This window comes from Astatotilapia calliptera, chromosome 22, assembly GCF_964374335.1.
Source record: "Astatotilapia calliptera chromosome 22, fAstCal68.1, whole genome shotgun sequence".
NCBI lineage: Eukaryota > Metazoa > Chordata > Actinopteri > Cichliformes > Cichlidae > Astatotilapia > Astatotilapia calliptera.
This window is the reverse complement of record NC_137442.1, coordinates 5,482,635-5,626,118: the sequence shown is the minus strand read 5'-3', so window position 1 is coordinate 5,626,118 and position 143,484 is coordinate 5,482,635. Positions and strand designations below refer to the sequence as shown.

The window sequence follows — 143,484 nt, the reverse complement described above, 5'->3', positions numbered from 1 at the left end:
GAGGAAATTGAAATTGAATCATGGGTGACGCTGCATCACACCCTTTTATAAGGAGGAGGGTGGCCCCTCCCTGACGCAAGCGTCACGACTGCCAGCCAATGCTGGCTGGAGTAATTATATAGAGGCTTCTGAGGATAATGCTGAGAGAGCCTTCCCCATAGTGAGACGCCGAAACGAATGTTTGAAAGAGAACTCTTAGTGATTTGCTTTGACCACCATACGTAGCCTTAGCGTTGTTCTCCTTTTCTATATATATCACCTCTAGTTCACAAGTACTAAACAATCTCATAGTGCCACCTAGCTGACATTCTTTGGGAACAGCAGTTAATTTTCACGAGGCAATTTTAGGTGGGTTACACCCAAAATTGTTAAAGCAAATTAAATAAGTTGAGCATTTTAACATCACTCAAGCAAATATTGTGCTATAAAGACTATGCTCTGATTTTGATGTGTTTGTAGTTTTAATAGGAAATGACATTTTATTTTTATTTATTGAAAGAAATAAAAACAAAATATAAATAAATTAAAAACATGTAAATAAATATAAATAATTAAAAATAAAAAAGAGGGGCTGGACTGGAGAGGGGCTGGACTCTGTCTCAGTCTGGAGTTGCCCCTGGTGAGAGGGGGGTGGGCTGCTGGTATTTTAATATCCCCTCAGCTTGCTACCTGTACGTTGGGGTTCTTCCCAGTATATGAGAGGGTTTGTTCCCTTCGCCTTCAGGTTGGGGAATGGCTCCTGACTGTCATCTGCGCTCATACGCCGAGTGACAGTTCAGAGTACCCATTCTTTTTACAGTCCCTGGGTGGGATGTTGGGAGGTGCTCCGCCTGGAGACTCTGTTGTCCTACTGGGAGACTTCAATGCTCACGTGGGTAATGACAGTGAGACCTGGAGGGGAGTGATAGGGAGGAATGGCCTCCCTAATCTGAACTCGAGTGGTGCAATTTGTAATTGGACTTCTGTGCAAATCACAGTTTGGCCATAACGAGCACCTTGTTCGAACATAAGAGTGTCCATAAGTGCACGCTCTAGGCCGCAGGTTGATGATTGATTTTGTAATTGTATCACCAGACCTGCTACCATATGTTCTCGACACTTGGGTAAAGAGAGGGGCTGAGCTGTCAACTGATCATCACCTAGTGGTGAGTTGGATCAGGTGGCGGGGGAGGACGCTGGACAGACCCGATGCACCTAAACGTATAGTGAGCGTGCGCTGGGAATGCCTAGCAGAGGCCCCAGTCCACGAGATCTTCAACGCATACCTCCGGCACAGCTTCAACAACATTCTGAGGGAGACTGAGGACATTGAGTCCGACTGGACCATGTTCAGCATCTCCATTGCCGAAGCTGCTGCAATGAGCTGCGACTGCAAGCTGGTTGGTGCCTGTCGTGGTGGTAATCCCCGAACTGAACGCTGGACACCAGAGGTGAAGGGAGCCACCAGGCTGAAGAAGGAGTCCTATCGGGCTTGGTTAGCCTGTGGGACTTCGGAGGCAGCTGACAGGTACCAACAGGCCAAGCAGGATGCGGCTCGGACAGTGGCTGAAGCAAAAACTAGAGTGTGGGTGGAGTTTCCTTGAAGAGATTCTGGCAAACTCAGGAGGGGAAAGCGGTGCTCTTCCTGTACTGTGTATAGTGCTGGCAGAGCGCTGTTGACGTCGACTGAGAGAATTGTTGGGCAGTGGAAGGAATACTTCGAGGACCTCCTTAATCCCACTGACATGTCTTCCGAGGAGGAAGTAGAGTTTGGGGATGAAGGGGGTGATCCGTCAATTTCTGGGGGTGAGGTCACTGAGGTAGTTAAACAACTCCTTGATGGCAGAGCCCCTAGTGTGGATGAGGTCCGCCCCAAGTTCCTGAAGGCTCTGGATGTTGTAGGGCTGTCCTGGCTGACATGCCTCTGCAATGTTGCGTGGAGATCAGGGGCGGAACCCCTTGACTGGCAGTCCCCATTTTTAAGAAAGGGGAACGGAGGGTGTGTACCAACTACAGGGGGATTACACTCCTCAGCCTCCCTGGGAAAGTCTATGCCAGGGTGCTGGAAAGGAGAGTTTGTCCGTTAGTCAAACCTTAGATACAGGAGGAACAATGCGGTTTTCGTCCTGGTCACGGAACACTGGAGCAGCTCTTTATCCTCTCAAGGATAGTTGAGGGCGCATGGGAGTTTGCCTAACCAGTCTACATGTGTTTTGTTGACTCGGAGAAGGTATTCAACCGTGTCCCTCGGGGTGTCCTGTGGGAGGTGCTACAGGAGAATGGGGTGTCTGGCCCATTGCTACGGGCCATTCGATCTCTATACAACTGTTGCAAGAGCTTGGTTCCTATAGCCGGTAATAAGTCAGACTCATTCTTAGGGATAGGTACCGGTATCTGGTGCCATTATGGCACCAATTCTGACATAAACGGTAGTAAAAGCAGCGCACATTTTGGTGCTTTATTTCGGTGCTTTTTTTTCCTGAGATGTCAAACACTTTGGATTCTAGCCAGTCATTTTACGTTTCGGAGGATAGTGGGTGGGCCCAGGTATGTATGTTGTTTTAGAGCAGAGCTACAGATTAAAAATGCCCAAGGCGAAGCGGTCAAAAGTCTGCCTGTACTTCACAGCAAAAGCTGCAAACTCAGCAGCCTGCAACAAGTGCTTTAAGGTGATACTGTGCAAAGGAGGTAACGCCTCGAATCTGATGAAACACCTGGCGAGGCACAACATTTTAAAGCCAAGAAATGCATTATTTGATAGCTTGCTGCAAGACCGAGCACCGAGTGTGGGTGTGGTGCCTGTTATTGGACCTGGAGCGGGTTCTTGGACATCCCCCAAGAACCCGAAGAGTAGAGTCCTGGCCCCTAGCCTTGCCAGTGTGGAAATGCAGAAATGCCCTGCAGTGCAGAAATGATGACAGATGATGATGGCAGCACCAGCCGTTCTTCTCTGCTTGAGTAGCTTAATGTTTTTCGTGTGTAATTTACGTTGCGTGGGCTAACCACGTTATTAAATTAATGCATGTAAAGTGAACTAGCAAACACCGTTGTAGTTACATGCGGCTGTCTTCTTGTTTGATGGCAGATACTCCCTTCACCCTGGCAAAAAAGGCTAAAATGACCAAAGAAAAAGTGGAAAACAGCTAAACATGAGAGGTTTTTTCCCCCCATTGTTTAGGCACTGCTTCCAACCAAGAGTGATGCCATAAATCCCCTATAGCTACAGAAAAGGCTAACATTGTTATCTTTTTACAAAAAAAAAACAAAACCCCCCCAAAAAAACAGCTTTTTGTGTTCCAATTTTGTGTTCTCCATTCTTTAAGCACCGGTTCGAGCACCGTTTAAGCACCGGCACCGTTTCAAAAGTATCGGTTTGGTACTGGTATCGGATAAAACCTAAACGATACCCATCCCTAGAAATGACGAAAGGAGAAAACTGAGATTTGAATCACACGGATGCTGATTAGCTCACTAGCGAGAAAATAATTCGATTACAGTAACGATGACAGAGTTTCATAGCATGGAGAAGTAGAAGGAAGAACCTACAATACACCCAAATGCCCAGGAATGCAGTCAGACAAGTGACTACCAATCTTCTTTTTTAATTTCACACGAAAGCCTCACGAACAGGAAACAAAAATAAAACGGAACACATCTACTGCTAAGAAAAACAAAGGCAAATAAATACCTGCCTTAAATATGCACAAAGGGACTTTACCAGTTATCCTGTTTGGTAAGCAAGAGTGGCATATTTCCAAAACTTGCAGATGAGGTGGAGCTCATGGGAGTTGGTTATGTGATACCATGCAAGCCCAAAGCAGCAGGTGACATTCAAACCTAAAGCAATAAGTTCCTGGTATTTATAAATGTACACATAAAAAGGTGTATTAGTTTCTACCACCAATAACATTACATACCATTTTTCATATAACCAAGAAGCACTCCAACATTTGACGCTCTTCTCTTCAACTCCAGTCTCCAGTCAAAATATAGATATTTCTGTAACTTGTTTTGTTTTTTTTTTACGTTCAGATAGTCACATTTTAGACCTTTTCTTGTAACGTGCACTCTGTGTTTGTACGCAAGTGAGTTTTAATGTCAGGAACACCAAAATCTGAACTATAATATGTAGTTTACTGGATATAGCTGTGCTGGTCACTTAGTGCTCAGAGGAGAAATATGGTATTTAACCAGATTCTTACGCTGGATGGCATTACCTCGGCCTCCAGTAACACTGTGAGGAACCTTGGAGTGATTTTTGACCAAGACATGTCCTTCAATGCACATATTAAACAAATATGTAAGACTGCTTTCTTCCATTTGCGCAGCATCTCTAAAATTAGAAACACCCTGTCTCAGAGTGATGCTGAAAAACTAGTTAATGCATTTATTACTTCTAGGCTGGGCTACTGTAATTCATTATTATATGGCAGCCTTCACACCTCCAACGGCCCCAACAATAGAGACACTTTGGACACTAATTCCCCCACCTCTCCCCCCTCCATAGAGCCATCACCACCTTCAAACCGTTCACCTACAACACCCCCCTCCTCATCCCACACAAAAGAGGATTTCACACCACCTCCTCCCACCACAACTCTTCATATTCATGAAGCAGATGTGAGGAAGCAGTTTAAGAACCTGAATGCTCGGAAAGCTCCCGGCCCAGACGGCGTGTCTCCTGCCACCCTCAGACACTGTGCAAACGAGCTGGCCCCAGTGTTTTCTGGCATTTTCAACTCCTCACTGCAGGCATGTCATGTGCCTGCCTGCTTCAAGTCCTCCACCATAATCCCTGTCCCCAAGAAACCTAGGATCACTGGACTAAATGACTACAGACCCGTGGCTCTGACATCTGTGGTCATGAAGTCCTTTGAGCGCCTAGTTCTCTCCCATCTCAGGACCCTCACGGCCCCCCTCCTGGACCCCCTGCAGTTTGCATATAGAGCCAACAGGTCTGTAGACGACGCCATCAACATGGCCCATCAATCCAGGATGAAGTGTAGGGCCATGTTGATCAGAATCAGAATTCTGATTCTGATCAACATGGCCCTACACTTCATCCTGCAGCATCTGGACTCCCCAGGAACATACGCCAGGATCCTGTTTGTGGACTTCAGCTCTGCCTTCAACACCATCCTTCCAGACCATCTCCGAGACAAGCTTTCCCAGATGAATGTGCCTGATCCCATCTGCCGGTGGATCACTGACTTCCTGACGGACAGGAAGCAGCATGTGAGGCTGGGAAAGAATGTCTCGGACTCCCGGACCATCAGCACCGGCTCCCCTCAGGGCTGTGTTCTTTCTCCTCTGCTCTTCTCCCTGTACACCAACTGCTGCACCTCCACCCACCAGTCTGTCAAGCTAATCAAGTTTGCAGATGACACCACCGTTATTGGACTCATCTCGGACGGGGACGAGTCTGCCTACAGGAGGGAGGTTGAACGTCTGGTGTCCTGGTGCAGCCACAACAACCTGGTGCTGAATGCCCAGAAGACAGTGGAGATTATTGTGGACTTCAGGAAGCACACAGCCCCACTCCCCCCCATCATCCTGACTGACACCCCCATCACCTCTGTGGACTCATTCCGCTTCCTGGGTACCACCATCACCCAGGACCTGAAGTGGGAGCCCACCATCACCTCCGTCATCAAGAAAGCCCAGCAGAGGATATACTTCCTGAGGCAGCTGAAGAAATTCAACCTGCCAACACGGACGATGATGCAGTTCTACACTGCAATCATTGAGTCCATCCTCACCTCCTCCATCACCGTGTGGTACGCTGGAGCCACTATCAGGGACAAACAGAGACTGCAGCGTGTTGTGCGCTCTGCTGAGAAGGTGATTGGCTGCAGACTCCCATCTTTGCAGGACCTGTACACCTCCAGGACACTGGGGCGTGCAGCCCGGATCTCAGCTGACCCTTCTCACCCTGGACACAGTCTGTTTGACCTGCTCCCCTCAGGCAGGAGGCTCCGGTCCATCCGCACCAGAACCTCTCGCCATAAGAACAGTTTCTTCCCCTCTGCTGTTGGACACATGAACAATAACCATATGACTGTCCCCGCCACTAACACATGACCCTACGCTGTGTTCACTGTATCATTCCATGTTTGGCACTGATCACCACCTGCACTCATGTATATATCTTTCAACGTAGCACTCTTAATACTTACTCTCATGTATATATCTCATGTATATCTCATGCACATATCTTTCCACGTAGCACTTTTAATTCTTATCCCCACTCAAAAAAATGAACTCAGCCTATCTCTGCTTTTACTAAAGTAGATTTTGTTGTTTGTTCTTAATAAACTCGATTTTGCAAAAATTCTTAAAGTGTTTGTGCAAATTTAATGAAATGTTGTTACTTTTTGTTGTTACACAAAGTCATTGAACTGTGTCAACGTAACATTGTTGAGTAAATTCACAGGTTTGTCCCTCTGCACATACTGCTGCGTGCAGAGCCCGCCTAAGTAAGGGCCAATGCGCATGCGCACCACCCTCTTTCTCAACCTTGCTTTTTCTTCGCCATGTGGACTGGTTCAGCCGCATTTTTGTCCAAAAATCAGGTAAGAAGTCATTTTTCTTGTAAAGCCCGTCTACATATATATGTTCACACGTCAGTTAATGTCGCAAGTGCTACTAAGAAAAGAGTACAGGCAGGGTTTTGCCCGGTAAAGGTTTGCTAACGTGGACTTGCTGCACGTGAGTTTCCAAATGATTTTGGAGGGGACTCCATTGCAATAGCAAAGCTCTGTTTTCAGCCCAAATGTAGTGTAGCGCTAGCGTCGGTATGCGTCGGTACAGGCAGCGCATTCGGTCCGGCACGCACTTTCGCGCCGAGTTTATACTCGGACGCCTGACTGCGTTGCACTTTAGCCAACAACAGTGGAGAAGCGCTCCTTGCTAGCAGACAGGTTAGGGTGTATTTTCTGTCTAATATTTCAGCTTACGTTTTGATGTAGCTTGCAGAAAGCATTTAGTAAGCTGGTGTAAGATGAACTGCATTAATGTTGTACAATGTCCATGGCATTTCTCACTCGACTTTTAATGTCAGATTACACACACATTTACACAATATGCAGTGGTGATGATGTAGATCAATAAATTCATTGTTGTAGCATACAATATTAAAAATAAAACTGATTAATATGAAACATTAACAATGTGCAAATTATTTAGTTTTTTCAGGGACAGTGTAATGAAAATGTCTTTTGTGCTTCTCCCCCAGATACGTTGATGTGGCAGTGCAAATTGTGCAAAAAAGTGGTGTCATCACGAGCTCTGTTATTAAAACACTACAGGTTAGTTCATAGTAGACAGCAGTATCCATGTGCCTATTCTGATTGTGTCTGTGTTTTCAAAACATGGAATGCTCTACATAGCCACTTAAGCAGATCACATACCCAAAGAACTCTAGACAAGTCTGTGAGTTTGGCAACATTTAACTGCCATTTGTGTTCCTGCTGCAACATAGCTTCAGAGCAGGAGTATTTTTCTCACATTAACAACCATCTAAAATGTAACGAGACTGTGCATTGCATGTTTGAGGGTTGTTCTTTCAAAACAAATATCTATGGTACATTCAAGTCTCATCGAAATAGGAAACACAATCCTTATACCTTAAAAGACTTTAAAATCTGTATTGCTAACACTATTGTAGGCCAAACATCAGCTGATGACAGTACAGACACTATTGTAGAAGAGGACATAAGTGCAAATATTGATCACGATACAACTACAAGTGAGACTAAAGATTTGGCAAATGTAATAGAACTTAATTTTGCATCTCTTTTACTTAAGTTGGAAAACTATTTTCATGTTCCCAGCATAGCAATTGACGAGTTGCTTTCAGAATTGCACTACCTGATAAGCTGTGCATCAGTGCCTTTGACAAATCAAGTAATTGTAGACATACTCAAGAATCATAACCTTTGTCTAGACCAGCCTGTTATTGAAGAACTGACAAAGGCAGTTTCTTTTAACCCTTTGTTAAAAGCCATAGAAAAGGACGGCACACTTGCCACTGCCTTCAAACGCAGACAGTATTACAGAAAACATTTTGAAGTAATTGATCCAATTGAATACATTCTCGACTCCCAAAGCAAGAGGACCTTTCAGTATATTCCTATTCTAAAATCATTACAGCAGATATTTAAACAAGAAAACATACTGAACAAATTTGTCACTAGCCACAATCAGAATCCTTTTGTAAATAAGGAAAAGTATACATCATATAAAGATGGTCTACATTTTCAAAATAATGAGTTTTTCTCAGGCGGTGAACTAAGAATCTCTATTTGTCTTTATGTTGATGATTTCGAAATTTGCAATCCATTGGGGACATCACGGAAAAAGCATAAACTTTGCTCAGTTTACTGGATTTTAGGTAACTTGCCACCAGGTAGTCATTCATCCCTCTCTTCTATTTATTTGACTCTCTTGTGCAAAAGTGAGGACCTTAGGACCTTTGGCTATCCAAAAATATTTGAGCCACTTTTGCAAGACCTTGTCATTTTAGAGCAGCAGGGAGTGTTCATTGACAATTTAGGGGTCAACTTTAAAGGCACTGTCCAATATGTAGTGGCAGACAGCCTCGGAGCTCATGGATTGGCCAGTTTTGTGGAAAGTTTTTCTGGAGATTACTTTTGCAGGTTTTGTACTGCTACACGCTCAGAGATTGAATCAAAAGCTACAAATAGTGACTTTTCTCTGAGAACTGAGGAGCTCCATCGTGTACACATAGCAACTGCACGTGAGACAGGGGTAGCTTGTTGTGGTGTGAAAAGCTCGTGTGTCTTGGCAGACAGTCTGTCTTTCTTCAAGGTCACTGCAGGATTCCCCCCTGATCTTGCACAGACAAGATCAGGGGGGAAGATAGGGTGATTGTGGCTCAAGAGTTGGGAGTTCGCCTTGTAACTGGAAGGTTGCCGGTTCGAGCCCCGGCTTGGACAGTCTCGGTCGTTGTGTCCTTGGGCAAGACACTTCACCCATTGCCTACTGGTGGTGGTCAGAGGGCCCGGTGGCGCCAGTGTCCGGCAGCCTCGCCTCTGTCAGTGTGCCCCAGGGCGGCTGTGGCTACAATGTAGCTGCCATCACCAGTGTGTGAATGTGTGTGTGAATGGGTGGATGACTGGATATGTAAAGCGCTTTGGGGTCCTTAGGGACTAGTAAAGCGCTATATAAATACAGGCCATTTACCATTTACCATTTATCTATTTTTTTAGGATGTGGACTTCCATGAGGCCGAAAGCGAAATGGAGAAGACGCTCGTTGGCATCTACGTCATCAAACCAGAAGGAGAGCGTGACCTTGACCCGGCAGAAGACATTGGTATCATAATTGAGGGTGTCGCTGTGCTCAGAGATCTTCCTGATGTTGCCACTGCTGTTGTGTTGTTGTTCGGCCTGATCTACACTTTAAACATGAGCTACCCATCCAACCTCAGGTACACTTTTGAGTTTTTTCAGAAAGTACTGATGGGACTTGATGCTAAGAAGCTATCAAACAAAGTTCAAGTGCTCAGAAACAAACTCCTTGAATAAAGAGGAGGAAGCGGGAGGCCCTTATTGCTTTACGTTCAGGTATAGTTAAGTTGTTCATAAACACTTTTTTTCATTGTCAGTACTGTTTCTTGGGAACATTCACTAGTTTTAGAGAACAATAATGTTCATTTGCATTTTAGCAAAATACTGTTACTTAAAAAATTGGTGTTGCACTTCTTCTACTGCTACTTGACAACATACAGAAAATGACAGACATTTTAAAAAGTTTTAGCGGTTAGGCCGCTGTGATTTGATATTTCAAAGAATGTGACATTTGGCAGCTGTCTGCAACTTGGGATGTAACCATAACTTGAAAAACTGAGTAGCACTGTTTTACAGTACAGTTTTTGAACAAAACAGCCAATTTTCACTGTTTTAAATGAGTTTAGTTTGCTCTTTCATGCTTATCAGTGTTTGAAAATAATTCCTGAAACGTCTTGTAAAATGTAGGATTTTTTTTGATAATTTGGATGCTTTCTGGACCAGTTGAAAGACAAGTTGGTTAGCACTTCACTGATCTTTGAAGTAAAATATTGTTTTATGCACAAAGTATTTAGTTAAAGTTGTAACAAGTTGTCTGCATTGATTGCACTTTGTGTTAAGCTACGGCTCTACAGTCTTTTCGGTCTGTCAACAAGTATTTAATATGCACTGAATGTGCTTAGTAAAGACAGGACTTTGTTGGATCATTATTTTAATCATTTTAGTTTGACGACAAGTTGGTTAGCACTTTAAACTGATCTACATTTTCTGCACAAAATATTCACTTGGAATTTGTAACAAGTTGCATTGATTGCACTTTGTGTTAAGCTGTTGTGCTTGGAAAAAAGTATTTTATATGAACTGAATGTGCTTATTAAAGGCAGGATTGTGTTTGATAATTTGGGTGCTGTCTTCATTTCTTCCTAAAAGATCTCCCTAAGATTTACTTAAAAATGTTATGTCAAGTGGTTCCACATAACTGCTTTAAGTAACTTTTAAGAAACTTTGCTATTTTGTATGGAAGTAACCAGTGTAAATGATTTATTTGTAATTGTATTGAATAGAAATTACTTAACAATTTTATATAATTCAAAAGCAACAAAGTTATGTAGCAGCTACATAGCAGTTTTACAAAGATACTACCTAACCAGGTTATGTCCTTCTAAAGCAGAAAAGTTATGTACCAGCTAAGTAACAGTATTACAAAGATATTGCCTAAACAAGTTATGTAGGCTTAAAGCAACAAAGATAAGTATCAGCTAAGCATTGCAATTAAGTTACATTTAGCCAATACACTTACGTAAATATAACTTAACAGTATTGAGTTCAAACTAAGTAACAGCATTTCTTAAAAGTTACTTAAAGCAGTTGTGTGGAACCACTTGACATAACTTTTTTAAGTAAATCTAATGTTTTATTTTTTTGTGTACTTTTATTTTTTCCATGTCTATTTAAGTGTTATTTATGACACCATGTTTGCACTGAAGCACCGCAGCAATTTCCTAATGTTGTAAACCTGCTCAACATTTGGCAATAAACCCCATTCTGATTCTGATCTCTGATTCTATTATCAGGATGTCCTAAAAACTCACTGAAAAGCCTTCAGCTAATCCAAAATGCTGATGCAAGAGTCCTGACAGGGACTAGAAAGAGAGAGCATATTTCTCCTGTATTGGTTTTCCTTCATTGACTCCCCGGTAAATACAGAATTGAATTCAAAATCCTGCTCCTCACATACAAGGTCTTAAATAATCAGGCCCCATCTTATCTTAATGACCTTAGTACCTTATCACCCTATAAGAGCACTTCGCTCTCACTCTGCAGGCTTACTTGTTGTTCCTAGAGTATTTAAAAGTAGAATGGGAGGCAGAGCCTTCAGTTTTCAGGCCCCTCTTCTGTGGAACCAGCTTCCAGTTTGGATTCAGGAGACAGACACTATCTCTACTTTTAAGATTAGGCTTAAAACTTTCCGTTTTGCCAAAGCAAAGGAGTTTTTAGTTCCCACTGTAAAGCGCTATACAAATGCAGGCCATTTACCATTTTACAATTTAAGTAGATCAATGCTTATATTGTATTTTTTTAGACTTAAAAAATACTTCAAAAATATGCCCCACTTAAAAACGAAGTGCTGACTGGAGTGAGGGGGGGGGGGGGGGGGCATAAATCATGTCATTAAACATGATTTATTGCAGAAAACTACTGAAGTAAAAATGAACACAGGGAAGCACTTATCTTCAGAGTCTTCAGGCCAAAACAACAAACAAAACACCCCCTTTAACTAAAAATCAAACCAAGAACTCTCTAGCCGAAAACAAAATACAGTGGCTGAGCTCCTTGTCTAGCCAAAAACAGGAGAAAATGATCGAAACAAAAAATGGCAGAGAACCCCTACCCTACTTCCACTGTGATGAACTCATTACCACTGTAAAGGCACACCTTTGCTCACAATAAAAGAAAGAAAACCAAAGTTACACAAAGTTTAAATTCACACACACTAAAGTTTGCTGCCCAAACGACTGTAGCTCACAGCTCTGGCAAAATGGGGGAAGTGGCAGGGGCGTGGCAGTTTAGGATGGCAGACTATATGCCGTGGCTGACAAGCTGCAACACACCTCAGCTGTGGCTCATGAGGCAGACCTGTAACACAGGAAAGGAGAAAAAAACTCTCTCACAGAGGGAGAGCCACTAGAAGTCAGCGACCGTAACAACATAACAGAAATGCCTTTTTAATTTAAAAAAAATGTAATGATTAATAATTAATAATAATTGCTCTAATATGCTGAAGTTAAACACACCTCATATACCGAGAATGTAAACTAGACTTGCACCAGGAAACAAACCTTAACAATGGATTTAGCCCAACTTTGCTGTCACATTGCTTCTGCAGGTAAGATCATGATCCACAATCATTTTACTGGAGCAAATTATGTTTTAGTAAAGTATGCTAACTTTGACATGTATATAGGGATTTGATTCTGACTTTTAGAGCTCTTCATGGACACGCACCAGCTTACGTCACTGAACTTCTACAGCACTATGTCCCTAGCAGGTCCTCGAGGTCATGTGATCAGGGCCTACTTGTCATACAGCATACAAGGCTGGGAACTAAGGGACACAGATCTTTTGCCACTGTGGCCCCCAGACTGTGGAACTCTCTCCCACTGAGGTTAAAATCTGTGGGCTCAGTAGTCTCTTTCAAGAAACAACTAAAAACACATCTTTTTAGAATTGCATTTCGTTTTGTCTTTTTTTGTTTTATACCTTGTTATCTCTTTTTGAAGCACTTTGTGATCTTTTGTCTAGAAAGATGTATATAAAAAATATGTTACTTACTTTACTTACTTATGTTATCCCCACGAAACACTGGCAGTCTTAAATGGCATAAGCTGTAAGGAACTTGACAGATGTATTAATATTATTAGGAGAAAATCATTTTCTGATGGATGCATGCATCAGAAGATGCATCTTTATTTTGCAGGAAACGGGCAGAAACAGGTAACATATAGATAAATGCTTATATTGTTTTTTGGGACACAAAAGAAATGCCTTTTCAATAATAATAATAATAATAATAATAATAATAATATCAATTAAACCCTTGTTCAAGTATGCTGAGTGTCAGCTGAGGTTAAGCACACCTCATATGCTGATAGTGTGAACTAAACTTGCACCGGGAAACAAACCTTAACAAACCTGTAAAACCACGCAACTCTTCTCTCAGGTCTTCACTTCAACTCCATCTTTCTAAATATGACGATGAAGCTAATGCTGCTGCTCCTTAGCTGTCACATTGCTTCTGCAGGTAAACATCCCAGCTACAATACATACATGCTGGGACTCACTCTGAACTTGTTACATTCGAGTTTGTGTGTCAGGTTCTTTGTGTTACAGTCAAAGAATTTGGCACATTGTATTGGACATAGGCAGGTATTGGCAAGCAGGCAAGTGAAGCACTTCATGCTTCAGTGGGTGAAAGCAGGAACAGATGCAACAATAGATAAATGTTTAAACTAAGTACTGCCAACCCTATTTTTTTCACATGTTAGAACAACAATAGTTAACATTAAAGATAAAGAAAAGATACCTTATTTTTATTGCTTCTTTTCTGCCATGGTTTAAGTGCAAGTAAGAAATGCCTTAAAACTTTCAAGCTCTAACAGAAATATAATCTGACCTCGAGCAGTGGTTTTACTTTTGCTTTATTTTATTGGGAGAGCCAAAACATTTTAGCTCTGATTTTCTGAAATAATTAGGATTAAAAAATTGGATAACACAAATGCATGTTTTATCAGCCAGTGATTAACAATTGAATTTGATTTGCACTACAACTCTTCTGCACTGTCCATTAGTGATGTAGTAGAAAAGGGCTGGTATATAGTATAAAAAACATATATTTTAAACATGGTTTATTTACACTACTAGACTCCTACACTCCCACAAGATTTAGGCAGAATGCTTTTAATACACGTGAAATAGTTTCCTGATACATATTTCTGTTAAACAGATGATTCTTCATCATTTGCAGTTTAGCAAATCCAAAGACTCTGTCTCAAAAGTGTTTAGCAGAAGCTTTAGTGAAAATGTTAAAGAATATAGCAACATAGTTTTTTAAATGATTTAAAGTGCACTGTAAAAGCTAAGTAGTTCTCAGAACTAAAAAGAAATATGCAAACCTGTTGCTTCTAAAAAACTAAGTAAAGCTTACTTAAGTAGTAAAGGTTGTGTTCGTTAATAGTCTGAATAGCCCAGAGGAAGAAGCTGTTTCTGAGTCTGGGGGTGTGGGACAGGTGGTGGGCGGGGTGCAAGGGGGTCACCTGTGATGGTCCTGGTTTCCATGAGACAGGAGAATCGGGCGATGGTCACCGGGGTGGCTCTTTAAGTTAGGAAAAAGGAAGCAAAGATGAACCTGGAATTTCCCCTAAACAGCCCTGGCATCTGGTTATCATGTCCATCAGCATTAAAGGGAAAAGCAAGAAAAAATACCAAGTAACTCTTGGCTATGATAATTCGTCATCTCTGCAGCTGCCACAGAACACCAAAGTACAAATATGCACACAAATATGTAATTCATGCTAACAGGAGGATTAAAAAATATTATCATGCTGTTACATTATTAATTTTTATAAAATTGATATTAAAAGAAAAGAAATAAAGAAAAGAAATAAAGAAAAAGAAATATGCAAACTCATTGCCTCTAAAAAAAACTCATTATGAGTGTATAAATTTGGAACTATTGGAACTAAGGAACTATTTTTAGTAGTACTTTATTTTTAGTAGAATATTTATTCTACGTTTGTCATGTTCCTGGGTATGTTGACCCAGCGTTTTAGGTTTAGTTTATTTGGATGTTGTTCATGTTTAAGTTCATTAGATTAGCGAAGTTCATTTGGTTATTAGACTCCTTGTGTTTTCTTCCCCTGTATTTAAGTTTCCCCTCACCCTTTGTGTTTTATGCTGCATGTCTTATGTTATCAAGTTTGTTTTGTCATGTCTGCATCTCATGTTTCCTGTTTTATTTTGAAGGAGTCGTGTGTTCTTTGCTCATTGTATTTAGTTTCACTTCCCCTGTCCTGTCGTTACCCTCATGTCAGTCAGATGTTCCCCCATGTGTTCCCACGTCCTCTAATCACTTCCTGTGTATTTAAGTCCTCTGTTTTCAGTAGTGATGGCCAAATGAAGCTTTCTGAAGCACTGAAGCTTTTTAACACAGTCCTCTCTGGTGACATCTGGTGGCCAAAATTATGAAGAGCAGCTTGAATCCACAAAATAAAACCAACCGCTTCATTATGACTGCTCACTCTACAGAGTGTAATTCTGTCTGATATTGGGCCGCCGTTGTGTTGCTTTGAACGTGGTTTTTTTTTTTTTTTGGGGGGGGGGGGGTTAAAAAATTTGGTTTATTTGTTTAATAAATAATCTTGACCGGTAAACTCTCCTTGTTCGAACATGCACCATGGTGTGGTCTTTCTTTGCTTGTGACTTCTTGATGTTGGCAAATACAATAATTGAAAAATACCACATTACATATAATATACATATAATAATGTACAACACGTTATGGAGTATGCTTCTGCTGTGCGGTCCTGCCTCCATGCACTTGTGCAAGTGCTAGACGGGCATATTTATAAATAATATTCTCTGAATCTGTTCAAAATCACCACCCTTTCAGCTTGTTCGTGGCCACAAGTGGCCACCTACAGATTAGGTCTGTAATTTTTTATTATTTTGGGTTTTTTTTGCCATTTTTTTTGCATAAAGCTTTTAAGTAACTTCAGTTCTTTCCATAAATATAAAATAATTATTACATTTTTATATTTTACCCTTTAAACACCAGTTTGTTTGTCCACTGCACCAGCTGGACGACAACCTCAAATCTCGCAATTTTATATAATTGCATTGCTACTGAAATTTCTTGTATTATTAATAGTAGAGTCTGGGGCATGTAATTGATTCACATCAACATTGATTATAATGCATTGTTATTTTAGTGCAGAGAGAGCAAAAACATAAAAAAAAACCTTTCAGACTGTTCGTGGCCAAAAGTGGCCACCCCTTGTTTACATTTACAAAATGCTATAAAATTATTATATATTAAGAAAAATGTCCAGTTTTTTTTTTACATGATTTTTTAGATTAGCATCAGGGCTGTTCATCAAAATAAAAATTTCATTAAAATTCTGAAATTTAACCCTTTCAATACCAGTTAGAGCACATAATCATAACAACTCATAAATAGAGAAAATCATAAAATCCCAGTTTTTTTCTAAATAATACATGCCATCTGATTTATTTGCTAACCATGATGAAGGTTAGATGCATAGCAATAATTAACACCATCAATGACATTTATGCAACATTGTTTTTTTCTGCAGTGGCAGAAAAACAAAAAAACTCCCTCTCAGACTGTTCGTGGCCAAAAGTGGCCACCCCTTGTTTACATTTACAGAATACTATAAAATTATTATATATTAAAACATTTTTTTAAATGAAAACCAGTCCTAGTCATGAAAACCAAAATATAATTCAAAATGAGAAATTATACCCTCTGAATACCAGTTAAATTATATGTTACTACTATGTTTTTTTTTGGGGGGGGGGGGGGGGGAATAGCAATAAAGTTCAAATTTTTTCAGCAGTTGAATGACGAAACCTTTTTTTTTTTTAAATCATTGCAGGTCAGTGCCAGTAACAAAAATAATAATTATTAATATTAATATTTTGTATTATGCCTGTGAGTAATAACCCCAATAAAAGAAACTCCCACTTTGTTAGTCATGCCAAAAACGGCCTTTTATTGCTTGTTTGTACAAAATACATCCTCTTTCTTTGTGTGTGTGTGTGTGTGTGTGTGTGTGTGTGTGTGTGTGTGTGTGTGTGTGTGTGTGTGTGTGAGAGAGTGTGTGAGTGTGTGCGCACACTCAGGGAAGGCAGGACACGCAAACCACAGCAGAGTGATCTTTGCAGACACTCTTTCCACAGCTGGAGCAAGTGGTTGCCGTTCTTCTTCTGGTTATACACAGTTCGCACCTTTTCCTCATTTTGTTGATGGGCTGTGGGTCAGACTCTGATTCTGATTCTGACTGCTGTATCTCAGCAACAATAGCTGCGGCTGCTTTTGAGCGTGGGGCACAAGGCCGTCTTGCAATTTCTGGAGTCACCAGCATGTGGCCCAGCTCCTCCAGGAACACCCTTCGTTTGTGGGGCTTGGTGGACTCCCACTCAGGATTCACTGCTTTCCACAGGACAAAGGCATTGTATGCTGAGACATCCAGAAGATTATAGAACAGAGCCAGTGGCCAGCGAGCGGTTTTCCTCCGACAACTGTAGGTGCCAACAACCTTGTCTAGGTTATCCACTCCACCTTTACACTTGTTGTAATCAAGGATTGCTGCTGGCTTCTACTTTTCCACATCACTCACTGCAGGTTCCCTATGCTTTGTGCTCAAAAGAAGCACATTCTTCCCTCGCTTGGGCATGTAGGAGACTGCCATGGCTGTTTTGGTGAAGGCAAAGACAGATGAAAGAATCTTCCTCTGTCTCAGCTGAACAAGATGGGGAGGGAGCTCTGGTTTGTTTCTCCTGATGGTGCCAACCAGAGCTAGTTTTCTTTTGAGCAGCTCCTCTGCCAAGCTGAATGAGGTAAAGAAGTTGTCACAAGTGACAGTGTGTCCTTGGAGCCCCTCTGTCAGTTGTAGCACAACTCTCATTCCCTGATTAACTTCCCGGGAAATTCCAGGTGATTTTCCTGTGTAAATTTCCATCTTCCAAGCATAGGAGGTTGCCACATCACAGGTCACCCAGATTTTAATGCCATATTTTGCAGGCTTCTTGGGCATATACTGCCGAAATCCACATCGACCTTTGAATCCAACCAGCTGCTCATCGACACAGACGTCAACTCCTGGATTGAACAGCAGGGGGAGACGAGCAACCCACTTTTCCCACAGGACGCGAAATGCAGCAAGCTTATCGTTCCTGAAACGCCCCGGGCGGGTGAGCTTGTCATCAAAGCGGATGTTAGCGCTGATCTGGGCGTAGCGGTAGTGGGGCATTGTAGCACGGAATATTGCCCGTCCGGTCTTGTCAGCCCACAAACCACGCGATGCTTCATGCCTTGAGCGGTAGACAAGCGGTATCTGTGTGTGCCTGTTGGTTTGTGTCTATGTTTCAGGTCGGGTATCAGACGGCACCTCTCTGGGGACATCTCAGGCCCTCCCCCCACCAGTCCCCCTGCCAGTGGCAGACGCACTCAGACATCGGTGTATTGGTGGTTCTTTGTGTCCGGGGGTGGGCATCCAGGCACACACCGGCTCAATCCTGGCTGCCTGTCGGGGCCTGGAGCCTGGGGCTCGCTCGGGCTCCTTTGGGGGTGGGGTGCCCTCGGCCTCTCGGCCTGGGGCTTGGTTACTCTGGCACAGCTGACTGCAGGCGGAGCTCACGGGCACGTCACTGCAAACCCCCCCCCCCCCCGGCTTCTGCTCCGCGGCTGCTGAGCAACCCCTCATCTGGGGCTCTCCTTTGCTCTCCTTTTCTTTGCTTGTTTTCTCTTTTTTTCTTTCTCAACAGGTGATCCAGGTGATTGATATATGTATTTTTTGTCTCTTTGTTTTGTTGGTTTTTGCCCCTTATCACCGGCCCTCTTCCCCACTCTTTTTCTTTCCCTCTTTCTTTCTCCCTTTTCTTTTCCCCAGTCAAGTTTGTCCCGTGTTCAGCAAATGAAAGTAAAAATAAACAATGAAAGCAAAGGTGAATCAAATAGACCAATACAGCAAGGCCGGGATGGTCCATTTGGTAAAGTAAATCCACTGGGCATCTTTCTTTGCCTTTAGATAACAATTCTGATGGCAAAAGAACCAAACGGGACAGGCAAAAAAAAAAGAAAAAGAAAAGAAAATTAAGGTACTTAACTTCTTAAGCAGTAGCGGTTTTTGATACGGGCGACACGAGTGGTGGTGGGGGGCGGCATCACGGGCATCGGCAGAAAAAAAAAATTGCTCGTATTCATGCTGTCCCAACGTCATGCCAGCGCATATTGGGAATGTCATAGGCACCGATCGTTTTTTTATCGCCCATTTGCTGGGAGTAAGGGCGCCCTTCGTTTGTGAGGTGCGCCTGCTGCTTGTGGCACAGGGAGGAGAGGGTGGGGCGGCAGGGGATTCACTGGCTGGCTGAAGCAGCGTCTAATAACCCACCCCAAAATAAAACAAAATAAAAACAAACCAACAAACACGAAAACACCAGACATTATGATACAGACTTATAATTTGCACCGATATTTTTTCGAAATTCTATACGTCCAAAGTGAGCGCGAGAGCCCTCGGTGCGCCTGCTTGCTGCTTAAGTCAAAGTAAACTTTATTGTCATCTCCGCTACATACAGTCCAGCATATAGAGAGACGAGAGAACGAGGCTCCAATTACAACAGCGCAAGTAAACAAACAATATATATAAGAAGAGTAAGAAAATAAATATACACTTTAGGACTAGGGATAAAGGGATCAATAACAATTTAAAATTTTTAATTTACAGTTGGATGATTTAAAGTCTCACACACAACACATCGAAATGTGAGGGGCCCTGCTGCTACCAAAAAGAGCACATTTCATTCATAATGCTGTAAATCCAAGCCCATTATGTATTCTTGATTTGAATACTGGGTTGTGTGAAATCCCAGAAATAAACCACAAAGTGAATCTGTGAACTAAGGTGTAGGTCTGTTAGGTTATGTTGTGGTTATCCACGAGTTGGGGGATGGGTGTTCATATTGGAGTGCAAAATTAAAATCAAGATCGACAAGAACAGTTCAAAGCCATCAGGGGCTCAGTTTAGAAAAAAGAGAAAAGAGGAGGAGAAACGAAAGATACAGGTAAGCAGATGTGTCATTGGATAATGGCGGGTTATGTATTCTGAAACAATCAGAATCAGAATACTTTATTAATCCCTAAGGAAATTATGTGGGTTACAGTTGCTCCAAGAAGAATTGGTAAAAATAGTAACAGTAACAGTACTACTCCAAACTCCAAACAATACATCATGTTACTGTTAAAGGAATATTATGTATATATGATCAGCTATCATGAAATGTATTCTTTTATTATTACTAAGCAAATGTCTATGTGACCTATTACATGAATTCTTCTGTGATAAACAACTTACAGCTTCCTCTTTCTGTAAGAACATGCAGATTTAGAAAAGGCGAACCTCAGCTCTGAGTTCTTAGAATAACTCAGTTATCTTTGTAATACACACACACACAGAACTGTCTTGTATAAATAAAGACGCAGGCGGTTGTGGGGCGCAGATCTTGCGTTCCATGACTGCCCCTCGCGAGTGAAAGACGGCTGCCGTGTTTGTGTTTTCTAACTCAGGTGTCTTAGCTGAAGGACTACGGGGTGATTCTTAGAAATCCCCTGTCATTTAAATTGGTCCTTCGAGCTTAGCGATGGAAACAACAGACACGTTTCTGTGACTCCAATCCAAGGTCTGACTGCTGCATCCTGACATTGTGGGAAGCCAGCACCGAAGTCTGTCGACAGCCCTCTCCAGGTAGAGGTAAAGACCTGGGACGTGAATTCGGGTCCAGGCCGGTGGAATAGTTCTGGTCCAAGATGTTGGGATGCAGCCAGATGACCTGACAACCAGCAAAAGACAGCTGAGGGTGAGAAAACACTGTTTGTTCTTAAACCGCCGGAAGGGTTTAGAGAAATGCGCAAAATAGGTTAGAAGTAGCCGCAATTACTTCATGGAACACGTGATATAGGTTGAGTTTAGAGTGGTTTTAGAAGTGGCCGTGAAATACTTCGTGACAAATTAGCGGGCAAATGTCTATCTGTGTGTATGTATATGTGTGTATGTCTTTGGAAGTAAGTTGATTTTACAGCACAAATAGACTGCTGAACTAGTTCCATCTTTGTGTTCCTGTAAAAAGCCCAAGTACTGGTGACAAAAGGGAAAAGGTTGAGCTTTGTCTCATAAAACTGACACCGCCCTGTGGATAACACAGGGTAGAAGGGCATGTCAGCAACCACCCTGAAGTCAAGCGTGCCAGTGACGGCCCAGCAAAATCTTTGAGAATGGAGAATAAACAAGAAAAATTAACACATGATGAGAAATGTTTAGAAAAACAACAAACCAGAGCAGGACTAATCCAAAAGAAAGATAGAGGAATGCATAGTGGAACAGCAAGAGGTAGAGGCAGGCCTAGACAGACACCAAAAAGTGGCTTTAGCACTGGATGCTGGAGGTGTGGAAAAGAGGGACATTTTGTACATGACTGTAAGAAACAAAGAAGCGGTTCAGATCAGGAAGAACATGAGAATCCCTGATCAAGTAAAAGATTAGAGATCAAAGGTTAAAAAGGGCTGGATACAGACCCAATTGAATACATATAAATACAGGAGGAATAAAGTTGAATAAACAAAAGGCTAAATTAAATTAGAGCTTATCTCTGATGTATTCAAACTAATAATAACATGGATAACAACCTGTAAACTGATAATAACGATGAAACATAGTTTGGATGACGACCAAGCCCAGAATGAACAGAATGAATGAAAGCAGATAATTCACACAAAGACATATTAAATAAAATAGAGAGATGCATAAGGTACATTAAGGCTGTGTCATTGTTCAGCCAAGGAAAGTGTGTGAAAAGAAAGTGTGTCTCCAGCTTGGGAAGGGGTGAAACTGCAGATCACCCCCAGCCCCTGATGGATACTTAATAAAATATAAAATAATCAACTATTGTATATTGTAATATACTATTGCTGTTATAAAAAAAGGAAAAACAAAACAACAATAACATTAATAATGACAAACTATTAATAATAAGCGGCACCTCAGTCAGTTATGATGTGAGGCGGATAATTGTTAAAAGTAGTCTGATTCAGGCTTAAGGTTTTCTCAAACTCAGTAAAATGATATATGAGATGAAGAAAATAAGGAAAAATACCTAAACTAATCAGGTGCATAGAAGCACTTGACCTGATTGAAAACCTGTCATCCTAGATGAGACTTTGAGCTAAACCCTGTAGACAACAGCTAAAGCTACAGGTTTGAGAAGCTGAATTAAATATGTGGACAATACTAAGCTGATGAGCAAGTTTTTTTTTATTTAATTGTTATTTTTTAGAGCAGAAGCTGCATGATATTAAAAGCTCACACATGCAACTGTCTGTGAGCTCAGTTTTTTTCCTGACACTTCTGCTGGGTCTATCCATCTCCTGGGGCGGGCCTACAGAGGCGTGCTGAAGATTTCCCTGTGAGGGAGCTGCTGGTGAAAATCATGAGTCCTGCTTGATCAATGCCATGAGCTTCAGTCTTCCTGTTGTTTCTTAAATGAAGCCTCTTTAAGCAGGTCAACAGAACTTCTGGCACAGGACAACTGTGATGAAAGAAAGGGAAGAAGTTTTTCCAAACCTCTGGACCCAGGAAACCCAGCTTAGTCCTGATGGTCTCCCTCACTAGTTTCTTTCCAGGGTGAATGTAGCTGTTGATATAATATGGACTCTATTATTAAATGAAAAGAACAAATTAGACTACACTACTGAAACGTTCTGCTGATGTTTTTAAAGTTTCTGTGGTAGCAGGAAACTTTGAAGATTTAAACAGTTTTAGACCCATTACACTCACAGTCTTATGTTAAAATCTCAAAGGACAGCATTATATTTATATATTATTATATATTATATATATTATATTATATAGACCGCGGGGGTTTGAAGACGATGTGTCGGTCGGCTCAGATATTTGAAGTTTACACAGCTACATTCTCACCTGAAAATATGTTAAAAGGTTTTTTGCGACCCAGAAAGAGAAATAAGAGTAATATTAAAACTAAGTAGCTGCCGCCATTGTTGGAAACTGGAATTGGCTGGGCCGCGCTATGAATTCTGCAACATGGTTTTTCAATTTTGTTGTCCTGGAAAATCGGGAGAAATTCGGGAGAATGGTGGTCCGGGAGATTTTCAGGAGGGCACTGAAATTCGGTATTCTCCCGGAAAAATCGGGAGGGTTGGCATGTATGGTTGTGGCAACATCACTAACCTTGTCAAACACGTCAGAGTAAATCATATCACAGAATATGACGAGCTTATGTTGAGACGAACTGAAGAGAAGGACAGGTGCTGCTAGGGTGAGACAGACGTCTCTAACGGAGTCCTTTAGTGCTGCAGGCAGGCAAGGTGTTCAAATAGGCACAACTTCAGTTTTTTTATTTCTATATGATGAACCCTACATTATTAAGTGATAAGAACAAGTAATCTGATGTCCTGTAATCATTATGATGCTATAATTTGAGATACAATAAATAAAATATGTTTTTGTACAAAGTATCGGTATCGGATCAGTATCGTCGATACCACCCTGAATATTACTTGGTATCGGATCGGAAAGAAAATCAATGATATCGCACATCACTAGTGCAGACCCCTGGTTGTTAGATATGGAGGACCACAAGAGCCACGCGCATCGAAATAAAGAATTCTGTGCTTAAATAATGAAGTGTAGAAAAAATCTGCATTTGTAAAATCATTTTTGAATTCCAAATACTGCTCATGAATAGGACTAAAAGCAGGAAGGTGTCCTTTATAACTAAACCTCCACTTTAATATCATGGTTTATAATATAGCATGTGTACTTTAGTAATAGCTTTTTTATTTCAGTATAGTGGTGTGCACTTCTTACCAGTTTGTCCTTGGAAAATCCACACGAGTCCAGATTTCCGAGGACATAGCCCGTGAAGTCTGATACTTATACTTGGATATAAGTTATCCAGTTATTTCTTTTGAAATGGAAAAACAAACTTTCATGTCACTGGTGAGTTATCTAAGGGACAAATGTTTAATCCATAGCAGCTTCTGCAGTAACCATGGTAACCACAGACAATGAGTGGATGGGCCAATGCAGGCCAGACTTTGGGAAATATCCCTCAAGTCTCTGAAACTAAAAAAAAGCCTCATGAGCTGTGTGATTAGTTTTACATCAGAGTATGTTTTATATGAGCAGCGTGACACTCACTTGACTGAATGAAGAGCAAACAGTTTGTCGCATTGTTACAAAAACACGCGTGTATTATTTTCATGATTAATTAATGTTATTATAGCTATTTGATTCTAATATGCTGCTGAGTCTTTTACGCTGCAGATAACACAGAACACGCATCATGAACACCTGATCAACCAATCACTTTGATTCCACTTTGCAACAAACTGAAGCATTCAGCTTTCATCCTTTTTATAATAGTGTTCGTTTGACTGCTATATTTTTATACCTGTGCTCTATATTATAGATTTTGACGTCTCTGGAATAGTTGACAGTAATAAAGATCATTTTCTGTGGAAGAACGCTGATATGACCCGTGAATTAGATTCGTAGATGACCGTTAGATTTGCTTGATGCTGCCAACACTTTCAAGGGACCGCGCTGTGTTCCCGGATAACTCGTTAAATGCACCTATAATCATTTCTTTCTTAATTTTTACCTGGTTAGCTAGAAATTGACCACATTTTTTTTATGGTGTTCAAAAGTTTGCAAGCAAAGTCTTTGTACTAAGTATTGAGGGTTTTTTTCATTAATAATTTCATTATATTCTAATTTTTAGTATTTTATTCAGTATTTCCTGTTCCTGGGTGAACACATAGTCATCCTCTAACGATTGGATTATTTATTCTAATACCTGAATGCGTTTGTTTTCTCTTTTCTTTTTATCTGTTGAGAATGAAATGATTTGACCTCTCATCACAGCTTTCCCTGCTTTCCAGCGAACAGATGCTGATGTTCCAATCTGGTCATAAAGCCGAAATATAAAGCCAACTCTTTTTTAAAGTATTTAAAAAAATCTTAATACATCATTGCTTAGAGATTAAATGTCAAATTTTTACTTGGCAGAGTGATCTTTTTATGTGCTCACAGTGTGATTGCTGACAGCTATAGGGTGTATCTCAGTGTCTGAAATGCCATTCAGCAGCGAGCTGCTGACTAGGAAATAATTCAGACGGGAGTAAGTGTGATCGATATATGTCCGATATGTCCGCATGCTCTGTGAGGCTGCAGTGGATATGCTGACTGTAATGGAGGATGTCACTTTAAGAGAGACGGACTTGACCTCTTGAACTATGAATGATGAAGATGACAAGGTACTGACTTTTGTACACTGACACTGATCGTACTGTACAGATGTGTAACGTTTGAGGGTGTTGTGTGTGGCTGCGTAAAAGAACAGGTGATCCGTGCAGTGAAGGAAGGGAGAAGGAAGAGACCTGTAAAAAAGGCAAGTGGGAGGGATGAAAGAGAAGACTTGAACAGAAAAAGAGAACATTGTAATTAACATTGTAAGTAATGGCCTTCTTCAAGATTACATCGACCGGTGCTTCGAGGATATGGAGAGCATCTAAATTCTCCCCACTGTCCTCCAGGGCGGTGGAGATTATTAAGCAGATATGGTTAGATTTTCAACAATTACATGGTATGACCTGAAGCTGAGAAAATATTTGTTCATTTTGGACCTACCATTGACTTTTTTCCCCGACAAGTCTCCAGCATGTGATGTCACCTAAAGCATTTTCTGTCAATTACCTTTTCCATCACTCTCTTACCTTTTCTGTGAAGGCCCCCTTCTGGTAAATTTCAATGGTGAGGATTCCATTCTCCTTAGTGAACACGGCACAGTCGAGAAATGGCAAACTGTTTATGTTTATGTTTCTATCCACTGAGTTGATATGACCAGTGAAGGATTCTACTTCTTGGGTTTTGATTTTGACCCAGGTGTCATCCACGTATCTGTACCAGTGACCAGTAAAGTGCTGTCCCTTTAAAACAGCCACAAGCCTTTCTTTCCAATTCCTCCATGTAAAGGTTGGCTACAATGGGTGACACTGGGGAACCCATGGCACAATCATGTTTTTTCTCTGTAGAAACCCTCATTGTATTTAAAATATGTGGTGGTAAGACAGAGGTCTAACAGTGTGAAAATCTGATCAGGGCTGAAACTGGTTTTCCAAGGAGCTGTCTTGTTGTAGTTAACTTCAACATTTAAGTTAACTTCAATTTAGTCACCTCAAAGCAATCATGAATTTTACAAGAGTTGATACATGTACAGTCAAATCTGTTAAATGTGTTACTTTAACATTTATGCATGCATGTAAAATTAATTGGTTTTCTCCTAAAATCACTTTTGGCAACACATTGTCCACCACGGGCAGAGTTTTTGATGAAAGCCACAAAAAGAAAAAGATGGGTATGGTTGGGGTATGACATTGTTTGTGGAAGTACTTCAAACAGTTTAATACTGCCAGGGACCAAAAACTGGATGCTGAGTGACTTAAACAGAAATTTATTTTACAAGAGTCTTTGTCAGAGAAAGCTGAACTACAACTAAATGCAACAGCGAGTAAGACAACATATTATGAGAAAGGCCAGAATACAAGCTGAGTCAGTTCAAAGGAATAGCAGGGCCAGGAATGGGGCGATGGAATCTATAGCGGACAGGAACAGTGGCTGCAGGTGGAGATTAGCTGGAGGAGGAGGCGAACTAGATACGGGTGAGTACAGAATGCAATGTGGGTGCGCAGGGAGGCAGGCAGGTGAGGATGGCAGTTAGCGAGAGTGAGTTTTACCAGCAGCAGCAAACCAGAATCCCGAGGCGTGACTATGGCAAGAGCTGGAAGATGTATCAGGTGCCGAGTAGAGGACAGGAAAAGAGGGTTAAGCAAAACATGCTGAGGAACACAAGACACAAATGTGAGGCAGAGAACTGACTATAGTAAGCAGACAATCTGGCACAGGTTCATTGTGAGCGTTGGTCATAAATACTACTGGAGTAATTGCCAACAGGTGAGGAGCAGGGAGGAGCAAGGAGGGCTCCACCAAGGGGAGGAGAGCCGATGCTGTGGAAAATTACTCAGACTCACCCAGATCGTGACAAACACACTGTAGTATTATGTTTATGGTAGTGTATCGTAGATGCACATATTTCCCATATTTCCATTCAAGAAACATTGACCTATGAAATTAAAAAGAAAAGTTGTGATCTCTGAAGGCATTTTCTTTACTTGTTTATTGTTTTTTGCTGTTTTTTGGGGGGGGGGGGGGGGTTGACATAAGAAGAAAAGGCCACAATTAAGTATGCTTTTGCTAATGCTAAAGCTTTTAATCATCAAACTCATCTCATTCAGTAAAAAAATACATGTCATTAGTCCAAGTTTACATTACAGTAATGCAAATTATATGTGTCACCTTATACATATGCCACATGCCATAGAATCCCATCCCCTTTGCTTTTTGAAGTCTTATTCCGACACATACGTACATTTAACAGATGACCCAAGTACACCAAAATGCATTCACTCCATGTAAAAAAAATTTAAACACAATGCTGTTGTAAAGTAGTAGATTGTTTTTTTCTATTCTCAATTTTTCACACTTGGTGTCTTTGGCTCAACACTTCTGTGCATATTTCCATCCATCACACGTTGATGGATTTGGTATATTTTGCTCTTTTTCTGTAGAATTTGACATGCGTGTTTTAATGTTCACAGAGTGCTTCTAGCACAGCTGTCTAGACACTTTCCCAATCAGGAGTGTAATTCAAGAAAGAGTGAGAAAGGTTAGAGTGGTTTCCTTCCCTGTTTGTTTGTCAGCTTCATACCTTTAGTCAGTTATACATTGTAGAATAAAACATTTCAAGCTTCAAGGTTCTACAAAAAAAATGTCAAAAGAAAAACATTTACAACTTTAAAACAATGTCCATCATCCATCCACCAGACACAATAAAATAATCCTATAAATTGCATTTTTTTTCTTTGTAGGCTAAAGCTGAAATTTAAATATTTGCCAAATATGACAATTTTTGTTGTTATTCATACCAGCAAGATGTCATTAGAACACAATTTCGATAGTTATAGCTCTTAAAAGAAACACATGGAACATTGATGAAACTGACCACATTTTTTGATAATCTACATCACACTTTATTGAATTTATATTAAGAAAGCTTATCAATTTTAGGTACAAAAAAAGTTTAATCACTTTTTAAAGAGCCAGCCTTTCCAATTGGTACCTACTCAGATTGACCTGCCATGGATAGCCAGTACCTAATGTGTGGTTGTCATCATAGCAACCTGTCTGAGCTTCCCACACCATAATTAATATGCAACACGATAGATAATAAATAGGTTGGAATTGAGGTAAGAATATACCTGCTGCTCAGTCTGTAGCTTTTTGTCAGACTCAAGGGAACATCGTGTTGTTTTTTGTAGCCATTTCCCCCAATGCTGGGTTTCAAAAATGGCGGTTTTAATTTCTGTGAACAAGACACACTCATGATTCATTGGGTGCTTAAAAAGCACTGTTTTTTACCATTTCTTCCCTTGTCTAAACGTGACAGTAGTATTTAGAATAAAAGGACTGTATATTTTGTTAATTGTATTTCTGGTTTTACCTAGGCTATCAAATAATAATTTTTATCTTAGACTAATTTTGCAGTATCATAAATACTTTATTTCATTATTGTAGCCATTTTTTTCTCTCTACTGAACCTCTTCTCTTGGATTGTCTTCCCATGTCACTTGTTCTGTTGCCAGACAAGGAAACAGTATTCCATAGCACATTTTGTTTTTACATTCACTGGTCATTTACATACTTTACATTATAGGCTACTGGGCCTTCCATAGTAAATCCAAGGTAAAAGGATACTTCCTCCTGGCTGTATCCACTTCGAATGTCACCCAAATAAACTGGGCGCACCAATATTTTTAGGTTGGCTCCATAGTTAACATAAATTTCACCATTTTCTGATTTCCCTTTTATCCTTAACAGCTCATACTGCACCTCTGGCTGGTTCCATGCTGCACCACTCTGCCAAAGATGATGATGCTTTCGTGAATGAGTACTCTCACTACTGGAAGAGTCTTGTTTTGAAACACGGTCCAGAATTTGATCAAGTTTTGCTTTAGAAACTATTCGCTTTAGTCCACTGGATTTTCCAAGAAAGAAATGAGCTATAGTACTCCTTGCTGGAAACATGTAAGAGAAGCGCCGATAAAAGGATTTCTTGGCTGCTGTGATATATGTGCTGATATTTTGGCATGCTGCAAAGCTTGCAAGCTTTTTGTCTTTTGTAGGCCACAGGAGCAGCATGGAGAGGTAGTACAGTTCTGTTAGATTTGATTGGGTGCCCTCTTTTTGCAGTTCCTCATTCAGAAGTTCAACCAGCTCTTCATATTTTTTTATCAACTTTGAAGATGGTTTGATGCTTTGCAAGACTATGTTTGCCAAAATGAAGTTTACTTTATCTGAGACAGATGATGACTTGTCATAGATAAAAGTCCATTTTCTGAGAATGTGCTCCATTTCAGTACCATGTTTATCAGTCAAGCACTGCAAAATTCCAGCAAATGTGTCTGCACGCTTTGTTTCCAGGTAGAACTTCTGGTCCAGTATTTCCTGCCCGAGACTTAGATTGGGGTTTCTGGCCTTTTCGGATGCCTTCTCCTCATCTGAACTACTGAAGACTTGTATGTACTTTCTGAAGTACTCAGATACTTTTCGTTTACTTCTTTCATCAGTCATTTCCCTTTCCTTTGACCTAGGCTTTAGGTATGTAAAATAATTCTCAAAAAAATTGAAAATTTCCTTCAGCCTTGGCCTGAAGGAGATGAGAAATTTCTTGTGTTCTGCCAATACAGCCACAAATTCATTGGTAGTTGTGTTGCTGTAATCATATAGATTTTTCTCTTCAAGGTGCCCTTTGAGAAACTGAAGCATTTTATCTCTTTTATATCTGCCACTGACACCAGAGAGTGGAAGATCTTTAATGATGTCAAGAAGGATAATCATTACTTCTGTCTCTCCAATGTAGCCTGATGTATTGTAGGATTTTGATCTCTTTCTGCTATGCAGATCAAAAGGATCTACTTGTTCATCTGTTTTAGCAAGGTCCTGTGACTCCTGGAACGCTTTTACAGCTTTGGCACCCAATCTTAGGCATTCATCATATTCTTCAGGAGTTAGATCATTTTTGATTTTCTTTTTGAGGTGGCTCTTATAAACTTGTCCAACTGTATCTGCAATGTAGGAATTTTGGTTTTTACTTTGTGCATCCAAAGCCCAACGCAGGGCTGATGTGAAGTCTTCTTCTTTCAAGTAGAAGTATCTTGCCAGTGCTTGCGGCAGTGTTGCACTTCTGTCAAACCTCAGTGTGGCTCTTTCTAAGACTTCTTTGGTTTTGTCAGGTCCTTCCTCAACATATATTTCTTCAATTAAAGGAGAAAACAGTGTGTCTTTGTCATCTCCTTGTTCTTTTCTGTGGCGTGTGATGAGCATGCTCTGAATGTTTTGGACCAGAAAATCCTTTCCCATGCATGACTTGTAAACTCTTTCACAGTGCAAAATGTTGATGGTTATCTCAGACAGAGAAAGTTTATGTTTTTGATTAAGAACTTTAAGACACTTACTTGCAATCATCTGGTGCAAGAATCGCACTGCTTGATATGTGCCATGTTCTTCAATGGTGAAGGTTATCAGCAGTGTGGAATAGGGATTCATTTTGTCATCAAGAGTTTCTTGCTTGAACAGGGCATCCTTTATGCCCACTAGTTCTTCACACAGAGACAAGGACAAGTAGGATCCATTGACATAGGTGTTCAGCAAAGCTAGGAAGGACAATAATTGACCCTGCTGGGTAGTAGTGTCAAGATCTTTAACAGTGTTGCTCACCAGATCGGTAATGTACGCCTCACTGAAGTTATTTGTCATGATCATGAAGGCATAGAAAGTTTCAGGTTTCTCATGGTCAATTTTGAGCTGTTCAAGTTTTCCAGAAAACAAATTCTGCTCTTTAGTTGACAACTTGTTTGTGATGAACACATTTTCAAAGTGGCTGTTTCTGGAGCTCTCATATGGAAATTGGGTCCTCTCACAGTTCAGTATAATTACCATGGGACTGTTATGTTGTTTTCGATTACTGGCAACATTCATGCACTGTTTTAGGTCTGTTACATCTTCCCAGTTGTCCACCAAGAGAAGAACAGGGACATAACCTGGCTGTTCCTGTTTGCCATATATCACAAGATTCATGACTTGGGAAGCAATTTCGTTATTGTTTTCCATGTTGTTTTTAACAACAGCACATCTGAATTTTCTTCTTAGCTCCCAAAGGACATGCATTGCTAAAGTTGTTCCACCACATCCTGGGTGATGGAATAGATTTATTACTACACAGGGAGATGTGTAGCCTTGAACAGGCGTGATCAAGTCATATAGCTCATTGTATTTGTCTCGCTTGATGAAAGGCAGACTCCCAGTCTGCTCAGAAAGGTAAAAATTCCACCATGTAACTTGTCCTCCTCTGTAAAAATCTTCCTCTGTTTTCTTCTTAAACCCTTGAAAAGAATCCATTGTTTCAATTTCTGTGTTCTCACATTCATTTTCACACAAGATGTCCAAAGCAGTGAAAAGCTCTTCATCTTTTCTTGTCAGTTGGACTGAGCTTGAGCCAGTGGATGGCAAGTATCTCTGGGATGACTGTGTTTGAGGTTCTTTGAGTTTTTTGATGGTACTGGAAATTTCATTCAGACTTAATTCATAAATGCATTTACTGGTGATGTCTTCCTTACAACGAGACTCAATCAGCCTTTTCCACTCAGTGAATATAGTGGCATCTTTGCATATGCACACAATATTATCAGCTCCTTCTAGCGTGCGATAGATGGCACAGAATGTCTCCAAAAGAGGGCTTGAGATGTCTGTTTCTGCAGAGTGAAGAATAAATATCACCAGGAGTCTATCCTTGGAAAGCAAATCTGGCTTACAAAGCAGAGATATCAAGTTGCTGATATCACCAGAGCGTCTCTTAAGCCATTCACTGGGTGCAAGAGGCTTGTCTGCCGCACTATCTTCATTTACCTTTCCATTGCAGAAAATCCAGCTTGTTTGTTTAAACAAGTTTAGCTTTCTAATGGTTGCAGTCAAACTGTCTTGAGTGGTATACATTCGTGGGTAGTGCAGATTGGCTGTGTGGTGTCTTCTGTAAAAACTACATGTTCCATTTACATCAGATTCTGGGTCAAACTCAAGAACAGCAAACAACTTCATCTCACTTAGAAAATCCAAGTGCTCCAGTTGACTTGAATGACATTTGTCAGTAACCACAATGACTTGCAGGGAATTATCAAACAAATCTCTTCCACGAGTTATGAGCTGCTTTAGTCTTTGACCCTGGTGGCCTTGTGGTTGGAGTTTCTCATCCTTTTCTTCTGCTGACTTGCGTGTTGACGCCCAGCGCTTGACTTTCTCTGTCAAGCTTTTCATTTCCTCTTGAACCACCCGAGGGTTTGTGTCTGCTAAAATGTTGATTGACCTTGAGCCATCCCTAACAAACAGGCATTCAGTTTTGCATTGCTGACTTGCTTCTGCTGTAGTAATACTCAGTTGAGTATAAAAAAGAATGTGCTGAGTCTCTGAATATGTTGGAACTACATCAACCTCAATAACCCATTTGTCTGAAGTTGTTCCATCTTGATAGCAAACTTGTATAAAATTAGGAGGTCTGACGCACATTCTAGCAGTGTTTACATGTTGTTCTTCAAAATATTTGCTCACTGATAATTCAAATGCCTCAATATACTTATTGAAAGAGGTGATTGTGTGTCCAATAACCTGACCATGTTGTGGTCCTTGTTGGTTGTTGATTCCAAAATGAATAGTTCCGTTGGTTCGTGAATTCATGCAGCTTGCAGCAAAGCTAAACACTTCCCTTGTGAATTCATATAAGATTTCTCTTTCATCCGCTTCAGTTGCATTAGGCAGAAATTGGTACTCATGGATTGGGTCGAGGAGATTACTTGGACCGGTTGCAGGTGGAAAAATGTAATTTTCCGTGTAGAATGTGGAGAAATTATTTTTGTCAAAGGGACGCATTTGACATACTTGTCTCCTAAATTGTAGCTCTGTTGTGTTGTCAGTATTTTCCTTATGCAACTGTGTATCGGCCCTTGTGTTCTGATCTATTACTGACCTTATTCTGTTTATTGCTGTCTGCAACATGTCTTCAACTGCAGAACTTTCGCTTTGGATTCCCGAATCTGATGACACTGTTTTAGTTTCAACAAATTCATCAGTGTAATAACTCTCTGATAATCTTGCACTTAAATTAAATGTTTCTGAATGCTTCCTTAACTTCTTGACTTGTTTTATGATTTGTATTGCTGGAGCAGGTGGAACACCCAAGTCTAACAAGTCTTGTTTTTCAAAGGAGGCTAAGCAAGCCCCTGAAAACTCTTGTTCATAGAGGCTCTGTGCAACATGATTTGGTACCCTAAGTGTAATCACCAGCCAATCTTTCACATGTTCTCTGGTCCAGTCTTCAATTAGTGGTGGTAGTCTGAGGTCACAGTCTGCCTGCACACCAAATGAAAGTAAAAGCAAAATTGATGTTAGATCAATGAACATCAATATTTTTATCCAAACAGAAACTTCTCGAATTAGGATTAGAAAATTTTAACATACAGTTTTTTCCCATTGCCCACTAAGAGTGAGTGTTGCTCCAGGTGGAACTGCATTCCTTTGAAAAGAAAACAATGATAAAAAGTTATAAAGTGATTTATGTCATTGTTTTATTCCATACATAAAATTTTCTAGACATTCTAGAAATGCCAAACACATTTTTAAAATTACCAACTACCACTTGACAACAGCAACAATAATGATAAATAATCTGATTCATAAAGATACTAATAGTCAAAGGTGCATATAAGTGCATATAAGCTCATAAGTGGTCCGCAGGTGCGCCTGCGCTGTCAAAATAAAAGACGCGCACCAGATAAGAAGTTGCAACGCGTATTTGAATACCTAAGCTTTTCTGGAGGAGGACAGAGATTTGTTTAGAACTCTTAAAGATGTCGAAGCAAGCTCCTTTAAGCAACCCTAACCCTAACCATAGACCACAGCAACCTCGCTGAACAGGGTCCAGTAACCACCACAGTGGCAGATATCCTAGAGCAGAGTTTTCTCCAGCATGAACATTTGGACAGTGGCAGGCCCCGACATGGTTCATGCCTACTGGTTGAATAAGCTGACTGCACTCCATGTATCATGGTCCTGGGTCTTTTGACCAAGCATTTTGAGTTTAAATATATACTGGTGTTCTCTACGTTCATGTGTATTATGCCTAGGTTGCCGTTATAGTTCATTGTTTCTTAGATTCCCCTTCTGTTTTCACCCTTGTGTTTAAGTCTCCCTCGACATTCATGTGTTTCATGTCTGCCTGTCTTATGTTATCAAGCTCGTGTTTTCATGTCCGTGTCTCATTAGGTTTCCTGTTTTATTTTGAATAGTTTCTTTGTTCAGTGTGTTTAATTTTACTCTTCCCTGTAACATTTTTGATTTATTAATTAGCATTCAAATATCTTAGTGAATACAGAATAAAGATCTACCACAAAGCAAGAAAGCACTGGACAAGGCTAATCAAAAGGTATTGGCTGAAGCATATGCTTATTACGCCAACACTTTAAACAAAAGATCTTTTAGCATGCAGCTCATATACATAGGGCTCGATGCAAAGATTAAAACAAAACAAAGCAAACAAACAAACATAAAACTTTCCACCTTAGATAAGTAACTACATTAAATTAAATTTCATTAACATAATCAAAGCAAAACAACCAATAGTTTTAGTATTATTATTTTTACTGTTTTTATTCATGATTTATATAAATTTTAAAGATGTTTTTAAACAAGGAAAATGAACTACACCTTTTTAAATCACTGTCATAACTATTCCACAAGTTAACTCCTCTAACAGAAACACATCTCTGCTTTATGTTTGCCCTTATCTTGTTTTTTTTAAAGAAATCTGTTCCCCTTTAGTCATTATGTTCATTCAAATCAACATGTGTCTCCACTTCCCCTGATCACCTCCTGTGTGCTTTCAGTCTGTGTGTTTCCATTCATTCCTGGTCAGGTCGTCTGTTGTGTTCCATGCCATGATTCCAGGCTGCCATGTTTCATGTCCCACGCATTCATGTAACTCATGTCCAGGTTTTTTCATGTTCAATTCTAGTTTAGGTTAGTGTTTAGTTTCTTATTGGTTCACCTTGCCTTTATTTTGTAATATTTATTCAGTCTTATTAAACGACTTTCCTTTTGTTAACTCAAGTTACATTTCATTTTGTCTGTGCTTAGGTCCTCCTCCTTAATTCATACAGTCTGCTTCTAAGCCAGAGTGTGACACCATGAGCATCCGGCAGTACAAATGAACCAGCTGACAGAGCAGTTGCCCGAGACTGATAAACCTGTGCAATTCCTGTATTGATTACAAGAAGACCTTTGACTTGATGCCCCACACCTGAACCCTGGAATGCCTGGAATGGAAGAGCAAAACAAAAACTTGCCTGTCCTTCATAGTTTCCCCAGAACTTAAATCTGGTGGTGGGCTCTTTGATCTATTACTCTTCAAAGACATGCAAGATGACAGTGTAGATTTCTTTTTGTAGTTTGAATCCATCCTGTCCACCTCAGAAAATAAAGGATTCCTTGAATGACAGAAATGAGAGAGGAAAGAATGGACATTGAACTGTGTGCTATTAGACTCAGGTCTTATTATTATTACTTCAACATTATGCACTCCATACTGTATATAAATGCCACTTGTTTTGCACATATTCAACTCTGTATATTTTATATATTTTATTATTATTATTATTATTATTTTTTTACTATTTAATTTGTAAAAATGTGTACACACACACACACACACACACACACACACACACACACACGTAGGAAAATATTTAGTATACACATCCAGAAATGCATACACTATTATATATTGTACATATATTTATTAGTTTCAGGTTGGCCATTCTTGTATTTTGCTCGTTTGTGTTGTTGTGTTTGCACATCTCTGTTGCTTGTGGGGCTCGCACACAAGAATTTCACTCGCATGTGCTGTGCCAGTGTGCCTGCACATGTGATGTGACAATAAAAAAAAAAAAAAAAAAGTGATTTGAAAGTGAAAAAGTGATTTATTATTATGGGAATTTACCTGTGTGATCTTGGTGGGTCTCTGTGTTCCTCTCTCTGCTAATCCCACAGCTGCGTCTGCCATAGCCCGGTTATGGACTCAGCACCCATATTTGTGCATCCCCTGCAGTGAAAATAACAAAATAGAGTTTTATAGTTTACAATGCAATGTCAATCATATATATTTAATCTCTGTAATATTGTGGGAGATTTATAATTCAACTATTTCTTGTATTTTGTAGCTTTATAATGTGGTATAATTTTATTTAGTTATGTTACTGATCTTATGGTCTTGGATTAATTCCCACCATATAATTTCCTAAAGGATTAATAAAGTATTGTGATTTGGGTGAAAATCAATCCTTCAGATGAAGAAATGGAGGAAATTTGGATAATTCTGAGGCAGTCAGAGCTTTGCAAGTCCCCTCAGCATACATCACCTACAGGGCCATATCCTTCAACATCAAGCGCAATGCCATCTTTTTTTCCTCCCCCTGGTCATCTTAACATGTCCAAATCTGTCAGGTGTAAGGTAATACACTTGGCTAACATTGTAAAATTCAAGTGGCATCCTGGAATTATCCAGACCATAACCTTCCTCCAGCATCTGTTTTGATGGCTATCACTTGTCAAAGATATTTGTCAATATGGTTCAGCCTGCTCCATTTCTACACTTCAATTTTTACTACATTTCTAGTCTTCAGGTTAACCTCTTTCAAGGTTATGAAGACAACTGCTCAGCCTTGGTCGTCCATGCTCCCACATAGCTCTCGACTTTGTCTGCCTTCCTTGGCAGGTAATAGTTGCACTTGCCATACACTTACCATTCTCCAAAAGCCTTAATGTTATTGCTTTGCTCAAGCTACCCTTAGCATTAGAAACAGCACAAACCCTCCCTGACTGGGAGTTCTGCTCTGCTCTAGGTGTTAAGGTCAGTCTATCATCTGGTTTCCATCCCCAGACTAACAGCCAAGCCGAGTACACAAACCAAGAACTAAACGCAGCCCTACACTGATTTGCATCTTCCAACAAGAACACTTGAAGCTCCCAGCTGGCCTGGAATGACTATGCCCATAACACCATACATTCTTTTCTACAAGACTGTTATCTTGTGAGTCATCCCGTAGGTACCAACCACCTCGCTTATCAGGAGTAAAAAGGTGAGATCTCTGTCTTTCTGTTAAACACGATCAGTGCAGGTGTCATCACTGGAAGGCCACCCATGCGGCCCTGGTTATGATGAACAGAATAAACTCATGAATGATTGCAAAAGGATGCCAACACCGACTTAATATTCAGTCTAAGAAACCATCAACCAATTTTATTGCCTCATTGGAGATAAATATTTAGAGAAGTCACTTTTCATGGAACAGCATGAAGAGCTGGTGGATTTCTTTTGCTCTGAATCCACTTTTGAGAGATCTATCCACTAATTTCTACTTAAATGATGCCATATTTGTGAGGAAAATGCATTTGTAGATTGAGCAGAAGATATGAGTGTATGGGTGGCAGCCATGAAAAACCTGCCAAATCTCTTCGTCCCAAATATCATATTCTGTTTTTCACTCACTTCTGACAATCTGGTTCTGATTGGCTCCTAATTGTCAGACCCTGTGACTATAAATGCAGCTGCAGCAATCATTTGGCATCTGCTCTAATCATATTTGACTGATCTGGATATGGGCCATGCCATTAGGCAAGTGATTCTATAAATGAATTTCTAACATTATTTTGATTTAGCTCTAGTACGATCACCAAGTTAAAGGACAAGTCTCATATTACAGGGGATGTTAGACAGGCCACTAGGCAGGCATTCCAATACAACACCACAACTTGAAGACACTTTCCTCACCCTGTCAGAAGTTTATTTTCATTTTTGTGCTTGTCCCGCTAGAGCTCCGTGCAGCATTTGATAAAATTGAACATAATACTTGAATACTTGAAATGTGCAATTCACTTGTATTTTTATTTTTTATTCCTATTTATCCCCTTCGTGTGTATATATATATATATATATATATATATATATATATATATATATATATATATGTGTGTGTGTGTGTGTGTGTGTGTGTATGTGTGTGTGTGTGTGTATGTGTGTGTGTGTGTATATATATATAATATTCTGTAACTCTGTAACTTCTGTCGGTGCTGTGCTTTTTTGGAAATCGAATTTCCCAGAGGAACCCACCCGAGGGATTAATAAAGTTCTATCTTATCTTATCTCTTATAATATTTTATTAGAGAATGCTGTAGGTATTAAATGTATTACACTGCAATGGTTTACATCATATGTACCCAATTTGTTCATGTTAATGGAGAGCCTTCACACAAAGAATAATTATGGCACATAATCCATTACAATTGTTAAATGTTGCCTTCCTTTTATGACCCTTCTGTGATCAGCAGGAGGTCACACAAACGCGCTCCCATGACACATACACACACATTCTCACATGCACACACACACTCTCGCACATGCATACACGTGCACACACATACACACACAGTGCCTTGTCTTTTTTAACCATAGGGGGGCTTTACAATGGGTGTTTGTGTTACCACTAAGTTAATAAAAGAGCTGCGAGAGGAGGCCGGAGTTTGGAGTTGTCTGGGATCAGGTGAGGACCTTGCAGCTCCAAGACCCTGGTCCGATCGGCTCCCCTTGCAAGTAAATTCGATTGATTGCTGACTGTCTTGCTTTCTTCATGAGGAATAAGTTTCTAAACCAGCGGGGCCTGTGGAAGCACAGACCCAACAAGATCACCCAACTATGCCCTAAGAAACTTAGAAATATGAACGAACGCAGCACATGGAAGTGGTAGGACAGTACAACGGACACAGAAAAACCCAGGGCTTAAATACACAGGGAAGTAACGAGGGTTCAGACACAGGAGAGCACAGATGGGAGAAATAATGCATAATGAGGACGGGGGAAGCAAAATTGAAAAGGTTAATATACCACACGAGACTATCAAAGTAAAACAGGAAAACAGCGACACAAACAAAACGCACAGACAAACTCTACACTGGCAAGACTGATTGGAGAGAGCGAGAGATAGCATTTTGTTAAAAGCAGAGAAATGCACCGTATTTGATAGCTTGCTGCGAGACCTCACACCGAGCACGTCTACTGCAGGTGGGTTGCCTGTTATCAGATCCGGAGTTAGCAACATCCCCCAAGAACCCGAAGATTAGAGTCCTGGCCCCAAGCCCTGCCAGTGTAGCAGAAATGATGAGGATGATGATGGCAGCAGCAGCCGTTCTTCTCTGCGTGAGTAGCTTAATGTTGTCCGTGTGTAATTTACGTTGAGTAGGCTAACCACGTTATTACATTAATGCATGTAAGGTGAACTAGCAAACACTGTCGTAGTTACATGAGGCTGTCTTCTTGTTTGATGGCAGATACTCCCTTCACCCTGGCAAAAAAGGCTAAAATGACCAAAGAAAAAGTGGAAAACCGTTAAACATGAGAGGTTTTTGGACAAAGTTTGTGTTTTTTTTCCATTGTTTGCCATAAATCCCCTATAGCTGCAGAAAAGGCTAACATTGTTATCTTTTTACAAAACAAACAGCTGAACATAAGAGGTTTTTGGACCAATTTTGTGTTCTCCATTCTTTAAGCACCGGTTCGAGCACCGTTTAAGCACCGGCACCGTTTCAAAAGTACCGGTTTGGTACTGGTATCGGATAAAACCTAAATGATACCCATCCCTACTCTTTATCAGGCCCTGTACTGTTTAGTGGCTGATTCTTCTTCTTTCATGTTTAACGGCAGCTTGCATCCAAAGATGTTGCACTACTGCCATCTCCTGGCTTTTATTCTTACTTCACTTCCGAATCCTTAAATCCTCTTGATGAGAATCATATTTCTCAAAAAACGAAAAACCACTCCTTTCCCTTCACCATGACTTAACTGATTAACCACCTTTTCAAACGCAAGTTCCATTACACCACCCATTTCTACCCTCAACACTCTTCTTTGACTTACATACTTCCTGCAACTAATAGGCACGTTCAACCGTCTCAATATAATTACACCTATTACGTAACCCAGTCGGATGTTTCCCCATCCTAAAAAGAGTCCCATGCCATTTTACAGAAATTCTTACTTTCTGTCCAAACTATACTTTTCCCTTCAGATTTCGACAATGTCTGAATGGAAACAATATCTATAGATCTATAGCTACTTTAGCCAACCTATTTGCGCTTTCATTACCCAAAATACCCTTATGAGCAGAGTCCACATTATTACTATATTTTAATTTTGTTCATACAAAATTTGCTAATGGTTACTTGTGTTTCCTTTTTCAATGCTTAATAATGCTGACAATGAATCACTAGATATTATTACTTTTGAAATTCTGCTGTCTTCCACCCATTCTAAAGCCAACAGTATGGCATATAACTCAACTGCATATATACTCAGAAGATTTGATGTTCTTTTTGCTTGATACTTAACTCCAGAATTACCACTGCCACACTAGTTGCTTCAGTTTTTGGATCTTTCGACCCATCTGCAAACACCTGTAAATAGTCACTGTACTTGCTCTCCAATCTATTATAAAATTCTTGACAAATATCTGTTGTAAAGTTCCTCTTCTTAGTATCCGTTAATGATCTGTCTACTTTAATGTGTTTCCATGTCCATGTGGGCCGCAAAGGCCACAAGACTGTCTGGCTGAATTCTTTGTCATATACTTTAAATGCTCTCACGCTATCATCCCCAACCCACCCAAAACTATTTTTAAAACCCTTTCCTCTTTCCCAACAAGTCTCTAACACTTTCTTAACAGGATGATTATTGTTGTGACCTTTCAAATTAACCCAGTAGTTAACCATTAACTGCTGTCTTCTAATATGCAGAGGCATGGTCAACATTCCTCCCCCTTACTCATACTACTCCGTCATCAGTGAAAAGTGATTTACCATAACTATCAGATATCTCTTTAAAAATATCATTAATCATAACGGAAAACAATGTTGGACTTATTACACTTGCATGCGGGGTTCCATTTTCTGTTTTGCATGGCTCCGACACGTGTCCATTTCTTAACTTGAATGGTTCTGCCACAAAAGAAATACCATATCTAATTAAACATCCTTCCTCTTATTCCTACACCATACAATTTAATCATTAAACCCTCTTTCCAGAGCATATCATATGCCTTTTCTACGTCAAAGAACACAGCCACTACCACTTCTTTATTAATCTGTGCCTTTCTAATTTCATCCCCAGACTTAGTGGCTGATTGTTGAATGCAGCCAGCTTTGTACTGGCTCCTCAGAGGAAATGAGCTGCAGCTGAGTCCAGGAAAAAGAAATCCACCCACAAAACACAGATGCCTGCTAGGTGTGTAACAGTGACACCATGGTCCCCCGATACATCTGTGTTTGGGACCAGCACTAGCAGTACATTAGCTTGTGGCCATCCCTATCATGGAGTTTAATAAGAGCCGAACCCTGAGTTATCATACTTCTCTATTCCTTTTCCTTTTCTCCCTCTGACTCTTTGACACACATTTAGGCACTTGTGGACATTATACATTGTTTTATAACTCCATTTTATAGTAGCTACACCCTAAGTTATAAAACTATGTGTACAAAATCTACTTGGGCCGACCTCTAGACAAAAAAGCAACAAATAAGCTAAGAATACAATAGTAAAATGTAACTAAACTGAATTAAAAAAAATGTTATGTGTAACAATGAATCAATGAATGAATAAAGTACTGAGTATCTCATTACCAGGTAAGGCTTTACAGAAACACTGCTTTCAATTACACGTTTGTTGCCTGCATTCATGTAGGATTTGTTTTTTTAAATTAGGACTTTTAAATTCCTATTTTTACAGATTATTATCTTTTTCTTGCACCTTTTCCTGCCATCCATAAGTCGAAATTTCAGGTTATTTTTAAACATTTGAATCTAAAAATTCCAAATGTTAAGGTATTGTTTTAATTGCTAAATTCTATTGCACCTGCAACTTGAAACTTTGAGTTCCTAAGTCAAAAGTTTTCAGTGGGAGAAAGAAATTCAGATATTAATCAGGTACTAAATACTAATCAGTTTCTGTGGGAAAACAGTGCCTTCTTACCTTTTATGTTTACTATTCCATAGCAAAAATACTTCCTAGGCCAAGCAGAAATGTAAAATTGTGGTAAACTTTCTTTTTCCGCTTAATGGGAGAAAATAGTCACTTGGACTCACCACCAAGAGTTGCTCAGCAACCATAGAGTGACAGTGGCTGGAGCACTGGTTTCTCCAAGATTTATAAAAAAAAAATAAAAAATGTCCTATATGGACTGTAGCATTAAACATTTACCGTATTTTCCGGACTACAAAGCGCACCTGAATATTAGCCGCACAAGCTAAAATCAGGGGAAAATCCTGTTTTGTACATACATTAGCCGCACCTGACTAAAAGCCGCAGGTGTTTCAATGTTGACTTATCATATATAAGAGAATATGCACAAAGGGAATTTTCAGGAAAGAGATGGCTGTTTGGAGACACACCCCTTTTATTAATATTTTGAAAAACAAGTTATGGGTACATATTTGCACATGTAGTACATAACAGTAGCCTACAGCACACCAGAAAAATAGATTCGGACTACCTTTTAGGCTCAGGTGCAGTGACACGGCTTTAACAAGAAGAAAAGTCAGTCATTCACCATCTTTCTCTTCTTCCTGCGCTCTAAAACCACCAAAGTCCTCTTCTCCAATGTCGGAAACGAACAGGCTCAGGATGGCTTCGTCATCCACTCTCCGCTTCTCTCCTTCGTTGTCACTTTAAAAACCAAAGAAATCCTCGTTGTCAGTGTCAGAGTCGAACACCCTCAGAAGGGCCGTGGCGGTGTCCTCTCCATCATGCAGCAGTCCAGCCCTTCGAAATCCGTTGGTGATCGTGGATGTTTTCGCACTTTTCCACGCTGTCAGAATCCACCGGTGGAGTTGGGCATAACTTGCTTTTCGCAAGTTTATCGCCGCTCGTCATCCACGCCTCCCGCTGAATGCGTAGCGCTACTTTGAAGTTTGTTTTTCGCAAACTTCGTACGGCACTACGTTGCCTGGCGGACGGACATGTGACTAACATGTCCGCAACGTAGTGCCGTACAACAGCGGAACAAACAAAACAAATCGTCTTACGATATCACAAAAATCATGGAAAATCCATAGAAAAGCCGCACCTGACTAAAAGCCGCACCTGACTAAAAGCCGCAGGGTTCAAAGCTTGTGCAAAAAGTAGCGGCTTATAGCCCGACAATTACGGTACTCTAAAAATGACCTCTAATCAGGTACTTGGGTGTGTCGGCAGGCATTGAAGGCTTAGCTCTCTTTCCATTGCATAACCTCTACTAGAGCTCTTTGTTCCACAATGACAAGCAGTCTTTGGAAAAAAAAAAAAAAGTATCTGGGATATCAGTCTTAACAGGCTTTGAGGTGGGGTTGTTGTCTTTCATTTTAACTGGCTCGGGGGAAGTGTTAGAAAAATAGTCACGTGGACTCACCACCAAGAGTTGCTCAGCAACCATAGAGTGACAGCGACAGAGTGTTTTTGCAATGCACTCGCACAGCCCTCCTCACCGCTGTCTACTGTCTCACTGACTTACTGAGAGGACAGACGCACGCTCCACTTGACTGTCGCGTCTCCCACCCTCTCTGTTTTTCACATAATGATATTATCCAATATCCTCGCATATGATTGGCCACAATATGGAGGGATTGGAGTATAGCTGAGCCACCGTGTGAGAGCTGAGCAGTGAAAGGAAATTAAGTGAGGAGCCGGCTCTCGCTCAATGGGAGTCGACTCTTCTGATTCACTACAAAGCACTCTCTAAGCACGGCTCTTAGAGCTGATGCTTTTGTGCATGACACATTATTGAACGTTACGTTGATTGTCAGGGATACTGTTGACTGCAAATCTCCCGACCACTATGTCGATCTGAGAGCGCAAGACCGAGACCAAAGTCCGTCGAGACCAAAACTAGACCAAACAGGCACACTGACCTCTGGCGGAGATGGAGCTGGCAGACACACAGCTTGAGCAGACGGCACATTGACCTCTGGCAGAGACGCAGCTGGAAGACATGCAGTTGGACCAAACGGCAGTGTGGCAGTTGCAGGTTGTTTAGCTGGTGTTGGTATGGCAGCTGTGAACGGTTTAGCTGACGGTGGCATGTGAGCCACGAATGGCGGAGCTGCAGGTGACGGTGTGACAGCTGCGAATGGTTGCGCTAAAGGTTGCACTGGCAGCTAGAGGGACTATCCCGAGCCTCCAGCAGGAACAGGTGGCTTCATAGGCTCTCCTGAGCCACCAGGGAGAACAGGCAGTGGCCGGTCGGGTAAACTCTCCTGAGCCACCAGTGGTGGCAGATGACAACTGCACAGACTCATCAAAGCCCCCACCCAACACACATGGCAGCGTGGAAACGGCGGATGGAGTTGCTCTCCTTAGCCCCCCAGCAAGAACAGGCAGCAGCCCAGAAGCCGCGGGACTGTTGGATGGACTCTCCAGAGTCCCCAGCAAAGGCAGACTGCTGGACCAACTCTCCAGAGTCTCCTGCAGGAACAGACAGCTGGACTGGCTCACTGGACACCAGTCACCCCTACGCGGGCATTTGGTATGGCTGCAGGAGTGAACTGGTTCACATTTTAACTGGCTCGGGAGAAGTGTGAGAAAAATAGTCACTTGGACTCACCACCAAGAGTTGCTCAACAACCATAGAGTGACAGCGGCCGGAGCACTGGTTTCTCCAAGAGGGTAGAGCCATTGGGCTGGACAGCTGAACCTGCAGCGAGCAGGTGGCACTGAGGCTGGAGAGTGTGTGAAAAAGCAAACTATTTCTTTTTGAAGCGACAAAGCCTTAGGTGCTGCAGGTGGAAGCACTGCAACTCCTGAGCACCCACGCAGGTGGCCCCCAGCAGGTGGAAGCACCAGGGGACCCCTGAGAGCCAGACAAGTGTAACCCAGAGTAATTTCCTGCACTAGTTTCCTGCCATTGAACGCATCACAAATGCATGACTCCAATGACATGACTTTGCTCGGCCAATCGGATGGCATGTAGGTCGTAGTAAGCCTGTCCCGGCTTCCTCCCGTCAGATGCGTGGAGGCAAGCCAGGTGACAGAGCTGTTGCAGATGCTGATTACTGTGAGCCAGAGCCATAATGTTGTTGTGCACTGAACAGAACGGAATTGGCCAGGTGAACCTTTTTGGGGTATGGAAAAGGATGGCGAGCCAATGAACGGCTAGGAGCAGGACACATTCTGCAATTGACGCTTCCACCGGTTGGGTAGGAAGCTATCAAAGACAACGCTCTGTCCCCATTTTCCAAATACACTGATTTCCGCAATCATACACACCATTCCTTTCATTTATGGACAATAGCGCTTGGACATCTCTCATGGACATTCAGATTAAACTCATGGACTTCAGTGTGGATCAGTGGATTTGATATTAACATGTGGTGTTTATGGGGGAACTGTTTTTGAGAACCTGTGTTGCTTGGTATAAGCCAGATAAATCTGTTTAGTTGTCTTTGTGTACCCTCACTGGGTTTTTGATTAATTGGATAGCTGCAGCAGGAGTGATTATTTAAGTTTTCCTTTTCTTGTTATTCTTTTTGGGGTTTGGTTAAATACAAGGTACCTGCAAAACCATTTTTTGTGTTGTGTGCATTTATTAATTACTGCCCATCAGCTCCAGTGGCGTCCCTAAATCTTCTGATTAATAATAACCATAAAATCACACTCAATCCCTAGCCTGTATTAATTCATTAGCGCTACATCAGTGTTACATAAGTCCCGCGAAATATGTGTATAAACTCAAAAGACTGAACTAAGAGACTAGGGAACCAAGAGCCAGAAAAATACTGGGAGAATGATGGAAATACACACGGCACATGGATGTGGTACAACGCAACAACGGACAGACCCGACAACGGACAGAGGAAAACACAGGGCTTAAATACACATGGAAGCAATGAGGGAATGAGACACAGAAGGAGAGCACAACCGGGAGAAATCACACATAGTGAGGATGGGGGAAGCAAAACTGATAACGTTAACATAACACACGAGACTATCAAAGTAAAACAGGAAACCGGAGACACAAACAAAATGCACTGACAGACTTTACACTGAGACAAGACTGACTGCCGAGACACGAAAAAGCACGAGGGAGGGAGAGAGAGAGAGATTTGATTTTTGTGAAATAAACGTATTTTAAAAAAATACATTAATTTCACATTAGATAATTGACATATCACCACATCCATTATAATAAAGTGTAACACAAAATCAATCAAAAAGCACAATATATTAAATAATTACATTAAAACCTGCCCAAAAACTAGGTGCACTTCCACCACACTACAGATTGCCTCTCTGTAGCCCCAGACCCGAGAAAAAGTATGTAGGGCTGAGGCTGCCTTTTAGAAATTAAATTCTAGCAACAGCCTAGACTTCACCATGTTGACAAACACAGAGACCACCTCAACATTCAGCCCTTCTGTCACTTTCCTCTTCCTACTTCCTAAAATTGACGAGTAAATTTGAAAGTACAAATAAAGACATTCAGTGTAAAACCTTCCCCATATCTACTGAAGATAGCTCTCAGTAGCACAAACAGAGCTGAGAGGCGAATATATTCAGAAAAAAAATGAAACCAGGTCTCTCTCTGCTCACAGAATGCACATTTGTCTTCCACAGCAGCGTCAATAACAGAAACAAAAGAATTTACAGCAACAATGCCATGAAGAATTCTCCACTGTAAGTCTGCAAGTTTTTTCATGACGGGAGGCTTATAAAGGGATCTCCATGCTGGTGGGATGTCAGGTGCTAAGGAGAGATGGGTCCTCTACACTGTGTCATTGTGTCCATTCAGCTTGCTTTGATTGAGAATTTTTACAAGCAGCCTATACAAAGTTTTTCCAGAGGCCCCTTCTAGGGACACCCCCGCAACATCCACGGCATCCAGTAAAGGACCAGAGCAGTTCTTAGAGCCAGAAAACAGTCTGATGGAAGGATAAGGATCCAAATGATTTGGAAACAGAGTGCCTTCACAATAACCTGCCAAAAGTGAACAGTCAGCTCCACCTAACTTGTGTTTCCAATGATCCAAAAGCTGACCAGCAACTCGAGTAGACCTTATTCCAAGCTAGGCAGCGAGGATTATCCAGCTGAGGTCCAGCCAGCTCTACCAACCTCTTCAGAGAAAAAAAAACAAAAAACAGTGCAGCGTGGAGCTATCTGGATAAAGTAGTCCTCCCCCAGACAGGGCAATCCAGCAAGCTGCCAAATAGTACAGGTTCTTCCGGCAACCAGTACAGAGATTCAGCCTGCTGTTGCCTCCTTTTCCTCAGCAGACCCCATACAGAAAAAAACACTCTTAGAAAAAGGTGGAAAAAATGAAGAGTACAGCTTGCTTTTACCCAGCTAATCTGCCATTTTTTTTTTGGGGGGGGGGGGGGGGGGGGGGGGGGTTAGAGATCTGACCTAGATTATCATATTAAGATTTGGGACACATCGTCAATAATGGACCTTGGATTCATCGGGTATTTCAGCCATTATCACTAGACACCCTCATCCAAGGAGGCCGTGCCAGGGTTGACCAGGCCCTGGAGTGTGTCACTGGCCCAAAGGTTCTGTGTGGTTCCTATCCAATAGTGCGTTTTTAGTACAATTGAAATCCTCACCTAAAAACAAATACTCATCATCACTAGAATCCTGAACAGTATCAAAAAAAATTCTTAAGAGAACACAATTCCCACACCTCCACTACAGCTGGACTTCTGACTACACACAGCCCTTCCTCCAGTCACTCTCATTGTCAACAGTACTGTGTGTTTCTTGAACCAATATAATATCTAACTTTTTTAAATCCATAAGCTTGAAAAAAGCAGCTCTTTTTACCTCATCTCTAGCACCATTTAAATTTAATGTGCCTATTTTGAATTCGCACATAAAAAAGGAGAGACAGAGAAAAAAAAAGACAGGGACATATAAAGTATTTTCCTAAACACCATCATCGTCATCAGCAGTAAGTGCTTGAGCTCTTACTTCCAAAATCTGTTTCTTTAAACGATAAATCTCTTGGTCTGTCAAGAGATGTCAACACATCATCAACAAAATTTCCAGGTTTTTCTTTTTTGTCAAGACCCGAGACAATTCAAGAAAAAGCTTCAGGTCTGGAAAGTAGTCCTCCACCTTTACCATCCTGAGGCCTTTGGTTCTCTGTAAGAACCTCCTGATGTCAGCAGGAGAGTACAGATTGTGGCGTTCCTGGCTCAGGGACAAATCACTTTCAGACTCCATACTGCTCTCTCCTGTTCTGTTTCCACTCTTAGCTTTTAATGTTTTGGTACTGCAGTGGACAGGTTCAGAGCTCTTCCTCTTCTGAGACAATTTCAACAAATCCTCATCAACCATATTGTCATCCTCACAAAGATCCTCATATACAGACTCAAGAGTTGTTTAATCTTTCTGACTTATGTCAAAAGCACCTGCAGACAGTTCATTAGTCAGATCGGTTTATATTTATGCTATCCGCGCTCATCACAATGTCATTTTCCTTAGACCTATTACTGCACATAAAAAGCAGTTTCTCAGCCTCAGCGGGGCTGCCCGCGGCATCAGTGGCACCTGCTCTCCAACTGCATCAACCGCTGGCTGCGTGTTTCTTAGCCTTTCTGGACAGGATCGAATTAAATGCCCTTCTCCACCACAACCAAAACATTTCTTGCTCTCAGACAAAGCAAACACCATGTAATTGAAACGCTCTATTTTGAAATTGAAAGACAGGTTAAGCTCACTAGCAGTGTGTCTTTGAGGATCATAAAAACCTGCCTTCTGTGACACACAACATGGCGAAACTAGTTGGCCATACCGTGACAGCTCCTTGGCTAGAGTTTAATTTTTAATAAAAGGAAGTGCCCCCTTAAACAAACATCCTGCCCCCTTAAATCAAACTTTTAAAAGTAGAGAAAGGAAATAATACATTACCCACGAACTGAACACGGACAAGATTTACTACAGTAGCTGAAAAATCCACTCGAAAAGGCACAAACGTCACCACAGGTTTCACGTCTCGCTCTTTCCCTCCGTGCTCTGTTTGTGTGCAGGCTCAGAGCGCTAGACAGAGAACCCGGCCGCCTCCCCCACAAAAATCCAATCACTGTTAGTATGCAAATGAAACCCGGTATCAGGTTTCTCAGTAGCCAGGGCAGAGCAAAATGAAGCCACTAGTTCCTGTCGTCAAAAAAATCATAGCGACTTGTGAGATAAGTAAATATAGTTGTACTAAAAAATACAACAACACAGTGGAAAGAAACTATATCATTCGGATCGTCTACATTGGAAGGAACTACTTCCTCTTCCGCCTTTCATAGTAATGTGCGAAATACGGCTGTATAAATGACTGTGGAGTGCCAGGACTGCCATAATGAATTAATTAAATACACCATTAAATAATTAATTAAATGTGGCAATAATTAATAAAAATTGGAATTAATTAATTAAATAAATAGTTATGACACATGTAATTAATTAATTATTTGTGTATTTCACATTTTAATTAATTATCGACACATTTAATTAATTATTTATGTATTTCACATTTTAATTAATTATTGACACATTTAATTAATTATTTAATGATATATTTATTTATTTCATTTTGGCAGTCTGAGGACAACACTGGAGAGGAAACCGTGGGACAGTAGGCGGAAGCAAACACATGATTTTTGTGAAAAGGGGGAGGCAAAGGTTAGAATTAAAAATGGCTAATTTGTTTTTGATGTCTTTTGTTAAAATGAGTGGTTTTAATAATTTTCAGACACACCTTGCAAATGTGCTTATAATGAGTTGGCACTCGGTCTTTTGAAGGTCATAAGCTTCGTTCGGCGTGATGGTCCGGACTGATAAAGTGTAGGAAATGCCTTGAGTGCAGAGGGCTAAATGCATACACGCTTACACACACATAGGATATGATTAGAATAAGTCCCTGGGACATTCTGAATATTCTAAACCAATTCTGAATCGCCAGAAGATCAGTAGCTAACAACATTAGATTATTAGAGCTAGGCAGAGAGGTGTTTTGGTGTTCTGTCTCTTAAAGAGAAAGGAACAGACACCAGACGAGGTCACAGATATACGGGGATCCTTCGCAGCAGAGACAGACACAGTGACTGCCAAGACACCAACTGGGTTCAAGTGTCATGGCGTTTGGGCTCAGATTAGTCACCTCAAAGGATGGATCCCATAAACACAGCAATAACCATGAAGGGGTTGGCGGAAATCCAGGAACACCAGACCAGCGAGGTTCAAGAGGCTCTTGGGCAAAAGGGGGACACGTTCCTGTTCCTTTTTCTGGGGGATACACAGGACACACAGGACCCGAGGATACACAGATCGTTGTTTGAAATCGGGGCAGAATAATCCCCTGATCTGTGCAACGACTGAAGGGTTGTCTAACCCCTGAGGTCGAAGAAAGAAGAGCAGAGGATCACCCAACTGGAAGACACTGGTAGCTGCAGCAATAAAATAAAGGCTAAAAGCTCCTCGGACAGAGGTTCTAGTCTGAGTACGTCTGAAGGGTATAAGGTAGCACCAAAATAAAGCTGTGGAAGAACTGGGGAGTGATGGAGGTGTCATCTGTACCGGCTATTGTTGTAATAATAGTTTTTCTTGCATCTGAACTGCGCAAACACAGAGGTCATCTCACATATGGTTCGCCCAACAGGGGGACAAAGGACCTCAGGAGTGAGAAGAAATGAACCCGGCCACACTGGATTACAGGGTGTAGGTGAGCTCTTTATTCTAAAGAGCTCATCAGGCTCAGCTTCTCGTGAACACAGGCATTTTATCTTCTAACCACTATTCAGTTCATTTCAATAATTAATGCTTAAACATGGAAATAATGATTTATGCTTCTCACTGATTCTCTAAAAAAGTCCGGAAACCTCTTGGGTCACACTATTAGCTTAAGCTTTACCATACCTAAGTTATTAAAACACAAATGAAGTCATAAAAATGTTCATTTAACCCTTGTTTGATGTTAAAACTCAACTTCCCCCGTTTTTTTGACACATTCCCATGTGTCAAATCAACGGAGCTAGAAAATTAAAAGAAAAGGTTAGTGACCTCATATCTTAGAAAGTATGAGACCTTCTCCCATCCAGTGTCGTTGCTCCAGTCCTGTCATCTGGTGCCAGGGAATGAAGTCAATTTAAATGTCATGTTAGATCTGTTCAACTCCTGGCTCCGCCCAGAGCCTGCGTCCGCAGAATTGCCAAGAAACAAAACCTGTAATAATACGAACTTCACTTCAATATGGACCTGTTGACTACTTTAGACACAGCAAAGGAACATGCTCTCCTTCTCGAGGACAGGCACTGACTCCCACTTATCTCCTGGAGCCAACTGTCCCTTATGTAGACACAACATTGCAGCTACAAGGTTTTGCAGATTGTTAAGTTTATCTGTGTAATGCTCTGAATCAGGTATGTAATATTAAATGAATGTTGTTTAATCAGCTGCCACTACTTAAAACTTGGCAAAAGATATAACTGAATAAAAGATCACAAAGAAAAACATGATATTAATGTTATGTAAGCGCGTGCGGCCTTCCATGCCCAAAGTCACTCCAGTCCATAGATCAGCCAAACATCGCGTTGACTGTAGCTTTTAACCCCTATTAACTTGAGCACAACTCTATAATGAGGAACAAACTGCAATATGTATAAAAATGATCATGGTTACACCTGCAATGAAAGATCATATGACCATTCTGACACCTGTAAATAGAAGATTAACCTGAGGTTATAACAATCACCGTAATACAAATGTTAATGTAATGTCAAAAGCTTCAATAAATGATCAATGCAATGCTTGTTATATGATTCTGATGTAACAATAATGCTGATGCTAAAATAACAGTAAAACACCCCCTTTTTATCCCGTTTATAAACTTGACACATAAATGTTTAATGCCTCTTTTACTTTTATTTCCCCCTGTTTTCCCCTCACTGACCACAGCAGGGGAATCTATGTTTTGATTCAGCCATGAATGCAGCTCACCTGATTCATCACTGAGCCCCACCGTCACTGGCGTCTGACAGGGTGGCGCTGCATATTCTTCCTTTAATGTCTCTATTTTCAATCTGTTAATTAGAGTGCTTAAACATGAAGTAGACTACGTCCACAACAAGTCAATACAGCTGTAAATGTGGCCAATTATCAATCTATTACCAATCAATAACAAAAAATAGCTTTTATTTTATGCATGCTTTTAGTCAACCACTCACCCAGAGGATCTCCAATCCCAGAAAATTCCTTCTCCTCATTTAATGAGTCTGTCCTCCTTCCATGCCCTTGTAACTGGTCCATCCAGAGCCAGATCATCTCGAAATATACATACAACAAGCCAAACCACACCTTGGTCACACCAACCCTTTTCCGCCCTGAAGATGTCCAACGCCATCTTAGTCTGGACCAGGGTTTTAACAGTTTTGCAATTTTCATTAGTTTTTTTATTTTTATTTAGTTTCGACTTCAGATTTTCAATTTTATGTCAGTTGTAATTAGTTTTTACCAATTGTTTGCTTGTTTAGTTTTTATTTTTTTTTGAAAATCCTTAGTTTCAGTTTAGTTTTGATTAGTTTCAGTTATAGGTTTAGTTGTGTTTGCAAAAATTAAGTGTAACAAAGTCCCAGTTTCATCATATCAGTCATGCTCTTCTGCTCATCCTTGGGTGTTGAGACTATTAACTATTAACTCTTGCAGCACCGGGTGTTCGTAATTTTGGTTCAAGTGAATTGATAAACTTTTTGAAGGCAACTGACTCACACAGTTATGTAGATGTCCCCGTCCTGTTGGCTCCGGATGCATCACGCTGCCTTGTCTGGGGTTAGCTTCTGTTTTCTGGGGGTGAGGGTTGAGTGTGCTCCCGTACCTTCTCAAGGTAAGCTAGGTTAGCCTTCTGGTGTGAACTTTTCAAGTGCACTTTTGTGGGATTTTTTCCCTTTAGAAATGTCCCTCATTTGCCCCTCAATTTGTCTCTTTCCACTACAAGACACTTGCTTTAAGCAAAGCACAGTCATATTCAAAGTAATCCCAAATTGGACTCTGGCGCTTTCTCCCGACTTTTCCTTACATGATTCTGCGCGTGGACGGAGCAGCAACACAGACGACTCGACTAACGTACTGGCCACCTGCTGACATAATGACAGCAAGCAAAAATCTGGAAACTAAACTTCATTTTCACCCTTGACTATCCGGTTGTTCAGTGATGATGCGACGAATCCTACTTCCGGGTCTAAAGTAGTCTGCGTTTAATATGGCTTTTGTGTTGTTAACATGTTTAATGTATGTGTTTTCTTCTATTTGATCTCAAGAAGCTCCTAAAAACAGTCAGTGATCCCTGTTTACCTCCTTCGGCTTTTATTACCACTAATCATTTATTTAAGCTCAGTTTTTAAAACCTTAGGATGTAACTACAGCCCAGCCCATGCAGCAGTATATGAATGACTAACCTCGTATTGTAGATGGATTATCTCAGTTGTTCTCCTGGCTGAAGTTTGGTCCTTTTACAGCATCCTGCCATGTGATTACATTTGTTTCTGACCACCGAGAACACTCACGTTAACTTATATCGAGTGGAAAAAAAAGTTAGCTTGTTTATATTATGCTAACATGCTGTGTCGCTAGCGGTCACGTAGCACATCATTATATACCAGCTAGCCCAACTTCAGTAACCCTACAAACGTCACTGCTGTTTAGTTTTCTGTCTTCATTTATGTTGGAAGTGATAACAGAGCTGTACGTTTTAATTTGTTTCCAAAACCCCGCAGTCAGGACATGCTATATTGTATTTAGATAGAAGCTAGCGAGCTAACTCCCTGCTAACTTCTAACTCCGTTAAATGTCATAAATTCCGTTTTCATGGATGCCTGGATGTTAAACTCAATTGTTACACCTGGTAGAGCAGAACGCTGATCATTTTATTAAAGACGAAAGACTTTAGACAGTTTTTCAACTCTCAGTAATGCCATAGTGATAGTTGGTGTTTGTGAAGGTTCTCAGTCATCCAGGTCATCGTAGTCAAAGGAGCTTGGAAAGAAAAGCTTCTGGACTTCTTTAAGTTGCTTGAAGACGTTTCACCTCTCATCTGAGAAGCGAGGGAGGATAAGAAGGACAGACGCAACAACATTGTCATCCCCTATGTAGCCGGTGTATCAGAGAAACTCAGGAGAGTTTTCTCCAAGCATGACATCCCAGTGTATTTCAGACCCAGCAACACGCTCAGACAGAAACTGGTTCACCCGAAAGACAAAACGCCAAAACACAAACTTAACAATGTGGTGTATGCTGTACAGTGCAGCGAGGAATGCTCAGACCTCTACATTGGAGAGACCAAACAGCCACTTCACAAGCGCATGGCACAACACAGAAGAGCCACCTCCACAGGACAAGACTCAGCAGTCCATCTGCATCTTAAGGATAAAGGACACTCTTTCGAGGATGCCAATGTTCACATTTTGGACAGAGAGGACAGATGGTTCGAAAGAGGAGTGAAAGAAGCCATCTATGTCCACTGTGAGCGACCATCTTTGAACAGAGGCGGGGGTTTACGACACCAACTCTCTGCCATCTATAATCCAGTTTTGAGATCCCTTCCCAGACGCCTTAATGCCCACTCACATCCTGGGCCATCTGACCTCAGGAATTCACATGATAAGGTGGGGCCAGGTTTCACAATGAACACACCCGAAACTCTGGCTGATTGGGACCCACGCCCAGTTTCACACCTTGGCTCAGGCGATTAGAGGATCATCAGGGGGTCCTTTTGTCCCTCTGTGGGGGGTTACTCCCACTAGGTTTATATCTGGGACTCTCCACCATTTGACCTTAGAACTGAAGAAGCTTCTCGGATGAGAGGTGAAACGTCTTCAAGCAACTTAAAGAAGTCCAGACGCTTTTCTTTCCAAGCTCCTTTGACCATAGTGATAGTTTGACATATGGACCTGCAGCGGAGTTTAGACCCAGACACGGCTAGTGACATCAGACTGAACAACCGGATTGCACTTTTGTTCCGCTTCACTCAGCATGCGAGCCTTGTGCTTTACGCTGGGCAGAGGGGGGAGGGGCGGTAGCAGTAGCACAGGAACAGAGCGGGAAGAAGAGAGAGAGAGAGAAAGAGAGCCAGGGACAACAACCTTACATTAGAAAGGTATAGTAATCATCCACAACTATTTTCAGTTGCAGATGATAAAGGATTCAGAAAGTTTATTCATGCAGGTCCATATGACAGAGAATATGCATCTTCTTTTTGTTTTCATATTTTAATTTATATTTAATTGTGTTGTGGTTTGCCGTGTTTTGTGTTGTTTCACTTTAAATTTGTAAAAGGAAAAAGCTGAAAATTTAAATAGTTAAAAGTTGAAATGTGAATAGTTGATTTTTGTATTATATGATTTATTTATTACATTTTATGTGGAGTGAATAAATAAAAGTATATTTACGGTGGCCCCTACAGACACATACAAACTTGAAATCACGTACGAACCCTGAAGCACGTACAAACTCCAAAACACGTAAAAACTCCAAAACACGTAAAAACACGTACAAACTCAAAAGCATGTAAAAACTCAAAACACGTACAAAAGACAACAGAAGTGCTCCAGGATGCTAGGGGCAGTGTTGAACTTTTGTTACCTAGTGGCTACACAAGCCTGCAAGCACCGGATTTGGTGTGTGGTAATAACAGGTAAATGAACATTTTTTTTAAATTATTTGACTATATATGAATGCTTGTGTATAAATACACAAACAATACACATATGCGTTCATGCTTTCAATTGTGTAATTTAAGTGATCTAGGTAGCTCTGTTTTGGAAGTTCAGTTCATGCTAGAAATGTGTTTTGGAGTTTGTATGTGCTTTTTGGAGTTTGTACGTATTTTGTCTCTAGGGGCCACCGCATATATTTATATATAAACATATATAAATAAAGCCACTTTTTTTTTAAAATTAGTAATTCCTTTTGTGCATAATTTTATATTATTGTTAATAATAAATTAATTAAAGCAACAAAACAACCTGAAGAGCCGGTTCGGAGCTGAAAGAGCCGGCTCTTTTTAGTGAGCCGAACCAAAAGAGCCGGAAATCCCATCACTATGGGATATCCAAGATGGAGTGGTCAAACCACTGTTAACCAAAAAAAATACGGTGGCAGCAATCACTGACGGAGAGACAGTGGCAAAAATTACTTTGTTTGAGGAATTCTCATCCAAAGTCAAAGAGGGCATATGCCGTCTTATATGATGAGGGGACATGAGCTGAGGGGCCAAGCTCCTACTTATCTAATCAACATTCCGGCGAGGACACAGCTTTTTAAAGCTCCTGCCCTTGCAGTCACAGAGGCCCTCATCACAAAGGCGGAGGAGCTTCTTGATCCACCTTCCCCAGCAACACCACTGAAGATGAGCCCAATGTTTGGAGGGCTTACAGTGGAAGGGTAGGTTGTGGAGGTAAATATTTGTTGTTCCATCAGAATTGATATTGCTTTAGGTTTTCAAAGAAACCATTACTTTTTTGTCTTTAAAAGTAAAAATAATTTTATTGTTCTTGTCAAACAAACACAAAATTGTGAGAACAAGATCAACTGCTATTATTTTGTAAATGGTTGTAGATTTATCATTAACAGCAATAATAAAATAATAGATGTAGTAAGTCAAGAAAGAAGCACATAGGGGTCATTCTTACTATTCGGTGCCATTTGAGTCCTAATGACATAATATGTTATATTTAGTGTAAAACTTGTCTAATGCTTATTTCTAAACCATTTTCTTGTATGTTTAACCCCCCTCTACCATAGAACACATTGATATATACACAGGATAAATACATTAAAAGTAAATTACTTTTATTTTAGCACAAGTCACTAAAGTACTATGTCCCCAGTCATGCTTGCTCGACTTCAGTTACAAATATAACTTAAAAAAAAAAATCTAGATTTTTCATCATTTCTGGATTGGCTTATTTCTAATGTTCCTCATCAAATGTTCTTTTTTATTATTAATGCATGTTTAATACTTAAAATCTTTAAAAAATGTTGTGTCCCTGAATCAACTGTCACCCCTGTTACTCTGATAAGAATTCCATAGAACACATCACCTGATTATTCTTTTAGTCACATGACACTCCCGGATGTAACATATTTTGGAGGGAAAACTTTCAAGAAGAAGACGAGTAAGTACCACTCTTTAATCAACCCTTTTTTCAATGTTTTAGCAAGATTTTGTAATGTGGCAAAGCATAACACGTCCAACCTGTTACGCTTATTAATAGTGGAAACAATTTTTTTTTTGAAATTTTTATAATATGGCTAATAAACATGTTAAAAATGGTTCTTAGTGGTCACCATGTACTAGCTTGTTGTTCATCATACTAGTAGTAATGGCTAAGTTTACCGTCACCCCTGTTATTGCTATGCACTGTAACATGAAATTTCCTTGCAGATTTTAAAAAGGGACATTGTAGCTTTTAGAAAATGTAAATATTACTATAACTGTGTATTCAAAACAGTTATTAATAGAAAATTGAATGTCCTGTAACAGGGTGGACATTTGGCACGTCATGGGTAAAGACTTTGATTTTAAAAAATATTACAATATAATATCCTTAGCTGGACCAATACATTTTTCTTATAGGTTGAAAATCCCTCTTTTAGATGAAATGTTAAAATAATTCAAAATTTTGTATTTTTTGATGAAGAGTGATCACACTGAAATGGCACCGAATAGTAGGAATGACCCATAGATGTACACACACAGATTTATGCAATCACTATAACTGACATTATATTTTAATTGAATTTTTAGTGTTCGGCAGTGAGGAAAGTTGTCGTAGGCAAACAACAGGTGCCTATACAAATGCTCCAGCTAAAGCAGGTAATGGTGCAACTAAAGTGTAATATTGAAAATGGTGAAAATAGGCATATTTGAGATTTGTACTAGTTAATAAATAAATCTTTCATTCTGTCATTTTTGTGATTTCAGGATGGGCATACCATGACTGTCTCCTTGTGGAGGGAGGCATCAAATCTCGATGTTCATGTGGGAGATCAGATAAAGGTCTCCCACGTCAAAGTGCACCACTCTGCCTATGGTGTACAGCTCCAGACGACCTCCTATATAAAGACTGAGGTATGAAGAAGCCATATGTTTGTACCAACATGTAATAGCAATGTCATTTACCAAAATGTTTAGAATTATAGGTGGTCCAAAAGATTGTTCATCTGGACGTAGCATTTTCAAGTGGGAGAAACGTTTCGTCACTCATCCAAGTGACTTCTTCAGTCTCAGCGGACTGCAGGTTTCTGTGGTCTTTGATCAGTGCCCACGACAATTTGTATATTATTGATCAATGAACTGACCTCCCAGCCTATTGTTCCTTCAGTGGGCTAGTTTCAGTCATTTTGCAATGTACTGTTTAAAAGATTGGTTAAATGAGACTGAAGAAGTCACCTGGATGAGTGACGAAACATTTCTCCCACTTGAAAATGCTACGTCCAGATGAACAGAATCAACCTTTTGGGATTTATTTACATGGATCATTGAGCATGCATCAAGACGTGATTACCATAATAAATATATGCTTTTTGTGTATCGACAGACAAAGGAAGATGAAAGGACAGAAGTAACTATAGTTGTTGGTGTGGCCACTGCGGAGCAGTGCAGTGCACTGCAGTCCACCCAACTACAAGTTCTCCTTCAAACTGGAGAAACCCTCTTCATTGAAGGGGAAATGTGTAAGCCCTACGAGGAGGAGTTTGAGAAGGCCACGATCACCGTTACTGTAAAAAACAAAGGAAAACAAATAGTAGACATAAAAAAAACTGAATAAATATATAGTTCATTTGTTTTGTTTGTATTTTTTAAAATGTTCAAGTTTGAAAAATTATATATTATAAAGAATGAATTAAATTGTTTTTATTTATATTTTATTTATATATGTTTATAAATTTTTATTACATGTTGCTATGTTCATTCATTTAAACAATATTTAAAAGTTATAGTTTCAATTGCAGTCTTGTGCTAAGTGTTTTGTAATCTGATCAAATCTAGTAAATAGCTGAAAATGCATAAAGCAGTCTCATGTTTATTAAATGAAACAGAAGACATGGTTTATAAAAGACTCTCTAATGTACAGTTACATTGCATGCTCTGTACAGAGCTTAACAGACTTTTTAAGCACTTAAAACCTTCGATAAAGAACACTGCTCCTGTAGGCCAACAACTGCCTATCTGTATGTTCAACATCAAATAATAATGTTTTTATGTGTGTGTTATTTAGAAGGCTGAAATATTATATATGTTTTTCTTTTGTTTGAAAACATTAACAACACACCTAGAAACAAAGATCAAAGCTCAATATTGTATTTTCTGTGTGTATTAAAGGGGGCAAGTCCATAAACAATATTTCATTTGGTAGCTTTGCAGAAGCCAACAAATTAAATTCATTATTTATTTTAACATTCCTGCTGTTTTCATGCTTGAATTGCTGTTTTATTCAAATAATTATGGAAGGACAAATGATCAAGTCAAGACTTCTGGGTGGTTATGATATCAATTAAACAAGGTATTCACATTTTATTAATAAGGCCAGGAGTTTATCTAACAATACTCAATGTATTAAAGCAGGGGTGGGGAACTCCAAGCTTCAAGGGCCAGCATCCTGCATGTTTGTGATGTATCCTTGATCCAACACAGCTGATCCTCACCTGCTAAATCATACTATTTCTGCTAAATCATAATATTTCTACTAAATCATAACATTTTCACTAAATATAGTATTGCTAAATCGAAGTGTTTCGGGTGTGCAAATTCATATGCTGCATCCTCCTGAGGACCCGGCCTTTACTTGGGATTGGTCTTCCGAAGGGTGGGTAGGCCGGAAGTGAGCGGCTGTGAAATTGGACAGTCTAGCCTTCAGATTTGTGTCACCAGCTGTCTTGGCGGGGTTTAATAAACTCAGCCATCTCCTCCTTGCTATTTAAAATATAACAGGTCACTGATGTAAATTCTCAATCATGTCACACTTCTGTTTAATCAGCTTTCTGTTTGACGTTTATTCAGTTGTAATCTCAGCCAAACCAATTTACTCACGAACAAATAAAACACTGAAAAAAGCCAAATAATAAAATGTTATTGATCTAAATAATATATATACATTTCAACCACTATATTTTAACTAAATATAGTTGAAATATAGTGGCATTTCTTTGCGGGGCCACACCACACCCCTCCATGTGCTTGTCAGAGGTAGCCTGACTCCCATTTGTGGCTGGAGTGAGTCAGCAGTTCCTGCCATACAATGGCATTGATGCTATGGACTCATCCCCCCATTCCCCAGACCTGAATCCAATTGATCACATCTGGCACATCATGTCTTGTTCCATCCACCAACGCCATGTTGCACCACAGATTGTCCAGGAGTTGGTGGATGCTTTAGTACAGGTCTGTGAGGAGTAGTGATGGGATTTCCGGCTGTTTTTAGAGATCTGGCTCTTTCGGTTCGGCTCACTAAAAAGAGCCGGCTCTTTCGGCTCCGAACCGGCTCTTCAGGTTGTTTTGTTGCTTTAATTAATTTATTATTAACAATAATATAAAATTATGCACAAAAGGAATTACTAACGTTAAAAAAAGTGGTTCTATTTATATATGTTTATATATAAATATATGCGGTGGCCCCTAGAGACAAAATACGTACAAACTCCAAAACACATTTCTAGCATGAACTGAACTTCCAAAGCAGAGCTACTAGATCACTTAAATTACACAATTGAAAGCATGTGTGTATTGTTTGTGTATTTATACACAGGCAATTTTAAAAAATTTCAAATAATTTAAAAAAAAGTTCATTTACCTGTTACTACCACACACCAAATCCGGTCGTTGGTACTTGCTGGCTTGTGTAGCCATAAGATAAAAAAGGCTCAACACTGCGCCCAGCATCCTGGAGCACTTATGTTGTCTTTTGTACGTGTTTTGAGTTTTTATATGCTTCTGAGTTTTTACATGCTTCGGAGTTTGTACGTGTTTTGGCGTTTTTACGTGTTTTCGCGTTTTTACGTGTTTTTGAGTTTGTACATGCTTCAGAGTTCATACGTGATTTGAAGTTTGTATGTACTTTGTCTTTAGGGGCCACCGTAAAAATATACTTTTATTTATTCACTCCACATAAAATGTAATAAATAAATCATATAATACAAAAATCAACTATTCACATTTCAACTTTTAACTATTTAAATTTTCAGCTTTTTCCTTTTACAAATTTAAAGTGAAAAGAACACAAAACACTGCAAACCACAACACAATTAAATATCCATCCATCCATCCATTCGCTTCCGCTTATCCTTTTCAGGGGCGCTGGAGCCTATCCCAGCTGTTATAGGGCGAAAGGCGGGGTACACCCTGGACAGGTCGCCAGTCTGTCGCAGGTCCAAAATTAAATATAAATTATAATATGAAAACAAACAGAAGATGCATATTCTCTGTCATATGGACCTGCATGAATAAACTTTCTGAATCCTTTATCATCTGCAACCGAAAATAGTTGTGGATGATTACTATACCTTTCTAATGTTGTTGTCCCTGCCTCTCTTTCTCTCTCTCTGGCTCTGTTCCTGTGCTACTGAGTGTAATTACCGCCCCTCCCCTCTCTGCCCAGCGTAAAGCACAAGGCTCGCGTGCTGAGTGAAGCGGAAAAAAAGTGGGAGAGAGAGGCTGAGAGAAAGAAAAAAAAAAACCCCACGTGACGGCTCGCGATAAGGAGCCGGCTCGCGTCGTTCACGTCAAAGAGCCGGCTCTAAGAGCCATTTCGTTCGCAAACGACCCATCACTAGTGAGGAGATCCCTCAGGATCCCCCAGGTATTGTAGGGAGGTCATAAAGGCACCTGGAGACCCCACACACTACTGAGTCTCATTTTGATGTGTTTTAAGGACATGACATCCAAGTTGGATCAGCCTGTAGTGTTTTTTGTGACACCAAATCCAGACCTACATGGGTTGCTAAATTTGATTTCCATTGATAATTTGTGTGATTTTGCTGTCAGCACATTCAACTATGAAAAGAATAAAGTGTTTAATAAGAATAGTTCATTCATTCAGATCTGGCATGTCTTATTTTTGTTCTTTTTACTTTTTTGAGCAGTGTATATCACATAGGGCTGCATGGTTAATCGTTAGAAAATCGCGATCTTGATTCATACTTATGTGCGATCTCATTTCCAAATGACAACGATTTAAAAAAGAAAAAAGAAAAAAAGATGACGACATTGTACCGCATTTTGATCCGGGACGTAATCTGCATGAAAACAAGCGCTCACTCTTCCTGCTCAACAAATGACAAGGGCGGAGCCTTATACCACGTGATACAGAAGCTGTACCGTGTGATGCTAAAATTAGCAGGGAAAAAACAACGGAGAGCACGTCACGAGAAAGGATGACGAGAAAGTGACAGGAGAAAATCCGTCCCGGTCAACCACCCAAACATCAATAACGGGAACCTTATACAGTGCTTCCCTATACCCGTCGAACTCCCGCAGGCACAAAGAAATTACGGAGGCTATCACTTATCACCTGACCAAAGATATGGTTCCCATCAGCACTGTGCAAAACGAGGGATTTAGGAAAATGGTTAACACCCTAGACAAACGCTACACAGTGTCGTCCCGCAACTATTTTTCTATTGTTACACTACCTGCTCTATACACGCAGTGTCGAGCAACGGTGGAGACGGAATTTCAAGCAGTACAACATTTTGCGGCAACAACAAAACGTGAGACATTTGTTGTTTTTATGTTTATTTATTGTTTTTATGTTCAGTCTCAACTGTTACGAAGTTGATGTGCAGTTAATAAATGCAATAAATATATATACTGGAAATATTTATACTGGAATTTATACTGTATACTGGAATTATTATACTGGAATTTATACTGTATACAATAAATATTTATACTGGAAAAGAAAATCGTGAGAGAATCGCGATCTCAATTCTAAGCCAAAAAATCGTGATTCTCATTTTATGCAAAATCGTGCAGCCCTAATATCACATAACTTCCTCCTAATGTGCTCTGTGCAGTGTATGTACTCTCCATCTATGCAGTTGTTATGTGTTTTAGGTCTGGTGAACTCGATCATCAGCTCACTGTGTTCAGGTGGAGACACTTCCAATTACTCCAGTCATTTTCAACTTTCCTAAGTGTTGTGCTGTAAAGTCCATTTAGCTCAGAATTCATATGATTACTACCAATGTTTATTAGAATAAAAGAAATAAATGTGAGACGAACATGTGAGTAGTTGTTTTTAAAAAGCCTCATGGCAATGGGGATAAAGACCCTCCTGAACCTCTGAGTCCTGCAGTGCAGTGAGATGATTGTTCTCCATTTTAGATTACAACTTCTTCCTCATCTGCTCTGCACAATGTCTGACTGACTCGACATCTTTGCAGACTGTCCTGCATTGTTTTGTTTTGTTTTTTTTAGGCCTGGTGAACTCTTTACCACCTACTTGGTGTTGGTGTTCAGGAGATGACTGTTGTAATTGCTTCAGTCAGTTAAACAAATCTATATTAATACATCACATTTTAACACAATGACCTTATATTGATTTATGACTTTTAATCATTAATTCAAATTTAAATAATCATGTTTTAAATATTTATTCAACTTTAAAAATTAAATTTCTGCTAGTTTTTTTCTGTGGCAAAAAATACTGTAAAATTATTATTAAATTGACATTTTTTACATTCTCAAGGTCCATTTTGTGTAATTTCCCACTACCAGTGAACGCCTCTTTTTTCTTACGTTTCTGGCTCACTTCTGAACTTCCGCCCACTTTCCCCTTGGATCGCTGCGGTAAGCTGCTTCTCTTCTCTGAAATGTCTATCATCTGTTTGAGTGATTCACCGAGTTGTTGTTAGTGACTTTTCGAGAAGCTAGCCCTGACAACCCAATACTAACGCCTAGCGCTTTTATAGACCCAGTTTGAAATGACAATGGGTCATTTGACTGTATGATACACTTTATTGTGGTGTTTCATTAGCTTCATTCGGCGTGTTAGTATTTCTGAGTCTGTTACGGAAGGTGCAGTTAGTTCTCACAAATCAGTCGGTTAAAACAGCCTCATTATTTAGGCTGTAAGGGTATGTAATGTGCCGCCATCTTAGAACCATTGCGGTACATTACCTAATTGAAGCGGCAGGTTCTGCAACTTTAAAGGAGCCATTTTACCGCCTCTGACCCAACAGCGGGAGAAAAATCCAAATTCATGGGCTGCATCCTCCTGAGGACCCGGCCTTCGCGGTCTACGTGGGCCGGGTCCTCAGAAGGTTGGGTAGGCCGGAAGTAAACGGCTGGGGAAATTGGACGGTCTAGCCTTCTGATTAGCGTCACCGCTGTCTCGGTGGAGTTTAATAAACTCGGCCGTCTGCTCCTTGCTATCTAGGCGTAAATTCTCGACCATCTCATACTTCTTTTTAATCAGTTTTCTGTTTGACGTTTAGTCAGCTGTGTGAAAACCAAGGAGGAACCCACCTGGGGGATTAATAAAGTTTTATTTTATCTAATCTAATGTAATAAATTTAATCTCAGCCAAACCGATTTACTCACAAACAAATAAAGCACTGAAAAAAGCCAAACAATAACATTTTTAGGATGTCTAAGTGACTTATATATTACGTTTAACCCAGGTAGCGAAAGTCTGCGGTGATCTGAAAATGATGTGCCCGGAGTTGTGCCATTCTCGGCGGCTTCAGTGACCCTCAAGCTCCCGGCTAGCTATCGAACTGGTGGGTAACAGACGTCTCCGGAAATGTCGAAGCACGTTTGCAAATATGCAATATCTTGATAAACCAAGCAGATATTTGATGTTTACACAGCTACTTTCTCACCTGAAAATATGTTAAAAGTTTATTTTGTGACTCAGAAAGATTAGAAAGAGTAATTTTAAAACTTAGTAGCGGCCGCCATTGTTGGAAACTGGAGTTTGGCTGGGCCGCGCTATTAATTCTGGGATATGGTGGGCCACGAAGGACACACCCGACCCATCCTTCAAATTCGGGGAAAAGGAGGACGCATTTGTCGGCTGCATTCGTATAATGTGATGTCAGTTAAGAAAGAGATGCTTGAGAGACTTGACCACCAAAATGTGATAGATAGATTCACCAACCTCAAGGTGAGGCGACATAGGCTAAAAGAAAAGAAAAAATCTGCAGAGCCATAGTAGTATCTGCAGTAAAGATCTTTTCATACATTGTATACATTATACCATAGGCCAAGGTGTCTCAATTTTTCAAATTTTTTAATACGGTAATATTTTGTCAGTTCTAAATAGGCTGTAGGTGTGAATGTGATTGTTTCTCTGTGATGGACCTAAACGATATTGCGAAAAGTGTTCCCGTTGTGCTTTCACACTCATATGAACTTAAGTGAAGTGATATCCAATTCTTAATTCTCAGGCTCTCAGGTAAGATCCAAACCTCACCCCAAGTTTGCTTCACTTTAGTTTACTTTGCAGCCACTACTTTATATATATTGTACTCATTGCCCAAGATATTGTTTCATTATTAGATTAGTTTATTTTTTCCATCACACAATGTTTGCACACATATCAACACTGCAAGGTCAAAATTCAGATTTATGTTGTATTAATAAACTTTTCTTGAACTGATGGTTTGGCTTCTCCTTCCTGGTTGGTAACAGGTGTGGCTCAGGGCTGAGAGACCTGAAGTACTGCTGACGACCTCATTGGATTGAACCACAAGCCTTGTTGCCTGGGGGGTGTTTGTTGAATTGTTTTGTGTTAGTTGATTATATGGCAGCCATTTTGTCTTCCCCTTGTGTGTCCTATGGTTTAGCTAAGCCAGTATATAGGTTCCCTCATGTGTCAGTTCATCTTGTCTTATGTTTGTTTGAGGTTTTACTAGTGGTTATTTTGAGTTAAGTTTATTGCTTTTACCTCTTTTATTAGTCTGTCTGTTTAAGTTTCTGGATTTGTTAAATGTTTTTCATGTTTTGGGGTAAATAAAACCCCACTTTTCAATTAAACCACTGTGTCCTCTATGCTTTACTGCTTAGTCCCTGACAGCACTGTTCTCGAGCAGATCTGAAGGCCACATAAAGTTTGGAAGTGTGTAGCAATTGGCTCTGCAGACAGTCTGCACTCTGTACACTAGGCATCTCAGCTTTTGCTGACCTTGCTCTATGACCATGGTTGAGTTGGTGTCATACCCAATTACTTCCATATCGTTATAATACCTCTAACAGCTGACTGTTGAAAATGAAGTAATGAGGAAATTTCATAACTAGACTTGTTGCACAGGTGGTATCCTATCACAATACCATGCGGAATTCACTGAGCCTTTGACAATATAGTGTACCTGTCCGGGGTGTACTTCACCTTTCACCCAAAGTCAGCTTGGATATCTGGAAATAGTCCCTGTTCTTAATAATTGTTTTTCTTTGTTTGGCTGAGAAACCAGCTATTTTGATTATCTGCATCATTGCTGCTGTGATTGGTTTCCTTACCTTAACTACTGCTGGAACTGTGGCATATATCCGTACAAAAGGTGAGCTATGTGGAGGTTGATGATTGGACCTAAAAGCAGACGTGTGGAAACCAAAACTTGACTTAAACCAAGAGTGAGCTGTTTATATAGGCTGGAGAGCGATACAAAACAAAAGGCAGGAGGAAACTAAGGCAAAACTAACTGGACTACACAGGGGAAAATATAAAATAATAATTTTAAAATTCTAAAAAGTTAAAAGAGACTTTTTTGTTGTTGTTTGTGACAAAGACAATTACATTTAGGTAAAACCAAACAGTATTAATCACTGAAACATTCACGATACCCAAAAGGGGTGGGTTATGGACACTAAGTGACTGAAAGAAAAAAGAGCTAATGTTGAGAAAATTTTGGGGGAAAAACTGAACTCATGTGGTCCAAAACTACATTTGCGTTTTGGTCCCTTTTGTGTATTTTCCCTCAGATGACACCTTTATTCAGTTTTATTAATGCCTAATCAAACAAATAAAAGCCTGTTTATGATTATAGATTAGGATTATAATTAGATGATTATATTTACACTGGCTCTTTATGACGACAGCTCAGCAGATCAGATGGATCCTGAATCTCACACTAATTTACTTTACTACTTGTAAAGTATAGCCTAATTTCATGTCTTCTACTGGCCATCTCTTGAATTTATGTAATTATCTTGGGTGTAACTGACAAAATTGACTCATGTTTGAATAACTTGCGTTGATTTAACTCAATTGTTTAAGTTACTGCCAAAGAAAAACATCTGTGTGCAACCAATGTCTAATATTGAATTAAGTAAATCCAAAATGTGGTCTTTTTTCAGTGTGACTGCAATTTCTGATATTATTTGTTTATTCATATTAAAGTAAACCTATTTGACTTTAAGAAAGAAAATTAGTGATGAATGACGCTTTGGCTCCCCCTCGTGGTTAAATCAGATACCACGTTGCAGGTTTGATTCTAATAAAGCTATGATGTTCTAAAGGAGAGATAGAGAGGACATATTTAAGAAGATGTGGTGTAGAGTGCAACGCCGCCATCAAGTCAGTGGAAAAAAGCAAAAACTTGAGGAAAACCGTGCAGTGTATAAGTGACTGAAAAGTCCACCAATAAACAATTACGTCATTTTGTTCTAAACTGCTTCATCTACGCATCTTTTTTGTTGTTGCTTTTTTTCCTTCAGTGCCTTTAAATATTCATCACAGGCAGCAGAGAATAAGACCCAAACACTGGACACTGCAAAAATAATTTCACAAGTTTATTAACCATAGAAATCATAGGAAAATATGTAGCAATGAGCAAGGAGGAAACAGGCAGGCTAGCAGCTGAGCATGCAGATCTTCAGAGACGATGTAGCGTTTAGTCCACGGAGTTCTGTCCAAGGACAAATGGGGGCATGACACCATGTCACTGTGAGTTAAAGTTTAGGTTATTATCTAATAACACATGTAGAAGCTGGCATGAACAGACTAAATATAATTGAGTCTGTAACTTTGTAAAGTTACATTAATTTTGTCAAATTTATGGTTTACTTTGACAAAAAGTCTGATAAAACAGCCTACTGGGAAGAAAGATGCATCAAACGGCTCTAAATGTGACATGGTTGTTCAGATATACTGGCATTTTCCCACAAAGCCAGTTCTACAGTTTACAGAAAATGTTGCAAAAAAAGTGAAGCTACAGTGTGAGCAACAGTTCTCTGTGTGAAGATACCTTGTTGGTGTGGATGTTTCTAGCAGGAGAAGGTGATACTAAATCTGAAATCATCTCAAACTGGTATTTTGAACATGACAGTCAGTTCACTGTATTCAAATAGCATCCATCAAGTTGGGATGGGAGATTTGCATCATGCATGTCAATGTGACTGCAGGACTTGTGTGATGCTGTCACATGTCAATATGGTGAAAAACTCCAGGAATATTTCCAGCATCTTCTTAAATCTAAACTACAAAGAATTAAGGCAGTCCTGAAGGAAAAAAGAGATGTAGCCCGCTAGTAGCAAGGTGTACCTAATAAAGTGGCCAGTGAGTGGCCACTTTATTAGGTAGGAAAAAATGTCTATTAATGTATACAGTGTTGTCACTCATCTGGCTTTAATTCTCTTAACCAGTTTTGCCTGGGCTCTCTTGAGTTCACATTACTGTCACAGTGACATAACATAATCTAGGAAAGGTTTATAAAGATCCCACATGAAAATAACAGTTAGCTTCATTTTAGTGAACCATAAGCATATATCCGAAAACACTCAGAAGTTTAACAATCCAGAAGGTTACAGGTTATTTCCATTTAATTCCACTTTAAACAGTTAAAACATGAAAATTCAGTTTTAACAGTAACACAGTCATATATGATCTCATAGGAACATTATGAAAAGTGCATAGATGTTTATTTTTACACTTCATATTCAAGTGTATTTTGTAAACTGTGTCTCTTTAAATTACAAATTCCCTTGTAATTAAAACCTGTTTCTGTTTTTAGATTTTTACTTTTACTTAATATGTTTGAAGAGACATTCGTTGAAGGCGTTTATCATCAGCTCATCTGGTCCAGGTTTTGCTTAGATCCAGTTTCAGTATAACTGAATGGACTGCTCTGATAATTTCCTTGTAATGGCTGTGCAAGTCTTATTCTTAAACGTGGTTACTAGTTTGGAGATGGTAGATGTGCTATTTTAATATTATTTTATTTGTAATTTTAAATGTATTCCTTTTTAAGGCACTGTATATTGTTATGTATTTATTTATTAGGTTATAATTTATTACAGACTAACTTACTACAGACCTTTAATGCCAAAAGCAGAACCCTCAGAAAGTAGCTTTTATTTTGAAATCAGGTAGTTTCCTGTGGGGGCTGGCTTTACCCAGTTTGAAGGCACAAAAAAACAGACTCTCACGATAAACACAGCAACACAAAAGCAACATGAAACCTGTGTATCTATTACTCCTCTGCTCTAATGTGGTATGTCCAGGTAAGATCATACGTTAAATATTAAAAGTAGTTTACTTTATTATTACAGCTTGAATATGGCTAACTTTTATGAGTTGTCATTTTGTTTACTTTTCCTTATGCTTACCAGTTGGGCTCTGAAGAAATGTAACACACGCTCTTTGTATAGTATGTGTAATGTACTGTTAATTTGCAGTGGTCGAAGTTGTATAATGAGAAATGACATTTTGTGAAGTATTTCCTCCTTAAACTGTCCTATTTGTAAAGTGTTAAATTAGTCTCAGCAGGGTTACAAATGTATATGATGTCATACACAAGTGTTAACTAAGATTTACAAATGAGTATTAATATTTCGGTGCAGTTTTCAGTGCTCATAAATGTGTGCTCCAGTCCACATACAAAGGAATCTGAACACATACAATGTTTTACAAATGTGTGTGTTAATGTGGTGGACATCTGGAATATTTGGCCTTATCTGTATTTTTTATGTTTGTTTGTTTTTTCAAATAAAACAGCTGATTCTGTTCATCTGGACGTAGCGTTTTCAGTCGGAGAAATATTTCATCACTCATTCGAGTGACTTCTTCAGTCTCAGCTGACTCCAGATTCCCCCAACTTTATAAATAGTAAAGTTGCATAACAACCGAAACTCGCACTGTTTCCTAACAATACGCCACAATTATTTTTTCAGACTGTCATGATCACATATAAATGATTGCAGACATTCCCAAACTCTGTGAATGGTAAAAGGTCAGGATCGAAGGTTCTTATGTTGCTTTTAAGGTTGGGAAAACCTGCAGTCAGCAGAAGTCACTTGGATGAGTGATGAAACATTTTTCTCTGAGAATGCTACGTCCAGATGAACAGAATCAACTCTGGGATTTTCTGACCTGGGTTTTTGAGCATGCATCAAGACAAATAGAATGAATCTTTTATTTTCTAAATAAATATAAAACACAGGAATCTGGGGGAAATCCAGCACTTGAACGCAGCTTACATTTGTTATCCCTCCCAAATAAATCAGGTGATATAATCAGGTGATCTGTGCACTGGCATTTAATGCTCTGTAAGTTAGCAAAAAGAATGCCACAAATATTCATAGACTTTTTTATGCACAGGGAAGTTTTTGAAAGTGTCAATGATCAGATTTGTGAAGCTAAACATAAATGTGCACATTAATTTTCATTATTTGTTCAGGTGTGGGTACACACATTTGTAAGTACTCAAAAGTACACATATATCATTGTACATGCGTCATAATTGATCACACACACCTGCTGTGGAGTCTGATTCATACCGAATTAATCATATTTCTGATTAATGTTTATATATTTCATTTATTTGTTTACTAACATTATAAACATTTTTGTCCCACAGTGAAACACTCATTGGTTAGTTTTGACACTGGTTCCTCTGGAAACCCAAACATCTCTGAGTTTGTGGGTTTCCCAGTAATTGATGGCATTCAGATGGCTTACTACTGTGACAGCAGCAACAAGATACTGGAAGCAAGACAGGACTGGGCGAAGAAAATATTAGATACCAACCCTCAGATGTTGGAGTCGCTCACTGATTATTGTTTTGTGGATCGGCCAAATCTATTCAGATTATGGATTTCTAGTTTGAAGCAGCAGTTAAACCAAAGCAGAGGTGCAGTGTTTTCTGTTATTTGTTTTGCCAAATCATCATAAATCATGTATATGCATAAACAAAACTGATTAATGTAAAAGATTGTTAGCATAATTAGTTATTTATTAGGTATAATAATACATTTTGTAATCATCAAACCTCACTAGTGTGCCCTAAAAAGAATAAAATAATTCATAAAAATAATTGTTCTCAATTTTAGTCTTGTATTAACAATGTTAAGATTTTAACTTTAAAAATTATAGATCATGTCTCTGTTTTATGTCTTGCATTATGTCTTTATTGTGCTTCTTACAGTTTATAGCCTCTGAGTTTCAGATGTTCGCTGTAATCTCTGTTTTCTCTCTCGCCTCAGCTGTTCATATTTTACAGATGATAGAAGGCTGTGAATGGGATGAAAACACCGGAGAGGTTACGGGGCTTTTACAGTACGGATATGATGGAGAAGACTTTCTTAAATTGGATCTGAAGACGCTGACGTGGATCGCACTGAAACCAGAGGCTGAGATTATCAAACAGAGTTGGGATGCTGACACAACCAGAATGAAAGACCGTGAAAAACTCCTCACTAAGATTTGTCCAGAGTGGCTGAAGATGTACGTGGAGAGTGGCAACAGCTCTCTGCAGAGAACAGGTAGAATCACATGACCTGATGCAGTAGTGTTTGTTTTACTTTGTATTATCTTTTGAAAAATAGTTATCATTGAAAGAGAAAATGGCAAAAACGTTTAAGTAGATTTAAAATTTAATGATTTAGAAGGTATGAAAACTGATATGAAGTTTTCCTGGTAACTGCAGTTTTAGGTTTTGGATCAAAAACATCTTATATACATATTTAGGGCTTCTCTGCAATGTGACAAGATATCATGCCTTCAATCACACACAGAGTCAGTGAAGGGCAGAAAGTCTGATCATCTTAAATAATTGAAACAACAAAAGAAGAGGCCATCTCTCACCATGGCCATTTTGATTATAGCTCCTCTTCCAGGCTCCTTTCTTGTTCATATGCATTTTAGGAACTGAGACATCCTCCAGCATGATGTACTGCGACTGATTTCTGAATAACAGACAAGAGGACTAACAAGAAAAGGAGCAAATTAGTGAAATATCTCAAGAAAAGCAATTGTCGAAATGAAACAGGAAGTTTAAACAGTACCATTTAATAACCTCCTTTTTACTTTTAACTGAGAACATTTATACAGTAATTTAATGTTTTTGTGAGTAAAATTTACAGTCAGCAGGTCAGCTTGTTCAGTGAAAGATCTTAATGCAGTCATGCTGTAGTTCATCAGTGGTTTCCAAACAGTGAGCCATTTTGCAGCTTCTCTTTTAGCTCTACCTGGTGGTGAATTTGGCTTCTGGTGATGTTAAAATTGATGGATGGATTAAGATAATATTTATTATGTTTGTGGTTGAAAGACTATTATTGACATGAACTGAAACTCATGATTTTTCATTAAGTATTAAGTATTCTTGTGTTCACAATTTCATTACTATATCTCAGAGTGTTTTGGGTTATTTTTAGTCTAAAAGATGTCATATTGTAGCCTCATGCAGCTGCTGGAAGCTGGTGATGAAAAGTTATATGTGTTATATGATCATATACATTAGATGTTTTAAATGTCTCTTGTATTTATCCTCCCCTCTCTAAAGAACTCTGAATTACCTTCTGTCTGAACAGTGCTACACAAATAAACTTGACATGACTTAAGATGATGATTGTTTGGCTCTAACGACTCTGTTTTGAATATTAGGTTTTGGTTGAATTCCTTTCCTTCTTCCAGTTCTTCCCTCAGTGTCTCTCCTCCAGAAGACTCCCTCCTCTCCAGTCAGCTGCCACGCTACAGGTTTCTATCCTAACAGACCCTTGATGTTCTGGAGGAAAGATGGAGAGGAGCTCCATGAAGGTGTGGATCCTGGAGAGATCCTCCCAAACAATGATGAGACCTTTCAGATGAGTGTTGATCTGAATATTTCATCAGTCACACCTGAAGACTGGGGGAGGTACGACTGTGTGTTTCATCTCTCTGGTGGTAAAGACATCCTTGTCACCAAACTCAATAAAACTGTGATCAGAACAAACTGGGGCAAAAAAATATTTAACACTGATGAAGGTGAGAGAAACATTTTTTTTGCCCGTATTGCGGATTGATTGTCTATAATGTTTCTGATTGTTTTGCCTTGTTATTTTTTGGACACAAAGAAGAATAACTGTTACTGTAGGAATAACTAATGGAGATCCTAACAGAGGAAAAAAATCTTTCTATTTTTTTCAGTGATTGTAAAATATAATAATTTTCTCTCTTTTGTTAATAATAATATTCTAACTTAATTCGATTCTAGCATCAAATCACAACAGTTGCAAATGTGAGTGAAGTTGGCCCCCCCCACCTTCTTCAAATCCAACAAAAGTGGTATCAAACGTTTGTGCTACGTGTGTGCTGGTTTGTGCTGCAAAAATTTTTGTTTGTGCTGCTATCATTTCAAAAATATTAATAAAATAATGTCCTGATGCGTGCTCAATCATCCAGGTAAGTAAATTCCAAAAGGTTGATTCTGTTCATCTGGACATTTTCAGCGGGAGAAACATTTCGTCACTCATCCAAGTGACTTCTTCAGTCTCAGCTGACTGCGGGTTTCTCCAACCTTATAAACAGTACATTTGCACAGCGAAGGAAACTAGCACCACTGAATGAACAATGGGCTGGGGGGTTAGTTCCATGATTGTTAGTATGCAAATTTTTATGACCATTGATCAACGACTACTAATCAAAGACACAGATTCTCGAATGGCCATGAGTACCATTCACAGAGAGTTGGGGAATGGCTGCAATCACAGCATTGTAAGATGGCGAAAGATGTACCCTCTGGCCCCCCTTCTCGATGCAGAGTTGGTCAGCATCCTGACAGCTTGATGGACAAAGCTGTCTCTCAGTCTGTGGGTTCTGGCCCGGAGGCTCTTCAGTATCCTTCCTGATGGCAGCAAACTGAAGAAGCTGTTGAAGGGATGAGTGGAGTCACCTGTAATGGAGAGGACCTTCTGGATGAGGCAGGCGCAGTAGATCTCCTGGGGAGGGAGGCAAGAGAGGTCCCCACAATCCTCTCCGCTGCTCTCACTACCCGTTGTCATTTTTTTCCTGCAGGACCCAGTGTGATATTGTTATCTATGTCATTAGAGAGGATGGATCGATATACTTTTGTTTTAAACTACTTTAACTGCACATTTTATCCTATATGTTTATTTTCATTTGTTTTTCAGGTTTTTTTCAGGTTTACTGAGCAGAGACGTCCTCTGACATGCTGTTCAACACCATCGCTGCAGTCGTTGTTTTTGTTGTTCTCATTCTCATTGCTGCTGCTGGATTTGCTGTTTGGAAAAAGAGGAAAGGTGAGAGATTCAAAGAAACTGAGTTCACCAGTCAACCAGTAGCAGATGGGAAATGCTCAGTTAGATTATTTCTGTTGTACTTTTTACATTAGACATGGTTCTTTCTGAATTTATGTGAGGAAAACACGAGATTTTCAGGCACTTCGAAATGTTAAAAACTCATTTGCCTTTTGTTTTGTTTTTCTTGTTTGTTTGTTTTTTAAATTTCAGACAGACGGCCAACATCTTGTAAGTTCCCCTTCCTTGTCTCACTTTGTGACATGCACTCTGGATTTAAAACAAGGATTTTAATAATATTACCAATGGATTTATTCCCATCCTTTTTCAAAACATTTGCTTCAGATTCCTTTATTATCATACAGATCTGTTTAATACTGTGATGCATCAAACACTCTGGTTTTAATCAAGCATTTAATATTAGACCAAGATAAGCTGAGTAAAAGAAAATTGCAGTTTTTAAATTGTTTTATTCATTAACGGAAAAAAAGATATCCAAACCTAGACTCTGAATGAATAAGTTGCTCTAAGTTGATTTTCTTAAGTAAACTTTTTTGAGGCAACGACTTTGCACAATTTTTTTAAGGGAACTAAATAAATCTTTACAGTGTATCTTTACAGTGTATCTTTACAGTGTATCTGTCACTATGTAAAAAAACAACTTGTGACTTTTTTATGATCTGCAGCAAAACATGGTGCCAGGTTAACCTTCGCATGCATGACCCATGTCTGTTTGTGCCTTAGAGTGAAAAAGATAATTATTTTTTATAAATGAATTCTTGCTGATGCAGTTTCTCTTTCTCATTTATAGTCTAGCTCACTTGCTCTGCCTCACTTGAACTGAAAAATTGAGAGGTTTTCATTTTTACTTATTGAGCTGCGGAACATTTTACAAACAGATAAAGAGAAATCCAGACTGAAGGTTTTTGATTTTTCTTTTCAGCTCCTGACAAAGGATCTGAGCTGTCAGAGCGACTAAATCAACAAGGCTGACTGTCGTGTCTCCCTTCCCACCACATCTCAAAAGGTTCTCTATTAGACTGAGAGCCGGTGACTGCAGAGGGCATTACAGACTCAGTAACTTGTGAACTCACTTTGTGACATGTCGTGTTATCCTGCTGGAAGGACAACATGTTGACACGCTGGTCATAAAGGAGTGGACATGGTGGGCAACATAGTAGTTGCTGATAACAATCAGGGACGCTGTGGGGTAATATATCCTCCATTGCCAACACCATTAACCAGCAGCAGAACATCAGTCTTATTTTTTGTGTGACATGTCATTATGGTTGACAGCAATGACAGCTTAAGCTGATGTAATTTTGTAAAAACTGTGTCTAGGTCAAGGCCACGCCCTTCAGCAGGAGTTGTGCTCTCTGAGTGCTTCTGCACTTCAGGTGCCCTGGCTAACATTTCTTTCCAAAAAACACTGAACAAACAGGAGGACTCGGAGAGCGCAGCGCCCCACGGATGGCAAGGGTTATACTAAAACTTTACTGCTGTTGTTTGATGTCTTCATTACAACATGCTGAATTGGCTGAAATCTTTCTATAAGCTGTAAAAACCTGAGATGATTCCCTTATCCCCAGATGAACAGAATCAACTTTTGGAGATTTACTTACCTGGATGATTGAGCATGCATCAAGATGTAACTCTTCATTGTTTGTAAGCTTTAGAAGCATTATATTACAGTTTGTTTTGTGCACATAGTCACGGCGGTTTTGATCCTCAGTTTTGTATTGTATAACAGCCATTGAGCTAACGGCAGGAGCTAGAAATGTTGCTATTATTATCCATTTGGTGAGGAAACATGTTCCGATATATGTTTAGTAACCACTTTAGTATTTTGGTTTATTATTTAGCTTTTCCTTCCACTCTGTGACATTGAGCAGTACAGGATGTGAAATATTTATGTTCATTTTCATTGCAATAAACAACTGCATGAGAGAAGCAAGTCAAAATCACTCTCGTGATTCTTTCCCCTGTTTTCAGGGGCAACATGAACACGATCCATCAAAATTGTGCGTAATATAAAGTTTTTACTGATTTTCACATATGGTGTGACCAGACAGACAAACAGAACAGATTACATGCTCCCTCCCTTCGGGGCGCATCAAGGAAGTTGTTTCTAAGTACTAAAGATGTAACGCTATATTTAAGTTTATACTTTTATATAGATTAATCCTGTTAAAATAATTACCAGTTTGCAAGAACCTGGGGGGTCACTGGTGAATTATTGCCATTTACATCAAATTATGCATGAAGTTAGAAAATATTTGCACCCTTTGTTAAGAGACAAGAGCAGTTCAACACGGTGAAATCACACTTTTATTAATGCAGCATGGCACTGAATGTAACTTTACAAGGAATCCAGTCATAATTATACAAACAAGATCACAAGAGCTTCTGTTTTGACCACCAAGTGCCAATTGAGTTGTATTATGATGATACACTATAACACACATGATAATGCATGTGTGTGACTTCCAACCTTTTCAGATAGCGGTGAGAATTTTTGTACACAAATGCATTCTTGAGTGAATTGAATCTAGCAATGTTTGCCAAATCATTACTGCTTTTGAAACCTAACTTTCAGATGAGTGTTGATCTGAACTTTTCAGTTATTTATTTGTAAAAAATGTTTGGAATCATGTATGATTTCGTTTCCACTTCTCACGTGTTCACCACTTTGTGTTGGTCTTTCACGTGGAATTCCAATAAAATTGATTCATGTTTGTGGCTGTAATGTGACAAAATGTGGGAAAGTTCAAGGGGGCCGAATACTTTTGCAAGCCACTGTATATGAATATCTGCTTATTATTTTACTGGATCATTATTCTGACAATGACAAGACTGAAGCTACCTTTCCTCTGATAGGTATAACTCCCCTAGAATGAAAAAAAAAAACAATAAAAGACTAATCTCACTGCCAAATTTAATGTTTTCCTTAAAAAAACAAACCCTCTGAAAAACCAGAGGTGTGGAAACACACTGACAGCCTGTTTCCTCAGTTGGGACTTTCCTTATGGCAGAGATGTCGATTTGTGTTGCCCTCTGGTGGTAACATGGGAAAACACACACTGAGCCTGAGGATTCACCGAAATGAAAACTGTTGGTATGCATGCGTTTGTTACAGGTTTCATTCATCCTTGCACATTTAGTGTGTATGTGTTTCTGTTCATGAAATCTGTTTTCACCAGTTGATTATGTATCATATTAGAACAAGATGAGATTTAAAAATACAATCAGGAAGTCAGTAAAAACGAAGTATAAGAAATCCACACAGCAAGTTTAAATTTTCAGTGTACCTAAACATCAGAAAACAGTGACTCCAAAAGTGAAAATTACATGTTTGAAGTAAATTTCTAAAAAATCTGTAGATGTCGTTGTTCAATAGAAAACAAATGGATGCTGTTTTAAAAATGTAGCAAAGCTGGAATAAAGTTAGAGGCAGCCAATGGAAACATCACCACTGAGTCATTGTTCACATGTGAATGACTCATTACAGGTGAATGCTGACTCTTTAGCCATTTACAGTTTCTTTCTTCAAAGATGACGGTGGGAAGTAAACAGATATTAGAATATAGTGTTTGTGATGTGTGAGTGGTGATAAGATGTCCATAAACACCACAAAGTTAATCAAGCCATGTAATAACAACATATGACAGAACATAATAGTGCAAAAGCAACATGATGAATCTCTTTTCAGAGAAAACTAGGTTTTGTATAAAGTGTACACTCACAAACCTGTCAAATCTGCATTTGAAATGTTGGCTACCACAGCAGTATAGTATTGCAACTTGGCATTTGGGTCTTTTAACTAAAATAGGAAAATAGGAACATAAATATTGCCATCATTGCCAGACCTGGCCCACATCTGGTTGACATACACCCTGCCGTGACACCAGTCAGTCAGAAGTGCCAGCTTGATGCCGGATCCGGGCCAGACCTGTTTTCTATGGGTCTGGACCACATAGACCAAACCACAATCTGTCCAGATGTGGCATGCAATCACATAGACAGTGCCATCTACGCCAGGTCTGGCCCACATCTGGTTGACATACCACTTACCATGCCAGAAGTCAGCCAGCAGTGCCGGCTTGACACCAGATCCGGGCCAGACCTGTTTGCTATGTGGGTTTGTGACAACAGTCTGTGGCACTGGAGTAATCCATGTTAGAGTCTTCAGGTCCAAAGATATAAAGTCTTCTCCATCATAACTGTTGATAACCAATAATGTACTTTGTGCTTCTGTAAAAACCTGTATAGCTACAACTGTTTGACATCAAGCCAGGAAAAACATTTTTTCTGACGTACCTCCAGTGTGGTTAAAGCGTTCCTGAAACTTGTTACTTTCGGATTTAAAGATCTGTTTACAGTTCTGTGTGCTGCTGTTCCAGTGATCATCTAATATGGTGCTCATCCAGTCCTGCCTGAGCTACATTTTCTTGTCACGGTAAGCCATCTCTACTTCGTTAGGTAAAGCAGCAGCTACAAAATCTGGGAAATATGTAATAAACAAAAAAGTGTGAAATAACTCAAAATGTGTTTTACATTTTCTCCAAAATAGCCACCCTTTGCTTTGATTACTGCTTTGCACACTCTTGGGATTCTCTCAATGGGCTTCATGAGGTCGTCACCTGAAATGGAGTTCCCAGAGATGCTGGGCTTGAGCTTGGGATGCTGAGCCACTTGTTGGCCCCTTTTGCCTTCACTCTGCGGTCCATCTCATCCCAAACCATCTCATGACTGTGGAGACAGGACTCCATCACTCTCCTTCTCAGTCAAGTAGCCCTTACACAGCCTGAAGGTGTGTTTGGGGTCATTGTCCTGTTGAAAAATAAATCATGGTCCAACTAAAAGCAAACTGGATGGGACAGCATGTCGCTGCAGGATGCTGTGGTAGCCATGCTGTTTCAGTGTGCCTTCAATTTTGAATGAATCCCCGACAGTGTCACCAGCACACCTCCTCCTCCATGCTTGGAGGCGGGAGCTATGCATGTAGAGACCATCCATTCACCTTTTCTGTGTCACACAAAGACACAGCGGGTGGAACAAAAGCTCTCAAATTTGGACTCATCAGACCAAAGCACAGATTTCCACTGGTCTAGTGTCCATTCCTTGTGTTTCTTGGCCCAAATAAATCTTTCCTGCCTGTTGCTTTTCCTTAGTCGTGGTTTCTCAGCAGTTATTTGACCATAAAGGCCTGATTCACACAGTCTCCTCTAAGCAGTTGATGTTGAGCTGTGTCTGCTACTGGAACTCTGTGTGGCATTTACCTGGGCTCTAATCTGAGGTGCTGTTAACTTGGGATTTCTGAAGCTGGTGACTCGGATGAATTTATCCTCAGCAGCAGAGGTCTTGGTCTACCTTTCCTGGGGCGGTCCTCATGTGAGCCAGTTTCATCGTAGCACTTGATGGTTTTTGTGACTGCACTTGGTGACACATTCAAAGTTTTAGCAATTTTCTGGATTGACTGACCTTCAGTTTTTAAAATAACAATGGACTGTCGTTTCTCTTACCTAGCTGATTTGTTCTTGCCATAATATGACAGTATAACAGTTGTCAAATAGGGCTGTCAGCTGTGTACCAACCTGACTTCTGTACAACACAGCTGATGGTCTCAACCCCATTAAAAATGGCAAGAAATTCCACAAATGACCCTGACAAGGCACACGCGTGAAGTGAAAACCATTCATGATGCACACTGAGAGAAGGCCAAGGGTTTGTAGTGCTGTCAACAAAGAGTGGCTAATTTGAGTAATCCAAATATGTCATAAGACATGTCTTGTCACAGCTGCGGCAGCAGTCGTGTGGTGTTTGTAAAGGAGGACCCAAGATGCAGACCAAGGGAGGGATGGGCGTGAGCTTTTATTTACAGTGGATGATGACAAACAGAGGCAAGGATGACGAGTAAGGAACTAAGAAATAACCTAGACTGAAAACTAGAAAACAAACCTGAACCTATAATGTTTGGGGAGAAACATGGGATGGAGGATGGAGGATGGAGAACGATGAACAGAGAATGCAGAGAGACACAGAGATACACCGAGTTACACAGACGAACTGATGACGAGCATAGGTAGACACACACTATGATTACACACAAGGTAATCAGGAAATGACACACAGCTGAACCTAATGGGCATGACAAGACACAGACCTTCAAAGTAAAACAGGAAAACGCAAACTGTTTTACAAACACAAACTCAGGGACATGAACGGAGCACCGGGGGAGGGACAAAGCTAGGAATAGCAAAACCCTAAGAATCAAAACCCTAAGAACTAACAAAGACACATCTAGAAATCAAAGATTAATGATACCAAACAGAAAACACTGGGTCACCGACCCAGGACTATGACATGTTTAGAGTTATTTATCATGTTTTTCTCCGCTGCATTATTCCATATATCTTGCTTGATATATCTGATGTCTTCAGTTTGTATCTAAAATTCAATTCAACTCAGTTGTATTTATACAGGGAGTGCAGAATTATTAGGCAAATGAGTATTTTGTCCACATCATCCTCTTCATGCATGTTGTCTTACTCCAAGCTGTATAGGCTCGAAAGCCTACTACCAATTAAGCATATTAGGTGATGTGCATCTCTGTAATGAGAAGGGGTGTGGTCTAATGACATCAACACCCTTTATCAGGTGTGCATAATTATTAGGCAACGTCCTTTCCTTTGGCAAAATGGGTCAAAAGAAGGACTTGACAGGCTCAGAAAAGTCAAAAATAGTGAGATATCTTGCAGAGGGATGCAGCAGTCTCAAAATTGCAAAGCTTCTGAAGCGTGATCATCGAACAATCAAGCGTTTCATTCAAAATAGTCAACAGGGTCGCAAGAAGCGTGTGGAAAAACCAAGGCGCAAAATAACTGCCCATGAACTGAGAAAAGTCAAGCGTGCAGCTGCCAAGATGCCACTTGCCACCAGTTTGGCCATATTTCAGAGCTGCAACATCACTGGAGTGCCCAAAAGCACAAGGTGTGCAATACTCAGAGACATGGCCAAGGTAAAAAAGGCTGAAAGACGACCACCACTGAACAAGACACACAAGCTGAAACGTCAAGACTGGGCCAAGAAATATCTCAAGACTGATTTTTCTAAGGTTTTATGGACTGATGAAATGAGAGTGAGTCTTGATGGGCCAGATGGATGGGCCCGTGGCTGGATTGGTAAAGGGCAGAGAGCTCCAGTCCGACTCAGACGCCAGCAAGGTGGAGGTGGAGTACTGGTTTGGGCTGGTATCATCAAAGATGAGCTTGTGGGGCCTTTTCGGGTTGAGGATGGAGTCAAGCTCAACTCCCAGTCCTACTGCCAGTTTCTGGAAGACACCTTCTTCAAGCAGTGGTACAGGAAGAAGTCTGCATCCTTCAAGAAAAACATGATTTCCATGCAGGACAATGCTCCATCACACGCGTCCAAGTACTCCACAGCGTTGCTGGCAAGAAAGGGTTTAAAAGAAGAAAAACTAATGACATGGCCTCCTTGTTCACCTGATCTGAACCCCATTGAGAACCTGTGGTCCATCATCAAATGTGAGATTTACAAGGAGGGAAAACAGTACACCTCTCTGAACAGTTTCTGGGAGGCTGTGGTTGCTGCTGCACGCAATGTTGATGGTGAACAGATCAAAACACTGACAGAATCCATGGATGGCAGGCTTTTGAGTGTCCTTGCAAAGAAAGGTGGCTATATTGGTCGCTGATTTGTTTTTGTTTTGTTTTTGAATGTCAGAAATGTATATTTGTGAATGTGGAGATGTTATATTGGTTTCACTGGTAAAAATAAATAATTGAAATGGGTATATATTTGTTTTTTGTTAAGTTGCCTAATAATTATGCACAGTAATAGTCACCTGCACACACAGATATCCCCCTAAAATAGCTAAAACTAAAAACAAACTAAAAACTACTTCCAAAAACATTCAGCTTTGATATTAATGAGTTTTTTGGGTTCATTGAGAACATGGTTGTTGTTCAATAATAAAATTATTCCTCAAAAATACAACTTGCCTAATAATTCTGCACTCCCTGTATAGCGCCAAATCACAACAACAGTTGCCTCAAGGCGCTTTATATTGTACAGTATATATATATATATATATATATATATATATATATATATATATATATATATATATACTGTACAATATAAAGCCTAATCTTGAAAGTAGAGATAGTGTCTGTCTCCCGAATCCAAACTGGAAGCTGGTTCCACAGAAGAGGGGCCTGAAAACTGAAAGCTCTGCCTCCCATTCTACTTTTAAATACTCTAGGAACAACAAGTAGGCCTGCAGAGCGAGAGCGAAGTGCTCTAATAGGGTGACATGGTACTACAAGGTCATTAACAGCCAAGAAGTGTGGCGGAGCCCGATTGGGACCTTTGGGTCTTTAGGTTTTGTTTTGAATCATTCTCTTCCCTGATCAGGGTATTTTTATGCTGTAAATAAAGTGTATTTGGTGAATAGACACATAGCTCAATACATGAGTGGGGCCAAGACAGGAATAACCAGTAACACCAGCGGAGAACACCAGTTCCTGCTAGGTAGAGCAGTCACTCGAGACTGTAGACTAGACTGACCAACCTGTAGACTGCCTAAGTGGACTACAAGAAAGCCTATGACAGTGCCTCACACATTGATCCTGGAATTCCTGGAACTGTACAAGATCATCAGAACCCTAAGAGCCTTCAATAGCACCTTAGTGGAGCTGATGTGGCATTGGTACTGTTGAGTGGAGAGCATAGTGTATATGAATAGTGTATATGAATGTTGCATAAAAAGAAATCGAAAGTGTGAAGGGGTGAATGAAGCATGTTGTATAAAATGCTTTGACTGCTCAGGTAGAGTAAAACTCACAATCAGTTCATTTAGGGAAGAATCATAATTTAGGTAAAACTACACCATTTGTGACAATCATAATATCAATCTGACTTTGAATTACACATTTAATGACACAAAAAATGTTATGCATGCAGTTTGCATCCTTTAAATTCACATTAGCATTAAAAGATCTTGGACTTGTGTAACCTGCCTGCCTTCATTTTAGACTAATAGCAACAACTTCCACAAAAATCCCCCAAAACACAAATGTGTGTCCTCATAATTCTATCATTAAGTTGTTCATCTAAAGTAGCTCCATTTAAACAGTCTAATTTCAGTGCAGGTTTCGAGTTTGATGCTATAATTATAAGAAATAAAACATATTAAATTATCTATTTGCATAAGTACTTGTAACTCAGTTGCCTGAAACCTGCAGTATATAGGGGATGTAGTTTTACTAAATAATAATGTTTAACATTTTTGCAGGGTTTTTTTCTTTTTCTTATTAACCAAGCTGACTTTTGCAACTCAATTGAAGCAACAGAAGTAGTATTTATAAAAAAATAAATCTCTCTAAAGTATCTGAAACCAGAGTTTGTGTCCTGTTTTGTGTCCTTGTTATGCTTTCAGGTGGAATCCAGTGTGCATGCCATGGTAAAAACAGAGAGACTGTTGGAGGCACACAGTCGGTTTAATGTTTAATTTTTTCTGACTCAGACAACTTTGCCCCAGCCTAACAGAAAACAGAACTTGAACAAGTCACGCAACCACTTGCAGTTGTTTTTGTCTGTTGTTTTTCTTGTTTTAGTGAATGTGAAAATGGAAAAAAAGATGAAGTGTGTGCTTATATTACTCCTCTGTTCTCCTGCTGCATCTCCAGGTAAGATATTTTATTCAAAGTTTATTTAAGTTTTTATTTAAAAAATATTTCTCTTGACTTACAGCAAATTGCATTGTAAGAGATTTGGTCTTTTAGTTTTGCTATGAGCTGTCGCCATTTTACGCCTGACATGGACTACTAACAACACCTAACTCGTCAAAAAGACACAGGGAGATATTTAAGCATATAGAAGAGAAATTTTAGATCAGCAGCTGTGGCTATGCTTTTACAGATCTTTTGTTCAAAGTATCCTCTCTTGTGACATCCTTGTGTTTTTCACAAACTGGACTGTAGCTGAAAGGAAAGCACTACAGAGTGTTACAGAACATTATACACACAGTTAAGTTATTTAAAAAATGTTAACTTATTCTAAAAGCAGGTTACTTGATCTTTTATTTTCTATTTTATCCTTTTAACTTACACAATGTGGTGAAAATGTTTCTTTTCTTTTATGTGTTCATTACATGTTTTAGCAATGTCACTTTTGGGTCATTTAAAAGGTGCACATATGAAAGAGCATTCAGCTTTAACTTTATTGCACACACACAGTTACAACTCTGAGAAAGTTGGTGACACTCAGTCGGGGGAAATTCAACAGGTGAAGTCTTTTGTTCTGTGTCCTTGAGGATGGGTGGAAGAGACAAGGGGCAATCACTGTAATAGGAGATAAGGTTATAACATCTCTCCTTTTCTGGAGAAGGTCAAGGGTACATCTGGTTACATCTGCTTGACTGTATTTAAAATTGACTGTGCTGTTCATCTTCAGAGATTCCTATCAGTGCCCTGTTGAATGGCCATTCTCTCACTCAAGATTGAGATTTAAAGGTGCTAATTTAATTAATTAAAATGATGAATCTGAACCAAGTTTTAGTTTTTATTTAACCTTCTTAAATGGTACAGAAATTATATAATACAAATGTCATCTGATTTTGTCCTGCCAATTTTACAGTAAAACACTCCCTGAAGTTTTTCTCCACTGAAACCTCTGGAGTCCAGAGTATCCCAGAGTTTGTGGCTGGTGCACTTGTTGATGAAGTTCAGATAGGTGACTTCAACAGTGTAAGAGGAGCAGAGCTAAAGAAAGACTGGATTAAATTCTTTGAGGATCATCCTCAGCACCTGGAGTGGTATAGTTTACAATCTAATGACAGTCATCACTTCTTTAAGGCTACAATTAAGACTTTGAGGCAACGTTTCAACCAAACTGAAGGTACTGATTTGTTTCACTTGTTACTTTTGTAATGTTGATTTGTCCCAAAGGTGCAGTTTCACTATGCTGTGCTGACATTGTACTGCTTTACCACAGTTACTGTTACTTTCTCTCTTTTCAGGTGTTCATATCATCCAGAGGATGAATGGCTGTGAGTGGAATAATGAGACTGGTGAGATTAATGGGTTCAATCTGTACAGTTATGATGGAGAAGACCTTCTAGCATTGGACCTGCAGACACTGACATGGATCACTCCAAAACCACAGGCTGTCATCACCAAACTGAGATGGGATGCTCAAAAAACTCGATTAGGATTAAACAAAAACTTTTTAGGCCATCGGTGCCCTGAGTTTTTAAAGGAGTATTTGCAGTATGGCAGGAGCTTTCTGCAGACAGCAGGTAGGATTACACAATCTGATGAAACATAATAGAATAGAAAGTTAATATGGATTTCTTGCATTAAAAGTAAAATAAAATTCAAAAAAGAATGTGACAACTGCCAATCTCTCTCCAGTTCTTCCCTCAGTGTCGCTCCTCCAGAAAACTCCCTCCTCTCCAATCAGCTGCCACGCTACAGGTTTCTATCCTGACAGAGGTTTGATGTTCTGGAGGAAAGATGGAGAGGAGATTCATGAAGGTGTAGATCCCGGAGAGATCCTTCCCAACAATGATGGGACCTTCCAGTTGAGTGTTGATTTGAAACTTTCATCAGTCACACCTGAAGATTGGCAGAGGTACGACTGTGTGTTTCAGCTCTCTGGTGTGAATGAGGACATCATCACCAAACTGGACAAAACAGCGATCAGGACCAACTGGAGTAAGACTGGATCCTGCAGGGTTTGAAAACTGAGTTTGATATTATGAAGTTGTTAACTAAACAGTTTAGTTGTCAAATTTAATTCCTAAATGCCATTCTTATTGATCAATAAAGACAAGTCTTTACAAGTGTAGCATAAGTCTGGCGTAAAAATGGCATCTCAAACTGGGTTAAAGTAATGAAGTACCATTTGCATTATGGTGAATCACTACTTTAGAGTGCACAAGGCGCATAACTAATGCTTAAGTAATGAAGTTTTGATGGCTTTGTGTGACATTTAGCGATGTTAGACTCATCAACTATCGGGTCCTTGATTTTCTCTCCACTTATTCTTTAGTAACTGCACACATTTTGGTTCAGTATTATAAGTGTTGTCATATTTTGTTCAACAGAAAAGCCCACTGACATGGGAACCTTCATCGCTGCTGCAGTGATTGTTCTAGCTTTCACCATCATCACAGCTGTGACATTTTTGACCTACATAAATAAAAAATGTGAGAAATCTAAAGTTTAGTTCAAGTTCATGTCAAGTAAAATGATTATAGGGCAGTAGAAGGATGAGGTGAGAAGGAAATAATCAAAGTAAAAAGGAAATTGACACAAAATTACAACAGATATGGTTGATTTTAGTTTGTTTCAGCTAAATTTTCTACATCCTGTAAGTAATGTAGAACATTTATTAGAGATATAATATGCATTATTTAATTGTAAAACAAAGTACAGACTTGTTCTTTTTTGTTACACATGATCTGATCACTTGAACAGCCCTGATCTCCCTCTCACTTTCATAGCTGGGAAGCAAAGGCCATGTATTCAATAATCACTAGAAATTACACCCTTGAAAAGGCTAAAATATGTGTAAACTGTATGCTTTTGATCTTCCAGCTCTTGACGATGGCTCTGAGCAGTCTGAGAGACTAAATCCACAAAGCTGAGTGTCCTAAGAAGTTCTTCACTCCGCTCTCTGTATGACTTTCCTCCAGCTGCTGCTGTCGCCTCAGTGTTTCAAATACATATGTTAAAAACACCAGTGAATCAATTAGGCACAGGTAATGATCACATTCTGCTGCACTTGTTGTAAATTAGTGCATGGTCAGACATCTGTATGCAGCTCCTGTGTGTACATTTCATGCATTTGTGATTTTATTTTGCTTCAGTATGTAGTCACAGTATCGATGCAGCAGTATCACAAGTCTTCTACAAAGCAAAACTAACTTTATTGATAGATATGTATCTGATGATGACTGTTTGGTAGAACTGAAGTGTGTAATTTTATTGAGAAATTGGAATCGTACAAAGCATGTGGTATTTTCCAAATGACACTAAAATATCTGAAGGATGACAGCAACAGACTCTCATTTGGAAATGAAATTTTGTCATTTTATTATTTCATTATAAAGTTGTATGAAAATTCTCCAGATTGAAGATGCACTGAATCACATGACCCCCTATGAACAAAGACTTGGCAACAGTTGGTTGAAACATTACAATTAGATTTTGTTCCTATTAATTTTATATATTTATTTGTGTTTCTTTTATTTTAATTCTAAATTTTATTTTGATTAAAAATAGTTCATATACTTTTTATTTCGGTTAAGTAAAGAATGTTGCTTCAGATGTGAGCTCTGCTTTGATGCTCTAATAAAAATGTTCTCTGATGTTTTTTTTGTTGTTTTTTTTTTAATCTTCAGAATTTGAACATTTCTATCTATCACTGATTTAAATGGATTCATAGTTTTCTCACTCTGAATGTTGTAAATTGCCTTCTGGCTTTAGCTGGGAGCATACAGATTCCTGATATTGTCAAGGTTCTGGGTCTTGGACTGAGTTTATTTTGTTTGAGTATTTCTGTGCTATTATGATTTAAGTTTCACTAGTCAGTCCTGAATTTATTCTTGTTATTGCTGCAAAGTTTTCCTGTAATTTCTTGTTTTTGAGGTTTCCTCTGTGTCGTTGTCCTGTGTCCCTCGCTTTCTCTCGGTCTGTGGGTGTGTATGTCCTTGCGTCTTGTTTCCCTTTTCTATTTAATGTTGCCTCCCTTGTGTTTCCATGTTACCCCTGTCTCTCGTGTGTATTTATGTATGTTCTTCACAGCCCGTTTTGCGTCTCTCCTTCTTTCTCCAGCTCTCTCTCTTTCCCTCCATGACTTGTCTCCCTTCCCTCTTTGTGTTTCCTTCCTCTGTCTCCCCAGTCAATCCTCTTCTAATGTTCCTGCCTGTGTCTTGCTGTGTGTTTTATTTTGACAGTCTCTCGTTTTGTGTTCATTGTGTTTAGTTTTGTTTCCCCTGGTTCGTTATGTCTGTTCGTCCCAGCTTTGTTCCCATGTGTTTCTACTTCCCTCGTCACCCCTCTGTGTTTTAAGTGTGTGAGTTTTCCTTTGTTCATTGTCAGGTTATCTGTTATTTATGTGTCATGTTCAGGTAATCGTGTTTAAGTGGTTCATATCCAGGGTTCATGTTGTCATGTTTAGTCCAGTGTTTAGTCCAGTTAGTTTAGCCTTAGTTTCCTCTTGCCTTTTGCTTTGTATTGGTCACCACTTTTTGAATAAACAGCTTATCCTCACTTAAGTCAAGTTTCGTTTCCACGGGTTCATTAATTCCATAGAATTACTTCCATAGACGGTGACAGAGAGTACATAGCACTAAGAGATTTAAACCTCTTATATTAAAGTATTCTGTGAATGCAGCTTTTGTGGTATTTCATGTTTTTGAGTTGTAAACAGGAGACAGATAAGATATGATAACTCTTTATTGTCATTGCACAGTCATACATAGTACAATACTACAATGAAATGGGAAAACTGTCCCACATTGGCACTATGTACAACACAACACGACATGACATAACACAACACAGTAACTTAACTTAACAATAAAATGAATAATAAGTGTATGTGATCCTTTGCCATTACTGCTGCTAAACTGTCAAACAGTTCATATCAGAGTAGCTACCTCATGAGTGTTTCATATACAGGTCCTTCTCAAAAAATTAGCATATTGTGATAAAGTTCATTATTTTCTGCAATGTACTGATAAACATTAGACTTTCATATATTTTAGATTCATTACACACACTTGAAGTAGTTCAAGCCTTTCATTGTTTTAAGAAAACGCTGCACAACAAGAAGAGGTGACCGGACCCTGAGGAAGATTGTGGAGAAGGACCGATTCCAGACCTTGGGGGACCTGCGGAAGCAGTGGACTGAGTCTGGAGTAGAAACATCCAGAGCCACCGTGTACAGGCGTGTGCCGGAAATGGGCTACAGGTGCCGCATTCCCCAGGTCAAGCCACTTTTGAACCAGAAACAGCGCCTGACCTGGGCTACAGAGAAGCAGCACTGGACTGTTGCTCAGTGGTCCAAAGAACTTTTTTCGGATGAAAGCAACTTTTGTGTGTCATTCGGAAATCAAGGTGCCAGAGTCTGGAGGAAGACTGGGGAGAGGGAAATGCCAAAATGCCTGAAGTTCATTGTCAAGTACTCACAGTCAGTGATGGTCTGGGGTGCCATGTCAGCTGCTGGTGTTGGTCCACTGTGTTTTATCAAGGGCAGGGTCAATGCAGCTATCAGGAGATTTTGGAGCATTTTATGCTTCCATCTGCTGAAAAGCTTTATGGAGATGAAGATTTCATTTTTCAGCACGACCTGGCACCTGCTCACAGTGCCAAAACCACTGGTAAATGGTTTACTGACCATGGTATTACTGTGCTCAATTGGCCTGCCAACTCTCCTGACCTGAACCCCATAGAGAATCTGTGGGATATTGTGAAGAGAAAGTTGAGAGATGCAAGACCCAACACTCTGGGTGAGCTTAAGGCTGCTATCGAAGCATCCTGGGCCTCCATAACACCTCAGCAGTGCCACAGGCTGATTGCCTCCCACGCCGCATTGAAGCAGTCATTTCTGCAAAAGGATTCCCGACCAAGTATTGAGTGCATAACTGAACATAATTATTTGAAGGTTGACTTTTTTTGTATTAAAAACACTTTTCTTTTATTGGTCGGATGTAATGTGCTAATTTTTTGAGATAGGAATTTTGAGTTTTCATGAGCTGTATGCCAAAATCATCAATATTAAAACAATTTCAGGCTTGAACTACTTCAGTTGTGTGAAATGAATCTAAAATATATGAACGTCTAATGTTTATCAGTACATTGCAGAAAATAATGAACTTTATCACAATATGCTAATATTTTGAGAAGGACCTGTATGTAGTCTTACATTTTTTGTAATGTGTTTTAGTTCTAATTCTTTTTCATTTTGTGAAAATTTTTTTGCAAGAGTTGATTAAAACTGCTTTATAAATAAGATATTGGGATATTTCATCTTCTATACTTTAGCTCAGCAAACATATTAAATATGAGGATGTAATAGCCAAAAATGTCTATTATGCCCAAATTTGACAAAATTTATGTAAAGCCCCATTGATTACGACAACGATTAGACACTATCTGAACATTATTCGACCAGTAATTTTCTTTATTAAAACCTGTGTCTCAAATAGGTTAACTTTAATGCAAATACACACAAATAATATCAGAAATTGCATTCAGATAGAAGACATGAAATGAGGCCAAAGTTCATATTTAATGTAAAGTGAATTTGAGTGAATTTGTGTGAGATTCAGGATCCATCTGATCTGCTGAGCTGTTGTCATAGAGGTTTCTCAATACCACAAAAAAAAAATAATAATAATAAAAAAAAAATCTAATTTAGTGGAAATATATACACTGCTCAAAAAATAAAGGGGACAACTAAACAACTCAATGTAACTCCAAGTCAATCACACTTCTGTGAAATCAAACTGTCCACTTAGGAAGCAACACTGATTGACAATCAACTTCACATGCTGTTGTGCAAATGGAATAGAAAAAAGGTGGAAATTATAGGCAAGTATCAAGACTTCCTCAATAAAGGAGTGGTTCTGCAGGTAGTGACCACAGACCACTCTCTGTACCGATGCTTTCTGCCTGATGTTTTGGTCACCTTTAAATGCTGGCGGTGATTTCACCCTGTGCTCTTCACAGATGAAAGCAGGTTCACACTGAGCACATGTGACAGAAGTGACAGAGTCTGGAGACGCCGTGGAGAACGTTCTGCTGCCTGCGACATCCTTCAGCATGACCAGTTTGGCAGTGGGTCAGTAATGGTGTGGGGTGGCATTTCTTGTCTAGCAATTTCTTTAGTGTCCTTTTCTCTGCAACTTTCACCAAAGTGTCCAGCTTCATGCCGACCACAGAGCTAGCCTTCCTGATCAGTTTTTCCAGCCTGGATGAGTCCTTTGCTGTGCTGCTCTCCCAGCACACCAGAGCATAGAAAAGTACTCCAGCAACCACCGACTGGTAAAACATCCTCAGGAGCTTCCTGCAGATGTTAAAAGACCTCAGCCTCCTGAGGAAGTACAGTCGGCTTTGGGCTTTTTTATACAGGTGCTCTGTGTTGCATGACAAGGTTCTATAACAAAGGAGGCAAATTATTACACGATGTTACCCTGTCAGACCAGGGGTGCCGCTAATGAGGCTGGTAAGAGAGAGGGGAGAAGAAGAAAGCAGGCGAGAGAAAAGATGGAGTGCCGCTGTAAAGCCTGAAATAAAGTGCTGAACCCAGACATCGCCTAAAGACCTAATTACAAACGTAACAAATTGGCGACGAGGATGAGTGCTTCAGTACCGAGCCCACTGCCCTTTTTGCAACATGTGGGTGAGCCGCCGATGCTATGGAGCCCCGCAGGGGACATGGGAGAAAAAAAAATTAAGACGGACTTTTGCGATATCTTGCAAAAGTTGAATTCCAACAATGGCGGCAGCTACTTAGTTGTAATATTACTCTTTCTGGGTCACAAAATACACTTTTAAGCTATTTTGAGGCATGAATGTAGTTGTGTAAACGTCAGATATCTGCTCGGTTTACAAGACATCACATATTTGCAAAAGTGCTCCGACGTTTTCGGAGATCTGACACCCACCATCTCGAAGCTAACGGGAGGTTGAGACCTACTACAGCTGGGGCCACTTTTGAGAGTTTTGTTTGCTGATTTTACAGCTTACATCATCTAACTTTTTCTTATTTTTTATTAACTTAAAAAATAAGAAAAACAATTGTGATTTGACAATTTCATATTTTATTAACTCATAAACACATTTGAACTAGCATTAATGAAATAATATTTATTTACAAGACGAAGCGTAATTTGGTTGGCAAGAACATGGCTGATTTCAGTTAAATTAGCATGTGGAGACAGAACTTCAAATCATCCTAATTGCAACATCCCTAAGTATTAGTTCTTAGGGCTAAAGGGCCCCTAAGTTTTTTTTTGATTACTTTGAATGAGGAAAATATTAATCGAGACTGCCTTTTATCAATTATACCATCAATTTGTGTTTTTTACTTGTGCAAAACAAGGATGAAGAGAGACCTGCTGCTGTGTGTCCACTGAGTTCGCTGCTGCATTTTGTCCTTTAAGTATGTGTAAATACAGGCAGCACGCTGGCATGGTAGTTAGCACTGCTGCTGCACAGCAAGAAGGTCCTGAGTTCAGTTCCACCATCAGCCTGGGGTCTTTCTGTGTGGAGTTTGCATGTTCTCCCAGTGTTTGCATGGGTTCCCTCCGGGTACTCTGGTGCTCCGGCTTCCTCCCACAGTCCAAAGACATGCAGTTAGTGGGGATAGGTTAATTGATTAATCTAAATTGCCCATAGGTGTGAATGTGAGTGCGAATGGTTGTCTGTGTCTCTATGTATTAGCCCTGTGACAGACTGGAGACCTGTCCAGGGTGTACAGCTGCCCTATGCCCTCTCGCCCTATGACAGCTGGGATAGTCTCCAGCTCCCCTGCGACCCTGGAAAGGATAAGCCGACGCAGATGGAAGTATGTGTAAATGTTAGAGTAGGGAATATAATTTTTTTTTTTTTTTTTAAGAGTGCATCTAAGGCTGCACGTTAAATAGTATTTTCAACCAGTGATTCCTGAGATTAGGGACAAAACAGGTTTTAATTTTCTAACATCTATTTTTTGAGTTTTCAAAAACATATCTACATATAATTGTTACACAAAGTTTTGGCTGTCTCACCATGTTTTGGTACAATCTCCCAGGTGTAACATTTTTTAATAATTTATGTTTTTGCTGGAGAAGTGCAAGGCTTGTGTCAACACCGTCAGACACAAAGAAATGCAAAAATATATATTTTAAATTAAGTTGTTTCAGCTATTTTGACTATTAGCAGCTTCTCTATTCTATTGTTTATGCACATATGTATTCAAACGAATTATATCATGTTTAAAAGTAAGATTGTTTTGGCTTTTTATTATTAGAGTTACAGTCATACATATTTTCAGAAGCTTGTATTTAATCTCTATAAGAAACAATCATATTAAGCAGCATGCAAATGACACATTTATTGAGAAAATTACGTATTTTTATTGGAAGATCATGAGGGAGGAAAATATATGGTTCTCCAAAAGAGAAAAATAAACAAAAACTCCATATTATGGAGTTGACAAGGTGCTGACGGTGGTGACACAAATCTGACGGTGGTGACACACTAATAGAAAACAAGATATTATTTCTTTCAAAATGACCATTAAGCCTGAACAACCTTTGTAATATCACAAGACACATCATAACAATTCTGTTTTTGCACATGTTAAGTTCTACATCTTAATAGTTCACCAGCAAGTAGCTGCCTACTACTCCTTGATTCCTAAAGTTCTCTGTGGTTGTGTGTTTAGCCCCTGCTGGACTTTCTCTCCTTTTGACTCTCTGTGCTTTTTTCCAAAACCTTCTCTTCTGCCTTTTTTCTCTTTCTTTCAGATCACTGATGTTCTTTATTTTTCCCTCTTTCACTCTATTTCTCCATCTTTCCCTTTCCTTTATGAGAAACTCTTTCTTCAACTCAGGCTGGCTGTTAATTTTTTCTCTCCTTCTTTTTTGATTATCCCTGTTCCTTCTCTTTCGTTCCTCTACTGACAGGTTCCCCTTTGCCATTCTAGCCTGAAATGTACCATTTTGTAATTACTATAATTTTTCTGAACCTTATGCTTTTTTACATATTAAGGATGAATATTCACAACACAATTATGCATTAAGCAATAGAAATGCTATCCAGCCATTAAGTCTGATGTCATTAGCCGTTTCCAGGTCCAAACTCCGCTGCAGATCCCAAAGTCAAAGGAACTCTGCGGCATCACTGAGAGTTACAAACTGTCTAAATTCTTTCATCTTTAATAAAATGATCAGTGTGGCTGCTCTACCAGGTGTAGCATCCAGGCATCCATGAAAACAGAATATATGAAATTTAACAGAGTTATAAGTTAGATTGCTTGTTTCCACCTAAACATGATATACCAGCTCTGCTACCACGTCCAACATAAATGAAGACAGAAAGCTTAACAGCAGTGACTTCTGTAGGGTTACTGAAGTTGGGCTAGCTGGTATATAGTGATGTGCTACGTGATCGCTAGTGACACAGCTATGTTAGCATAATATAAACACAGTGAAGCTGGAGGATGAATGCTAACTTTTTTCTACTTGATAAAAGTTAATGCAAGGGTTTCTGATGGTTAGGCTGACAGTGATCACTGACTGTTTTTAGGGGCTTGTTCAGATGTAATAGAACAAGATAAAAAGCATTAAAACATTTTAACAGTACAACAGGCTTAATAAACACAGAGTAGTTTAGGCCCGGAAGCAGGATTCATACATCATCACTTAAAGAACAGCTCTCGGGGCACAGCTAGCTCATGCATTACTTTGATCAAGCTACCACAATATTACCCAGAGTGCAAAGAAATGTATTACAGTATTATTACCCAAAGGTAATAATAAAATTTTGTAGGCCAATTGTGAACATGTTGTTACACTTGTTGTAAATTAGTACATGGTCAGACATTTGTATGCAAAGACTTTTTGTTGCCAGACAAAAAAAATCAAAAACAAACAGACAACAGACATCGCATAGCTATTTTCTTTTAGAAAAACAAATCTAGAAATAGATTAAATAGACTGCAGTTCAAAGAAAGCCTTAAAATGAAATGGAACAATATTTAATGACACCAGTATAACGAGTATAAATGAGGATGACAAGAACAATCACTGCAGAAATCATAGAAGCACAGCTTCTCCAGAACCTCTCATGTCTGTCACATGTGCTCAAGGTGAACCTGCTCTTATCTGTGAAAAGCACAGGGCACCAGTGATGGACCTGGTAATTCTGAATTCTGCTCTTCTTTGGCAAATCTTAATTGAGCTCCACAGTGCCAGGCAGTGAGCACAGGGCCCACTAGTGGACGTTGGGCACTCAGGTCACCCTCATTAAGTCCGTTTCTGATTGTTTTGTCAGAGAAAATCACGCTTGTAGCCTGCTGGAGATCATTTTGTAGGGCTCTGGTCGTGCTCATCCTGTTCCTCCTTGTAGATACCTGGTCCATCTGAGTTTGTTTTGTTCACTAATTTGTTCATTGTGGTGATGATGTTACTCTTATGTACACCAAAGAGCTAAAATACACAGTAACTCACAAACTGATGAAGGGCTCGCATAAGCAGTCATCTGGAAAGTCCTATCATAGTTAGAGAGTATTTCTCTGTGGTCCATGCCTTCTTAAAACCCATCTTCGTCTGTTCTCCAGAACAAACCTGTACCATGGTATCTGATTATAAAAGAGGGACTCTTCTGGAGGAGAGACATCAGAAACAAAGTTTGTATCATTATTAGTTTGGAATAATGTTTATTTAAATAACTATCAGTGCGTCTTTCATTTTAATCAGTGCATTAATTGAAATGTACAGTATTTAATGGCCACTAAGAGGCGCTACAGCCTTATTGATCCAAGACAAACAGGAACTGTGCTACAGTAACAGAGGAAAGGAAAAAAAACTATCGTAGCAGATTATATCAAATCTTTAGTGGAACTTATTACAAGCTCTTTTTGTTTAGCTCATGAATAGTTGACTTTATAAACTATGATGATTAAAGTGTTTAATAGTAAAACAGAATAAGTACTTATTCTTTAAAGACTTGAAGTAAATTTTTACCTAAAATTGTACAAATTTTACCAATAGTACAACAGTATATAAGAGTGAGCAGGCAGTCCTTGCTATATTGACTGAATTAGATTATTAAATTTACTGAGGATGTGTTGTTTTAACACTGATTTTCTTTATCACCATCTGTGATTCAAGTACTTTGACTTAAATGTGTCTACACACAAATAATATCAGAAATTGCAGTCTGATGGAAGGTAGTCAACAAGATGAAATTACTGCTGTTTAGTTCATTTAGCCGCAGGGTTTGAAGCGGTCGATAGCTCAACCTCCATGTTAAGTTCAAGAAAGTCTTCTCCACTGAAAATAAAAAATGCTAAGCATAGGATCCTCTTTTAGGATAGGATACACTGGGACCAGCCTTAACAAATAGGGGAAAATGCCATCCCATAACTCATTGCAAAGGCCAAACCACTCATGAAAACAATTAACATTTGTGAATGACTCGGACCTATACAGTGTTCAGTAACTGTTTAATTGCTTTTTATTCAAAGGTTATGGCACACACAATGCTTCCAGTTTGGCACCTCTCAGTTTTCCGTGGACAGGTTTCTAGCTGGCTCCACACTCCACTCTCCACTGCTGGTCCCTGGCATCACTAAAAAAGGAACAGTTCATCACGCTAATTCCCTCCACCTGAACCTCAGCCTCCCTGGCACTGCCCCTCGAGCCCGCTGCACCATCCCTCCTCTGCAGCGGAGCCAAAGATCACACCTCCCTGCCACAACATTATAAACAAAGTAAATGTAAACACTATTTATGAAAACATTAATTGTAAATGCATTTTCCATTTCATGCTGTGGGTGGGGCAGTGGGTTCAGGGGAAAGTGTCAGTGAGGCTGGCTGGTAGTTGGGCCCAATCTGGTGGTTATGCTTTCTCTATTTTAGTAGGTAGCTGGAGCAGGAGCGTGCCACTGAATGTGCTGAATGTGCTTAACACTGTGCTCATATATAGGAACATTCACATGCTGGCAAAACTGCCTGTCAGTCTGGGTCCTTGTTACAACAACACTGTTATAATAAAACCTACTTCTTGTTGAGTTGTTGCCTTGCACGAAGAACAGAGATTTATATAACCTCTATAATCTATAGCTCTCTGATCTATATTAACTGATCAAAGTGTGTTTAAGTGATGGATGAATGGAATTTTACCATCACAGAAATCCTCAGCAGAGAGGATGAAAGAAGTTCCACTAGATCACATCAGATAAATATATAAAAAAGATGTATTTCATTTTACAGACTATGGATAAGATTTACAAAGAGGGGCAAATTATTGTGATGCTGCAATCCCAGGATGATCTCCCAACAGTGTGTTATATTTTATATGCAGCCAATTAACTTCAGTAAAAACCAGCAAACCTGAGGAGGAGGCATGAGGTAGAGAGGGATGTAGGCCCTGTCCAAAATAAATTATTGTATACCCAGGTTTAAAATCACAAATGTGGGTCTTTCTGAAAAAAGCAAGATAAAGTTTCTGCCATGTGCATAAATGCGTGCATTGCTTTGTATTTTTAATAGTACACTGCAATATACAGTACATTATATGTTAAAGTCACTGTGTGTGCACTGCTGAGAAAAAGTTCAATTAATTTTTGCTCTGTTTTTAGCTATAGGGATGTTCATGTATCTAATAACAACAGTATGCTATGCCACTAACAAATGGATGGTGTAGAACGCAGGCACCATTTACCAGATAGCAGCAAAACATCTGAAGCATGTCAGCAGAAGAATTCCGTCTGGAAATAAAATGTTATCAGTTTATTATTTTATTAGATGTTTGTGTGAGAATTAATTGCTTGAGTTCTTGCATGTGACTTGTGAGGTTGCACGACTTTGACATTTTAACTGCCTCTGCTGTGCTGTAATTTAAGCAACATGCATTTTTGAAGGTTTTCTGGATTTTCTTTAAGCTTATTCAGCAGTACAAACTTTTCAAACTGACACATTTGAACAGAACTTTTTTTTCTTTTGGCTGTCACATTTTGTACTGTCACAACTATCACATCTGTACGGTAGAGGATTAGGGCCACTGGAAAAAAAAAGTGGGCACGTCTTTTTTTTTTCTTCTTTTCCTGAATTCTGAGAAAAAAGTCAGAATTCTGACTTTAATCTCAGAATTCTGACTTTAATCTCAGAATTCTGACTTTTTTCTCAGATTTTTTTTTCCAGTGGCCCTAATCCTCTTCCGTAGATTCACCTTTGCTTTTATTGTTTATTTTATTTTATTTTATTTTCACTTGCTAAATACGGGACAGACTTGACTGGGGAAAAGAAAGGGGAGAAAGAAAGAGGGAAAGAAAAACAGCGGGGAAGAGGAACGGTGATATAGGGCAAAAAACAAAAACCAATAAAATAAGCAGACACAAAATACATATCAATCACCTGGATCACCTGTTGAGAAAGAAAAAAGAGAAAACAAGCGGAAAAAAAGAGCAATATAATACACAACATCATCACGATGATCTATGGGACTATAACAGTAAATATTAAATATTAAACATTATTGTGCAGCACGTAAGATCGACAGCGCACAGTGTGCTTTGAGGTAGGAGCCAAAAAGGGTGTAGTTTGTGTGTGTGAGCACCCGTGTGTACACCTGTGAGCATGGACGCGCTTGTATTTAAAAGGTTCCTTCATGTAATGATCTGCTAGAGGGTGTGGGGGGCCACAGTCCCGTCCTCCAGGGCATGAAGCAGGTATGGAGGAGATCAAGACTCCAGACATCCAGAGGCCAGGGGGGGTGACGTGCCCGTGAGCTCCGCCGGCAGCCAGCTGTGCCAGAGTGACTGAGGCCCGGGCCAAGAGGCCGAGGGCACCCCACCCCCGATGTGGCCTGAGCGAGCCCCAGGCTCCAGGCCCCGACAAGCAGCCACCAGGAGTGAGCCGGTGTGTACCTGGACGCCCATCCCCGGACACAAAGAACCACCAACGCACCGATGTCTGAGGGCGTCCACCACTGGCAGGGGAAGTGGTGGGGGGACATAGGCCTCCATACCTTGGAGGGCCTGAGATGTCCCCAGAGAGGTGGCGTCTCATACCTGACCTGACATATAGACACAGACAAACAGGCACACACAGATACAAACATCCATTCCCACCCTCATGCTCTCAATTACTCAACACTCACCCAACGTGGAGACAGACATAAATAGACACTGTACACACGATCACACTCCCCAAGCGTACTCTAAGCCCCCAGGTCTAGGTACCCCTGCCCCTGGAGGGGGGAAACTGCACCCAGACCCAGGTAGTGTTACCCTTTTCCCTGGGGTGGAGAGAAGCAGACTGCCCCGACTCCGCAGCAGCAGGGAGGCCCCACACTCCAGACCCCAATCGGACGGCCAACTCCTCCTCCTAGCCCCCCCCGCTCCAACAGGAAGCAGAGAATGGGGGTGTGTGAAGACTCCAAACCTCCCTCCACCCGCTCATTGTAGTGTTGATGCATGTGTGTTCTAAGGTGCATTTAAAACCCAGGAGGGCTTGGAGCTACTTGCCAGAGAGCAGCAGGTAAGCGCATGGTCCCTCCTGCTAGCCCTCAATGTCTACGTGCATTTAAAATTGAGAGGTGGGCAACGACGCCAGGGGTGAGGTGTACACCCTGATGGTCTTTTGGATTCCGTGTATCGTGCCCACCCCCAAGGTCCTATATGTATGTGTTATGAGAGTGAGAGTAATGTGAATGTCTAAGTTGTGGGATAAAATTGAGGCACAGGCAGCCAGAAGGGGACAGAGGGGGGGGGGGATTCCTCCCCTGCACCCTGGTGACACACCTTTACCCCAAGGCCCTGCATGTGTGGGTGATTGTGGTGGAGCGGGAAGAGGGAGGCAGCTGGAGATGGGGAGGGAAGGAAGGGAGGGGCAAGTGACCCCTCCCTAGGGCCAGGTCCCCCGCTGACCCCAGTAGGCACCCCCATACTCTGCAACCCACCAGGGAAAGGGGACCCAGGCCCATCCGGACCGGGGCCCAGTTCAACAGCGCCGCCCAGCCCCACAGAGCCCGGGACAGTCCACCCGACCCCACCACAGAGAAAACTGCACCCACCCCATCATCCACACATCTTCCAGACTACACAAGCCAATAGACGCCCAGGCTGAGATCTTCCTCCACCTCGGGGGGAGATATAAGAGGATATAGGATCCTTCAGATTTTACCAGTAGAAAAGTAAAACAATTACATTGTCTCATCAGGAGAACCTGAAAGACTCCTCTTATGGCTACTCTTTGCACATAATAATCACAGAAGAAAAGAAAGGTATTGATTTTCAGTTGCTTTTAATTTCAGGGGATCTTCCAACCTGTTGGTTCAAAAGAGCCAAAAGAAAATCCTCATCGATGTTGGAGTAACAACTAGATGCTTTTATTGGAATATACACTGATAATGCTTACTGTCCTGTCATTGTAAACCAATCAAAATAAATAAATAACACATTGTGATCGTGCTGAAGACCACAGACAGCAGTCCAGGCATCAGGTGGGATAAAGGAGCTGGAAACATCACCTGATAAAGAAAAAAAGACAACAGACTGAATGAAAAAGAGAAGTCTCCTTCATTGCACATTTTTCACCAATCACAAGGCTCTTCTTCCCTCTTCTGCCACCGTAGACTTTTGACCAATCACCGATCAGGATGAATTGCACTACTGTACTGTCCGTAGCGCACCGCGAATATAAGTTTTCAAAATGTATCTTGGGTGTTTCAAACCTTTAAAAATACAACGTATCAAGCATTTTTTTCTCCGGGTTAAATTATGTTAGGATATGCCCTTTGGAGGCAGAACTTCAACGCAACAAAGGTGGGTGGGGCTGCTGAAACTTCTTTTTCAGATACGCCACTCCAGTAACGGTTTTGTTTTGGTTTCTTTTTCCTGTCGCAATAAGGATAAAGAGCGATGGAGCTATTTGTCTTGCTTCTCTTTTGCCATGGTTTATTTGCAGGTAAGAAAAACCCCCAAAACGTTTTACTTGAAATAGCCTGAACCATATACATTAAGTTTTAGCATTAATTTATCATTTTTAATAACATATGAAACTGTTCCAGGTTAGTGGAAAAGCGGAGAGAAATTTGCCTCAAAAAGGATGCTTACGATATGCTGCACAAGCGTAAACTAAGATTTGCAAATGTGTGCAATATTTTGTGTGTAACTTTTGAGGACATAGGAGCGCGTATTTTAATCCACACACAAATACGAAGCAGTTTGACCACACGTAAAAGTATTTTACAAATGTGTACATTCAAATCTGTATAAATACACACGATTTATTTTGACGTTCAAATACCTTTCTGCGTGGACAAATATCTAAAACTATACGTAACATCTCTCTTGCTCGCTCACAAAACCTTGAAACTGTGTGGACGAATCTCCTGATACACACAAATCACTTTGCAGGCTCACGTGATGATTTGACGCTCTAGCTCCACAAATGTGAGCTGCCTTTAAGTCCCAGTTCAAAACTGGGACATCTGTGCTTCCAATTTTAGACCTGCTTTTTTTGGTTGTTGTTTTTTTTTTTTCCAAATAAAGTGGACATTTGTTTTCTTAAAAAAAAAATCTAGAAAAAGTGATTTACCAATTAAAGACACTACACAGTGGACTATAAAAGTTAATATATGGTTTAAATAATCTGCTGTTACATGCTGGACATTTTTGTGCTGGGAAAAGTTACCAAAAGTTACCAAGTTCTCGATCGTCCTGTTTTATAACATGGAATATAATTGTACTTCGGTGTTTCATGTACAAACATGAAACACAGAAGATAAGATAAGATAAGATAAGATAAGATAGAACTTTATTAATCCCTCGGGTGGGTTCCTCTGGGAAATTCGGTTTCCAAAAAAGCACAGCACCGACAGAAGTTACAGAGTTACAGAATGTTATATATATATATATATATATACACACACACACACACACACACACACACACACACACACACACACACACACATATAAATACAGATACAAATATAAATAAAATATATGAAGGGGATAAATAGAATAAATAGGAATAAAAATAAAAATACAAGTGAATTGCACATTTCAAGTATTGAGGTCTATTGCACCATTGACTATTAACAAAAGTATTGCACAAGGTATTGTACAGTGAGGTGAAGAGGCACTACAGCTTAGTTGTTCCCCCCTCCTTTGTCCTCCTGTTTCCCCTCCCTCTCCCCTCCAGAGAGGAGTTAAACAGTTTGATGGTGTGTGGGACAAAGGAGTTTTTAAGTCTGTTAGTTCTTGTCTTGGCGAGAAGCAACCTGTCACTGAACAGACTCTTCTGATTGTTTATGGCCGTGTGCAGAGGATGCCCAGCATTGTTCATAATGTCCATCAGTTTCTTTAATGTCCTTTTCTCTGCCACTGTCACCAGAGTGTCCAGCTTCATGCCGACCACAGAGCTAGCCCTCCTGATCAGTTTCTCCAGCCTGGATAAGTCCTTCTTTGCTGTGCTGCTCCTACAGCACACCACAGCATAGAAAAGTACTCCAGCAACCACTGACTGGTAAAACATCCTCAGGAGCTTCCTGCAGATGTTGAAAGACCTCAGCCTCCTGAGGAAGTAAAGTCGGCTTTGGGCTTTTTTATACAGGTGCTCTGTGTTGCATGACCAGTCCAGTTTATTGTCCACCCACAGCCCGAGGTACTTGTACTTGTTGACCACCTCCACCTCCTCCCCCTCTATCTGAACCGGCAGTGGACTTTCTCTGGACCTCCCGAAGTCCACAACCAGTTCCTTAGTCTTTGAGGTGTTGAGTTGCAGGTGGTTTGTGTGACTCCATGCGACAAAGTTCCTCACCAGACTTCTGTACTCCTCTTCCTGATCATCCCAGATACACCCCATGATGGCCGTGTCATCTGCAAACTTCTTATTATAATAAGAACCAAAACTTGGAATACAAAATAAACCTCAAAATACTGAATAAACCAGAATCAAAAGCTAAAAGACATAAACAGTGGGTCACAGACCCAAGACCATGGCAGAATTCTTTGGTAATATACAATATACAGATTCCTGAAGCTGAACTTAATAAATTGTGTGTAAATGATCAGTATTTATTCATTTTTGGATGTATGCATTTGTAAAATAGTTTTAAGTGTGGCCAGATTGCTGTGTGTTTGTGCGTCGAGTGAAAGGTGTGCTTGTAAGTTCTCAAAAGTTACACACAAATTATTGCACACTAAGCCTGCCACTATTCGTTGACTAGTCACGATTATGTCGACTATTAAAATCGTCGACGACTAATTTCATAGTCGATGTGTCATTTGAAGCTTTGTAAGATCCTGAAAGATGCAGGAATAAGTAGTAGGATTTAAGAGTGTAGTAACGGACTGAAACAGAAGATGGAAGCACTGCATGTACAAGGATGCCAGCTGCCGTTAAACCCCGAAGAAGAAGAAGAAGCAGTCTTCGGTATCATAGCTGTGTCCAAATACAATTCGCATTTGTAGGCCGATTACGTTACAGTGGCAGTGACAAAGGCTGTCCAAATTCGAAGACTTCTCCAAATGCGGCCGACAAATGCATCCTTAATTTCCCCAGATTTGAAGGATGGGTCGGGTGTGTCCTTCCTGACCCAACCTATTCCAGAATTCATAGCTCGGCTCAGCCAATTCCAGTTTCCAACAATGGCGGCAGCTACTAAGTTTTAATATTACTCAGATATTTTCAGGCAAGAATGTAGCTATGTAAACTTCAAATATCTGCTTGATTTATCAAGACATCCTATATTTGCAAAAGTGTGCCGACATTTTTGGAGACGAGCTGGCCGGGAGGTCAAGGTTCAACTCCCGGCACATTGTTTTCACTACTCAGGTTTAACATGATATATAAGTCACTTATAGATAACTTAAAAATGTTATTGTTTGGCTTTTTTCAGTGTTTTGTTTGTTCCTGAGTAAATCGGTTTGGCTGAGATTAAAGTTATAGTTTTCACACAGCTGAATATATGTCGAACAGAAAACTGATTAAACAGAAGTTTTATATGGTCGAGAATTTATTCCAGTGTCCTGTTATATTTTAGATAGCAAGGAGTTTATTAAACTTCACCGAGACAATCTGCAAATTTCATTAAAATTTAATAAACTATCATCTTATCTTTATTTTTGGTTAGCACATACCTTAAACACGTCAAGCTGTAAGCTAGTGATAGCTATATAAGTGCAGACACATGCTGGTGCAATAAGCTGTACGTTTTATGTCCAATGGATACGTGATCTGATTAGTCGACTAATTGCAAAAATAATCGGTGACTAGTCGACTATCAAAATAATCGTTTGTGGCAGCCCTATTGCACACATTTGTAAATCTTAGTTTATGCTTGTTGATTGTATCGTACGCATTTGCATCCCTATTGATGAAAAGCATTTTGCAATATTTTTATGTGTAAACCTAAACAGTATAGCATTCTACTCAAAGACATGATTAGAAACACAAAATACTTTGTGTTTTACAGGATGTACAGTGAACTTGATCCCTAAAATGAGTTGTCATTGGATATATTTAAAATATATATCCTACAAAATTCAGCCCCCAATAAAATTATTGTTGGCTAAAAGCATACCATCTAAATGTATTAATGTTTGTTGTAATCTGCTGGTCCTTTGGCTCTGGTTTTAGCAAACTGTGATTAAGTTTCTCTTTTGTCAAATTTCATCAGTGATCAAACTGTCTCTGTGAATTGCTGTAGGTTCTGCAAAGTCACTATTACTGCATGTTATGCTCCTTAGTCATATTGAATTAATCATATGTCTGATAATGTTTGTATTTTTGTTTTACTTTTAGTTTATTTACTGAACTTACTAAGATAAAAAATATTTTTTTCCTACAGTGAAACACTCAGTGATCCATTTCATCGCTAGAGTTCCAGATGTCTCAGAGTTTTTTAGTAGATCAGTGATTGATGGCAGTGAAGTGATTTCCTGTGACGGCAGCAACAAGATATTAGAAATAAGACATGACTGGCTGAAGAAAATACTGGATAACAACCCTACACTTTCAGAATCATTCACTCAACAGTGTTTTGTGATTGTACCAAACTTCTTCAGAGACCTGGCCTTTAGTTTGGAACAACAGTTTAACCAAAGTGACGGTGCAGTATTTTCTGTTATACCTTATGTCAGTTAATTATAAATCATGGGATATAGTGCCTAAATAAATGTGATTTAGGCAGTATTCATTTGATAGTCAATAAAGATTTAAATGCTAAATGTTCTGCTTCTTGATTGAGACCAGGAATCAAACCTTATTGATCAACATTAAAATAAAAGTTAAAAGTAAACATTAAAATACAACCAATGCATTTATATTATTGTTCTCAATCTAAGTTTTGCATAAAAAATGGGTAGACTTGGATTTTACTTTTAAAAATTTATATATTAACATCTTTATTGTTGAAAAATCTTTATTATTAGCATTTGTAGCCTAGATGTCTATCAGAAGACTTCTGACACAGTCTTGAGCAAAGTAAAATATGCAACATTCCAATTATAACTCCTATTATTCATATTAATAAAAAACTGACAGATTATCTGACTTAAAACATGTACACAGACATTGGAGAATAGCTTTAATCTCTTCCTCTTTTCAGGTGTCCATATTTTACAGAGTATAAGTGGCTGTGAATGGGATGAAAACACTAATGAGGTGATTAGCTTCTTTAAGTATGGTTATAATGGAGAAGATTTCCTTAAACTTGATCTGAAGACCCTGACATGGAACGCACTGAAACCAGAGGCTGACATTATCAGACAGAGATGGAATGCTGATACTGCTAGAATGAAAAACAATGAAAACATCCTCACTCACATTTGTCCAGAGCGGCTGAAGATCTTTGTGGAAGCTGGAAAAAGTTCCTTGCAGAGAACAGGTAGAGTCACATTATCTCATGCTTTTTCCAGGATGTAATAAGAGTAATTTTTGTATTTAGTGATTGGATAGAAGAAATTGTGAAATAGACTGGATCCACATACTGTTGTGCTGCTAAAGCCTATTATTGACAATTGATATTTTCAGAATAGGGAAGGAAACATAATGAACAGTGAACTTCCTTGTCACTAATACCACTGAACTGCATTATTGTTTCTTTTCTCTTTATCATTATATTTTCTTTCATATGTTTTTTGGCATGCTTCTATTTCTATGAATCAGAATCAGAAAGGGGTTTATTGCCAAATGTTGAGCAGGTTTACAACATTAGGAAATTGCTGCGGTGCACCAGTGTTGGGACTAACGCGTTATTAAGTAACGCGTTACAGTAACTATGTTATTATTGTGATAACGAGCACCGTAACTAGTTATTATGCCAAAACCAGGAACGCGTTACTCGTTACTGGGATTTAGATAGGCTCGTTATTCGTTACTTCGTGTGGTGGCAATCGCGGAGCTTCCACAGATTCAGTAACATTAGCAAGTGGTGGAAGCCAGCAGGTGGATGAGGGAAAAGGGAGGCAGGAGGAGGAGAGACCCGAAGCGGCCGCCCGTCCGAGTGTCAGGTGAACTGAACTTCAGGTAAGAAGTTATGACCTGCAGTCTCTCTGGGTCAGATATAAACCAAGTTTAGGTGGAGTTTATTTTCGTTATGCTGACTTTTTCGTACTGCGTGCTAGCTAGCATGACGGGGTTTCTATACAGCTGGGTGAGTGCTATGATGTTACTGATAGTGAACTTTATTTTGTTCATAAGGTTAATTATTAGAGTTGCCAGCCGTACCCTAAAAAACGGAATCGTCTCATATTAAAAAAAAATATTACGCGTTTCTTATTGAGGTGAAAAGAAACAGTTTGTCCCGTACTTCAGCTACAATGAAAAAGACACAAAGCTGGAGTTATTCTGTGTCTTTGCTGCACAGCTGCCTCTTCTCCTCTCATTCTCTCCCCCTCTCTCTCCTGTTTGTACTTCAATCATGAAACTGATCAATGGGGGGGGGGGGCATGTGGGGCATTAACAGGGAGAGGTGGGCACAAAGAAATACTTTTCTTTCTTATTCTCATTTAAAATGTCTAGCTTTTAAAAAATAATTATCTGAGTCTTACCACAAACGATTGATAGATTGATACATACACTCAACAAAAATATAAACGCAACACCTTTGTTACTGCTCCCATTCCCCATGGGATGGACGTAGAGACCTAAAATTCATTCCAGATACACAATATAACCATCCCTCCCAAACAGTGGTCACAAATCAGTCCAAATGTGTGGTAGTGGGCACATCTGCTATATTGAGATAATCCATCCCACCTCACAGGTGTGCCACATCAGGATGCTGATCTGACATCATGAGTAGTGCACAGGTGTACCTCAGACTGCCCACAACAAAAGGCCACCCTGGAATGTGCAGTTTTGTCTCACAGCAAAATGCCACAGATGCCACAAGCAATGAGGGAGCGTGCAATTGGCATGCTGACAGCAGGAATGTCAACCAGATCTGTCGCCCGTGCATTGAATGTTCATTTCTCAACCATAAGCCGTCTCCACAGGCGTTTCAGAGAATATGGCAGCACATCCAACCGGCCTCACAACCGCAGACCTCGTGTAACCACACCAGCCCAGGATCTCCACATCCAGCAGGTTCACCTCCAAGATCGTCTGAGACCAGCCACCCAGACAGCTGCTGGAACAATTGGTTTGCACAACCAAACAATTTCTGCACAAACTGTCAGAAACCATCTCAGGGACGCTCAACTGCATGCCCGTCGTCCTCATCGGGGTCTTGACCTGACTCCAGCTCGTCGCCGTAACAGACTTGTGTGGGCAAATGCTCACATTCGATGGCGTCTGGCACGTTGGAGAGGTGTGCGCTTCACGGATGAATCATGGTTCACATTGTTCAGGGCAGATGGCAGCTGAGAATGTCCCAGTTCTTGCATGGCCAGCATACTCACCGGACATGTCACCCATTGAGCATGTTCGGGATGTGCTTGACCGGCATATACGACAGCGTGTACCAGTTCCCATGAATATCCAACAACCTCGCACAGCCATTGAAGTGGAGTGGACCAACATTCCACAGGCCACAATTGACAATCTGATAGACTCCATGCGACGATGTGTTGCACTGCATGAGGCAAATGGTGGTCACACCAGATACTGACCGGTTCTGGGTCCCCAGACCCCCAATAGCGCAAAAAACTGCACATTCCAGGGTGGCCTTTTGTTGTGGGCAGTCTGAGGTACACCTGTGCACTACTCATGATGTCAGATCAGCATCCTGATGTGGCACACCTGTGAGGTGGGATGGATTATCTCAATATAGCAGATGTGCCCACTACCACACATTTGGACTGATTTGTGACCACTGTTTGGGAGGGATGGTTATATTGTGTATCTGGAATGAATTTTAGGTCTCTACGTCCATCCCATGGGGAATGGGAGCAGTAACAAAGGTGTTGCGTTTATATTTTTGTTGAGTGTATATATGCCATCAAGACAGTGTACATCACTGTCACAACAGCGTTTGTTTTCATTCAAAGGCTTTATGATTTTTCCTATAATGGTGGGCCGGTCTCTAGTCAAAATGCCCGGGCCGATTTTTTGTCCCAGTCCAGCCCTGTATGCAGCTCATCTGCAGTCTGGTGTTACCTACATCTTTCTATTCAGAAGGCAGAATTTCCGAGTTCCGAGTACAATCGAAACCACCACGACTGCAGTTTTTGTGTTGGATGTAAAAAGCGCACATGACGCTGTGACGTAGGCTAGAATCATGGCAGCAGTCAATGACGGTCCAGGCGTGGGATTTCTCTTGTGGAAATGTGCACATTATCTTTTCCTTTCTATTGGTAGGTGGCACAGTGCACTTGTGGCAAGTAAGCAAGCTAGAAGACTGGCAAAGTTATGGAAGCAACACATTAACAAGAGAAGTCTGAGTAAAACTAAAGTTACTTTCCCTAGTAACTAGTTACTTTGAAAGTAATGAGTAACTTGAAGTAACTGAGTTACTTTTGATGGAAGTAACTAGTAATGTAACTAAGTTACTAATTTAAAGTAACTTACCCAACACTGCTATGCACTGAATGTTATAAATGTGGTTCCATTCATCCATTTTCATTCATCCATCCTTAGATGCACAAACCAACTCAACATGTTCCTTTTGATTTGGAAAACGAGTGGCTCCACTGTTCCTTATCCTTATCCTTTTTCCTATCCTAGTTCCTTATCCTTTTTCTAAGGCAGTTCCCAGCCACCTTTTGAAGGAAGCTCATTTCCACTGCTTGTTAAAAGAATCTAGTTCCTCCGGGAGTACGAGAAAAACAGTGGAGGTGAGCAACCCATGCAGCTTGGGTGCTCTCGTTTGACCCCTGTGGAGCAATATTGTCGTCTAGCGGCCGGTGAGTGTTTGTACTGTGGTCAAAAAGATCATTTCACCTCCGCATATCCATCGCTGACAAAAGATCGCACCTGCCGGTAGAGGAGGAAGTACAGGTGGGCAAGCTGTTAAGTAAAAATTTTCCTCCACCACTCACGATCCCTGCTAAATTACAATTCAAGCCGCCACTCTCTCACTCTGCATTCTAATTGATTCTGGGACAGAGCAAAGCTTTATCGACGCCTCCCTGGCTCGCAGATTAAACACAACAAATGCTCTGTGTCTTTGCGCTGAGCGGACAGTGCCTTCCCGACATCACTCATGTTACCAAGCCAGTTTTGGTGACCCTGTCTATTAACCATACCAAATAAAGAGAAAAAAAAGAAGAAAAACAACCCCATACCAAATAAAGACCTTTTTTTGCATTTAAAGCACCCCCCTCTCCACACTTTGGGTTACCCCTGGCTCCAGCAACACAATCCCCATATGGATTGGAGAAAGGGTTGCATTTCCAGGTGGGAGAGGAGTGTCACATGAACTGTCAGCAACTCCATCCATCAGTCCTCCAAAACCTTTTTTGCTTTCAGATCCATCCAACCTCTCCTCAGTACCTGCCGTTTATCACGACCTAGCAGAGGTGTTCAGGAAGCATGAGGCATTGTCATTAACTCCGCAAAGACCTATGACTATGCTACAGACCTCCTCCCTGGTGCGCCACTTTCCACTAGCTGCCTGTACAGTCTGTCACAACCCAAAAGGGAAGCAATGGAAAAATTTATCACCGATTCACTTGCTGCAGGAATCATTCAGCCGTCCTCCTCTCCTCTTGGGCCGTTTTTTTCTTTGTTGAAAAGAAGGACAAGACTCTTAGACCATGTATTGACTACTGTGGCTTAAATGAAATCACTGTAAAAAATAGGTATCCTTTGCCTCTGCTAAGCTCTGCCTTTGAGTTACTCAATAGCTACAATATTCAGCAAATGTGGGCTTGTTACAACTGATTTTGTAGGGTTATTGTTAGGGGTGGGTTTAAAATATCGATTTTCCAATTCAAATCGATTTTAGTTTGAATATTGGAATATCAATTCATTAATTTTGTTATGGTTTAGAGGAGGACTCAAGCGCAGGACTCCGGGTTCAGATGCACACAAGAAAGATTTATTTACAATTCACCAGGTGTATATACAAGAAGGTGTGGGGGGAGTGCTATGTACAGCTGAGTGAGGGAAAAGGGACTCCAGGGAAGTCCAACACTCGCCACTCGGGAATCACACGGGGTAGAATCCAGGGAGCTCTGCAGACAGGGAGATGGGGTTAAATACAACGCACAAAAGAAACACACTTGACTTGACTTGCTGTAGCTTGGCTTCACTAACGCGTGGTAGACAACGATCCAGCAACGAACAGCAGTCACCTCCTGGCTTAAATGCTGATCATCTTAATGAGACCCAGGTGTCTCATCTCCCGAGGGCGTGGGCCGAGGGCGTGAACCCGCAGTGAGTTCCGCCCCGGCGAGAGAGAAGAGGAGAGAGAGAGAGGAAGAGAGAGAGAAATGGATAGAAAGTGCTGATAAGCGTGCAGCTGATCCGCCTGGCCGTGACAAAATCATGTATTGATTATAAATGTCTCTTGCCAGAAACTCCAGAACCTCAGGTTAAAGCTCACAAAACTATTTCAACAACCACCAAAGAGGTAGAATACCAAATGATTAAAAAGCAGGTAAACAGAATCCGCAGAAAGATGTAAACACAGAGCATGAATCGTTCACCCGGGGGCACGTACATGGACATGCTGTCGGGTGCTGAAAGACATTTGACAGATTCTGAAGCTGCAGGTTTCATCAATCTCCAACCAATATTCCCTGAACCAGGAGCAAAATAAGATCAAACATACGCTTCACGTTTGAAAAACATCGTCATGAATTAACTCTTACTTTTGCTGTTTTCCTTCCCCCAAGGTAAAATTACACTTCCTGCACAGCTCTTTCTCCCTCTCAGTGGACTTCAAGAATAGTTTCCCATCACAAATCTGTTTTCTGGGTTATTCGCTTGCTTATTATGCAGCAGTCTACCATTGTCGTCCGCTGTTTTTTTTGTTGTTTTTTTCAAAAATGACCTCTGACAGGAAAGCCTAATTTCTGCTGTTCAATACTGGGGAAATGTAAACTTTTACAAATCCTGCCAAATTGCATAATGCTTAGCTGTGTCTCTAATAAAACATCTGTAACATTACTCTGCTTCACTTCAGCAGCATCAGGTAATGTTCAGATGTTGATTCATGGTTTTCTTTCGTTGTTGATCTGCTGCAGAATATTTTTAAGGTGGTTATCTGCTATAAAAAGCCAGGCCAGGAAAATCTCCTTCATGTTTTTCTGTGTTTTATCATAAGTTATTTTGACACAAAGGCATCCGTTATGATGCTTACACCTCTGATGAAGTCTCACACGTGTCAACTTTTTTTATACATAGATACAAAATTATGTACTGCTAAATGATCAGAATTATAATATTTCTTACTGTCTGAGTCAAAATTGAATTGCAGCGAATCAATTGGTGATAAAATCGAATCGGGACGTTGTGAATCAGAATCGAATTGGTTATAGAAATTGAAATCGAAACCCAGCCCTAGTTATTGGCTAGTATATAAATATGAGTGTGCAGATGCCTCTCCGTGACTGGTGGATCCAGAAGATAGACGATACAGATAGGTTAGCTAGCTGGAGATCACCTATAATATATGATGACGTCGCCATGGACTGCCATTCATCCATCCTCAGCTCATGCCAACCAGCAGACTTTTGTAAACATCCCTAGTGCTGCTTGTTATATAAAGGAGTTTGTAGGGGTGGACTGCCTCTTTACTTTGACTATAGTTTTCTCCTGTTTATCTTAGTTAGAGAGGTTAGTTGATGTCATTGATTTTGTTTATTTTGACTAGGTAAGTTTGGTAAATCCTTCCGATAGGCTCCTTTTGTTTGTTGTTTTGGCATTAAGTCCAGCATGAAGTTGTAGTCCACTCCTTTTTATTGTCAAAACCGAACAAAATAACTAGTGCTGTCAGCGTTAACGCCATATCCGCATTAATGCGGCAAATCTCCGTTAGCGAGTTAACGCGGATCACTCTGTGCGTGGGGCTGCACGGCGTCAACGCGTTAGTTCGTTAATGTGATAGCGTCGTGCTAACAGGAGACGCAACGATCTGACCTGACCTGGGGACTGGTCTTCCTGGGCTGCTTTTTTATTCCTGCCACCATCTGGTCTCAGGTACAACACCAACCGCTAAGTTCACCTGTCACCCTGGTATCCATCGCACCATGTCCTTCCTTCAATGCTCTCTTTAACTAAGACATCTCAGATGTCTTTTGTGTGGAGTCCGCTTGTTCACTGTGACAGAATAAGCAGATCTAGCCAATCAGATCATTTGGCAACAAGTGCGCTCATAGCTGAAATTGCACACCGGTACTGAATAATACGGAAATAGTAAAATTATACTATTTTACCTCAGACACACAAACAACTAAAAACACATCTTTTTAGAATTGCATTTTGTTAACTTCTGTCTGTTTTTGTTTTATACTTTGTGAAGCACTTTGTGATCTTTTATATAGGAATGTGCTCTATAAATAAAATGTTACTTACTTACTTACTAAACACTGGTCTTGCTCACTCAGCTCTCTGGAGTGATTGCTCTGCCTCTTCAGATGTATTCCAAACTCTGCTAGCTAGCAAGAGTTCAAACTGTTCCACTGATATCCTGAAGCTGTGATACAGCTTCAACTCATGGGTCAAATTACAGAATTCTCCCTGCGTCCTGTTTTTGTTTAAGCACATCACGGCCAGCTCATCATCACTTTATGTCAACTTAATTTCAGGACAAATATTTCGCAAAAATACAACGCGTTCTGTGTGTAGTAGGTGACATGAAAAGGTTCACAGTACAGGACAGTAATTGTGACTTCACCCATTCACAAATAAATCTGTTTGCCTTGGACAGATGTGTTGCGTTTTCAAGTAATGAGTTCTCAAGAGAAAAGCAATTTTTTTTTTTTTTACTTTACTGGCAAGAACATCATCCACTCTGTTAAGAACTGAGGATCTCACGAAGACTGGACACAAAAAGCAGACTCAACACAAGTTTGCAACCAACTATGTACGAGGTTTATTTTTCTTACTAGGAGACAAGAGCAACATTAGGAAAGTGAAAGCGTAACTCACACCAGAGGAAACGGGAACAGTTATGGATGTGAGTGCCAAGAGAAGCCATGATCGGGACTGTGAAAAACTGCAACAGGAAAGGAAGCGAATACTTAACTGCAGAGAAGTAGGGGTGTGAGGAGAAAACAGAACAATGGTGCTGTGGGCTTATTGTTGGAGCCAGAGTTTAATTCCTGCTTTAATCTCAAATCATGTTAGACCCAAATTGCTTTAGTGACACAGGTGTAACCAACTGACAGTTGAAAAGCTATGATTAGAGGAGAAGGAGCTTGCTGGAAGAACTATAATCAAGGAAGCACAGAACTATTCTTTGCTGAAGAGGTTTTATCTTCATGTCAGTTTTTGACTTTGTGCAGTCTGAAGATTGTACTGTGAATAAAGTTCCACATAGCCATCCTTTCTTTGGTTTAGCCTGCTTGACAAAACCCAATGCTCCTGTTGGAGATAACAGGTATTATGATGGTGGCTGTCAGCTTTCTGTTTCAGGCTCTGTGTTTGCTCACATAAAAAGGGCAGTGATTAATTTTTCCAAACAAAATAATCCCTATGAGTGGTGCCTAATCCAGTCAGAGATAGTATTAAATGATGAAAAAACTGTGATTAAAGATCTGTAAAATATATAATAAAACTGATGAGCGTGCTGTCAGTGCAGCTGTTTATTTTTAAGGGTACAGCATCTTCTTCCGCTTATCTGGGGCCGACCGGATAAGGGGGGCAGCAGCCTAAGCAGAGAAGCCCAGACCTCCCTCTCCCGAGCCACCTCCTCCAGCTTATCCGGGGGGAACACCAAGGCCTTCCCAGGTCAGCCGAGAGATATAATCTCTCCAGCATGTCCTGGGTATGCCCCGGGGCCTCCTCCCAGTGGGACATGCCCGGAACACCTCACCCAGGAGGCGCCCAGGAGGCATCCTTGTCAGATGCCCGAACCACCTCAACTGGCTTCTTTCGATGTGGAGGAGCAGCGGCTCTACTCTGAGCCCCTCCCGAATGGCCGAACTTCTCACCCTATCTCTAAGGGAGAGTCCAGCCACCCTTTGGAGGAAGCCAATTTCCACCGCTTGTATCTGTGATCTCGTTCTTTCGGTCACTACCCACGGCTCATGACCATAGGTGAGAGTAGGGACGTAAATTGACCTGTAAATTGAGTGCTTTGCTTTTACACTCAGCTCCCTCTTCACCACGACGGATCGGTACAGCGTCCGCATCACTGCAGTCGCAGCACCAATCCGCCTATCGATCTCCCTTCTCCCGTCACTTGTGAACAAGACCCCAAGATACTTGAACTCCTCCACTTAGGGCAGGAACTCGTCCCTGACCCGGAGTGGGCATTCCACACTTTTCCGGCTGGGGACCATGGACCATGATTTGGAGGTGCTGATTCTCATTTCCACCGCTTCATACTCGGCTGCGAACCATTCCAGTCCGAGCTGGAGGCCATCACCCGATGAAGCGAACAGAACCACGTCATCCGTGAAAAGAAGAAATGAGATCCTGAGACCACCCAAGTGAAAGCCTTCTGGCACTTGGCTTCACCTAGAAATTCTGTCCATAAAGATTATGAACAGAATCGGTGATAAAGGGCAGCCCTGGCGGAGTCCATCACCCATTGGAAACAAGTCCGACTTATTGCCGGCTATGCGAACAAAAGATAAAGATCAAAGATGGCTTGGTAAACTATTAATCTTAAGAGTTTAATTTTTGTCTCATCAGACCAGATTGTATTCTCCTAGTATTTCACAGGCTTTTCTAAATGTTGTTCATCAAACCTTTAATGCCCTTCAACATGCTTTTTCTTCAGCAATGGATCCATGGCCACTGAATGGATTACTTATTGTTTTCTTTGAAACACTCATATCTGTTGATTTCAGGTCTTTCTGTCCACAAGTGGTCCTTGGCTCTTGGACAACTCTTCTAATAATTCTTTTCACTCCTCTTGCTGAAATCTTGCAGGGAGCCCCTGGCTGTGGCCGGTTATAGTGAAATTTTGTTCTTCCCACTATTGGATTATGGCCCTAACAGTGATCACTCAAACCTTCAGTAGTTTAAAAATTAGTGATACCATTAGTATGGTTTACAATAATAAGGTTGCAAAGGTCCTGAGAGGGCTCATTGATTTTACCACTAATTTTTGAATTTCCACTATGTGGCAGGATTGCTTTCCAATTACTGACAGAATTACTGGAATCTATAACAAATACCCTGTACCATGACACAAAGTGCTTTCTACAGAGAAGGGATTAATTCAAGTTTGGGGTTTGGTGTGGCTCACCCACAGTGTATTGACAATGTGCACACACATAAAGAATAATTAGGTTTTTTTTTAAGTCTAAAGTTTTTCTTTTTTTTCTACTTGGATGAAATATTATTTGCATAGTAAGACATTAAAAAGCAAGTTTTCTTTACATTTTTTAAAATTGTATCATAGTAACAGTTACTCAGAGCACACTAACTTGATGTAGTCTAAACTTTTAATTGAATAAATGTTTCCTTGGTGATTTTAATTTTACTTCATTAAATGTTTGATATTATTTTTTTGTGAAATAACCTAACACCTTTTTAATTGAGGTGTGTAGTTCATCAGTGTTTTACAAACAATGTATTCTAATGATTTCTGGTAATTTTCCAACATTTTTTGAGTTTAACCTGCTGGTGAGTTCGGCTGCTAATGATGGTAAATTGTAGGTTGGATTTACATGATATGCATATCAATGTTTGTGGTTTTAAGAGAATGATTGACATAAGCATAAGCGATGACTTTTCATTTAGTAAATCCATTAGTTTAAAATTTCAGTTTATACAGTTCTTAGTAACCATATCTCTCTCATTGTGTCTTGGATTACATTTAGCTTAACTGGATTACATGTAGCTTGCCATCACCACTGTGTGAATGCAGGGCTGGACTGGGACAAAAAATCGGCCCGGGCATTTTGACTAGAGACCGGCCCACCAAAAATGTGACGTCATTCAGGGGTAAAACCGCAAAGGATTCTGGGAACTTGTGGCAAGAGGTACTAGCGCATGCAGGCTTTCAATTGAACTCAGTTACACAGCGATAAAAAGAAACACAAAAAAATGGCAAAAAGCTGTTGTATTATTAACTGCAATAGCCGGTGTTGTGCCAACAAGTGATTGTCTGCCAAAAAGTGATTGCTCGTATTTAAATTGCTATAAGTAACTTGTTGGGCTATAATATGTGAAACATATGTCAAATGCATCCCTCATGGATGACATAAAGTCATCTCTCCATCTCCATCTCTCTCTCTCCTGCTCTTTTATTTCTCTCTCTTGCTCCATCTCTCTTTGCTGCTCTTCTGTCTCCTCTGTCACAGACTTCTCTACTATGATTGATAAATCAGCCTGGTGCAACATGTAAGACTGGCACAATTTGTTAAGATTTTGAGAAACTAACCTTAAGCATAAAATAAAATTTACTATCAGTAACTTCATAGCACCCGCCCAGCAGTATATAAACTCCGTCATGCTAGCTAGTACGCAGTACCAGTTATTCTAAGCGACTGTAAAAAGTCAGCACAACGAAAACAAACTACAACTAAACTTGGTTTATATCTGACACAGATAGACAGCAGGTCATAACTTCTTACCTGAAGTTCAGTTCCTCTGCCACTATGACCGGCGGCCGCCTCGGGTCCTCCCCTTTCCCTTATCCACCTGCTGGCCTCCACCACTTGCTGATGTTGCTAAATCTGTGGAAGCTATGCCATAGCTACCACCAAACAATTCAGTTATTTTTGTTTATGTTTTTTTCCTACCCTAAACTACTGGTATGTCCCTTTTTCCCACCTTCCCTCTCTCCAGTTTTTCCTTCAGTGTCTCTCCTCCAGAAGACTCCCTCCTCTCCAGTCAGCTGCCACGCTACAGGTTTCTATCCTGACAGAGCTGAGATGTTCTGGAGTAAAGATGGAGAGCAGATTCATGAAGGTGTGGACCACAGAGAGATCCTCCCCAACAATGATGAGACCTTCCAGATGAGTGTTGATCTGAATGTTTCATCAGTAACACCTGAAGATTGGCAGAGGTACGACTGTGTGTTTCAGCTCTCTGGTGTGAACGAGGACATGATCACCAAACTGGACAAAACAGTGGTCAAGACCAACTGGGGCAAAAACAAAAAAAATAATAATGAAGGTGAGAGAAACACTTTACTCATTTTGTTTTCTGATACTGTGAATTGTCTATAAAGTGATGATGGAATGTTTTGTGTAATTTATTCACTTTTTGGACCCTGGGGGAGAAACAACTCATAGAAACCTTTGCAGAAGCAAAATGGTGGCATGGTGGTTAGCACTGTCACCTTACAGCAAGAAGGTACTGGGTTTGAGTCCACCTTCTGGCTGAAGCCTTTTTGTGTGGAGTTTGCATTTTCTTCCCATGGATGTTGTTCTATTTTAACCTGATTTATCTGCAGATTTTATCTTCTGTGCTTGTTTTTTACTAAGCAGAGAGGGCCTCTGACATAGTCATCCCCATCATTGCTGCAGTGATTCTTCTTGTTCTCATCCTCTTTTCTGCTGTTGGTGTTGCTGTTTGCAAAAAGAAAAAAGGTGAGCGATTCAAATTTACTGACCGGATGTTCTAATACAGACTGAAAAATTTGTCTGGAATTTTGAAATTATTTGTGTTTCCCTTTATTTCAGAAAAACCTTCTGCACTTTGTAAGTACCTATATATTTTTGTTTATGTTGATAAAAGCTAATCCAGAATGAGTGAACTAAAAGTGCGTTTTGGACTTTACAGCTTCTGGCAACATATCTGAACTTTCTGAGAGACTAAATGGAGATGCCACATAAACAAGCATAGCACCCTATGGATATGTATACACACTTTTAGCTTAACAAGTTAGAAGCAAAGAAGGCTGCTTGCCATGTTATCATTCTTATAACAGCATTTTTTCTGACCAGCATGTGATACAGTTGTTACTGAATAAGACAAACATGAATTTTTTTATCTCCGTACTAAAAAATTTCCAAACTGTATATTTTAGTCTTTGGGTGCTTATGTGAATCATTTCAGTATTTAGTTTTCAGTGTGGGCTTTAGAGGTCAAAACGATGGAGCCCTCCTGGAAGTCAATACTATCCGTTCTCCTGCATCATTTAGAAACCTTGGTTAGTTTGAGGGTCATTCCACCGATTTGAGTGCCATTTCCAAACAGTGGAAATTATATTTATAATTTGCATGAAGATTAACTGTAAAATGCATTTTCTTATTAAGCAAAATGTCACACATGTTGATGTAATTGCAAATTTAAGATATATATGTTATGAAGAACTAATAAAAACTACTTTAAACACTGAAAAAAGCAGCATTTGTCACCTGTCCTCTGTCTATAAACATTGCATCAGTTGTATCTTTTAAAATGATTGGAAGAAAAATAGCAAGTTCTCTCATTTATTTTTCTGTATATTTGATAATATTTTAAGTATGGCTGAAAAGGTAAATGTCAACATACCTTAATTATATCTTGGTTTTTATGTCTTCATTTTAAAAAATACAGTATTTTTTGTAAATCATTAGAATGTGCTCAGTATCCTCATGTTATTAGCAAGGATGCCATGTGGCAATATTCCATGTATTTAATTGTGTGCTAACAACTATATCCTGTTACTCCTTTAAAGAGTACCGAGTACCAGTAACTGGAGTGAGTCCACTGATTAAATGATTTATTAATGTGACTATTAGTTGACATTACTTTATTTGCCTGATATAAATAAATGATTTATATAAATAAATACTGAGCCAAGCAACCATTTAGTGCTGCAGAAAAGCAGTGGCGCTATCGTACTTGACGTGATGGCAACCCAGAGAGGAGGGAAAGATATCTAGAGAAGGAACTAGAAAAATACAGGGAGGACCTTCAATTAGGCAGTAAGAAAAGGATCAATGAATTAAGTGAGGGAGAAAAGCGCAGACAATGCAAAAAGTGTAGAGAGACATATCATGATATCAAGGGCAGAAAAGAAGCTTTAGTGTTACCCCTCCTGACAGCCCCCAGCTATCACCAGTTCAATCCATGACTTGTGACCAGTTTATGAAAATTATCAAGTGTCAAAGAAAATGTGCAAATGAGGCAGCAGTGTATATGTTGTGTTGTCAAAGTGTTGTGCAACAGCCAAATTTAGAATTTAGTAGCTAATAAAAAATAGAAATTATTGCATTGCAGTATGAAAAGAACAAAAATCTGGTTGCAGAGATTAATGTAACAGTACATTCTAACATCTGCAAAGTGTAATTAGGTGTTACACACATATTCCTTCTAGGCAATGCAATCAAGGGAGGATAAGAAGCCAAAAAACCCTAAAGAACCTTCAGAAACAAATTAAAGAAATTACCTCTGCACGTACAGCACAGAAATACAGGCAGTCCACTTCAGAGCATCACACCAGCAGGCAACGCTCCATACAGGTGTACTTTATGTACATACATCCTCCCATCCAATGTCCTTCTGCACAGTGTCTCCATCAAGTCTTAAGGGCCTTGTGACAAGTGCTGCCAGATTGCTGGAAGCACTTGTCACCAGTGCTTGATTAGGTACAAATGGCACATCCAGAGGTTTCCACCATCCATTTTTGCAGTGATGGCTCATGCTCTCAGTATAGACAGCAAGGGAATTTTTTCAAGTTTCCTACTGAACTGTTCAAACGAGGATTCACTGCTGGCACATGGAACTTCTTTGAAGCGAGCCACGGAAAGAGTGCACCGGATGGTGTAGGAGGAGCCCTTAAGAGTAAGGCTGACAGTCTGGTCAACAAGGGGACAGACATTCCTGATGCTGCAGAACTGTTTGCTGTGTTGCAAAAGACAGAAATGGAGATCAAGTTGCTTTTGTAAATATATTTGTTCTTATGTTTATAAGAATTATTACCAAATAGGACAGTCTTGCGAGGGGGGGCCAATGGGGAGACCAGCAAATTTTGGGGGGTGGCCAGTGCTAAAATCGTGTCGTCTCACGGGGAACAACTAGCTAAGGCCAACTAAGGCCATGTCACACTGCCAGCTCTGGGCTTAAAACAGTGAAACGTTTCTAAGAAAGGAACATTATGATGAACATGGCAGTTCAGGGAATAACTGACATTTTCAGCAATAATGCCCACTGAACACTCAGGATTTCTACTCTACTGTCTACTACAGCATCTACTCCAACAATGACTTAACTAATGGACTTCTGATCCTGCCTCAAGCATGTTCAGAAGATCAGTCATTCCAACAGAATATTCACAATAAGTACTCCATGGGTTTATGCTTGCCAAGTTGTCTACAAAGTGTATAAATAATACAATAAAAATAATGATAGAACGTTGTATTACTTTCATAGATACACATAGTCAGAAAATTATCACCAGTGTTTGTCAAGTTAATTTGAAAAAGTAATTAGTTATAGTTACTTCTTCAAAAAAGTAATTGAGTTGGTAACTGAGTTACAATATTCTGTACATGGTACATTTTGCCAGCAATAGGAAAGGGCATGTTTTTTGTGCTTGCTAGTGCTATCCTTAGACAGCAAATGACGACAGTATTCAGGAAAAAACATCACATATATTTTTTTTTTATCATAACTCATAAAAATCATAAAAATGGACACTCGGGGTTGCTAGGTCATCTTAAATTGTGGTTTGTTTAACATGACTATTTTTCTTTCTCAGCCAATCAGTAGCACTTGTGCGATTGTTTGGCCCCCTTAGCTCCCGGTAAGCTCAAGAAAGCTTCAACCGCATTTGTGTCGAAAAATAGTAACGTGTCCCCACCACATTTTCTTGTTAGTAATGGTAATGGCGTTGTAACAATAGAAATAGCAATTAGTTAGGTTACTATTTACTGAAAAAAGTAACACCGTTATTTCCATCACTGATTATCACTTCGGTTAAAAATTAATTATACTGACAAGTGCAATGACTAATGCCATTTAAAATAAATTTAAATAAAATGTAATCGAAAATGGCTAATGGAAAAACCCCAAATTTGTTCCAAATCTTTTTTGCAGACTAAAAATATTTAATATTTTTAAAATGTAACTGCACACCCTCAGCTGTTAATGTGGTTCTGGTCAGGTGTGGTCCAAGTAGCAGCTCTGTAAGATAATGATTTCCATCTTTTCTCTGGAGGTGGACCAACTGTGTGCTGAGTTGCTTTTTGGAGTCATGTTATATATATATTAAAAAAAACAAAAAAAAACACCCAGCACGCCCCTGCGGGCGGTTTATCCTTCAAGCTCGGGTCCTCTACCAGAGGCCTGGGAGCTTGAGGGTCCTGCGCAGTATCTTAGCTGTTCCCAGGACTGCGCTCTTCTGGACAGAGATCTCCGATGTTGTTCCCGGGATCTGCTGGAGCCACTCGCCTAGCTTGGGAGTCACCGCACCTAGTGCTCCGATTACCACGGGGACCACTGTTACCTTCACCCTCCACATCCTCTCGAGCTCTTCTCTGAGCCCTTGGTATTTCTCCAGCTTCTCGTGTTCCTTCTTCCTGATATTGCTGTCATTCGGAACCGCTACATCGATCACTACGGCCGTCTTCTTCTGTTTGTCTACCACCACTATGTCCGGTTGGTTAGCCACCACCATTTTGTCCGTCTGTATCTGGAAGTCCCACAGGATCTTAGCTCGGTCATTCTCCACCACCCTTGGGGGCATCTCCCATTTTGACCTCGGGACTTCCAGATTATACTCGGCACAGATGTTCCTGTACACTATGCCGGCCACTTGGTTATGGCGTTCCATGTATGCCTTGCCTGCTAGCATCTTGCACCCTGCTGTTATGTGCTGGATTGTCTCTGGGGCATCTTTACACAGCCTGCACCTGGGGTCTTGCCTGGTGTGATAGACCCCAGCCTCTATGGATCTTGTACTCAGAGCTTGTTCTTGTGCTGCCATGATTAGTGCCTCTGTGCTGTCTTAGGATAGGATGACGGACCTATGGATTCTTCGATATATATATATATATATATATATATATATATATATATATATATATATATATATATATATATACACATTTATCCTGTTAACTTTTTTCTTTTTACTATATTTTATAAACATTTTGCTCTTACTATTTTTTTTACTTACTATACTGCTCATTTACTGTCTGCTGCTCGTCAAATACATTTCATTGCCATGATGACCCTGTGCTAACTTGCATATGACAAATAAAACTGAAACTGAACAATATAACCACGGTCATAATGAAGGTGATAAACTTTGATCTACCTATAAAGTTGTGTTTATAGACAGTCTTAAAGATAAGATAACTCTTTATTGCACAGTCATACCTAGTACAATAGTCCAACAAAACTGGAAACTGTCCCATTTCGGCACTGCGCACAACACAAACAAGACAACACAACGTAGTAACTAGTAAAAGTCGCTGTTGTTACAAAACAGTTAATTATGAAATAAATTTAAGCTATAGATAAATTCAATAAATGTATGTTATAGATGCAGAAAAATGAAAAAACATGAAAGGTGTCCGCTCTGCTGATCCTGGAGCTGTTTGAAGTTAATGCCATCAACATGCTGGTGGATCTTTTGACCAGACTGATTACAGAGTCCTCAGAGTAAACCAGCAGTCATTCTGTTTGTGTTCTGTATACATACTGTGTGTATGCTGCATGATTCAGTGGTTGTTACACCCTATTCAGAAACAACAGCACTCTTGAAATCAATTCCAACCTTCACTCCTCCCCTGTCGAGACAAATGAAGAGAAAATGAAACTTCTCCTGTTACAGTGAAAGAATATCAGTTGCTCAGAAAGTAAAATCAAGTTGCTGCATTTTACAGGGAGATTACACACTGTGTTCAAGTGGGAACACTGAAATACAGACAGAAGAATGAAAAACAAAATGATCAACAGGTTGGAGCTTACCAAAAACAAATGATCAAATAACTCACTAAAAATATCACCTAAATAACTGCAGCACTTATAACTATTAAAAGCTTTAATCCCTAATTCATAATTGGAGTAAAAATCTGCTAAATCTCACCATTATTGTTTCTTCTCCAGATGAAGAATCCAAGGGGGAGTAAAACAACACCTCCAACAACAGGACCAACAGGAAACTCTGAGGGAGAAACTGAAAAGGTTAAAAATAAAGGCTAATTCCACTGCTAGAAGTTCTGAACTTCTGAATGTTTAATACAAGCTGATGGTATTCCTGCTGTAGGTGAAAAAGAAGGGGATTTTAAAGTATCTGTAGATCTCTGTTGCTTTTTTCAAAAATGCTGAGTACTGTAAATATTGCTTCAAATTAATTATGTATTTTTATTGTCACAGTAACAATATGTGAAAAGCTATCAAACTTTAAAGGACCCCTAAGAGTAATTGTTTAGCACCAGTGTTGTACAAATGCTACAATATTGGACCCATTGTCCATACAATATTTTAGCATTTGTACAACACTGGTGTTGATTATATCGGCTCATGCCTATGACCATTTTTGGTACATTTGAGAAACTTTAGTAGATTAAGGTTAAGTATCCTGATGATAAAATGAAAACATTCTCAATTAGATCTCTTTTTGCACTCATTTCCTTACATCTTAAATAATCGCTAAAATATTTCTACTAAAACTAAGGCTGCAAAATATTAAAAATTATATTTACTTTTAATTTACTTAAGTTAAAATGTCGTCACTAAATGAATTCTGTTGAATAAATAATGTGATGAATTTGATTGAACCAACTCGATGATGTCACATTCTGTTCTGACAGAAGATGGCGCTAAACATGTTTTAAAAGCTTTAAGCACTTAAATCACACACGGACTATGTCAGTTTTTGAGAGCAGAGCTCAATGATGAGTCTGAGCTCAGCAGTACAGGAGCTAGGATTTTCAGGAAAATAATGGAGTGAGAGCAGTGAAACTGAGTATGTTCATGAAAACACAAAGCAGTTGATAATGGAGAACAGAGAGGACTGATCGCAGGTTTAAACTGATGAGAGTGATCAATACATGCTGACTGAAGAAGCTTATTTTTGTGTTTGAACCAAAAAGAAAAAAAATGTTTTGACATGTTTTACATATTTTAGCCATTTCAATTTGGTTGCAGGTCTCATAATACTAACAATAATAAATCATAATACTGGCAGTGTCACGTCCGGGGTGGTGGACGTGTGGAGTTGAAGTTAGGACCCAAAATGCGGCAGCTCTGGTGCAGGTGAGTATTTATTGAATAGGAGTAGATACAAACAGAAATGGCGGGTGAACATGAAACTGGAAAACCTAAACTGGGCAAAACTAACAAAACAAACCAGAGCGAAGATGCGGGGAGTTATGAGGAAATACACAGAGAGACGGACGGAGAGACGCAGGGAGACCGAGGGGAACAACACAGACGAACCAGCCACGAGGACGGAAGACTCTCGGAGCAAAACAAAACAGGAGCCCGAACCGTTCAGGGGGCCGACCGTGCGGACGGCAACGGCGGCGACTCAGGCGAAAGAGGTCTGGGGGCCGACCGTGCGGACGGCAACGGTGGCGACTCAGGCGAAGGGGGTCTGGGGGCCGCCCACGACGGCCATGGCGCCCGACCAATAGCCTGGAAAGTGGCCGGTTAACTGCAGACCCAGACAAGGCAGGACCAGGCGACACTGGAGGCGAAGACACAGAGGCTGGACCAGGCGACGCTGGAGGCGAAGCAGAAGCTGAAGCTGGACCAGGCGAAGCAAAGGCTGCTGCAGGCGAGGATGATGAGGCCGCTGCAGGCGAGGCTGAAGACTCTGAAGCTGGACCAGGCGAGAATGGCGCTGCAGGCGGCGGCATGGAAGCCCCGAGACGGAGGCGCTGCAGGCGGCGGCGTGGAAGCCGGAGACGGAGGCGCTGCAGGCGGCGGTGCAACAGGTTGGACGGATCCCTTGGACCCTCCAGCTGAGACAGGAGACGAAGGCCGGAGCGGTCCCACGGACCCTCCAGCAGAAGCCATCACAAAGCCAGCAGGCATGGAGTCCACTGGCAGACACGAAGGCAATTGGTGCTGAGCTGGGCACTAGCTCTGCCCAGACGGTGCTGACACAGAGTAGTTCTCTGAGGGCTGCTTAATCTTCAGGGGTCCAGAAACAGCCGGGGACTGAAACCTAGCTTCTGGGGAGGCCCTGGAGTGCATAACTGTGCCCGAAGCTGCAAAAGCGCGAGAAACTCCCTGATTGGAACTTAGATTACCTCCCTGCATAGATTGAATGTGTGAGACTGGTGACAGAATGAGTGACGGAGCTAGCGGTGACTCTGGAGCCTGAGCTACTGGTGACACTGGAGGCACTGGAGCCTGAGCTATGGGTGACAGTGGAGGCACTGGAGCCTGAGCTACGGGTGACACTGGAGGCACTGGAGCCTGAGCTATGGGTGACAGTGGAGGCACTGGAGCCTGAGCTACGGGTGACACTGGGGGCACAGGGGACTGAGCTGAAAGTGACACTGGAGACTGAGCTGAAGGTGACACTGGAGACTGAGCTGAAAGAGAGTGGACAGCCGACACTGGTGACTGAGCAGAGAGCGAGTGAGCAGCTGACACTGGAGACTGAGTGGCCAGTGCAAGGACTGGGAATCTTGTCAAAGTTGAGTGACACATGGATTCCACTCAGTATCAGCAGATTCTGGATACCAATGTCCAGGAATCAGTGACAAAGCTGAAGCTGTGCTGGGCCTTGATCTTTCAACAAGACAACGACCTGAAACACTGCTCAAAATCCACTAAGACATTCATGCAGACGAACAAGTACAACGTTCTGGAATGGCCATCTCAGTCCCCAGACCTGAATATTATTGAAAATCTGTGGTGTAAGTTAAAGAGAGCTGTCCATGCTCAGAAGCCATCAGACCTGAATGAACTAGAGATGTTTTGTAAAGAGGAATGGTCCAAAATACCTTCAACCACAATCCAGACTCTCATTGGAACCTACAGGAAGCATTTAGAGGCTGTAATTTCTGAAAAAGGCGGATCTACTAAACTATCTACAGTGGGATGCCCAAACTTTTGCATCCTGCTGTATATGTATACGTATATATAAGTCTTATATATATGCATACATATTACTATCTACTGCATACAATGCAATAGATAGTAATGAGATTTATTGTTTATGAAGACAAGTGAAAAGAAAATAAGAACAGTGAATAAAAGCAGAAAAAAGCGACACTTCGACACTGTCCTTAAGTTGATAGACTGGTTTTTATGTTAGTAACAGGAGATCCTCTTTTTTTGTGTCTGTATCAGATGACAAAGATCTGATATCGGCTATGAGCTCTGCTGACATCTCACTAATTTCCCGTGTTTTTTGTCACCGTGTCTCTTTTCAGGTGTTCATATTTTGCAAAGGATGAATGGATGTGAATGGGATGATGAGACTGAAGAGATTAATGGGTTCAATCAGTATGGATATGATGGAGAAGGCTTTCTATCATTGGACCTACAGACACTGACATGGATCGCTCCAAAACCACAGGCTATCATCACCAAACTGAGATGGGATGCTGAAAAACCTAGATTAAATTACAATGAATGCCCTGGGCTTTTAAAGAAGTATGTGCACTACAGGAGAAACCTTTTGCAGACAGCAGGTAAAATTACAGAATCTCATGTGAAGTTGTAAAAGAGAAAATGTATGGCATTTTAAAGCAGAGTCAAATTCAAACGAGAATCTAACAACTGCCTGTCTCTCTCCAGTTCTTCCTTCAGTGTCTCTCCTTCAGAAGTCTTCCTCCTCTCCAGTCAGCTGCCACGCTACAGGTTTCTATCCTGACAGAGCCGTGATGTTCTGGAGGAAAGATGGAGAGGAGCTTCATGAAGGTGTGGATCTGGGAGAGATCCTTTCCAACAATGATGGGACCTTTCAGACGAGTGTTGATCTCAATGTTTCATCAGTCACACCTGAAGACTGGGAGAGGTACCACTGTGTGTTTCAGTTCTATAGTGTGAACAATGACATCATCACCAAACTGGACCGAGCAGTGATTAGGACCAATATGAGTAAGACTGGAGCATTTTTTACACAGTAGTTATTAATACTACAGTATTAACGTAAAGCATCATACTGAGTTGGCACTCAGTAGTTCCACATAATCGCTAGAATTATTTATTTAGAAGAGGACAACAAGATTCTCACCAAGCACTGTAATCATTCATCAATACCAGTTATTATAATACGTATAATAATATTAACATCAAAACCCTTGAAATTAATGGAATAAACTTTTTGTCTTGTGTACAAAAGACAGCAAACACAAATTACTCTCCTTTGTGCATTTGTCTCTGACTCTGTGACTTCATGTTCCAGGTCTGTAGACCTGACTGCCCAATTATCTCTTCCTGTGTTATGTGTTATGTTGCTTGCTGTGTCTCCATGATCATCTTTTCACTCAAAACTTTCTCCCAGCTTGCTGTGGCAGATAAGCATGTCATGGCCCTGATTCTGTTTCTTCCTGTCAACTTTTCTTTTTTCTGCTCAGTTTTGCAAAGTGCTTTCCCACAGAGTATTAATTGATTGATGATTTCTTTCTATAATGGTGTAAGTTGCTTGAGACAATATTGGATATGTTGACCTTTTACCAATTTTACCACATTTACTAATCAAATCTCTACTACTAACAACTCAGTAAGATGGTTCACTGAAGTGGGGACACATGATAGATAACTGAAGTGAGCAAAAAGTAATAAGGTACCAACTGTGGAACTGATAAATCTTATTATTTCAATCAGAGATATAAGATGCATCAACTACCAGGTCCTTACTGATTTGTTCTTCACTTATTCTTAAGTAACAGCACAAATCTATTATTAAAGTCCTTCCATATTCTATTCAACAGAGAATCCCACTGACATTGGAGCTGCAATCGTTGTTCTAGTTATCGTTTCCATTGCAGTTGTGGTAATCGTGGCAGCCGTGGCAGTCGTTACCAAAGAAGAAAGGTGAGATCTCAGTCGTGGAAATGCAGAGTTTATTTTTTGAATTTGTGTTTTAATCCATACTCCCAAATTTGCACTTTTTAAAAATATATACAGCCAGCTCAAAAATCAAAACACACAAACAGGTTATAGAATTTGGCATTTAGTATGTGAAGAAGAAATATGTTCTTTTTGAATGCAGCTGTCCAAATCCCATAAATCCCATCCCACATATATAACATAGATAAAACATAAAAAGTTTATAAGTTAGACAGATTAAAAATATGTTATATTTACTTTGTCACTTCATGTTATTTCTGATAATTATGTATTATTCATGGCTTTTTGCTAATGCTGCTTCTCTATATTTATCTTCTAACTGGTTTGACCGACACTGCTCACTTGTTGAGCGGGGCAGTGTTTGTAAACACAAAAAGATAATCACTTCGTATTATACCTTTAAAAAGGCTAGAACATATCCAGACACAACAGTTCCAGACAGTAGATTGCCTTCGTGTGGCCGTCTTCACCACTTGGAGAAATGTTCCCACTCACCTCATGGAAACGCTTACATCAAGTATGCCACAATGAATTTTTGAAGTGATTAACAATAACGGTGGAGCTACTCATTATTGAGTTCATGTTTGGAACTTTGATTTCTGTTTTGGAGAGTTTATGGGGTTTTTTGCAGGTGTGGTCCTAAACTTCTGATCAGCTTTAAAACGGCCTGTTTCAGTTTAAGTGTTGTTTTCAATAAATTGCATGCTCAAAAAATGTTTTGTCTCACTCTCATTTCTTCTTGTTGCGTGTTGAAGCTCGACTTGGAACCTTGTGAAGATCCAACCACGCAAAATATGATTTTTTTGCCATTTTTCAACTGGTCTTTAAACTTTTGATCGGGACTGTATGACAAGTCGCACTGACAAAAATCTGCTGTGAGCCCTAAAGGGAGCAGCCAAAAGATTTACAGAGTCTCTGCTGCCATCTCTTAGACTTAGGATAAAAACTTTTTTTTTTTTAAACAAATCAAGCTTTGAAGAAATGACAGCCATAAACCCATTTCCATTTCTGCTCTAACATTACTTACTACTCAAACATCCCCATAGTTTTATTTGTGTCAGGGACCTGGATCTGAGCGACCCAGGATCCATGAGCAGTTATGGACTGATATATAATGTATGTTTGCTGCACTGTACTGCTGTTCTTGTGTTCTCCATGCTTGTATGTATAGGCAAGTGGGTGTGTCTGTGAGTGTGGCTGAGCACTGGGTTTCAGGCAGGCCTGGTAGTTATGTCCCATCTGGGGCGATCGTGGCTCAAGAGTTGGGAGTTTGCCTTGTAATCGGAAGGTTGCCGGTTCGAGCCCCGGCTCGGAAAGTCTTGGTCATTGGTGGTGGTCAGAGGGCCTGGTGGTGCCAGTGTCCGGCAGCCTCGCCTCTGTCAGTGCACCCCAGGGTGGCTGTGGCTACAATGTAGCTTACCATTGTGTGAATATGTGGATGACTGGTTGTGTAAAGCGCTTTGGGGTTCTTAGGGACTAGAAAAGCTGTACATTTACAAATCAGGCCATTTACCCTCTGGAGGCTGGCCATGCCTGAAGCGGATGATCACACACACCTGCAGCTAATGAAGCCTCGTCGGGGAGTGTGGCCAAGCGCTCCTCGGCGCGGGATTGTTGTGTGAGACTCCACATCAGTGGTCTTTGTGAGCCAAGTTAAATGAGTGCATACCCACAGTGGTTGAGTGTCCTGATGGTTGCTTCTTTGTTATTTTATCCAGGAAGGAGCGTAGAAAGACAAGAGCACAGGGTGCCAGGACACACAGGAGGGGAAGAGCACGGACTTGTGGGTGGAGGACACAACAAGGCAGTCAAGGGAACACATGGGGATTTATTATTCTGTGGATTGTTTACACCACTGTAAATAAATGCACTGTTTATCATAAAGAGTCCAGCATTTGGGTCCTTCTTCCTCACATCCCCACGGTTGGCCAGCACTAACCATGATAATTTGTGAGTCTACACAGTTATGAATCCACAGTACAAAGATAAATTCAAAACACAGTTTGTACTGAAATAATATACAAACACAGCCTTGTGTTTGCATTCAAGTAGTGAGGCATATAATGTCCATTCAACAAGTCAGCGAAACAATATCAGTGTGCAAATCAATCAATGGTAAATAAAAAACAAATGCATTAATACTTCAATATGTAAAGTCAAGGTCTTATAATTACGTCCTGTTTCAGGGTCCCCATTGTATTCCAGGTAATGGCTCTCTCCATTTCAACGCATAATCTACCAGAAGAACAAATGGTTATCACAAAGACTAAAAATCTTCACGTTAATAGCATAGATCACATAAGAAAGAATAACAGAATATGCTTTACTTACCAGATCGAAGAATTATGGAGAAATCTGAAACACAAAAAATTAATGTCTCTGTCCCCTTGTTGAACTCTCACACTTAGAGGTTTATAAAAACATTTATTCTAATACTGCTTCCACTTTGATTGTAATCTTAACACTTTTCCCTTGTTGTGTCAAAGTACTGAAATATACAGGAAATGACGCTCCAGCCTGAACAACATTATGTTCAATTATAGTTAAACAAAAGTAAAACTTCCGTCAACATAACCCTTATAAGGCTACATATCAGAATATAATGTAAACATCAGGTAGGCAACAATACGTGACATACATTATTATACCATGTCATTATTTAACAAAAATGCAGAAGCAGTCCTGTGAGAATCTAAGTACACCCTTACTGCTTCAATGGGAGTTAAGATAGTAAGTAACAGCCAGATGCTGCTAATTAAATACATGTGATTAACTGATTATAAGTAAGTGTGAACACCTATCAAAGCAGAACAATTTTTTCAGATTGCTGGTCTGGAACATTCATTGTCAATCATTTTATTCTGTTCATTCACTGTATTGTGGGAAACCATTGCCAAGCTTTGCAATGTGTGGACATTCTAGCAAATTCACTAGAAGGGCAAATGGTGTGTAAGGTTGTGGCGTAGACCAAGATGCAGACAAGGAAAACCATTAACTTAACTGAAACTAACTTATTTTGTAGTTGTGGCAGCAAACAGATAATGCTGTAGGAAACGTAAGTTCAATAATCCAAAAAATAGCATGGAGCAACGCAAGGACCGACAAACAGTACAAAACCACAATGAACAGTTGGAGACAGAGAGAATAAATAGAGCCATAGGACAACAAGCTAAAAATTGAGACGGACTTTTGCGAGATCTCGCAAAAGTCCGTCTTAATTTTTTTTTCTCCCATATCCCCTGCGGGGCTCCGTAACAAGCACATGGCCAATAGGTGGGAAAACAGCTGACAACAATTAAGGAGGACAAGACATGGAAAAATTAAACAGCACACAGGGGACAAAGACTAAAAAAATAAAATGGGAAATAACAAAAAACGGAAACACAAACAGGGACGAGGATGACTTGACAATGGGAACAGAGAACTGCTGATAACTGTAATAAGGAATTAATACAAACCAGAAGTCAAGAGCACAACCCAGCTAATCATGGTATTAAGAATAGAGATTAAAACACAAATTGTCACTCTAAGGGGAACTAGAAACAAACACAAAGGAGAAAACAGCCTAAGCAAAAGCATAATATTAAACCAAGCCTAAATTAGTTGAAACAGAGAACAGACAGAAATTGTAAGAATGGAAAACGCTGGTTGAAAACCCAGGATCATGACACTGTGCCATGTTCACACAAAAACAAACAAACCAAGAGCTAGATTTTTTACTTTACAGGCCTCAGTTACCATTCTAATGTTAAAGCTGATAACAAAACAATTAGAAAAAGACTGAACAAATAGTTTTAAAGGATTACCAGGAGATAGTCTCTTCTCATTAAAAAGAGTAAAACAGCAGAACTTAGGTTTCCAGTGCTTAGGACAGATAAAACTCTGGCTGTCTTCCATAATGTGTCTTCTGGCCCGTTTCCCTCTGTTTGTCTCCACCCTCAACTGGTTGCAGCAGATAACTGCCCCTTCCTGAGTTTGGTTCTTCCTGTCAAAAATGTGTTTTTTTCTTCCCAGTGCCACCAAATGCTTATTCATAGGTTGTCGACAGATTTTAGGGGTTTCCTCTGTATTATTTTGAGGTCTCTGACTTACAACATAAAGCGGGCTGAGTGTTGTTGTGACTCGGTGCTATATGAAAACAGTTGAATTGAATTGACATATGTCATGTTATGTTGTTCATCTCACATTGAACAACCAAATGTTAATTTTTGTACTGACCTGAGGTTCTATTTATATAATGTATATAATGTGAAGATTTGAGTTAAATGTTTTGTTTGCTTACCAGTATTCGTTTTGTAAAAGTGAACTCCAGTTAAACAACAAAGGATGAGAGCAAGAACCAGTGCAGCGATGGGGGAGTACTTCAATGTCTCCAAGTCTTCTGGAAAAATAAAGAAAGTTTTTACTCAACAAATTATCTAACTCAGTTTTTATTTCAAATGAATTTAACTCATGCTTACTCTTTTGATTGCTTTCGTCAACTGGAATTGCAGACACAAACAAACAAAGTGTTAATCACCATATCCAGTCTTCAAAAATATATAATGACTTAAGTCTTGACATCAAATTTATGTTATACTGCAGATAGTCACCACAGGTTTGGTTCAATTCATATCTGATTCATCATTAAAGTTTTTCTGTTGAAATAATTTTAATTTGGGGTATTTTAAACTGATGAAAATTCTATAAATGATTTTAGATGGCAAACAAACTCAAACCATAATCTTAAACCTTAGATATAAAAAGTTAAACCAACAACTGAACAACAAATTAAATCTAACTCTCTTTAATATTTTAATACATGTTTGTTCTTTTAACTTTTCTTTCACAACATCATGAATGCTTTGGATTTAAATTAACTGTTTTTGGGTGGTAAACTGAATCAATAAAATTTTATAATTGTTTAATGAAAATACCATATAGATATACACATCACCTGTAATCTTGTACACGATGAAAACAAGGACTATGATGAGTAGAACAAAAAAAAAAAAACACGGAAACTTTGATGTAATAATCATTGTTCTCTTCGGGACTTGTACAGATTAAATAATCTGGAAAGACAAGACATCCATCAATACAAAGTTGTGTATCTGTATAGATGTATAACAGTTATTACATCCACACTACCACACAAAAAATGCTTTTCTATTTGTCTGCTGGTCTACTTCTTTGCCAAGGATTTATAATGAAAACATGAAGCATGTAGATTTCTTAGCTTTAAAGTTATTACTTTCCCAAGATCTGGTCCTGAACACACACACTAAATCCATTATTTTGGGCTTCACTCTTACCTCTGTTACTCTTGATCACTTTTTGGTCCAGTTTGATGATGATGTCTTCTTTGACAGCAGAAAGCTGAAACACACAGTCATACCTTGACCATTCCTCAGGTGTGACTGAAGAAAATTTTAGGACGACATTCATTTGGAACGTCCTGTCCTGATTAGGGTATATCTGTTCACGGTCCGTGAATTGATAAAGTTTTTTTCCATCTTTCCTCCAGAACATAACGGCTCGGGCAGGATAGAAACCTGTAGCGTGGCAGCTGACTGGAGAGGAGGGAGTCTTCTGGAGGAGAGACACTGAAGGCCAGTCTAAAGAGACCAAAATAAGGCATTATACCTTAATAGAGAACAGCTTTGTGTTTTGCATATATATTCCTTTATTCCTTTCATTTGAAATGAAATGAATAACCCCTGTAGATATTGTTTCCCCAAAACAGCGTTATGTGATGGAAACCCACCTGTTCGTTGTAGAAAATATTTTCCATAGTCCAGATACTGTTTCAGCCATTTAGAACACACATTTGTGAGGTAATGGTTAATATCTGCTATTCTAATTTGCTGATTGTCTAACTTGTGTTTGACAATGCTAGCACAAGGAGTTGAAATGAGCCATGTCTGTGTCTCCTGGTTAAATTCCATAAGGTCTTCTCCATCATAACCATATCGATCAAAACTTTTGACCTCTTCAGTCTCATTGTCCCATTCACATCCATACATTCTCTGAAGGGTGTGAACACCTGAGGGACAGAAGGAAGAAAGAAAGAAGATATCAAAGCAAGCTTGTTCTGCTTGGGCAAAGCAAAGGCTTCTGAACATTTTATCTTTACAACAGTACCTTCAGTTTGGCTGCAACTCCTTCTCAATACATTTAATGTGTCTTTAAAAAAATGTTGACTATGAAGACACTCTTGAGTGTACAAGTCGTTGTGTTCTTGATTGCTTTTCATGAATTCTTTAAGCCAGTTTGGTTTTGGTTCTGCTTTGTTGAGTTTGGTGTTGCAGTGCACCAGCTCAGTTTCATCAGCCCACAGGACACCCACAAAGTCTTGGACTCCAGATGATTCAATGAAAATCAACTTCAGGGAGTGTTTCACTGCATGAAATAAATAAATAAAAATAATATAGATTTGAGGTTGTTTTATATGTTTATTTCCATTTTGCTTAAGAAAAACAAGACTGTAATATTTTTCCTGTTTTAAGAATAGTATTTATTTTAAATATCTAAAAGTAATTTCAATATATTTCCTCGTTCAAGAAATCAGAAATACACACACACACACACACACACATAAATATTCTGCTAAAAAAGCATGTCTCCCGTTCTCGTCTGATCTCATCTCGAAGTGGCATTAGTCACTTACTGCTGTGCTCAGTGAAAGATGATTCTGATACGAAAAGCTTGTTTTTAACTTTACTGTAAATGTATAAAGCGTCAGTTTTGTTTTCTCCTGAGAACCATTCTAGTGTGTGAATTAAATATATATCAATGTTATTGTCATTGCATAAATGTTTTTAATTCTATGAAATAACAAGCATTCGTGTATGCAGGTATTTTAAATTTTGCAGTTTACGCCAACGATTTTTGTAATTACCACTAATGAAAGTGAAAGTAGTTAGATGCCTCAGTTTCAATTCCAAGAGACAGTTTTAAAAAATTAGATAAAATACGAGCTTACCTGGAGATACTACATGACTTAAGAGGGAGAACGCCGCAATAAAGTGAATATTCATTACTGCAGTTTCTTGGTGACTTCCAATGGGGACATCTGTTTATCTGGGAAGTCGGTGCATTTTTCAGAACTTGTCTCAATACTTCTCCCAACTAATCAAGTATAATACAACTCGAGTAACATTACTTGAGTATGTGAGTATGTTGTGGATGGCGCAGGACAAGAAGGTGACGTACTTGGTATCAGTGGCGGTTTTTGATATGGGCGACATAGGCAGTTGCCCAGGGCGTCACTGTGGTGGGGGGCGGCATCATGGCGTCGGCGAAAAAAAGAAAAGAAAAAAAACAGTTGCCCGCGCCCATGCTGCCCCAACATCATGCCAGCGCATTTTGGGGATTGCTTGGGCACCGATCAGTTTTCTATTACTCATTTGCGGGGAGTAAAGGCGCCCTCAGTTTGCGCCTGCTGCCTGCCACAAGGAGGAGAGGGGCGAGCCGGCGGGGGATTCTCTGGCTGGCTGCAGCGGTATTTAATAACCAGCTCGCAAAATAAAACAAAATAAAAACAAACCAGCAAACTAGGCCTGTCAACGTTAACACCGTCATCACGATGAACACGATTAAAAAATGTAACATAATTAATCCATTTGGAGCGCAGAATGACTCAAAATCCCTGAAATGTCTCTGTCAACGCATTTCGGGCAGTTTGTCCAAAGCTTGTCTATTCTGCGCTCCAGATGGATTGATTTCGTAAAAAACTTTAATCGTGATGACGTTGTTAACGTTGACGCCCCTCCAACAAACACAAAAACTGAAGACATTATGATATAGACTTATAATTTGCACCGATGTGTTTTCTAAATAATATCACACACATATATCCGAAAAGAGAGCGCGAGGGCCTTTGGTGCGCCGGCTTGCTGCTGCTCCTGTGCTGAAGTCAAACACACAACCTGTCGAAAGGGGAGGAGGAGGGCTGCTTCCAAATAGTGCACATTTCATTCATAATCTTGTCAATCCAAGCCCATTATGTATACTATTTTTTCCTGGGTTGTGTGACATCCCAGAAAAAAAAGAAAGAAAAAAAACTATAAAAGGTGTAGGTCTATTAGTCTATAAGTTTATGTTGCGGGCTTGTGTGTTGGCTACACAAACACATCTTTCATTTACTACCGGGACAACTAGTCAGCTTAAAGATATCTAACTAAAGACTGCTGAATTAGATTGTTAGTTTTTGTTTGTTTGTTTTTAGTGAACCATAAGCATATATCTGAAAACACAAAAGTCTAACAGTCCAAGAGATTACAGAATATTTAAATGTAATTCAACCCTAAACAGATACAAAGTGAAAATGCAATTTAAATTGAAATACAGTCATATATGATCTCACGGGAATGTTGTGAAAAGCACATTTCTGTGTATATGTATATTTGTACTGTTCATATTCAAGTATATTTTGCAAACTGTATCTCTTTAAATTACAGGAGACCTGGTAAAATATACTCAGAACCATAGCCAATTATTAACTAACAATATTAACTATAACAACTAACGCTGGAAGGTTTGACATTCTGACTCTGGATAAGAAGTCAAACATTTGCAGCACAGTGGTACGGGGCTTAGCACTGATGTCTCACAGCAAGAAGGTCCTAGGTTCAAATCCACTGACCTGTGGCCTTTCAGTGTGGAATTTGAATGTTCTCCTTGCCTTTGTGTGCATTCTCTGAGCTGCTTATCTGACCAGCTCCTACTGGTATGCAGCTAGTGGAGTTAGGTTAATTGGTGACTCTAAATTGCCCATAAGTGTGAATGGTTAGTCTGTGTTAGTCCTGCAACAGGGTGTACCCTGTCTCTGACAGCTGGGATAGGCTCCAGTCCCCCCCATGACCCTGAATAGGATAAGTGGAAGAGAATGGATGGACAAGTTTACAATCAATAAGTTGTCTCTTTTAACAGCTTAGATTTCCAAACATTCATGCCATAGCTTCAGAAGCTGAAGGGCTGCATGATTAAGTGTCTTTCACCCCTTTGGAATGTAATAAAAGAACAGTAATTACTTTTACTGGCTTTACCGCAGTTTGAAGGCAGCAAAATCCAGTCTCATGATAAACACAGCAACATGAAGACTCTGTATCTATTACTCCTCTGATCTAATGTGGTATGTCCAGGTAAGATCATACTTCAAATATTAAAATTAGTTTACAGTATTATTACAGCTTGCTTTATTTGTCATTTATTTACTTCTCCTTATGCTTACCAGTGGGGCTCTGAAGAAAAGTAAGGAGCACTCTGTGTATAGTTGTCATGGCTCAGAGGCCCGTGGCGTGGAATGGACTCATGCGCAGAACCAAAGACCGGAAACCCGAAGTGATTTGGGAAAACAAAAACTTTTATTTACAAGAATTCCTAACATAAATATTCAAGACAAAAAACAAGATTAAGCTTTGTGCAAAAGCGTGGTGTCTGTGAGGTGCGGGGCTAAGGCGAGCATGGAACAGTCAGGTCACTAAACTGCTGAGACTGGAGCGGGGCAGGTGGAAACTGTGGCAGACCAGGGCACTGAAACGTAGGAGAGGAAAATCAGAACAGTCCAAGGAGTTGTGAGTGTTTCCCCATTTGACAAGCTGGGATGGCTTACGTGTTCGCAGGCGGGGATTAGCTGGAGGTGGGGGCGAGGCGAGGTCCAGGCGAGTGCTGAGTCCAATACAGGTGTGCAGGGAGGCAGGCAGGTGAGAATGGCAGTTTGTCTGAAAAGGATTAAGCAGCAGCTGACCGGAATCCAGAAGCGAGGCTATGGCAGGGTTTGGAATGACGAGTCCAGGTACCGACTAGGAGACAGGAAGAGAGGTAAGTAATGCACACTGAGCGATACACAGAAACATGAGGCTGTGAACTAACTGAGGTTAGCAGACGATCTGGCGAAGACTCGTTGTGTGTGCTGCTCCTAAATACTGCCAGAATAATTGCCTGCAGCTGAGGAACGGGGAGGGGCAGGAAGGGCTCCACCCAGAGGAGGAGAGCTGATGCTGAGGAAAGTTACTCAGGCTCGCCCAGACCATGACAATAGTATGTGTAAAGTTTTGTTAAGTTGTATCATGAGAAATGCCAGTTTGGGAAGTAGTTCCTCCTTTCATTGTCCTATTTGTAAAGTGTTAAATTAGTCTCAGCAGGGTTACAAATGTGTATGATGTCATACACAAGTGTTAACTAAGATTTATAAATGAGTACAAGGATTTGTGTGCAGTTTTCAGGATTTGTGTGCAGTTTTCGGTGCTCACAAATGTGTGCTCCAGTCCACATACAAAGGAATCTGAACACATAAAATGTTTTACAAATTTGTATGTTAATGTGGTGGACATCTGGAATATTTGACTTTTATCTGTATTCTTATGTTTGTTTGTTTTTTTGTTTTGTTTCAAATAAAACAAACAGTTGATTCTGTTCATCTGGACGTAACTTTTTCAGTGGGAGAAACGTTCCATCACTCATCCAAGTGACTTCTTCTGTCTCAGCTGATTCCAGATTTCCCCAACCTTATAAATAGTAAAGTTGCATAACAAACAAAACTCGAATAATTGCCTAACAATAAGCAAAAATTGTTTTTTTTTTCAAATTGTCCTGGTCACAGATAAATGATTGCAGCGATTCCTAAACTCTGTGAATGGTAAAAGGTCAGGATAAAAGGTTGTTATGCTGCTTTGAAGGTTGGGGAAACCTGCAGTCAGCTGAGAGTGGGGAAGTCACTTGCATGAGTGATGAAACGTTCTCTGAGAATGCTACGTCCAGATGAACAGAATCAACTCTCTGAGATTTTCTGACCTGGGTTTTTGAGCATACTTCAAGATAAATAGAATTAATGTTTTATTCTCTAAATAAATACAATTGCTTGTCACCCCTTCGACTACAGCAAGTACATTTACCAATTAGATGCACTACACATGGAGCATATGGAATTTAATATGTTTTTAAAAAGCTTCTGCTACATGGTGGACATTCTTGTGCTGGTAAATCAGTCAGTGCTCAGACATCACCGTGGCTCATCCTCTGAAGTATCTGGGACATTCATGTTCATCTTAACTTTCTCTTATGAGAGCAGGCTAACAACCTGTTTGTATATATGGTCCCCTTATCAAAAATTTCATTTAAAAGGTTAATGTCAGTAATTGCCCATTCTGTCATGAGTGAGCCTTTCACTTGTGCAATATTTTCTGCAGTGTGTGCATTAGGAAAATATTGCACTCCTAAAACAATGGTGTTTAATGTGCTGGACTCATCAACAAAATGGCAGGTGACTGCAAGATAGGCCTCTGTGTTGATGGAGATCCACATATCTGATGTCAGACTCACAGCTGCTGCTTTCTCAATGCTGGCCTTAGCTTTCTCCTTCATCTCCTGGTACCTGGCCTCCACCATGACTTTCAGGGCCTAAAGGAAAGAAAAAACATTTTGTTTAAAAGTACGACGTGGCTGTGCCTGTTCACATTTTATTCTGTAAAAACTAAATTTCCACTGCTTTTATGACCTTTTTAGTGGGGAGAACATAGCTAGGATTTAATGATTTAACAAATCTTTTAAATCCTTTGTCCTCCACAATGCTAAATGGCTGGGAGTCCTCAATCACCATGCTAACCAGGTCTTCATCTATTTGAGATTGCTCTCCTGAGGAAAGACAATAAAAACAAAGCACAAACATAAATATCACACATGTAACTTATTGCATTGTATGATATTGATATATCATTTAGTAACATTACTGCATGCTATATTATCATTGCATTTGATGGCTCACCTGGTCTTGCTCCACAATCGGTGTTCCCCTTATTCTCATGCAAAGCTCTGTAGTGCCTAAGCATGGATGAGGTGTTGTTGTTATATCCCAGCTCCCTGGCACATAGCAAACACTTCACCTTGTACAAAAGTAAAGACAGCTTAACATAAATTGTATTGCAGCATCAGTATTATGAAAATACATCTTCTGTAGAAATTTACCTTGTTGGGAGATATAAGATCAAAATGTTCCCACACAGGGGAGGACATCCTCCTCTTCTTAGCTGGCCCCATTCTCTCCTGACTTTCTCTCCTCACTCTCATAAACCTCCAAACTGTCTACAAACTCTCACTAACCGCAACTCTCCATCAAACACCTACATTTTGAATGAAGACTGAGGGGTTTATATCGCTGTCACAGCTCGCGGCAAAGTTCGAACCACTTCCTGAACCAGTCACGTGGTACAGCCGGGCAGCGAGGCTTCGGACGTCATCATTTTCAGCTCCTCCCATAAATGAAGCAAGCCTCGTTACGCTCATCGCGGAAACGCCCCCTCAATTACTCGACACAAGCTTTGAAGCCTCGATACAGAACGTCACATCACTAGTAATGTTTATCCAGTCTATTAGAGCTGTTTTCAATATTTGGTTCAAAAATATGAGTGGAAACAGAAATTCAACTAGGATTCTTGCATATGATGAATGAAGTCTGTTTTTGACTGTATCGTCCAGCTGATCCATCAAACCCCCAGCAGGTAAAAAACCTTATTCATGACATAACACAGTAACAATGTAAAAAATTAAACAGCAACAGCCTAAATGTAAAGTGCATTCTCCTCTTCAATAAATTATATGGATGTGCAGTGAGTCATTCAGGACTGTAAAACGTGAACTACAGAACCCAGAGTCTTCATCATTAAATCTCTGGTTGCTTCATTTTTCTAATTTATATCAGATGCTTTAAAGGTTTTAGTAAAGTTGCATTCTCATGGTGAGGCAAAGTGTTTTATGTTTGTGTGTGTGTGTGCGTGTCATGAACGGCTATAAAATGCCTTTAATTAAAGAACAAAGCGGGGTTTGAGTTTGAGTCACGGCAGACTGTGGCTACTTCTAAATGGAACGCAGCCTTCCTACGGCGGACAGCTAATAACAGAAACCGGACGCGCCGTCAACCCTAGTCCACAGCAACCAAGCATGACCTTAAGAACATATTCTGTCTTCATAACTATCAAAAACGTGAAATGATTTGCAAAGTGTGAACGTGTTACAGCTGCAGAGAGCTATGGCGGTATCTTGGAAGCTGTTTACATAGCTAATAATATACGATGTAACCATGGAGACAGTCAGTCACGTGAGCTAGCGGCGCATGTTTACTACAGTGAATAAGGTAATTGTGTGCACAGTGTCCACACGCTGCAGAGGGTAAAGACATTACCTCAATATTGTTTTATATTTATATAAAACAATATATAAATATATATATATAATATTGACCTTCTGTTGACCATCACCTCAGGTTCACCATTACAGTTTCAGCATACAGATGCACACTGTCTAAATATGAACAAGAATATGAACAAGAAAAATCATGTCTCAGAAATAAGCACAGCTGTTCATGTTTGTCATTATAGTTTTATTTGTAAGAAAATTGTGAACTTCATATTGTGTATCTAATCAAAGAACATTTGACACGTCTGAGTCATTCCTTTGCCCTATGAGAGCTGGAATAAATATATATTCTGACAATTACAGTTGAGCAAATGTCAGTTGAAACAATAGAGACAGGTAGAAATGGGATCAGATTAATCTTTGCTTAGTCAGACACCTCCTGTGTTCAGTCCATCATATTAAAAAAAAAAACAATAGCACGTTCCGTGTGATTTTGCATCCATTTCCAAATCGTAGTCAAGCAGCCCAGTCTCATAAATAGGTAACAGAAATGTCTTTAATGTAGACATGTACAGTGTAGTGTAAGCATTAAACGATCATAAATCAAACACCAACATTTATGTCAAACTAATTTTAATTAAAAAATGAGCAGGCGCTTTATAGATTAAAAAGAAAGAATCTGAAAACAACACTTTTTTGGTCTAAGTGGTCAAAGTAGAAAACAGAATTGATGTTCAAGAACAAACCATAGCTGCACTAATATTACACATCTTGATTGTTGTGGTGAACAATGTTGCTTTTAAAACCACATGCAGTGTGTGACCATGACTGTTCACTGAGACCATGAACGCCACTTCGCTGAAGCCTTCGCCTTCTTCTTCTTCTTGCCATCAGAATGGAAGCAGAAAGAGCACGAGCTGCTTTGATCTACTGAAAGGAAAAAGCAGAACATCTGAGCTGAAACCAGTCAGCTGAAATCATTAACATAGAAACAATCATTCAATGCAGTGTCACAGGTAGCTCAGCCTGTTACAACTGTTGACACAAGCTCAGTACAATTAACACACAGTGTCAGGGAACTCCAGTGTGGGAACTAGTGGCTTTAGGTTTGTAGTCATTTAACTTTCATCCATCTATTCATTTAATTCATGAGGAAGAAATGTCAGGTTGGTGCAGGCTGGTTACATGCATTTGGTCCCATGCTGTCTTTAACTAAGGCTACGTTCACACTGCAGGTCTTAATGCTCAATTCCGATTTTTTGATCAAATCTGATTTTTTTGTCTGCTTGTTCACACTACAAATAAAATGTGACAGCAAACGCTCTCTAGTGTGAACCCTCAAAGCGGCCCGCATGCGCAAAAGAAGATGTCATACACAACGCGCTCTGTTTAGACCCAGAGCAAACAATATAAGATAAGATAAGATAACCTTTATTAGTCCCACACGTGGGAAATTTGTTTTGTCACAGCAGGAAGTGGACAGTGCAAAAGTTATGAGGCAAAAATTAGAATACAATAAGA

The 143,484-nt window shown here is 40.0% G+C and overlaps 8 protein-coding genes and 3 long non-coding RNA genes across 19 annotated transcripts; 6 read left to right on the top strand and 5 right to left on the bottom strand.

Annotated features, from left to right (window-relative positions):
• The first annotated feature begins 6,465 nt into the window (after positions 1–6,465).
• On the top strand, positions 6,466–10,408 carry LOC145423728 (uncharacterized). Its single transcript, XM_080296478.1, has 3 exons — positions 6,466–6,551; positions 7,214–7,286; positions 9,210–10,408. The coding sequence occupies exons 1-3, from the start codon at positions 6,466–6,468 to the stop codon at positions 9,525–9,527; spliced, it is 477 nt and encodes a 158-aa protein (XP_080152604.1). The 3' UTR covers positions 9,528–10,408.
• Positions 10,409–27,129: 16,721 nt separating this feature from the next.
• LOC145423650 (sterile alpha motif domain-containing protein 9-like) lies at positions 27,130–33,181 on the bottom strand. Its single transcript, XM_080296361.1, has one exon. The coding sequence runs from the start codon at positions 33,047–33,049 to the stop codon at positions 28,628–28,630; it is 4,422 nt and encodes a 1,473-aa protein (XP_080152487.1). The 5' UTR covers positions 33,050–33,181; the 3' UTR covers positions 27,130–28,627.
• A 24,658-nt stretch (positions 33,182–57,839) lies between these two features.
• LOC145423651 (uncharacterized) lies at positions 57,840–58,947 on the top strand. The gene is made up of 3 exons (XR_013904710.1): positions 57,840–57,975; positions 58,084–58,230; positions 58,700–58,947. It is a non-coding gene; the product is annotated as an uncharacterized LOC145423651 (long non-coding RNA).
• Positions 58,948–69,499: 10,552 nt separating this feature from the next.
• LOC145423500 (major histocompatibility complex class I-related protein 1-like) lies at positions 69,500–76,571 on the top strand. Its single transcript, XM_080296107.1, has 5 exons — positions 69,500–69,600; positions 70,956–71,228; positions 71,581–71,859; positions 73,010–73,339; positions 74,509–76,571. Exons 1-5 carry the CDS (start codon positions 69,552–69,554, stop codon positions 74,703–74,705), a joined length of 1,128 nt encoding a protein of 375 aa, XP_080152233.1. The 5' UTR covers positions 69,500–69,551; the 3' UTR covers positions 74,706–76,571.
• Positions 76,572–83,908: 7,337 nt separating this feature from the next.
• On the top strand, positions 83,909–88,011 carry LOC145423497 (major histocompatibility complex class I-related protein 1-like). 2 transcript variants are annotated; one of them, XM_080296099.1, is made up of 6 exons: positions 83,917–84,320; positions 85,270–85,530; positions 85,652–85,930; positions 86,046–86,348; positions 86,741–86,842; positions 87,234–88,011. In XM_080296099.1, the coding sequence occupies exons 1-6, from the start codon at positions 84,260–84,262 to the stop codon at positions 87,281–87,283; spliced, it is 1,056 nt and encodes a 351-aa protein (XP_080152225.1). In that variant the 5' UTR covers positions 83,917–84,259; the 3' UTR covers positions 87,284–88,011. The 2 variants fall into 2 exon arrangements, with proteins under 2 accessions (XP_080152226.1, XP_080152225.1); XM_080296100.1 differs by lacking the exon at positions 86,741–86,842 and having other exon boundaries at positions 83,909–84,320.
• A 12,632-nt stretch (positions 88,012–100,643) lies between these two features.
• LOC145423502 (uncharacterized) lies at positions 100,644–102,066 on the bottom strand. The gene is made up of 2 exons (XR_013904560.1): positions 101,666–102,066; positions 100,644–100,886 (listed from the first exon to the last, which is right to left on the bottom strand). It is a non-coding gene; the product is annotated as an uncharacterized LOC145423502 (long non-coding RNA).
• On the top strand, positions 101,041–119,596 carry LOC145423496 (major histocompatibility complex class I-related protein 1-like). Its single transcript, XM_080296098.1, has 7 exons — positions 101,041–101,323; positions 105,215–105,475; positions 105,974–106,252; positions 117,721–118,050; positions 118,365–118,466; positions 118,560–118,577; positions 118,660–119,596. Exons 1-7 carry the CDS (start codon positions 101,278–101,280, stop codon positions 118,710–118,712), a joined length of 1,089 nt encoding a protein of 362 aa, XP_080152224.1. The 5' UTR covers positions 101,041–101,277; the 3' UTR covers positions 118,713–119,596.
• Positions 119,597–123,150: 3,554 nt separating this feature from the next.
• On the bottom strand, positions 123,151–126,493 carry LOC145423503 (uncharacterized). Its single transcript, XR_013904561.1, has 2 exons — positions 123,899–126,493; positions 123,151–123,599 (listed from the first exon to the last, which is right to left on the bottom strand). It is a non-coding gene; the product is annotated as an uncharacterized LOC145423503 (long non-coding RNA).
• A 413-nt stretch (positions 126,494–126,906) lies between these two features.
• On the top strand, positions 126,907–128,784 carry LOC113015231 (major histocompatibility complex class I-related protein 1-like). Its single transcript, XM_080296103.1, has 2 exons — positions 126,907–127,466; positions 127,573–128,784. The coding sequence occupies exons 1-2, from the start codon at positions 127,226–127,228 to the stop codon at positions 127,902–127,904; spliced, it is 573 nt and encodes a 190-aa protein (XP_080152229.1). The 5' UTR covers positions 126,907–127,225; the 3' UTR covers positions 127,905–128,784.
• Positions 128,785–128,826: 42 nt separating this feature from the next.
• LOC145423495 (major histocompatibility complex class I-related protein 1-like) lies at positions 128,827–136,401 on the bottom strand. 8 transcript variants are annotated; one of them, XR_013904557.1, is made up of 9 exons: positions 135,815–135,970; positions 134,974–135,231; positions 134,597–134,875; positions 134,145–134,447; positions 133,787–133,904; positions 133,311–133,331; positions 133,133–133,228; positions 131,182–131,205; positions 131,065–131,085 (listed from the first exon to the last, which is right to left on the bottom strand). XR_013904557.1 is itself a non-coding variant. In XM_080296089.1 (8 exons), coding segments are annotated over exons 1-7 (1,110 nt in total). In that variant the 5' UTR covers positions 135,870–135,970; the 3' UTR covers positions 128,827–131,085; positions 131,182–131,204. The 8 variants fall into 8 exon arrangements, 5 of the variants coding, with proteins under 5 accessions (XP_080152215.1, XP_080152216.1, XP_080152218.1 ...); XR_013904555.1 differs by lacking the exon at positions 133,311–133,331 and having other exon boundaries at positions 128,827–131,085; positions 131,182–132,978; positions 135,815–136,400; XM_080296089.1 differs by lacking the exon at positions 133,311–133,331 and having other exon boundaries at positions 128,827–131,085.
• Positions 136,402–138,189: 1,788 nt separating this feature from the next.
• On the bottom strand, positions 138,190–140,946 carry LOC145423498 (uncharacterized). Its single transcript, XM_080296101.1, has 6 exons — positions 140,797–140,946; positions 140,597–140,714; positions 140,330–140,466; positions 140,155–140,232; positions 138,446–138,635; positions 138,190–138,366 (listed from the first exon to the last, which is right to left on the bottom strand). The coding sequence occupies exons 1-6, from the start codon at positions 140,896–140,898 to the stop codon at positions 138,314–138,316; spliced, it is 678 nt and encodes a 225-aa protein (XP_080152227.1). The 5' UTR covers positions 140,899–140,946; the 3' UTR covers positions 138,190–138,313.
• Positions 140,947–143,484: the final 2,538 nt, after the last annotated feature.

Bases quoted from the DNA above. Each gene is read 5' to 3' on its own strand.
- LOC145423498 (XM_080296101.1), bottom strand. From the start codon at position 140,898: ATGAGAGTGAGGAGAGAAAGTCAGGAGAGAATGGGGCCAGCTAAGAAG. The intron at 140,715-140,796 runs GTAAATTTCTAC...CTTTTGTACAAG, and splicing joins ATCTTATATCTCCCAACAAG to GTGAAGTGTTTGCTATGTGC. The intron at 140,233-140,329 runs GTCATAAAAGCA...TCTTTCCTTTAG, and splicing joins ATGTTCTCCCCACTAAAAAG to GCCCTGAAAGTCATGGTGGA.
- LOC145423495 (XM_080296089.1), bottom strand. From the start codon at position 135,869: ATGAATATTCACTTTATTGCGGCGTTCTCCCTCTTAAGTCATGTAGTA. The intron at 135,232-135,814 runs GTAAGCTCGTAT...TATTTCATGCAG, and splicing joins AAGTCATGTAGTATCTCCAG to TGAAACACTCCCTGAAGTTG. The intron at 133,229-133,786 runs GTGATGTGTATA...TTTTTCCAGAAG, and splicing joins CATCGTGTACAAGATTACAG to ACTTGGAGACATTGAAGTAC.
- LOC145423500 (XM_080296107.1), top strand. From the start codon at position 69,552: ATGAAACCTGTGTATCTATTACTCCTCTGCTCTAATGTGGTATGTCCA. The intron at 69,601-70,955 runs GTAAGATCATAC...TTTGTCCCACAG, and splicing joins CTCTAATGTGGTATGTCCAG to TGAAACACTCATTGGTTAGT. The intron at 71,860-73,009 runs GTAGAATCACAT...TCCTTCTTCCAG, and splicing joins CAGCTCTCTGCAGAGAACAG to TTCTTCCCTCAGTGTCTCTC.
- LOC145423728 (XM_080296478.1), top strand. From the start codon at position 6,466: ATGCGCATGCGCACCACCCTCTTTCTCAACCTTGCTTTTTCTTCGCCA. The intron at 6,552-7,213 runs GTAAGAAGTCAT...CTTCTCCCCCAG, and splicing joins CATTTTTGTCCAAAAATCAG to ATACGTTGATGTGGCAGTGC. The intron at 7,287-9,209 runs GTTAGTTCATAG...CTATTTTTTTAG, and splicing joins CTGTTATTAAAACACTACAG to GATGTGGACTTCCATGAGGC.
- LOC145423497 (XM_080296099.1), top strand. From the start codon at position 84,260: ATGGAAAAAAAGATGAAGTGTGTGCTTATATTACTCCTCTGTTCTCCT. The intron at 85,931-86,045 runs GTAGGATTACAC...ATCTCTCTCCAG, and splicing joins GAGCTTTCTGCAGACAGCAG to TTCTTCCCTCAGTGTCGCTC. The intron at 86,349-86,740 runs GTAAGACTGGAT...TTTGTTCAACAG, and splicing joins AGCGATCAGGACCAACTGGA to AAAAGCCCACTGACATGGGA.
- LOC113015231 (XM_080296103.1), top strand. From the start codon at position 127,226: ATGAATGGATGTGAATGGGATGATGAGACTGAAGAGATTAATGGGTTC. The intron at 127,467-127,572 runs GTAAAATTACAG...GTCTCTCTCCAG, and splicing joins AAACCTTTTGCAGACAGCAG to TTCTTCCTTCAGTGTCTCTC.
- LOC145423650 (XM_080296361.1), bottom strand. From the start codon at position 33,049: ATGTTGCAGACAGCAATAAACAGAATAAGGTCAGTAATAGATCAGAAC.
- LOC145423496 (XM_080296098.1), top strand. From the start codon at position 101,278: ATGGAGCTATTTGTCTTGCTTCTCTTTTGCCATGGTTTATTTGCAG. The intron at 105,476-105,973 runs GTGCAGTATTTT...TCCTCTTTTCAG, and splicing joins ACAGTTTAACCAAAGTGACG to GTGTCCATATTTTACAGAGT. The intron at 118,051-118,364 runs GTGAGAGAAACA...TTTACTAAGCAG, and splicing joins CAAAAAAAATAATAATGAAG to AGAGGGCCTCTGACATAGTC.